The sequence below is a fragment of the Scatophagus argus genome, chromosome 9 (assembly GCF_020382885.2).
Source record: "Scatophagus argus isolate fScaArg1 chromosome 9, fScaArg1.pri, whole genome shotgun sequence".
Lineage (NCBI taxonomy): Eukaryota > Metazoa > Chordata > Actinopteri > Scatophagidae > Scatophagus > Scatophagus argus.
Genome location: NC_058501.1, coordinates 25,919,584 through 26,038,321, shown reverse-complemented (window position 1 = coordinate 26,038,321; position 118,738 = coordinate 25,919,584). Strand labels below are relative to the sequence as shown.

At 47.6% G+C, this 118,738-nt stretch overlaps 10 protein-coding genes and 1 non-coding gene across 24 annotated transcripts; 6 read left to right on the top strand and 5 right to left on the bottom strand.

Moving 5' to 3' along the window:
* Positions 1-2,428: 2,428 nt before the first annotated feature.
* trim33l (tripartite motif containing 33, like) lies at positions 2,429-13,899 on the top strand. Of its 4 annotated transcripts, none has more exons than XM_046400163.1 (14): positions 2,429-2,727; positions 6,282-6,344; positions 6,566-6,696; positions 6,779-6,905; positions 7,502-7,618; positions 7,714-7,828; positions 7,992-8,138; positions 8,251-8,362; positions 8,447-9,927; positions 10,204-10,385; positions 11,222-11,333; positions 12,356-12,412; positions 12,490-12,621; positions 13,183-13,899. In XM_046400163.1, exons 4-14 carry the CDS (start codon positions 6,886-6,888, stop codon positions 13,585-13,587), a joined length of 2,880 nt encoding a protein of 959 aa, XP_046256119.1. In that variant the 5' UTR covers positions 2,429-2,727; positions 6,282-6,344; positions 6,566-6,696; positions 6,779-6,885; the 3' UTR covers positions 13,588-13,899. The 4 variants fall into 4 exon arrangements, with proteins under 4 accessions (XP_046256119.1, XP_046256118.1, XP_046256117.1 ...); XM_046400162.1 differs by having other exon boundaries at positions 2,430-2,727; positions 6,561-6,696; XM_046400161.1 differs by lacking the exon at positions 2,429-2,727 and adding an exon at positions 2,741-2,894 and having other exon boundaries at positions 6,561-6,696; positions 12,490-12,609.
* Positions 13,900-14,853: 954 nt separating this feature from the next.
* plin6 (perilipin 6) lies at positions 14,854-20,870 on the bottom strand. Its single transcript, XM_046398563.1, has 9 exons — positions 20,632-20,870; positions 19,787-19,909; positions 18,708-18,738; positions 18,354-18,576; positions 17,988-18,070; positions 17,593-17,830; positions 17,266-17,450; positions 16,012-16,278; positions 14,854-15,881 (listed from the first exon to the last, which is right to left on the bottom strand). Exons 1-9 carry the CDS (start codon positions 20,868-20,870, stop codon positions 15,480-15,482), a joined length of 1,791 nt encoding a protein of 596 aa, XP_046254519.1. The 3' UTR covers positions 14,854-15,479.
* Positions 20,871-23,922: 3,052 nt separating this feature from the next.
* Positions 23,923-33,310, bottom strand: syt11b (synaptotagmin XIb). The gene is made up of 4 exons (XM_046400422.1): positions 33,005-33,310; positions 28,049-28,983; positions 26,989-27,109; positions 23,923-26,635 (listed from the first exon to the last, which is right to left on the bottom strand). The coding sequence occupies exons 1-4, from the start codon at positions 33,036-33,038 to the stop codon at positions 26,325-26,327; spliced, it is 1,401 nt and encodes a 466-aa protein (XP_046256378.1). The 5' UTR covers positions 33,039-33,310; the 3' UTR covers positions 23,923-26,324.
* Positions 33,311-35,453: 2,143 nt separating this feature from the next.
* Positions 35,454-42,268, top strand: LOC124065317 (methyltransferase-like protein 27). 6 transcript variants are annotated; one of them, XM_046400588.1, is made up of 6 exons: positions 35,454-35,590; positions 36,176-36,313; positions 36,917-37,045; positions 37,852-37,987; positions 39,671-39,763; positions 41,679-42,268. In XM_046400588.1, the coding sequence occupies exons 2-6, from the start codon at positions 36,197-36,199 to the stop codon at positions 41,906-41,908; spliced, it is 705 nt and encodes a 234-aa protein (XP_046256544.1). In that variant the 5' UTR covers positions 35,454-35,590; positions 36,176-36,196; the 3' UTR covers positions 41,909-42,268. The 6 variants fall into 6 exon arrangements, 4 of the variants coding, with proteins under 4 accessions (XP_046256544.1, XP_046256545.1, XP_046256546.1 ...); XM_046400589.1 differs by lacking the exon at positions 35,454-35,590 and adding an exon at positions 35,713-35,731; XM_046400587.1 differs by lacking the exon at positions 35,454-35,590 and having other exon boundaries at positions 35,997-36,313.
* Positions 42,269-45,722: 3,454 nt separating this feature from the next.
* On the bottom strand, positions 45,723-51,160 carry LOC124064274 (microfibril-associated glycoprotein 4-like). 2 transcript variants are annotated; one of them, XM_046398574.1, is made up of 7 exons: positions 51,099-51,160; positions 48,800-48,884; positions 48,565-48,717; positions 48,223-48,261; positions 47,514-47,610; positions 46,797-46,964; positions 45,723-46,208 (listed from the first exon to the last, which is right to left on the bottom strand). In XM_046398574.1, exons 2-7 carry the CDS (start codon positions 48,830-48,832, stop codon positions 45,955-45,957), a joined length of 744 nt encoding a protein of 247 aa, XP_046254530.1. In that variant the 5' UTR covers positions 48,833-48,884; positions 51,099-51,160; the 3' UTR covers positions 45,723-45,954. The 2 variants fall into 2 exon arrangements, with proteins under 2 accessions (XP_046254530.1, XP_046254529.1); XM_046398573.1 differs by having other exon boundaries at positions 51,113-51,151.
* A 949-nt stretch (positions 51,161-52,109) lies between these two features.
* On the top strand, positions 52,110-57,471 carry LOC124064272. Its single transcript, XM_046398569.1, has 7 exons — positions 52,110-52,352; positions 53,125-53,496; positions 53,999-54,256; positions 54,620-54,719; positions 55,513-55,573; positions 55,927-56,057; positions 56,653-57,471. The coding sequence occupies exons 1-7, from the start codon at positions 52,301-52,303 to the stop codon at positions 56,708-56,710; spliced, it is 1,032 nt and encodes a 343-aa protein (XP_046254525.1). The 5' UTR covers positions 52,110-52,300; the 3' UTR covers positions 56,711-57,471.
* An 802-nt stretch (positions 57,472-58,273) lies between these two features.
* Positions 58,274-67,998, top strand: LOC124064273 (metaxin-1-like). 2 transcript variants are annotated; one of them, XM_046398571.1, is made up of 8 exons: positions 58,274-58,424; positions 63,473-63,542; positions 63,625-63,704; positions 65,292-65,384; positions 65,477-65,659; positions 66,580-66,656; positions 66,874-67,031; positions 67,374-67,998. In XM_046398571.1, exons 1-8 carry the CDS (start codon positions 58,344-58,346, stop codon positions 67,598-67,600), a joined length of 969 nt encoding a protein of 322 aa, XP_046254527.1. In that variant the 5' UTR covers positions 58,274-58,343; the 3' UTR covers positions 67,601-67,998. The 2 variants fall into 2 exon arrangements, with proteins under 2 accessions (XP_046254527.1, XP_046254528.1); XM_046398572.1 differs by lacking the exons at positions 63,473-63,542; positions 63,625-63,704 and having other exon boundaries at positions 58,292-58,424.
* A 1,628-nt stretch (positions 67,999-69,626) lies between these two features.
* Positions 69,627-85,222, top strand: thbs3a (thrombospondin 3a). 2 transcript variants are annotated; one of them, XM_046398567.1, is made up of 23 exons: positions 69,627-70,208; positions 71,052-71,258; positions 71,940-72,193; positions 72,602-72,704; positions 73,167-73,193; positions 73,292-73,374; positions 73,455-73,506; positions 73,591-73,739; positions 73,856-73,993; positions 74,076-74,150; positions 74,245-74,397; positions 74,478-74,588; positions 75,301-75,408; positions 75,749-75,908; positions 76,130-76,248; positions 76,373-76,425; positions 76,649-76,830; positions 77,251-77,429; positions 77,672-77,720; positions 77,809-78,005; positions 78,203-78,375; positions 84,352-84,491; positions 84,772-85,222. In XM_046398567.1, the coding sequence occupies exons 1-23, from the start codon at positions 70,121-70,123 to the stop codon at positions 84,831-84,833; spliced, it is 2,862 nt and encodes a 953-aa protein (XP_046254523.1). In that variant the 5' UTR covers positions 69,627-70,120; the 3' UTR covers positions 84,834-85,222. The 2 variants fall into 2 exon arrangements, with proteins under 2 accessions (XP_046254523.1, XP_046254524.1); XM_046398568.1 differs by lacking the exon at positions 71,052-71,258.
* Positions 85,223-87,039: 1,817 nt separating this feature from the next.
* hjv (hemojuvelin BMP co-receptor) lies at positions 87,040-96,020 on the top strand. Of its 2 annotated transcripts, XM_046400547.1 has the most exons (5): positions 87,040-87,340; positions 88,223-88,419; positions 93,241-93,327; positions 93,690-94,222; positions 94,628-96,020. In XM_046400547.1, the coding sequence occupies exons 2-5, from the start codon at positions 88,266-88,268 to the stop codon at positions 95,243-95,245; spliced, it is 1,392 nt and encodes a 463-aa protein (XP_046256503.1). In that variant the 5' UTR covers positions 87,040-87,340; positions 88,223-88,265; the 3' UTR covers positions 95,246-96,020. The 2 variants fall into 2 exon arrangements, with proteins under 2 accessions (XP_046256503.1, XP_046256504.1); XM_046400548.1 differs by lacking the exon at positions 88,223-88,419 and having other exon boundaries at positions 87,041-87,340.
* A 2,370-nt stretch (positions 96,021-98,390) lies between these two features.
* On the bottom strand, positions 98,391-98,465 carry trnat-agu. The gene has a single exon. It is a non-coding gene; the product is annotated as a tRNA-Thr (tRNA).
* A 5,698-nt stretch (positions 98,466-104,163) lies between these two features.
* si:ch73-139j3.4 (tetraspanin-19) lies at positions 104,164-112,192 on the bottom strand. Of its 2 annotated transcripts, XM_046399930.1 has the most exons (9): positions 112,065-112,192; positions 110,338-111,369; positions 109,771-109,849; positions 106,491-106,603; positions 106,086-106,160; positions 105,873-105,965; positions 105,512-105,709; positions 105,064-105,147; positions 104,164-104,899 (listed from the first exon to the last, which is right to left on the bottom strand). In XM_046399930.1, the coding sequence occupies exons 2-9, from the start codon at positions 110,401-110,403 to the stop codon at positions 104,633-104,635; spliced, it is 975 nt and encodes a 324-aa protein (XP_046255886.1). In that variant the 5' UTR covers positions 110,404-111,369; positions 112,065-112,192; the 3' UTR covers positions 104,164-104,632. The 2 variants fall into 2 exon arrangements, with proteins under 2 accessions (XP_046255886.1, XP_046255887.1); XM_046399931.1 differs by lacking the exons at positions 109,771-109,849; positions 110,338-111,369; positions 112,065-112,192 and adding an exon at positions 106,789-107,029.
* Between the last annotated feature and the right edge of the window lie 6,546 nt (positions 112,193-118,738).

Sequence of the window (118,738 nt, the reverse complement as noted above, 5' to 3'; positions counted from 1 at the left end):
AAATTCACAGGATTTGTAATTAAAACGCACTTTGCTCCTTTGCAACAGATCATTGATTATTGATCATAAAGCTTCCCTTTTGCTGCTTTGTCAGTACTCAGATTTGGAGCTGGCCATCAACACGCTGGTCACAGAGTTTCATAAAGCTGCAGATAACGGGCCGACCATGAACACCACCCAGTTCCAGGCTATGGTCTCCAATCAGCTCCCTGGATTTGCTAAGGTACAGGCAATGACATCACAGCTCATCCTCCAATCACAACACACTTCACTCTGTCCAGTGATGAACCCCAGTCGCCTCGGTAGGTGTTCTGATGGTGCACTAATCATCACGGAGCTCAGAGTCGAAGCCGTAGTTTACAGAGCAGCTTTAAACACCACATGGCCGTGTGTTTTATACTGTTAACTGTGCTCACTGCCTGTTTCCTGAGTGTAGATTGTGGAGAATGAAGAAGGTCTGGGTCAGGTTCTGCAGCAGATGGGCGTTCAGAGCGGTCAGAACATCTCCTTCGAGAACTTCTGGACTCTGATCAACAAACAGGCTGTCCAGCTGTTTGGCGCCACACACAAGGAGAAGAACATCAAGTGCGGCTGCCTGCTGCAGTGAAGCCTGGGGTCCACCTGAGCCCACCTGCATCCCCGACACACCTGAGCCAGGAAGCACCACACCTGTCTGATTTCTCTGTGCTGACCACAGGGGGCGCTGTAGGATGAGAGTCAGACAAGAAGAAGCGCAGACCCAACAGAGGAAGAGTTTCACTGATGATATTCAAACGGCTGAACCTGCGTGAGCCTGTTGGAGCCTGAAGATGCGGAGGACCAAAGATGACTCAAGAGAAGATAAAAATTTTAATAAATGATTGAATTAATCAATGACTGGAATCATTTAATAGACCAAGAAACTGGTCAATGACATCAAAATATAAAAAGCAAAATTTAAAAATACTTTTTTGCTCCAAAAACTGAGAAATTAGTCAACAAGATACCACAAATACAGGATCTATTCTTAAAATACACAATAAAATAAATTCGGGTAAATAATTACAAAAACTTATTTGAATTATGACTAATTTGTTAAGATTCTTTATTTTTCAACCAATTGTATGCATATTGATTCTCGGTTTAATTAGCATCTTTGTTATTTGGTTTGGTCCTACACAAACAGGCTTGAACGGATCCATCGGAGTTCAAAGAAAAACTGTGATATTTTCTAGAATTTAAAACAGAGCAAAAATAAAGCTTCACAAAAGTCAAAATACCTTTTCTTTATTAAATGTAGTCATTTCCATCTTTAATGTTCCATCTTTATTTGTTCACTTCACATTCAGTTTTCAGAATCAGAATCAGAATCAGAATTCCTTTATTAATCCCTGGAGGGAAATTCTTGTTCTTACAGACATTGCACATGCAGTATTCCCGACCAAGAAAGGAGAAAAGTGCAGAGTATAAAAAATAGGATAAACAACAACTAAAATCTCAAAGTACAGGTATTTACAAAAAACTGTATTCAAATTTTTAAGAAAATGTAAAATACAGGTATGTGCATGTGTAAAAAGCCAATATGTACATTGTATATATACAGTGAATGTGTCCGTCACATTGCTGAGTTTAACAGTTTGATGGCGACAGGCAGGAATGATTTCCTGTGTCGCTCTGTGGTGCATCATGGGAGTCAGAGTCTGTGGCTGAACGAGCTCCTGTAGCCGATCAGCACATTGTGGAGAGGGTGAGAGGGAAAGTCCAGTATCCTCCTCTCAGACACCACTGTCAGAGAGTCCAGTTCCTTTCACAGTAAATCTTCTGATCATCTCAACTCAGATGTTGTTGAATTTTTATGCTCTCCTCGTGATTAAATTTGTCACCACTTTTGATATAATGAGCAGACAAAGTGAGTCCAGTGAATTATTTGTTAGGAGGAGTTGATGGCTGCTGGAAACTCATCAGCAGATTAAAGTAGAATGAAAATAATCATTAATTGTAGTCCTATGCTAAACATTTCAAAATGAGCTCAATTTCAACCAACTCCAGCCATAAAACCCTGCGTTTAGTGGTGGGTTTGCGGGTTGCAGCAACTGTGAACAAAGATGGCTGACGCTAGTCAGCTGCCTCAAAGTGAAGCCAACACATCTACATCGCCCCCTGGTGGCTGACTGTAGTACAGCTTCTAAACCAGCTATGTTTGATGTTTGTGTTAGATGCAAAAAAAAGTTGTTTAAGTATCAAGTACTAAAATAAAGAGTATAAAGAAGAATAAAAATATATAATATACAAAAAAAAAAAAAACAATTCTAGAATACAAGAGTGAAACAGTCCTGTGCTGTGCTGCTCAGCCTGTTTAAGGTGCTGTGCGGAGGGTGAGGGACATGACGGACCTGAGTTTGCTCACAGTCCTCTCCACTGCCACAGATGTCGGTCCGATAGGGGGCAGCACTGGTGTGGCAACTGCCAATCGAAGAAGAAGAAGAAGGAGAAGGTGGTGCAGCTGAAGAAGAAGAAGGTGGTGCAGCTGAAGCAGCGTTGCTCTTTTGTTGTGTTTGTCTTCAGTGGTGTTCCAGTGTTCATAACATCAAAATGTAGTTTTTGGTCCGTGAGCGAAGCGCCCACGAAGCTCATTTAAACGATCGGGTCACATGACAGAAGACAAGATCAGCCTGGAAAACTTTTAAAGAACATTCTTCGTCTGGCGGGACGGAGTGTGCGAGGACACCGACGGTGAGCTCAAAACCGGTAAGAGGATCCCATCAGCTTTTATTGCCGTCTCGGGTGGGTGTGGTGGGGTTCAGATACTGGGAGAGAACTGGACAAAATGCGACCCAGACGAAGGACAGAGGAAGACGACAGGAGGTTTTTGGCAGAAGAGTTTAAAGAACATGAAACGGATAAGAAGTGTCGCAGTAAGTAAATATCACAGCCTGCCGGTGTGTTCAGTTTATTTGCAGATAAACTCATGTGGATTCACAAGTCCTGTTCCAGTGTCTCCTGTCAAATACAGACCGGGGACACGGCAGTCAAACTGTTTTTAATTCAATTCAGTTCAATTCAGTTTTATTTAAAGTGCCAATTCATAACAGAGTTATCTCAAGACACTTTACAGGAGTGTAAACAACACATTCAACAAAACAAAGAGCAGAGAATCAGAGAGAAACAGGACCCAGTGCAAAACCCCACACTGAGTCAGCAGAACCAGACTCAGTGTGGACCTCCTTCTGCTGTGACCGCCTGGGAGGGAGAGGAGGGAGAGAGAGGAGAGGGGGGAGAGGGGGGGACAGGAGAGGGGGAGAGACAGGAGAGAGGGAGAGACAGGAGAGAGGGAGAGGAGAGACAGGAGGGGGGGGGGGGACAGGAGAGGGGGAGAGACAGGAGAGGGGGAGAGACAGGAGAGAGGAGAGACAGGAGAGGGGGAGAGGAGAGACAGGAGGGGGGGAGAGACAGGAGAGAGGGAGAGACAGGAGAGGGGGAGAGACAGGAGAGGGGGGAGAGACAGGAGAGGGGGAGAGACAGGAGAGAGGGAGAGGAGAGACAGGAGAGGGGGGAGAGAGGGAGAGGAGAGACAGGAGAGGGGGAGAGACAGGAGAGAGGGAGAGACAGGAGAGGGGGAGAGACAGGAGAGAGGGAGAGACAGGAGAGAGGGAGAGGAGAGACAGGAGAGGGGGAGAGGAGAGGGGGGAGAGGGGGAGAGAGAGGGAGAGGAGAGACAGGAGAGAGGGGAGAGGAGAGACAGGAGAGAGGGAGAGGAGAGACAGGAGAGAGGGAGAGGAGAGGAGGGGGGGTAGGAGAGGGGGGAGAGGAGAGACAGGAGAGGAGAGGGGGGAGAGAGATAGGAGAGAGGGAGAGGAGAGACAGGAGAGGATCTGATGAGGGGAGAGGAAGAAGAGGAGAGGGGGAGAGAGATAGGTGAGGGGGGAGAGGGGAGACAGGAGAGAGGGAGAGGAGGGGGGGGGGGGGGGGGGAGACAGGAGACGGGGAGCAACATGCTCCAGAAGTGCTGAGAAAAGATGGAGCACAAGAGCTCCAGGGGAGAGGACGAGTTAGTGCTGCACCAGTTGTGGAATAATTTCTATGTAAGTGGTGATGAGCTAAAGTTATAGTATGCAATGCGATATGATAGCATGAAGTAGTCATGTTATGTTTCCATTAAGATTGAAAGAAAAGCAAGATACAACTGTGTTAAAAATGATACAACTGGTTAAAGGCCTGTAAGCTATGGAAGGTAAAACTGTAATTATGAAACTGTCTCATGGTAGTGAAACGCTGTCTATGGTAGCCATACACTGTCAATGTAATGTCATTATAATGACTGTGAGCTTAAAGAGAACATTTATTGTAATCCTGCATAAAACAATTATTTTTAAAAAATGGCACAGAAAGTCTAGTGTCCAGTGCCAGCCGAAACTTAGGCCGAAACTGGAAGGCAGCCCAGAGAAGAGAACTAATGGTGTAAACTGTGCTGAAGAAACAAATAAAATAAATAAATAAAGACAAACAGGTACAAAATAAGGCCAGTGGAAAGTCCCCAGAAAACCTAGGGCAAGCCCACCTAATGGTGTAAAAGTCACCACCCGATCCAGGACGAAAAGAGAAAACCTAATGGTGTAAAACAAACAAAGGTGGTAAAGGGATGGACAATCGGCGTGGAAAGGTCCAAACCCTGAGGTATATAATGTGAAGCCACCAGTCATTTTGGAAGAGACCCTTCATGTGTACCTGGTGTGCTTTGTGAACGGTTTTCCCTTTTATGCCGGCATTAAAGTCTTTGCTGCTCAGAATCCTGTCTCCTGTTGATGATTCTACTGGACTTCGACGGAAGACTTTCCTGAACAATTTGACACAGCTAAAACTTAGAATTTATTGTAGTGTGGCTTTGAGTCTCTGCTCTGAGTCTACACAACACTGTGATGGGACATGATGAGTGAGTCCTCCTGCTCTGAAAGCTCGGTGTCTAAGGATCTCCCCCAGCTGTCCAAACCTATAGCAGCATCACCAGGGGTTGGTCCAGGCAGAGCCTGAACAGTCCTAACTATAGGCTTTGTCAAAGAGGAGGGTTTTAAGTCTACTCTTAAACACAGAGAGGGTGTCTGCCGTCTGAACTGAGGCTGGTAATTGGTTCCACAGAAGAGGAGCTTGATATCTGAAGGCCCTGGCTCCATAATTACATTTGGAGATTGGTGGTGTTAGCAGTAAGTGTGAATCTAAGGAACGCAGCACCTTAGAGGGCTGATATGGTTCAATAAGATCAGAGATATATGATGGTGCCAGACCATGCACGGCTTTCAATTCAATTCAGTTTTATTTATTTAGCACCTTTCACAATCAAAATTGTCTCTAGGTGCTTCACAGAGACCCAGAGCCTGAACCCCCGAGCAAGCAGACAGTGACAAGGGAAAAACTCCCCTTTAACAGGAAGAAACCCTGAGCAGGACCCGACTCACAAGGGAGAACCATCCTGCTGATAGTCGGCTGGGTGAAGGAGGAGAAGAAGAGGTAGACAGGACAGAGAGGATGAAAGAGAGAGAGAGAGAGAGAAACATGCAGTAAACATCATACATTACAAAGGACAAACATGACAGGTTGTTGTAACTGGAATTCTGAAGACTGTGTATTGTATGTATTTGTTTTTTAGCTGATATGTTGTTTAAGTTAGTTCTAATATCACTACATAGAAGAACAACAGGCAGATGTTGACAGTAGACACTGGGTTTGTCACTGGGTTTGTCAGAGGATGCAGTTCAACATGTAGATCTGGATGGAGAGAAACCTGCAGAAAGATACAGAGAGAGAAAGAAAGGGAGGGAGAGACACAAAACTACGAGGACAACTGGACACACACTTAGTGACAGAAAATAATGAATTATATGTTGATCTGATGAGGGGAGAGGAAGAAGAGGTGGGGGAGTAGAGAGGGTGGTGGTGTTGAGGAGGAGGTGGGGGAGTAGAGATGGTGGTGGTGTTGAGGAGGATGTGGGGGAGTAGAGAGGGTGGTGGTGTTGGGGAGGTGGGGGAGTAGAGAGGGTGGTGGTGTTGGGGAGGTGGGGGAGTAGAAATGGAGGTGGTGTTGTGGAGGTGGGGGAGTAGAGATGGAGGTGGTGTTGGGGAGGTGGGGGAGTGGATGTTGCCGCTGACTGCTGGCAGGCACAAACCTCGGAGCAGACCCCGACTCCAGGTGGGCTCTCTGGTTATGGGGCACCACTGGATTAGATGTTGGGTTTGGTCTTCTTGTTGGTCATTGAAGCAGCAACATGTTGTTTTAATGTAAATAAAGGAAGTGTGTCTCTGTCCTCCAGGACATGACATCTGCCCTCAGCATGGACGCCGCAGCAGAGCGAGGGAGCACCTGCAGTCAGCAGGTAAACAGACTGTGGGCAGAGGTCCCCTGAGACCCTGAGATTTGAGACATGAATGCGGGGACGGTGCTGTCTTCATGTCTCTGTGAAAAGCTTTTCGTCTCTGACTTCCTGGTGAGACGCTAACATCACCAGGTGTTAACTGAGGACACTGTATGAGGAAAGACAAGTCTGTCTGTCCCTCTGTCTGTCTGTGACTCTCTGTCTGTCTGTCCTCAGTGCAGCAGCTGTGACGACTCCTCAGCCAGATGTTGGTGTGTGGACTGTAATGAAGCTCTGTGCAACACGTGTGTGTCGGCTCACCGCAGAGTGACGGTGACCAGATCACATCAGATCCTCGACCAGCTGCCAGCAGGTGTGTGTGTGTGTACACGTGTCCACTTGTGTACCTGAGGATCCGTGAAGGTTCTGACCTCGAGTCTGTTTTCTGTCTTCAGGAAGCGTCTCAACTCCTCCCACCCAGTTCTGCAGACTCCACCCTTCTGAGTCGCTTAAACTCTTCTGTTTGACCTGCAACCAGCGCACCTGTAGAGACTGTCAGCTCATGGCTCACATGAACCACAGGTACGCAGGCTCCGCCCAGTGCTCAGGTGTTGTTTTTCACTAAGTGGTCAAACAGCAGCCCTTGAACAGTGAGCTCCCTGGCTCTCACCACCACCTCCTCCTGCTCCTCCCCCTCCTCCTCCGCCCCCTCGTCCTCCTGCTCCTCCCCCTCCTCCTCCTCCTCCTCCTCCTCCTGCTCCTCCCCCTCCTCCTCCGTCCCCTCGTCCTCCTGCTCCTCCCCCTCCCCCTCCTCCTCCTCCTCCTCTTCCTCCCCCTCCTCCTCCTCCTCCTCCTCCTCCTCCTCTTCCTCCCCCTCCTCCTCCTGCTCCTCCCCCTCCTCCTCTGCCCCCTCGTCCTCCTCCTCCTCCTCCTCCTGCTCCTCCTCCTCTTCCTCCCCCTCCTCCTCCTGCTCCTCCCCCTCCTCCTCTGCCCCCTCGTCCTCCTCCTCCTCCTCCTCCTGCTCCTCCTCCTCTTCCTCCCCCTCCTCCTCCTCCTGCTCCTCCCCCTCCTCCTCCGCCCCCTCGTCCTCCTGCTCCTCCCCCTCCCCCTCCTCCTCCTCCTCCTCCTGCTCCTCCTCCTCTTCCTCCCCCTCCTCCTCCTCCTCCTCCTGTTTTCAGGTACCAGTTTGTTAGTGAGGTGTTGGACGGCCTGAAGAAGCAGCTGGAGGACTGGCTTCAGCCGGTCAGAGGACAGAGAGACAGGGTGAGGCAGAGTCTGCTGGACATGGAGACCAGGTACTGCGGAGACGAGCTCCTGAGTGTCTTCAGAGAGGAAAGGTGAAAAGTTGAGATGGATTCAGACGTGTGTGTTGGTGTGCGTCGTGTTTCAGGCTGCAGGACATCAAGGAGTCTGAGTCTCAGCTGAGGGCGGAGCTGCTGCGCTCTTACACCATCATATGCCAGCGCCTGAAAAGCAGGATGGTGGACATTCTGAAAGAGGTCGAGGTAACGTGTTCACACACTCTTCAGGCAGTTTGAGGTGTTCATGAAGGCACACGTGATGATGTCCGCTGCCTCGTGCGGCGGGTGGCGGCTGTGCGTGTCGAGGCTTGCCGTCTTGCTGACACGCAGTAATGTGACGAAGGTGTGTGTTTGTGTTCGGGAGCAGAAGGTGTGTGAGATGGAGTGTGACAGCATTCAGAGGAGGATGCAGAAGCTGAAGGATCTGCAGCACCGGTGGCAGTTAGTGACTGAAGCGGCACGAAAAGCCCAAAGCAGCGGCGACCTGTCGGCTCTGCTGAGCTTCAGAACGCAGGTGGATCACGTGCTCGGCACACCTGGCCGACAGCCTGAACCAGCACCACACGGACAGCTGAACCGACTCAACGGCAGCCCGTCTCACCGGTCTGCTTGTCTCCTTTCTGCAGATCAAGGCCCAGCTGGAGACTGTGGCGGATCAGGACTTGTCTCCTCCTCAGACGATGTCTCAGCTGAGGGTCGTCACTGACAGGAAGTACATGGAGACCATTTTAAACTTTGGTGAGTCGACAGTCTACTGCTGACGTGTTTTTACTGGGTTGAAGGTCAGTCTGACGATCAACCATCTGTTGCTTCTGGTTCCAGGTGCACTCGAAGTTACGTGGATCCCCTTCTCTGTCTCACAAATGTCCACTCAGAAAGAAGACAATCCAGCCGCCTGCTCCTCCTCCTCCTCCTGCAGACCCCCCACCCAAACCAGCACAACCGCTGACCCTCCTCTCGGAGACTTCTGCCCTTCTACATCAAAGCCGTCGTCCAATCAGTCAAGTCATTCCTGTCTGAGTGTCATCCAATCCAGTGCTGTCCCGACCCCGACCATTGCAGTTGTCTCCACTCACCCTGTCAAACATCCGTCCTATCCTGTGAGGACACAGTCTCGCCTGAGAGCCAACCCGAGACAGGTGCCTCCAGACACTCGTGTCCTTTGTGTCTCTACCTCGAACCTGCAGCCTGTCAGCTTCCCCCAGTCAGCAGGTCCGTCTCCGTCCTCTGTGCTGCTCCAGCTTGTCCAACCCTCACTGGTTTCGGCCGCTCCTCTTCAGAACCAGGCCTCCACCCCCGTTGCCAGCACCACCCTGCTGACTATAAACCAGACCATGTACCAAATGATTCCCGTGGTTCTCAGCCAGCCTGCGTCCTGCTCTTCGTGGCAGAAGAAAACTTGTGGCAGTATGAACATGTGTGTCACCACGTCCTCCTTCGACACCACTCCTCCCTCCTCCATCCGTCCTGCATCCTCCTGCAGGCTGTCCTCACAAACTGGGACCACCAGTGGCACTGGCTCAGGTCATTCTACATCACAGAAGTCTTTGTCCAATCAGCTGTGTCTTCCACCTTCCTCCTCCTCCACCCACACCACCTGCTCTGCACCCTTCTGTAAGCCCCTCCCCCAACCCAGTGCGACCAATCACAGAGACTCGCCCGTTGCAGACAGACCTGTCGTATCACCTTTGAAGTCCATATCCACTGAGCTGTGGCTTCCTCCCACTTTGTCGTACACCTCTTCCTCCTCCGTCACTTTGCCCACATCCACGTACGCGGCTTCCACCTGCAGGCTCCTCCCCCACACTGAGATCACTAGTGACACTGCCTCACCTGTCCCAGACGTCCATCAGACTACATCGGTGTTCTTACCAAACCACCACCTTCCGAAGGATGACACCCCTGCGACCGGCGGGCCTCTGCCCTCCCGCCCTGACATCACTTCCTCCTCTCTGAAGCAGCAGCAGCAGCAGAGTGCTGTGGTGAGGGAGGTGGCGGACTCTGCCTGTGACCACAATGTAGAGCAGGTGACAGTGAGGCAGCAGGAACCGGAAGAGAACGAACCCACGTCCACCGTGTCTGAAGAAAGCGAACAAGCTGAGAAGCTGTCGGCGCCCGAGGAGGAATCGAGCTCTGTGATTGGACACCCGGCCTGCAGTCTGAGCAAATGGCAGCCCAGAGTGTCTCTGTTCAGGCTGCCTGTGTCTCCGACCCGCCCTGGATGCCCCCTCCCTGGCTTTAGTCTTGTCCCAGGTGATGGGGAAGATGAGATTTACCTGAAAGAGATGAGTGAAGACGCTCAGGTAGGAGGTCAGCTGTGAGTCATGTGACACTTCACCTGTTGCATTTACAGATGTTTGTTTTCTTGACTGCGTGCTCTTATTTTGAAATAAAGGTAGCAAAGGTAGAGGGTCAACACCATGATCAGCACCCTATGATTGGTCGGGTGCTGATCATGTGAGTGCAGCCTCCCAGCATGCAGTGGGGCAACAGGTGCATTTTACGCAGGCGTAGTTTTCTGTGTTGCAGGTGTTCGATGGGAGTGTTTAATCCAGATGTTATCATCTGCTCGCTTACAGTCCGACGCTGATGACAGCGGAGATGACTTCACAGAGCCGCCGTCATCGCCGGAGTCTCCTGTGACGCTGCAGATGGTCAGCTGCTCCGCCTGTGGGGCAGCGTTGGCCTCCATCGTGTGCTCGGCGTGCGGGCGAGGATACCACAGAGACTGTCACCTTCCTCCTGTTGGACCCGACATCTGGTGAGGACCTGTTTGTCTCAGCCGTCACGAGGACACACAGTCGGACCGACCTTTTCAAGCTCGCCTCATGTTCCTCCCGTTCGGCGAGGAACCTCCTGATGTGAATCAGCAGGGCTCGCTGTGTTGGGTTTCGGGACTTTCTTTACAGGTGGTCTCGGGGTACGCTGGCGTCCCTCCACCGTCCGCTGTCTCGGACATATTTAAATCGATGTGAAACTGCTGTGTTACTTTGGACACTGAAAAACAAATGAAATCGACTGAATTACGACTTTCTCTACGACTTTTACTACACTACTTTCGTGATTGATTAATCTGCTGCTTGTTTTCCTGATTAGTCGCCTGTAAAGTATCAGAAATTCTCATCAGTTTCCCAGCAGAGAAATAAACATAGAAAAGCAAATTTTAATTCCAGTCAGGCAGTGAAACTCAACACTTCCTGCTGAGATGTTTCACATTAAAATCTACCTGCAGCTCATAATGCGCCATCCCCGTCCTGGACGACTTTTACTGTGAAAACTTTCACGGGGTTCGGTTTTGGCTTTCTGATTGTACTCGTGTCGAGCCCACGTCGCCTCGTTTCAGGGTCCGTTTCAGAATCCATCCTCTGCTCTTCGGATCCCTCAGAACGCGTCTTCTCTTTCAGGCCCCTCAGATCTTCTCCTCTCTGGAACTTCCTGTCAGAGGTCATTAGGTCGTCTGAGTCTGTTGATGTGTTCAGGTGCAGCACGTTTTAAAGAACTGTCTGAGATCTGAGAGACTGAGATTCCCAGCTGACCTGAAGTTTGTCTAAACTGTTTGGTGAAGATGAATCCTGACTGCTCGTCTTTGTCTTACAGGTCCGAGTGGATCTGCTCACTGTGTCAGGACCTGTCGGACCCCTCGGACCCCTACAGCACCGACCGACCTCAGACACCTCAGAGACCCTGTCTCAGTGTGCTGGAGCAGAGGGTCAGAGTCCACACACACACGATAGGAACAGTGCAGTGACTTTATTGAGACTCAGAAGTGAAAACAGATACAGACAAACAGAAGTGAATAAACAGGTTTCTGATTTCCAGCTCATTCACATATGAAGATGTGTTCACTTCCTCCCACTTTACCAACTGAGCCCAGATATCCCTGATACGAGTGCTGCCATCTTGCTCTGGTGATGTCGTTTGGAGCCAGAGTCTGTGTATCGAGTTCCCGCCCACACACCTATCTCAGCCAATCAGCAGCAGCGCTCAGCTGTGACTCATGACATTTCAGCCCCTTTTTATAGCATCACATAACTAATTAAAACCAATGTGATCGGAAAAATGAACACGTGAACAAACATCAGCGTGATAAGAACTGCCTAAAATGACTGAAAGCATCTTTGAGAAAAATTTATTTGACGTGTACTTCGAGTTTTTAGTTTGGCTCTTATGAGCTGTACTGCAGCCAGCCACCAGGAGGAGCTCTCATGTCAGCCATCTTTATTTACAGTCAGTGGTTCAACTGTGTGTTCAGAGTTTCCTGTCTAGTGTCCATGAGTCATGTGACTGTGATTGATGAGGACGCCGTAACCTTCCACACATTCATCCAGAAAACAGAAATGTCTCATTTCCATCACGTCCTCCATCGCTTGACTTCTGACTGGAGCTCTTTTAAAGAGTGAGACTCTTCTCTTCTCACCTGCTGTGTGTCTCCACCAACCAGAGAACCCACATTCACGCAGTCCAGTTGTGTGAATGTGGATTTTCAGTCGAGGAACACAAAAGTCTCGCAAGTCGGGTGAAGCTCAAATTCAGGTCAGTTAGTCTGGAAGGACGGAGGCTGTTGTCCTCCTCTGAGTCCTGCAGGCTGCTCCTTCATCCAGGGGTCAAGTGAGGTCAAACAGGATTGGCGCCTTGCCCATTTGTCTGTGGAGCCGTTTTGTACCGCGTTCTTGTGTTCAGCGAGTTTTCTGTGGGCCGTCGGTGTGTTTGAAACTGTTCTGTCTGTTGCAGAGGTGTGAGAGTCTGCTGCTGCACCTGAAGGTCGAAGGCTGCGGCCGACTTTCTGAGGTCAGTTTACCCACAGTGACGCCGCCGTCACCGGCGATGCGCTGATACGCTTTGTTCTGACTGTTCTGTCGTTCCAGCCGGGTTCCGTGTGGTCGGAGCTGAAGCTGCTGTCGGAGCGTCTGGCCGCCCAGCCGTCGTACCAGTCGGCTTCAGAGTTCGTCTGTGACGCGTGGAGTCTGTTCAGAGGCGCCTCACAGGTACAAACACCTGTAGGTTTTCTCTCTTTACTTTCTATGATGATACAGTCCAGCTTTTCGAAACAAGTTTAAACATTTTATTTCTGTTTATTCCCATGAGCGTGTTTGCTGAATGTCCAAGTATTGATCACGAGATCAATCAGTGAACGGTGTCAGTCAAACTTTGTCTTTTCTGAGGAGTTTTTGGCTTTTGGACTGTTGGAAAGTCATCACTTTCTGAAAGTGAATTTTTTCATCATCTCTTTGACATTTTACAGACTAATCGATTGATTGTGATTGATTGATCATTAAAATAATCGGTAGGATGAAAGGAGCGGGCAGGAAGACAACGCTGCTCGCCCCTGTAGCGGCTCGTGCTGACTAACGCGTAAAATAAAATGTGTTTGTAACCAGGAGCAGGCGTTCGGTTCTTTGTCCTCCGACAATGAAAGTCTGTGTGTTTAAATGAAAGCGAGCTGCTCGGGGCTCAGGAGGAGGAAACGTCGGCTCCACATTTTGATGGTATTTTACTTCACAAACGGGACGACGGCTCCTGCTGCTCTCATTGGTTTTCACTCCACCTTGTGTTTCCAGGACGGTGATGCTTTGAAGAAACTGCAGCGGAGTTTTCACAGCAGGTTGGTGCAGACCTTCGGTTCAGAGCTTCATCCTTCAGTCCTGAAGCCACAGAGCAGAAACACTGAGGGAGGCAAATCGTGTGTCACACGTCCACACACGGGTCACCAGAAGGGGTCAGAGGTCACGGCGGAGGAACAGGAAGTGATCATCAGTAGGCCTAAACTGACAGAGATAAAGAAGAGGCTGCGAGACTTTCTGGTGGGAACTCCCGGATCCAAGAGGAGAAAGACGGACCAAGACGGAGGCGTGAGACCCAGGACAAAACCCCAGCTCACGTTTGGGCTCCAGACCATCAGAATGAGTCGACCTCTGACCTCCCAGCAACCAGTGAGTTCTGACATTTCACCTGTGAACAGATGAACAGAACTGAAGTTCAGTGAAACTCCTCCCTGCTCCTCCACTTACTGGTTTGCTGCTCGCTGGACGTCAACACACACTGTGAGTCCTCACTGTGGCCTCAGTTCAGTTTCTCGTGATGAGGCAACATCAACCCAATCAAACCAATTGTGTTTTTAAAGTATGAAGAGTAAAAGTACTCGTAGTGCAGTAAAATGTCCCCTGTCACTGTTGTATTACTGCAGCATTCATGTGTATGTTGAGGAAATGTTTTGTATTGTGGATTATTTCTGATCTTATCTATAAACAATAAAAGCTGTGGTTGGAGCAGTTGGACGAACGAGTGACAGTAGCTTGAACCTGAACGTGACCCTCCTCTGAAGCTGTCTCAGTGCTCCGACTGCTCTGCAGGTGGAGGTCTGCTGAGTTCACCACAACCAGGGAGTCACGCAGAGCGCAGCTCCATCTGAAAGAGCCCACCTGCTACTGTTAGCTTTCTGCTAGCTTTAGGAAAGGAAAGGAAAGGAAAGTGACATATCTTGTCATTGGAGGGAACTCACTCCAACGAAATTCCTGCTCTGCATTTAACCCACCCAAGTGACGTGCACACACACACAGCAAACCCGGGGCAGTGGGCGACCGCGTGCAGCGCCCGGGGAGCAGTGGGGGTTAGGTACCTTGCTCAAGGGTACCTCAGCCATGGACACCGGGACGGGGAATCGAACCAGCGATCCACCGGTTACGGGTCCGACACCCTAACCGCTGATCCACGACTGGCCCTGTAGCCATGTTAACGACTCGGCACGACTAACGTGTTCGTCATTCACATGTAAGAAAACATCTAACATCATAACGGACGCAAACAACAAACATGTTAGCACTCACAGCCGTCGTGACCTTTCAGCTCCCTTTCATAGCATCAAATAACTAATTGATCCTGTAAAAGGGAGGGGGAGCGGTCTATGAGCTGTACCGGCCACCAGGGGGAGCTCATAGGCTCGCATACGGTCAGACTTCTGCTTCAAACCTGGAGTCGCCCCCTGCTGGACATTAAAAAATCTGCAGGTTTAAGGCTTCACTTGTCAGACCCACAAGCTCCATCCACTTAATGTCCTGTCTGATTTAGTGTCGTCGATGTGTCAGAAGTGTGCGTGGAAACGGATTCTGAGTCTGACAGAAACGCACTGAAGTGAAGCAGCAGGTGCAGGAAGCTTTATTTCATACATGGATGATTTGGACACACAGAGTTAGTCAAACAGCAGAGAGCTGATTCTGTTAGATATTAGTTATATTTGTTAGAAATCTGATGATCAGTGAGCTCAGTCATTTTCACTTCAGGTAAACTGGGAATACTGCAGTGGGTTCAGATCTTTCAAACACATTTAAAGGTCCACTCTGTCATTTTCAGGTAAGTTAAAATCTCTCTGGTACACCTTCATCACATCCCTCAACAACCACAGTCCTTCATCACTCTGCAGCCGTACGGTGGCCTTGAGGGGTAAAATAACGCGCAGAAAGTAATAATGATGCTCCTAAATGCGGGGCTTTCTGCCACACGTCCTGGTCTTCATCAGTGGCTTTTTGATGACGGGGCGAACAGTCGTGGATGAAGGCCATGAGGTGGGGCTGAAAGGTGTTTCTCCTTGAGGGGTGTGAACTGATGAAAGCCTGAAACGCTGAATGTGATGTTTGTTTTGTTTTTGTGAGAACTGAATGGAATCTTTGTGAGTGAACTCCTTTCCCTCAGATTAAACTAGTTTTCCAATCGCTCTGTTGGCGAACTACAAACTAACACCAGTGGGGGCAGAGACGTGTCATCATCAGGGTCTGGGATCAGGGGCTGTGATTGGTCGGGGTTGGGACTGGCAGCAGTGGATGGTGGCGGGTGAAGGCGAGGCCACACCTTCGCATGCGGTTTAAGAGTCGGCCGTAGCCGTGTCGTCAGCGGCGGAGTTGGGGCTCAGGTACTCGAAGGCCTTCTGGCTCTGAGAGACAAACTGTTTGAGTGGAGTGAGGAGCAGCTCGGCGGCGGACGGGCGGCGGTGGACAATGACACTGTCGGAAGGGGGGGTCGGGCTCTCCATTTCTGGGGCCAGGGGGTCCTTCAGACTGGAACGACGGCCACTGGGGGAGTCGGGGCTCTGTGGCCCGCCGGAGCCTCGGGCAGCCCGGGAGTGGAGGCTCCGACGGCGGTGAGGACGGCCGTCCATTGCCTTCAGAAAGAGGGAGTTAGCTGAGCTCCGACGTGATGAACTGTCAGACACGAAGACCTCCTGGTTCAGGAAGTCCTCGACCTCCTGATCAGTCGGTCGCTGCAGCTGAAAGATACACAAATTCATTATTTTAAATATTGTTTCAGGTGTGTTCCGGTTGTGTTTTGGTTGTGGCTCGGATGTGTTTTGGTTGTGTTTTGCAGCTGTCTCGGGTGACCGCTCCTGTGAGTCTCACCATGTTGTAGAGCGGTGTGGCGTTGATCACCAGCTGCAGGAGGATCTTGGAGAGTTCCTGCAGGTCTCTGAGCAGCTGCTGGACCTGAACCGGCAGCTCTCTGATCTGACGTACAGGACGCAGCTCAGCTAACATGAAGGCCTGATCTCTGAGCCTGTTCAGGGTCAGCTCTCTGAGGTTCTCTGCCCGGTACACCACTGCCACCAAGAAGTTCTGCAGGTACTGCAGCAGCTCACCCAGCAGCTCCAGAACTTGACCGAGACCCACCTGCAGGGAACAGACCAACAGAACCAAAGGTGACATAGAGCTACTGAGGCCAGATTGTGGACCCCCTGAGGACCCTGGGATAAACTTGATCCACGGTGAGAATGTGGTGATGTTATCATTGTTGTTATTGAATGTATTTGTTCTAATCTTTAATGTCATATTGTGGAATCAGTTCTACATTTAGAATGTAGAACTGAGAGCCAGGCCTGAGAACCATCTGGAATATGAGAGCCAGAGTGAGTGCCAGGTCTCAATGGTCTGGTCTGGTGTTGAATTGGCGTCATCACACACACACACACACACACACATAGGGATAGGTTGCCGAACTGTTGCCTAGAAATGGCAATGTGCTGGTGCCATATCTGGGAGTGTTTGCTGCAAGTGTTCACCTCTGAGCTCTTGGCCATCGCTCAAGATAAACGAAACTGAGTGAAAGATAAAACCCCCTTCTTTAGGTTTTGGGAGCCAAAGAGTCTGATAAAATTGAAGCTGAGCCAGCACACACACACACACACACACACACACACACACAGAGCCTGTTACAGTACAATACGTTCTGTGTTCCCCATCCAAACATCTGCGTCTCCATCTGATTCCTCTGCTGATCCGCCTCTTTCTGCCACAACACTGGAAAGGAGTCAAATTATCTAAGATGTAACCTGTCCAGTGTGAACCAATGTGAACCTGTGAACCTGACTGCCGGGCTGAGCGGCGAAGACTCCTGCTGCCTTCGAAGCGGCTGCTCGGCTTTGAGCGGGGAAACGTCCTGTCAGCGTGCCGCATTTAGAACAACACAAACGTCTTCTCACTGATGGCTGCTGCAGGTCAGCTTCACCCCAAGACCGTTTCAGAACCAGTTAAAACTCAGGTACGTTTCAAATGTGACATAAAGTTTACCTTTAAATGAACAACTTTGATGTTCTGCTCAAGTCTTTTTCCTTTTTCTTGGTTTTTAATGAAGTGTTGGACGTCAGAGTTTTGTCTCACCGCACTGGCGGTGTCTCCCAGCGTCCTGACGACCTTCTGCAGCTGCTCTCTGATCTTCATCATCCGATGATGAAGCTGCAGGCTGAGATTCAACAGGAGGCTGCGAACCCTCGTCCACAGACCGGGCTCGTCATCGTCGCCATCATCATCCTCGTACTCCAGGACCCTCATCTCCCACTCCAAACCTGACAGACCACAACAGCAGGTTGTTTCTTCCAGTGAGATCAACTGATTCTGTGACGTGTGAGAAAATACTCTGAAACAAATACACAAAATCATAAAATAACTGGAGCTGCTGAATGTCACCCAGAATGCTCCTGTACTCACGCAGCGTGGGTGGGAGGGGCAAGTAGTAGGCGGTGGCGTCCTCCAGACGGCTCAGTACATCATCCAATCCTGACGTCGCAGCTCGGCCCACCTGAGTGTCCTGCAGCAGCCGGACGGCCGCTCGAACGGCATCGGACAGACGCTCCAGCTGATCCAGAGCTCCGTCCAAACCGTCCACCACCCACAGCTGCACGTCATCCAGGGTCAGGAGGACGGCGTCCCGTAGGTGAACCATCACCTGAGCACAAGGAGACAACACCTGATCAGCGGGTCAGACTCAGGGTTTTCAGACTGGATGTCCTCTGAGTGTCTGTGGTCCGTTCCTTCGGTTCGTACGGAGCAGATTTATTACTGACAGAAATATTATTATCCTCTTAATGAACTCCTGGACAAACCTCGTCTGCTGATTGGTTCAGAATGGGGAAGTTTCTCTCCAGACGGTCGAGACCAACGAGAGCAAAACTGTTGGCAACTTCAACTGGAGACAGAGAGACAGACCGAGAGACAGAGGTTTTGCTGTAAATGAAATGAATTGTTTAAGTAGTTCAACAGTTGTGTGAAAACACGGCGAGAAAGAGAGAGAAAGTGTCCAATGGGATACAGGAAGAGTCTCATTCTGGAGCCAGCTGACGGAGTCTGATTCACACTCACACAACAGTGAAGCTGTCTGAACCTCATAAAACCTGGAACGAACTACTGAAGAATTAGCAGGATTAGCAGCGTTAGCATTAGCAGTGTTAGTAGGCTTTAGCTTCACCCACTCTGCGGTTCCAGACTCTCGAGGAGGGGCGTGGCCCGTCGCATGGCGACGTGGGAGATGCTGCGAACGCCAACCTCGGCCGCCCCTCCCATCAGACCCAGCAAAGGGTAACGACCTTTGACCTCCGAGTATGCTGATGTCACCGACTGTAACGTGGAGCGGATCAGAGGCAGGCGGGAGACTCGCAGCACGGCGCTGACCTGAAAAACAGGGCGGATGTGGTTTTATGTTTCTGTCATCAGAGCTCATGTTTCTCAGACCAACAGTGTGTCAGTCCCGTCTGACTTCCTGTCTGTGGCTCTCAGCTCCAGCAGCGCTGGTTCCTACTGAAGACGTGAATGTCGGCTGGACTCACCTCATTTTCCGACATGTCTCCTGCACCGGATCTGCGGACACACAAGCAGATCAGATCAGACCGAAGAAGCAGTTCGCCATGAGTCAGTCAGCTGCTGAGCCTCCACAAAGATGATGACTGTTCAGCTCTGAGCGGCGTGAAAATCAGGACGCCATCGAGCGCACGGCAGCAGCTCAGAGCCTCGACACAAACAGCCTTTGGAACGAGAGCGCAGAGAAACGGCGTGAAGGCTTTCCTGGGTGAAGCTCATCTGCTTTGATGACTTTAATCAGCTGTTTGTTCTTTGTTTAGAGCTGGAAGCCGACCAATCAGAAGGGAGAGGATTCATATTTGATCCAACATTAAAACGTCATGTAAAAAAACATGAATGCATTTCACTGCTCAGATTCCTGCCACACAAGATGATCTTTCCAACCTTCACTTTTACTGTACCTGAAGCTCTACATTCACACAAACAGTACAAGTATGTGATAGCTGTACTGAAATACGGTACTTGAGTAGATGTACTCAGTCGGTGGGTTTTCGAGGCCTGATTGTACAGCAGCGAACGCCCACACTGAGACAGATGGCTGCTGGGAAATCAGCTGTGAAACCATCAGCTCAGAGTTTAACTGGTGACGACCAAATGAGATCATTTTGCTGGTTGATTTTTACATTTTTTAAAATCATGAAGCGGATGTCAGGCGTCATCAAGGAAACTTTTCTGCTGAAAGAATAAACTCACTGACTGACTGATTGGTCACACTGGTCTGCCCGTCCTGGGTGAGGGATCCCTCCTCTGCTGCTCACCCTGAGCTTCCTCCCAGTGGTTCCTGTTAAAGGTTCTTCTGGGAGTTTTTCCTCAGTCCATGTGAGGGTCGAGGGCTGTTATGTAAAGCCCTTTGAGACAAACTGCTTGTAAAAATGGGCTGTATAAATAAAGTTGTCTTGTCTTGTCTAATTGATCAGAAAATCGTGAACGGCCTCCTAAACATCTTTGTTTGTCTGAAATCCAGAAGCTTCAGTTTACTGAGACACAAACAGAAACCAATCAGCAATCGAAGAGTTTAGATCAGATCAATATGCACTGAAGCTCTTACCCCATCAGAGTCTGGAGTGTTGGTGAAGAGGCTGAGCCGAGCGACGACGGCGACGACGAAGCTTCTGCGACTGTGTGACCTGCCGGAGGAGTCGGGACAGTTTTTGTGGTGGAAATCAGCAAGCTGATTGGACAGAGTGCGATGTGACATCACAGCAGACAAACTGAAAGAGTGTTTGTTTGTCTGTGGGCGACCAATCGATTAACAGACTGAATGAAGACATTGAAGAGCTGAAGAAGAAGAAGGAGTGATGAAGATGAATGTGAGGCAGGGGGAGGGGGGCACTGAGAGACTGGGAACACTGGGTTCAGTCCAGTCAGCTGCACCAGACTGACCAGCTGACCACAGTACTACACAGTACTACAGTGCTACACAGCACTACAGTACTACACTGAAGGAGTATTCAGAGGAAATCGACTGAAGTGATCTTTTCTCATGTTTGATGAGCAGCGTGAGTTTTTCCTCCTAAAAGGCCGAAGGCAGGAGACGAGGGGACGAGAGGACGAGCACAGAGTCCTCGCCATGAAGGCTTCAGTGTCTGAGCCCTCATGTGACGGCGAGGGCCAAACACGGGTTTAATCACTTCATCACACTGATGTGACGGTTCTTAACCCAGCAGAGATGAAGGAAAGTGTAGAACAGAAGAGAACACAGTAGAATAGAATAGAATGTCTTTACTGTCATTGTAAGACACTGAAATGCAGCAAGAGAAACTTTAAAAAACAACTAAAAGTTTAAAAGTGAAAAAAGTAAAAGAAAAGAAAAAGTACAGAAGAAGTTCAGATGGAAAGTCAGCAGCTTTAATGATGTCATGATTCTTCTCGTCCTTCTTCCTCTTGTCTCACGTTGGACTCAGACCAGCAGCGAACCCGTCCAGCTCCGCTGCTGTCCAACAACCACTGAGCAGCGAAGGAGCGGAGGAGCCCCGAGTTTCCTGAAAGTCAAGTTCAGGCTCGTGATGGAGGCCCGCGTGCAGCACTGGGACCACAAAGGTCCTGCGGGACTCGGCAGTCGGGCCTGCTGGGACAACCGAAATCCGCCTCCCTCTTCTTGCTGTGGAGAGCTGCACGTGCTCAGTACCCATGAGAGAAAATGGCGCCGAGTGAAGACATTTGAGATGTGTTTCAGTTACCGTGGAAACAGAAGTTTAGTTATTTGCTAAGAGAAGCTCCAGCCGCGTGCTGAGCAGTTTGAGACCAGACAAAATAAATAACAGTCAACGTGTTATTGGATAACTGCTGAGAAAATGTTCACACCGGGGCAAGTAAAACCTGACTTCTGCTCGGTGAAGGTAGTACATGATGGCAGCTCTGTCCCACCGGGTGTCGTCACGACAGTCCTGAAGGTGAGCGCACGCCGAGCCAACCAATGAGCTGGACGTCCGGACCGCAGCAGCTACATCACAAACTGAATCACTGACGGGTCAGGAAGTGGTCTGGTGGTCTGATGAGGTCTGACGTGGTTCAGGGGTTTCAGTGGACGTGAACCGACAGCAGCTTGTTGAACGGCAGTTCAGACGAGCCTTCGTTTGGTTTCCGCGTGCGTCAACACAGCAGGAATGACGCTGTTCGTTCTTGGAATTCAGATGAATCGACTGATGCACGAACCGCCAGACCCTCCAGGAGGTTTCAAAGGTTTTTCCACGGCAGCTTCGGGCAGAGAGCACACCAACAAAGAAGAGATTCATCAGCTTCCTGTTCCTGACCGGGACACACAGACCGAAGCGGACAGGAAGTTCAGCTGAAACCGTCAGGTTTTTTAAGTGTGGCCAGTGTCAGCGTGGCCTGGTCCCCATCCTGACCTGAGACAGGAAGGCCTGTCAGTAGGTGAGCAAGTGGCGCGAGAGTCACATGACTGACGTCGGACTGAAACTCAGACGTGAATCTGACTGACCTGTGAAAGCCTCACTGTGAGAAGGTGAGCACCCCCCTTCTCACGGTCTCCCACGAGGGACGCGGTTTTGTTAACGTGGCCTGCGAGGCAGCGTTGGAAATTAAAATTAAAAAGACTTTTCGGACTTTGTGGCGCATGTATACGCGGACGTGTGTGCGCACACACGCACACACACGGAGAAATGGACTCTGTCGTCAGCTTGTATATGTTTTAAATGCTTGGTGACATGTTGGCGTGGCGTACGCCATGGACGCTTCGGCGCTGAAAGTTCAGCCCGCTGCGTCGCTCACTCACCACCACCACAACTCACCCGTGTCAGTTTTCTCCCCGGTTTAGCATCCAGGCGTGTGGTGAGGTACCCACTACTCGTCCACCTCTTCAGTTCAGTTTGTAAAGACTCTGGTTTGTCATACACTCACAGTCACCTGCACTCCCGGTCCACCTCCACTGCTCCTCTGCAGAAGTGCGCGCCGCTGCAGGGGCGGACTTTATTGGGCACAGGGCAAGGGGGCACGGCCCATTGCACTCAGGGGGGTTTTATTTTTCTATGGTGTTGGCTATGTGGCGTTTGTGAAAAATTATTGTATGGTGTGTAAATATTTGGTGTGTGGATACATTGAATAATGCATTATTTATTTTTTTTGTATTTATTTATTATGATTAGCATATTGAATGGACCATTATGTTTGCTGGTAATCCCCTCCATAATGGTTTGGACCATTTGGGCTCAGCAAGCAGCCCTATTTAAAGGAGCCTCATTTTGCTCTTGTTGTTCCTTGGGAGAACTACCATTGCTGATCACAATTTAATGACATTTAACAACCAAACAATAATCAGTAGATTAATCAGTAACAAAAGAATTACTGTTTACAGCCTTCACTAAATTCAGAATCACAATTCTTTCATTTATTTATCCTTTACTTTTATTTTGTTACTGAAGATAGCAACAAAATAAAAAAATATATAAAATAAGGTAAAATATAAAATAAAATATAAAATATCAGATATTTACATCACAAGACGAAGTGACGCTGAACTCCAACGGACTCAGGTGGACTCACCTGTTGGTCCTCAGGGTCCCCAGGAGCGAAACAAAATGGCAGCTGCTAACGTAGGCTGAACAAACTAACTACCACACAGTCAAACAGACACGAGACAGATCAGCGGGGGCTGACGTCACTCCAGGTGAACTTATGAAAATGGGGTGGGGCCAATGTTACAGGTGGGCCCCATCGGCCCCCCACCTCCCATCCCGATGAACAGGACCCAAAGGATGCAACATTCTGACGTCAGTGACCACAAAAATCCCCCAGAGGCCCCACCCGACCTGTCAGGGAGGAGACGGGGGTGCAGAGTCCAGCAGAACGTTCCTTTACAAACTGATGGTTCTTGTGTTTATTTTCACTGCATTGGTTTAAGTGTGTGGAGTGATTAATGTGATAAAATGCTCCCCCCCTCCATTAGCTGGCTGATGTGCCCTTGAGCAAGGCACTTAACCCCCCAATATGCTCCCCGGGCGCTTGATGCTGCCCACTGCTCCTGTGTGTGTTTCACTGCATGTAATTTGCCGGGTGTTGCATGTGTGTGTTCAACTAAGGATGGGTCAAATGCAGAGGACGAATTCAGTGTGTGTGTGTAAAAATATATATACTGTCAATAAAGTGATTCTTCTTCTTCTTCTTCTTCTTAAGTCTGTAAAAGTTTTGCCAAGATTTTAAGTTCGCTTTGAGCTCACTGAGAGAAAATGTGACACTTTGATTCAGACATCAGGACGACTCGAGACGTTAGAGGAAGAAGACAAATAAACCAGATTCAAGAGACAGGACGCTGTGCGAGCAGTCACAGACCAACTGTGTCAGGGTTAGGACAACAGGATTAGGACAGGCGGCAGACAGACAGGTGACAGACAGACAGATCGGTGTTGGAGCTCAGCCAAGTCGTGATCCCGTCGGCGTTTACCTGTGGAAACACCTTACCTGTACAGTGTTCCAGGTGTTTTCTGAGCTGCACACAACCTACCAGCCTGCTGTCCCTCCTGACCCAACTGGTTTCACAATCAGCTTATGTTTCCAAGAATGAGTGCGGTCAGACAGCAGATTGTTTCCTGGACATCCCACACTGTGCAGCCCCACAGGTTAGCGTGTGTGAGCAGCATGTTAGCAGGGCGTTCACTTACTGTCGTCGGTTGTGTGGCTGAACTTCTGACAGAAACTTGTTGAACAAACGAGGCGACAGACGAGGCATCCATGACTAACTTGTTTTTTATTTTCACGTCCAATTAGTGTTAACAAACCTAACACAGAGGTTAGCATCCAGGTCTACAGCAGGGGGCGCTCAAACACTAAAGCTCTGAGGACATCAGACAGGAAGGAAACCAGCAAACATCTTCATATCTGTACAAATCTACAGTCAGAGCAGAGGAATGTGAGGAGGGTCCGCCTCCTCCTCAGCGCTTCTTCATCTTTAGGATTCAAAGTGAAATTCAGTTACGTCAAGAGGCTGTTTACACAAATCAATAATCTGATGTCTCAGCAGATTTAAGGTGGATAAACTGGACTAACTGGGACTAAAATGTTCTTAGAGTGAAATGTTGTGGCTCTGTGGAGAACAGTTTGTCAACACTCATTTAACAAAACATTCAAACCAGTTTCAACTTGACTTTTAACAGAAGAGCTGGTCCATTAAATCGTGTCTGCAGGGAAACCAAACACTGAGGAGCTTCACAAAGTACCTGGGACCAGTCTGGATGAGGGCAAAACCAAAACGCACAAAATGAAACAGACAGAAAGAAAGAAGGAAGCAAAATGAAGCTGTGGTTGCTCATGACGTTTTAGACCAGACTTCCTCATGTCCTCGTCTTCAGAGGACACACAGCAGCCATGTTGGCTCAGTTGGTCAGGTTGTCTCAAAGCTTTTCTTCTTCTCCTGGAGCAACACACGGTGCTCAGGTTTACTCTGTGGGCAGTCACACCTGATACCTGTATGATACATGAACACCACCTGACCCCACACAGCAGAAAGTGGAGGTGTGGGTGGATGTGTTGTCATGTCCCGTTACAGGCCACCCTCACATTTACAGACTTTAACAAGGCAGACGAAGACCGTCGGACAGAATCTGCTGCAAAGCTCCAAACGTGTCTGAACCAGACATCAGCCACGCTGATCAAACGGTTCACAACGCAGATCGAGGTGAAGACGACGTTCTTCACACCTCCAGCCGTCCGAGTCACACCTGCTTCCTGCTCTGTGAGGTGAGCTTCAGGTGTCGGCTGCTGCTCTTCACTTCATACTCAGCTTCCCGCTGACGTCAGACTTTACTGAATCTGACGGTGACTCAGTGAAAGCAGGCTGCAGCTCAGCACAGAGCAGTTGTTACTGAACCACCTGACGGAGCTAACGTTAGCATGCTAACATCTCACCTGTCTGGAGGAAAACAGGTGATACGGAGGACGGCTCACAGATCTGAGCAGACAAAAGGATTCAGTCCTCCAATGAGCGAACGTTCTGCTAACGACATCTGACTAAATGAGTAAACAGCATGAGTTAGCTTAGCACAGTCAGATGTTTCCCTCTCATTGTAAACTGTGTGAATATTAACTCTCAAACCCTCCCGTTTCACGTACGCACACACAAACGAGGCAAATGCTCACCTTTACAAACTGTGGGCGATGCTGCAGTGACTTCCTGTTTCACAGACGGCTGCTCCTGATTGGACAGAGCTGCATGTTTGTTAGGTTTTAAAGCAGTAAACAGCAGCTTGAGACGAGTTCAGAGCTCATGAGGACCGAGGAAGGACTTTGTGTTCAGACTGAAGGATTCACAAAGAGCAGCTGCAGATGACGAAGTCATGATGAAGACACAACAGGCTGAAAACAAGCATGAGCCACCACAGCTGTTTCTGTCAGAGAAATGAAAACCATTCATGTTACAAACAAGTATTTTACATCTGAGGTCTCTCAGTCCTCATGAGCAGGAAGCTGATTGAGAAGCTCCTACGGGAAGGACGAGCGCGATGTGTGCAGTCATGATGTAAGGTCCACGTCCTCCGTCGTCAGAGAGGACTGAACGTGGTGTCCGATGTTCTCTCGCATGAGGCCCACTACATCACGCCAAATGGCGGCAAACATTTAATCAGCGCATCAGGAGCCGTTTGGCCCTGTGGAGGAGGAGTTAAACTTGGATATATTCAGCGTGTAGTTAAATGCAGTATTAGTCAGTACTTAAACCTTGATGCTGTCTTCATGTTGGTCAGTCCGTGGGATGTCAGCAGTTCTTCATTTGAACTCTTTTTCTTTTGGGACAGACATGCGATGAACTGCATGACAACAACAGCACGAGGCATCTTTTTTAAATCGTATTGGAGCATTCCCTCCCCCCGTCTACGCACAGGGACGGCCGGAGGACACATGAGGACAGTCTGAGAAATGGATGTCTTTAGTTTACTTGCGAATGCAGTGGTGGAAGAGAGAAAACAGAGACAGACAGACAGAGTTTTACTATGATCACAACAGTGTGTGTGTGTGTGTGCGTGCGTGTGTGTGTGTGTGTGTGTGTGTGTGTGTGTGTGTGCGCACGCTGTACACTGAGTCTTTGTTTCCCAGTGGTGTTCACTGGTGGAGTCCCAGCTGCTCGGTGGTGTCCTCCCTCAGTACTCGCTCAGGTTGTGCCATTTGGAGATCTGCCGGCGGGGGTTTTCGCAGACCTCCCTCCAGTGGGAGGCGCCAGAGGGGGCGGGACTGTGCAGGCCCAGCAACAGGCGACCCAGCACTTCGTTCTTGGTGGTGCGGTCAAAGTCGACCACCAGGAACTCGACAGAGATGTCAGGCAGCAGCTCAGGCGGGATGTCGTAGATGAAGGACTCGTTGAAGACCGGGTTCAGCGTGCACTTCTTCACGTGCGTCTTCTTCTTGGCGATGCGTTTGCGGCCGTAGAAGACGTTCACCTTCACGTAGGGATCTGAGGAGTAAAGGATGAGAACAATAAGGGGGATTCTTAAAGAAAACCAGACAATGACAACTAACGAACCAGAAAGAATCAAATGTACCCTTCAGAAAACAGTAACAGCTGCAACGATTATCTCACCAACAAATACAACAAAGCATCAAATCCTGACAACCAACAGGCACAAACTAACAATCTTCGGCGTTTTTGCTAAAAAAACCCCAAAAAAAACAAAGAGAAATAAGAATGTGATTCAGCTAATCGTTGTGCATGTCCCTTTGTGGAAAATAAAGTTAAAGCTGAATAAACCCTTTAAACCCAACAAACTCCCACAATCCCGTCCTGCTGTCCCAGCTGGGAGCACTCACTCGCCGACAGGCCCGTGATGTCCATCTTGGGGAGGTGTCGGGCCTTCAGGACGACCACGCTGAGACGATGGGACACCGGCTGGTAGGACAGAGACACCAGCAGCTCTCCACGACTCTCACACTGAAACACACAGAGATGAATGAGCTGCTTCGATCAGCACTCGGTGGCCACTCGATGATCCTGAAATCCACAGTGACGTCCTGAAACGCTCTGAGTGCTGAATGGAGGGAAACCCATCCAGTCTAAGGTGGCTAGCTAGTTAGCCTTAGCTACCGTGGTAGCTTTGAGCTGGGAGGTTCAGTTTCAGTTTCAAGCTCGCCTCAGCTCCACCTGAGGAGCTGATAATCGTACATTAATTTCATGTTTTATTTCATTAATTTCATCCATCCATCCAGTTTCTACACCGACTTTATCCATCAGGGTCGCGTGGGGCCTGGAGCCCATCCCAGCTGACAGGTTCACCCTGGACTGCTCGCCAGCCAATCGCAGGGCTCACACACACACACACACACACACACACACACACCTCTGGGAAAAGCAGAGCAGCCAGTTAACCTGATGTGGGAGGAGAAACCTCCCACGCAGGCACAGGGAGAACATGCACAGAAGGACCCAGACCAGGACTCAAACCTGAAACCCTCTTGCTGTGAGGACGCAGGGTGAACCACCGTGCTGCCTCTTCGTTAATTTCATTTCATTAACATTATATTAATTTCATGAGTGACAGAGCCAACTACACAGCTCTGCTGACTGGACAAGAAGGAAGAAAATCATTGACTGTCTGGCTGTCATCTGCATTTCAAACCTGAGAAAAACTACCGTGACTCAGACGGAATCGTGCTATTATTAAATGTTTTTGGCTGTTTGTCAGGGAAAAACACACCTGAGCAGGTTGCTTTTCCTCTGATGTTTTTAACTAAAGAACAAAGATGGATTTATTTGCCTTTAGTCTAAATGGAAGCTAAAAGGAGCAGTCGTAACTGTTGGCAGTAATGGCTGAAACTCTTTCTTTACGTTTCTTCATTCTGAGAAACTGACGAGCTGTCAGCTGTCACTCACCTGCATGTTTCTCTTGACGATCTGCTGGCTCAGGTGGACTCGGCCCGTGCTCGGGTCCACGCCTTTCAGCGGAACCACCGCCTCCCCGATGACATCATCACGGGCAAAGCGGTCGAAGCTGAGGACCAGGAAGTGCAGGGTGAGCTCTGGCAGCGAGCTGTAGGCAACACCGTAGAAGGTGAAGGTCTCGTCGAACAGCGGGTCCAGGGTCTTCCTCAGCACGCGGGTCTTGACACGGTGCTTCTTCTCTGGCAGGATGGTCATCTTCACGTACGGGTCTGAGCTGCCAGCCTGCTCATCCATGGCTGGGAGGCCCCGGGCCCCGACGATGGTCACCACCAGGGCCTTCTTGGGGAAGTTGTAGTCGACGGTGAGGCTGATGGCGCCCAGGTTTGGCTCTGGCTCAGTCTCCGAGGAGGCGGGGGTGAAGGGAGACCCTGTCTTGCTGCTGGTCTGGCTGCTGCTGGCCGAGCTGCTGTCCAGGCAGCAGTAGTCGGCGCGGACCGGCAGCGCCCGCTCCAGCCGGGCCTGGCTGTGGGCGGGGCCTGATCCCGCAGGTGGGACCAGGTGACTCATCTGCAGCTGTCCCGGGACATCCAGGATGTTGTTCTCAGCGTCCACCAGCACCATGCCCCTCCCTGTGGCAGCAGGGCTGCCTCGCTCTCTGTCACGGTCAGAGTGGTCCACGCGCCGGATGCCGCGTACGATCCTCTTGCTGCTGCTGAGGGATTCTGGGTAAATGCTGATGCCCTTCAGCATGTGGATGAACTTGTAGGGGGGGTCTTCGGCGTCGCAGTAACGGTCGCCGTGCAGCTTGTAGCGTCCAGAGATGCGCAGGTAACGACGCTGACAGAAAGACCAGAGCACAACCAGAACCACCACCACCAACACCAGAACACCAGCTCCCAGGAAGCCCGCCAGGACTGGAGACATGGCTGAGACAGAGACACAGAGAGGACGTGTTAGCACATACAGAGCTGGAACACCTGACTGACAGGGACACACTCTTCTGTGTCAGTTCAACAACTGAACAACTTTGATGACTCAGATGCACTGCAAATTAGAAACGGCAAAGTCTGTGACTGCTGGAGTCAGGGTCACGATGACATCATCATGGTGACATCATAGTGAAAAACACAGTGATGTCACCACATAGGCTCTCCTGAGATGATATTTTTATTTTTTATTTTTTATTCTATTCTATTCTATTCTATTTTTTAACTTTTTTATCTTTTATCTCATGTCAATTGTATTTTTATTATTTTTGCACAGTTGTTAAAAGGAGTGTTGTTTTTTCATTTCACTGTGGATGCACATCCACATGTGACAAATAAAGAATTCTGATTCTGATTCTGATCAGAAATGTTTAAGAGGGGGAGGAGGGGGAGGAGGGGGGGGGGGGGTGTGTGTGTGGAGGCCCTTGTTTGCTGTGTACAGAGGAGTACTGTTGTCCTGATGTGTCCCACGAGGACACCCTGGTGTCACCACGCTGGCCCTGAGTGACAGGCTGTCGGTGCAGGAATGTGGTTAAATCCATCTCCATCATCATCTGTGACAGCACATCGCTGGCTGTTTGACAGATGATTCACTTTGTCTCTGCACTACGGACGTCAGGAGACACTTTGGACTCATTTTCACTCGTCTTGAAGTTGTTTATTTCAGCTGTTACTTTCACAGTTTGGTATTTTCAGAGAAGTTCTCAAGCTGTAGTTCATGCACACAGTGAGCAGAGAGGGAAGCGTTGACAGGATCAGCACTGAGCCCCGGTTACCCGGGAAACGGGCTTCTGGATTTGGCCACTAGGTGTCGCTCTCGGCTCAGTAGCCATCAGGACACTGCGACACGTCCCGTTTCCATTTTAACCAATCAGCTGAACTTTTCTGCTGCAGTGACGTTAAGTGGACAGACGGAGTGGATCAGAGCGAGGCTTCAAACTAACAGAACCTGCAGCGGCTCACTGATGGCAGCTGTCCATCTGTCCGTCCAGCAGCTCCGAGCTGTGCTGCACGACAGCCCGACACTCCGGCCGCCGTCGCCCAGCAGACGCAGCTTCAGACGCTCTGAATGCAGTAAGACCGGAAAACCAGGGAAGTTACCCAACACTCAACAGGACTCAGTCAACAACATCTCAATCCAGACTGTAAAACCAAACCCTGCAAGAGTTAACTTGGTTTGTTCTAATGACATCCAGCAAACGATGTCATTATTTCAGTTCGTTATAAAAGACTGATGATGATTACCAACTGAAGTGTAAAAGCTGCTGAATACTCGTCTGCTCTCAGCTCAAATATCACAGCCAAACTGCTGAAATTCTTCCTGTTGTTGTCGCCTTTTCATCAGATGATGTCATGTTTTGGAAAGAGCTGAAAGCAGCTGAGCTCGCTGCCTAGCAACACACACACACACACACACACACACACTCTCTGAGCTGTGTGTGAGGCTTTAACAACCACCATTTTCTCTCTTTAGCTGCCGATCAACATGTGAAGAACTCTAACAACAGGAAAAGACAGGAAGCAGAACTCACGTCCACCTCATCACACCTGTGTGTCCCGACACACTGCGTGGAACTGACTGCAGATCAGTTCACAGCAGGACGGTTCTCCTGTGACATGTGCGTCACATACTGTGTGTGCGCTTTGCGTCTCTGTCAAAGGAACCAATGACGGAAACATCTTTGTTAGCATCTGTATCAGTACATGCAGTGCATGCAGTACACTCTGTACCCGCTGTACACACTGTACACGCTGTACACACGGGGGACGCGCTGCACACTGAGGACTGTAACTCAGCAGAACTCATTTAATGAACCATCAAGCCGATTAAGTTTGCAGACGACACCACCCTCATCGGTCTCATCTCGGACGGGGATGAGTCCGCCTACAGGAGGGAGGTGGACCGTCTGGTGTCCTGGTGCGCCAACAACCACCTGGAGCTGAACGCCCAGAAGACGGTGGAGATGATCATTGACTTTTGGAAAGTGCCAGCTCCATCGCTCCCCCTCACCCTGACAGACACCCCCATCTCCACGGTGGACTCCTTCTGCTTCCTGGGTACCACCATCACCGGGGACCTCAAGTGGGAGCTGACCATCGGCTCCCTCATCAAAAGGGCCCAGCAGAGGATGTTCTTCCTGCGGCAGCTGAGGAAACTCAAGGTGCCACCAAGATGATGGTTCAGTTCTACACGGCCATCATTGAGTCCATCCTCACCTCCTCCATCACCGTGTGGTACGCTGGGGCCACCGCCAGGGACAAGCTCAGACTGCAGCGTGCTGTGCGCTCTGCTGAGAAGGTGATCGACTGCAGCCTTCCATCTCTCAGAGACCTGTACACATCCAGGACTCTGAGGCGTGCAGGTCGGACATGGACTCTTTGTAAAACTCCCTTCAGGCAGGAGGTTACGGTCCATTCGGACCAAAACCTCACGCCACAAGAACAGTTTCTTCCCCTGTGCTGTTGGACTGTTGAGCGCCAACTGACTAACATGCTGCCCTGCACCTTAGCAATTGATTTTGCTCATTCACTGTCCACCTGCTGTTCACTTGCACTGTGTACCTCACCCACTTACACTATACTCCATCCTGCACTACCTCACTTTTGGACTACCTCCAGAAAAATACTTTTTTTTATTTTTATTTTATTCTTCAATCATATGTTACTTGTTACGTTCTATGTATGCACCAATCACCAAGACAAATTCCTAGTAATGTGAAACCTCTTCACTTACATGGCAATAAAGTCTTTCTGATTCTGATTTCTGATTCTGATCAGGACGTGACGGGAGGACGTGCTGCTGAATACAGAACAGGTGATGCTTTGAGGTGTATTTAATCTGAAATAAGTTTACCCTTCAAACATACAATTTTTAACTGAAGTTGTCCTTGAAAGAAGCTTTTTGCAGCCAGTAATGAGTTTCCTGCTCCTCCCTCTCTGCTCTGCTGCGACTCGTTCATTTCCTGGGGATCAATAAAGTTTTATCTGAATGTGTTGCAGCAGTGAAGAAATGAGACACTTTAATGGCAGCCCTGACTCTTCCTCACACTTCAGTCTTTTGTTGGAGGCGAGTGAAACATCACCAATCATCTGAATGGTGGAAACTGTGAGGTGCGTTCACTGACTGCTCGAGTCTCTGAGCGTGGCTTAAAGCTGCTTCACCTGGAGGTCAAATGGACCAGCAGACCTGAGCCACACGACCGCTGAGTGTCTCCGCTTAGTGTTTTCTTCATGTGGCGTCAGCTAGCGATCACCTGCTCAACAAATTGTCAGCAGTCTAAGTGTCCAGGGTGACGTCTTCAAATGTCTTTCATGTCTTTGGCGGGACATACAGCAGATGAGCTGCGCTCTTCTTACGTGTGGCAGAGCCGAACACCTGAAGTGCAGCTGATCTCCAGGTTTCCGTCCTGTCACGGCCTGCTTTTGTGTCCCAGGAAAACAGACATGACGTCACCCGATACCCACCCCGACTGGCACGCGCACGCAAGGCAGACGGCGCGCAAGGGCCCGAGGACGCCCTGCTGGACGCGTCTGTTGCGGTGATGTTTGTCAGCTCAGGTTTATCAGTTGCAAAAGGTGCTGAAGCTGCATTTTCTGTTTGTTTCATTCCGATGACGACATGACAAATCGAATGATATTTTTATTTTAACCATCGATTCTAAACTTACCGGAAAAACACAGTCACCTTCATACCGATTTGATCGGATCAATAATGTCGATGAAACCCAGCGACAAAATTATCTCATTTATAGGTTTCAAATTCAAAAGGCCCTGAATAAAATAAAATAACGGGCGTTGGCGTTTCATGAAGTGGGTGTAGACGGCTGATGGAGACGGGACGGGACACGTTAGCCTCATACACCTGCTGAAGTGATGATAAAACAATGCGAGATGATGATGATTAACCGAGTGATTTCGACGTTAAACAGCAGAGAAGCAGCAGACAAGGCCTGGCTCTTACCGTAGGCGGGTCCCAGTTCGATCATGTCCGCCATTTTGTGAATCAGGGCAGGATGCGGTCCTGACGGAGCGGAGAGAAGAGCACAGAGATGCAGAGGACACCGACTGACAACCACCCGCTTTTATTTCACATCCATAGAGAAGCGACGACAGGAGAAATCACCGAAAACCAGCCGCGGATCCGGGAGATAAAGACCTCATATGTCCGCAGAGGGAGCCGTCGTCCGCTCGGTGTCTGTCGGTACGCAGTGATGCTCGCGCTAGGATGCAGGGAGGCTGCGCGGAGGAGCTCGCGATGAGACTGGACGGAGATCGTCTATTAAACAAATGACTCACCCCGCAGACTCACTGATGTCAGTTGATTATTCCTTTTCGTGGCTCTTCAAGGAGTCTTGCTAGCAGTGCTCTATTATTTTAATTCTTAAAATATCATTACTTTGTTTTTGTTAATACGTCAGCTTTATTCTTACGTATATTTTCTTGTTTTATTTTCTCTTGTTTTATTAAATTAATTGTGAAATAAAACTCGGTATTATTTCAATCTAAAAACAAGACTTATTGGCCTAAAATTGCACTTTTATTTACTGCACAAATTTATTAGTCACAAAAATGCATCGCGTGTTGACAAAATGACACACTACCCTATTTTATTCATCAACCTGGTCTTTCAGGTACGTGTGTGAATTTAATTCTTTCACATTGTTAGCGTGACTCCGTGTGTTTAGATGACCAAAACCTCTCAGCTGTTTACTGAAAGACGTCCCCTCTTTCAACACACTACACAAGCATACAGTCAAACAGTCAGCAGAGCTCCACTAAACACACTCGTCATGTTGTGGACTAACGGTTCAGACAGACCACGTCATCACAAGGCGTCCATTTGTGAGTCTGTGGATTCACGAACATGCCGCACTGCCTGATAACGCAGAACACAAATGTGAGCAGAGTGAGACATCACTCCACCCTCCTCCTCCTCCTCACCGGTGTGGTCCTCGCGGGAGTGGAGGCCCCGCCCCCTGAGCTGCGTCACCACACTGTTAGATAATAAACAGCAGCTTCGTGATTTCTGCCCTGCCTCCACCAACAGGGCCGTCCCCTTCACTGTGGGGAAAAGGGGGGCCCCCTTTTCCCCTCAGGGCCCTCAGGGGACACGGACATTCTCCGTGTCAGACACTCCTGTGGAGTTTAACACGCCTGTTTGTACTTCGTATGCCTCGAGTCGACATGAATGCAAAGGAAATGAAGAGTCAGTAGTAATGAAGAACAAACACCAGGCCTCACACCCGAGACATCAGGAAACAGGAAGGCCACCCCGTCCACTAGGATGGACACTGTGTCCTGTCCATCGGATGGGACCAGCTGTGATAGACATCAGCTCACACACACACACACACACACACACACAGTCCTCGCCTGTCAGCGAACTGATGCTCCTCAGATGTTTTAAATGTTTGAACGCTGACGGTTAATGGCGCTCTTCTCACGTGTTCGGGTGGCTGAACTCAGCTTCAGGCGCTTAGTGGGCGCGGCGGACAGTGAAGGAATGCTGCTACGACTGGCCCGCACCGGGACGCCAGACTGGTCTTACTGGGACCAGGGCCTGACTGGTGCACCTCGCGGCTCACACACACACTCCAGGCTGGGGTTTTCCTAAATGTTTGCATGTTCTAAAGTTTTAATGAGGCAGGAGGAGAAGCTGCCATTTTAGGGCAGCTGTGGCCTAGAGGTCGGAGAAGCGGCTTGTGATCGGAGGGTCGTCGGTTCGATTCCCCCACCGGACGGGCAGGAAAAATGCCCCCCCCTCCATTAGCCGGCTGATGTGCCCTTGAGCAAGGCACTTAACCCCCCAATATGCTCCCCGGGCGCTTGATGCTGCCCACTGCTCCTGTGTGTGTTTCACTGTGTGTAATTTGCCGGGTGTTGCATGTGTGTGTTCAACTAAGGATGGGTCAAATGCAGAAGACGAATTCAGTGTGTGTGTGTAAAAATATATATACTGTCAATAAAGTGATTCTTCTTCTTCTTAAGGACTTTAATGTAGTGATTCTATGATTCATTCTGCACACACACACACACACACACGATTTAAAAGTTTAAATCTGATTTTATAAACAGTCATCTTAATTGAACTTTCTGGGGTCCAGTAGGAGTCAGGCTGTAAGGCCACCTGAGACTCCGCGTGATTTTGGGCTGCACAAATAAAACTGGCTTGACACCCGAGGGGAACTTTCAAAATAAAAGAGGAAATAACTAACAGCACCTAAAATGTGCCACAATTTCCTTGTGAAAATGATTGACAGAATGAATGTCAGCTGCACAAACTGACACTTCACTTCTTCTACAAGTGTTTGTGTTTGTGTTTGTGTTTGTGTCTGCAGCGAGTTTCTGTGGCCCCGCAGCAGATCGTGTTGCTGCCGGGAGCCCAGGCCTGTCTCAACAAATACCTGAATGTTAATAACACTACCTGTCCAAGCAGATTCAACCAGTCAGACAGCACAGACCAGTTCACCTCCCATATAAACCTGCTCCTGCCATCGCTGCTCCCACTTCCACATCTACTTCTCCACCCAGACACATCCACCTTCAGGTGAGTCCGAACTCCTCTCGTGCTTCGCTCGCAGTCGGGCTGTGGGTTCGTTTGTTTGATCAGTCAGGAACCGGATGTGAATCGGGTTTTCACAGTCCGAGCTGACGTCCGACCGTCCGAAAAGAGAAGCGCTTTGCTGAGGTATAAAACAGGAAGTCAGTGGATGTTTGGGTCGATAAATCAACTTGTTTTTTATTCTCAGACCTTCGGATTGCACATAATCAGCAGGAAATATTTCATTTATTCTCAGATGATTTGATGCTGCAGCAGCAGGCAGGACTGTGTGTGTGTGTGCGTGTGTGTGTGTGTGTGTGTGTGTGGGCGTGTGTGGGTGTGTGCATGTGCGTGTGTGTGTGTGTGCGTGTGTGTGTGTGTGTGTGCGTTTGTGTGTGCGTGCGTGTGTGTGTGTGTGTCAGTTGGAGTCTGGATGCGTGTGGAGGAGGATTATTTCAGACTGATTGAAGGTTGGAGAGAACAAACAGATGGAAGAAAAATGTGCCTGAGGCCAAAGCTGGAACAACATGCTCAGCTTCCAGCTACACTTCCTGTACCAACATGAACTTCAGTGCGTCTCCCCTCCGGCAGGTCGCAAAGCGTCTCCTCGTCATGTCGGACTGCAGCAGATCTTTGAGCGACGTGAAGAACCTCCTCCAGGCGTGCAGGGGTTACGATCCACAGCAGAGGATGAAGTTCTACGACACCTGGGCACAAACGTACGAACAGGTGAGCGGCCCGAAACACCTCAGAACACCACCCAACATCCGAACACGTGGTCCCTGCAGGCTCTGAAGGAGCCTCTGATCCAGTACCACCAAACCCATTTGGGCCCATGTCTGGCTTGGGCTCCCAGAGTGACACTCGTAGATGCATTTGGATGTGGTTTCTCCAAGGCGTCATCTGCACGTAAACACACTTTGTTCTCCCTGTCGGCCTTGAGGGTCAAAGGTCACAGTGAGCTCACCCGTAACTCACCCGTAATGTTCTAATTATCACAAACGTTCACACAAACGCCTGTCAGGGTTTGAAGGATGCTGTGAAGAAGTCAGTCGCTGCGTTAGCTGCCTGAGCCTGGTCACGGGACAGGAGGCGTCCAACCAGGCGGTGATTCAAGCTGCAACCTGATGTTTGGTGTGTTGGCTCCAGAAATGGCTGGAATATTTCTGTTATCACAATAGCTGCAGGTTTATGTTCACCTGATCCTCCAATCAACCAACTGTCGCAGGTCTGAATCAGCGTTATGTGCATGTAACGAGTTAAACCTTCAGTCTCACCGACAGTCAGGGTAAAAGTGCTGCTGTTCACAACTAACACACCATCCCCTGACAGGATTCGGAGAGGATGAACTACAGGGCACCTGATCTGGTGGTAGATTTCCTCAATGCAAACTTCTGCGGGAGTCGCGAGGAGGTTCGGGTTCTGGACGTTGCCTGTGGTTCCGGACTGGTCGCTAAACTGGTGAGTCAACAGCTTGTATGTCACTTCAGAGGACAGACTTGTGGAAGGACGGAGCTGCAGGTGAGTTCAGGTGTATCCCTCCCGATCTCTCCTAACGCTCCTGTCACGAGAGTCGACATGTCACAGACCACATGAGACACACACACCGAGGACCTTTTTCTAACCCTGACCGAGAACCTCTGGTGCCCCACTCTGTCTGTCCACCTTTGGTTTTAGACAGATTACATTAACAAACAGACTAAAGACAGTAAAAGACACACAAAAGACAGACAAAAGACAGCCAGGTTATCGTTCAAGTCAGCAGCAGTCAGATGAGTACGGCAGCTGTCAAACAGATCTGCTTTGAATAACATCTGACTTGGACCAACATGTCAGCTTGCACAGCATCAGGCTTCAGTGCTGCTCTGAAAACCCACATGTTCTCTGGATGTTTGGTGCTCGGATTTTCGGATTCTCTGGTCACCGTTTCCCCTTTCATAAAAACAAAACATGTCTGCCCTCGTTTTGAAAATTGCTTGCAAGCTAAGGTAGCTTGTCCTCTGCTGGGTCAGGACAGACAGAAGTGGTGGTCCCACATGTCGTACCTCGGCCCGTCTGTCCCTGATTGTTCAGGATACGTCCTGCGGTGTAAACACAGCACCAAACTTGATTTTCTCTGGGGGGGCTCTTTGAGCTGACGTATCCTCGCTTTTCAGTGAATTGCTGAATTGTTCCCGTCTACCTGGATTGTCTGGAGGTTTCCCTTCTGCCTGATGCTCCTCAGACATTTGAATTATTTTAATGCTGTGTTCTTCTCGTGTGCTCAGATGGCCGGACTGGGCTTCAGACACTTTGTGGGAGTGGATGGCAGTAAAGGCATGCTGGAACAAGCTGCTAAGACCGGCCTCTATCAGGACCTCAGACCGGCTCTCCTGGGAACACAGCCGCTGCCTGCAGAGCCTGGTACACGACACTCACACTCACAGTTTTACAGCTGAGAACACAACCAGCACACACACACACACACACACACACACACTTGGAGTAAAGTACATCCCCACGATCACTGACCACACAACACAAAGTATAAACTTCTCGGGGGTTGAAGTAGCAGCGAGTCCACCGCAAATGACGGCCACCGGTGATAGTAGAGACAGCACAACATTTTGCAGGTCATTTAGCCCCCGTTCGGGCATCCCAGGTTGCTGCAGGTCCTCTGATGACCTGCCTGTGAGTGTGTCTCCTTGGTGATGACTCAGTCAAAGTCAAAAGTGTCAAAATGTCAAAGTGTACTTTGTTGTCAAAAATCTATGTAACAGGGGTTAGCACAGAAAACCAGTCTCCAATGTGCAGTTAAAAACTAAACATGTAGGTAAGACAGTGACAATAATTACACACACACGCACACACACACCCATACACATACACCCAAACAAACACACACAGTGTGCAGTAAAAGGACAACATACTGATACAACCATGTACAATAAATACACACACACACACACAGTCACAGCAGCAGTACAGTCAATGGACATACCGGTATGTGCAGTAGTGTAGATGCAGTATGTAAGGTGCAGAGAGTAAAGTGTGAGTGACGTCATGAAGTGTTCATGGGGTGTTCATCAGTGTGTTGATGAGTCTGATGGCTTGTGGAAAGAAGCTGTTTCTCAGTCTGCTTGTGCGGCACCGCATGTTGCGGTAGCGCCTCCCTGCTGGTAGTAGGGAGAACAGTTTATGTGCTGGGTGAGTGGGGTCTTTGATGATGGTCATTGCTCTTCTGGAACAGTGTGAGGTGTAGAGGTCCTGAATGGCTGGTAGTGGTGATCTGATGATCTTCTCTGCAGTCCTCACCACCCTCTGTAGTGCCTTCTTGTCTGCAGCTAGACAGCTGCCTGCCAGACAGAGAGGCTGCTGGTCAGGATGCTCTCGATGGTTTCCCTGTAGAAGATGGTGAGTGCAGATGTGGGGAGGTCAGCTCTTCTCATCCTCCGCAGGAAATGGAGTCGTGCCTGTGCTTCTTTGACCAGGGAGGTGGTGTTTGTGGTCCATGTGAGGTCTTCTGTGATGTGCACTCCAAGGAACTTTGTGCTTTTCACAGACTCCACAGCACTGCCATTGATGAAGAGTAGGATGTGTGTTGGTTGTTGGTTGTTTTTTCAGTCAAACTTGATGGAATATGTTCATGTGATGTTTAACTTGAAATGTTTAGATGTTGCTGCTGTAAAAGAAAGTGCACTACAGGTGTGTGGCCAGCTGAAGCTACGGCAGCCCTGCAGGACTGTTTGGAGAGCACAGATTGGCAGGATTAAAATCACTAAGCAGGGCAGGTGAGGGTAAACAGAAAGCCAGCCTGACTGGAGCTTTGGAACGCAGAACATAAACTCAACAAACATCTGGCTGATGAGAGAAACGCTGGGCGAGACGCTTCACTGAACGTCATGTCTTCTCGAAGCTCCGCTGAGAGCTCTTTGCTCTGCTGGCCCTGTGGAACAGATCCACACAGGGGCAGGTTATTCATCCACTTTGTTTTGATGTGGATATTTTTGGTTTAGTTTCTGCTGATATCATTTTGGTTTCAAAAATGCTATTGTTTAATTTTATAACTAACATGTTATGCCTTCCTCCTCCTCCTCCTGGTTTCAGGTACTTTTGATCTGGCGATAATTGTTGGTGCTTTACGTGATGGTTTTGTGCCGGTCAGCGTTGTCAGGGAGCTCTGCGATGCCATCAAACCAGGTAACCAACATGTTGTTCATGATCGTATGTTTTCAAGGGAGGCTGAATTGAATTGATTTTGGTTTATGTCAGAACATACCTTTAACACAATAAGGAAATAAAGTCAGTCACATTACGTTGCACTTTTCCATGTCAGAGGTCATTTTTTGTGCACTTGATCACAGCGTTCAGAGTCATCCTACAGATCTCTATCTGGTGCGTTCTGTGTTCTCCCCTGCCTCCTCCCTGCAGTCTCCAATCTCTTTCAGGTTGCACCTCCTGCAAACTCCACCTGTGTGCACCTTCCTCCACCCTAACAGGTCACTCTGTGCTCCTACTTATTCTTATACATGCACCACAGTCATTTCTATCCTCTTCACAAAGCCCACCACCTTCTGTTCTGGCCGAGCAGCTGTGGCCAGAAGGTCGGTGGTGTAATTCCTGGCCTCAGGATCCAGGTGTCCTCAGACAAGACACCAAAACCCAAACTGTTCACGATGGCTCTTCCATCAGCATGGTACCTGGTTCCTGGTATCCTCGGCCACCGGCGTCCGAATGTGTGTGACTGCTGGCTTTAGTTGTAAAGAGCTTTGATTGGTCAGTCAGACTAGAAGAACCCAGTATGAGTTCAGTCCATCCGCCATTCTATATTCCTGTCCATGACAGAAGACCTACCCTCATCATCTCTTTTCCTTTGTCAACATATTGAAGTTTGCTCTTGTCACTCCTCCTCCTCCTCTTCCTTGTCCTGCTGCCCCTCCTCCTCCCGCTCGTCCTCCTCCTCCTACTCCTCATCCTCGTCCTCCTCCTTTCCCTTCCATCTCACACCCAACTTGTGGGCCATCATCACAGCTTCCAGCTTCATACTCAGCACTCTGACACGCTCCTGCCTACCAGGGTTTCATCTGACTTTGGACCAGCACTGATGCACTGGCTGGATTAATCCACAGTGGCTGGATTAAGGATAGTGTTGTTATATGCAGATGATTCATCATTATATGCTGGTATCATCATGTCTGTGCTGGCTTTTTTAGTGACAATGGTAACATTGGCATTAACGTGCATCATTTCTTGCGTTGATTGTTGCTTTTCTTCGTGGCTGATTTTTTTTTTTTTTTTTTTGCATTTACTACAGCTGATATGTGTCTGTGAGTCAAACTGGCCCTCTGGGCTGCACTCTAACACCTTTGGGTCTTTCAGAAGGAGATGATATGAAAACATAAAGCCTGAGCTCAGTCCGTGGGACCAGAGGTTGGTCGGTTCAGCACAGACCAGTCAGCACAGAGTGTGGACTCTGGAGCTGGAGAGGTGACTCCTCACCTCCAGGCCACTGCTGAGGTGCTCTTGAGCAAAGCACCAAACCCCAACTGCTGGAATTTACTCAAGTACTGTACTTAAGTACAATTTTGAGGTACTTGTACTTTACTTGAGTACTTCCATTTTTTCCACTCCACTGCATTTTGTAGACAAATACTCTACTTTTTATTTCACTACGTTTATTTGATGACTGTCCTTAGTAGTTACTTTTCAGACTGAATATTGGATTTGATAATCAGCCAGACTGATTATTGATTTATCTTTAGTATGATATATACATGCATGTAAATATGTGTAATTTAATTTAATTTGTACTTTTCTTCTTTTGATACCAAGTCCATATATTGCCAGAAAATGACATTTAATTCAGATACTTTAAGACATTTCAAGTACTTTTACCAAATATTTTAGCATTATTACTTTTACTCAGGCAGGACTTTTGTTCTTTTGTTTACAACGCCGTGTCTGACTGCATGACATACATTAATGCATTTCAGGCCTGTGTGCGAGTAAAAACAGAATGGGGGGTGGAAAGGATTTTCCTGGTTAATAATGTCTGTCTACATCTATGCTTCTCTGCCTCTTTAATAATTGTTGAATAATTGATTGTCTTCCTCAGGAGGCTACGTTTGTATGTCGAAAGTGGATCCAAGGTCTGAATCTGGAAACGGATACAAGATGTCTTTGGAGCGAGAGCTGCAGCTGATGGAGGAAGAGGGACTGTGGACTCTTGTGGCCACTGATGAGATGAACAAATACATGATGGATGTTTATCATGATTATGAAGACCAGGAGAGTGTGCAGTACCTTGGTGGGACCATGTACCTGTACAGGAAGTCAGTGAGTTAGTCTCTGTATGCCAGAGTCTGTTTCTTCAGCTCTGTATTCTTAGCAGAACACCAGATTGTTTGACAAGTTTGTCAACAACGATCCTTGTTGGTCACAACTGTTTAGCTCCGCCCATGGTCCCAACCCCCAAGCAGTGATTGGACAACAGTTTTTCATTTTGGTACTGATGATGCATCTTCCTCTGAAGAAGTGAAAGCTCTCTTGTTGCTCCCCATGAAATTTAATGACAGTTTTGCTTTCATGATGGACAAATCAAACCCATCCAGTGTTTGTGTTGTCTATATTGTGAACTGATTTTTTTATGGAATAAACAATTCAGTCGTGACAATTAAAAGGAAATAAAAAAGAATATGTGCTGTATTTCATTTTGTCTAATTTGTTGTTTCAGTCACTTAAGTGGGTCCTGATCGCATTAATAATTAATAATATTATTAGGTAATGTTGGGAAGCTGGGAAGTGCTGATAATATTATGTTATAAAAGTCAGTAAATAAATGTCATCATCAGTGGTGGAAAAAGTATTCAGGTCTTTTTTTAAGTAAAAGACTTATTTATTTGATTGATGGCTTTTATCAGATTTTTCATATTTTATGATAAATATTTATCAACTGGTGGAAAATGTGAAATACTGTTTTGTTTTTATGTGGAGCATAAAGGTGACAATAAAGAAATCTACCTATTTATCAATACTACAATTTAAAAATATTGTTATAGCATTAACAATATCTGCAGGTCCCCAAACATGACTCGGCATTAAGAGCAGGAATTCACTCCAAGATTTAGAAACATGGGCGGCACGGTGGTGCAGTGGTTAGCACTGTCGCCTCATAGCAAGAGGGTTCCAGGTTCGAATCTGGGCCCTTCTATGTGGAGTTCCTCCCACAATACCAAAAACAGGTTAATTGGCTGCTCTACATTGCCCCCTAGGTGTGAGTGTGAGAGTGTGTGGTTGTCTGTCTTTGTGTGTTGGCCCTGCGATTGACTGGCGACCAGTCCAGGGTGAACCCCGCCTCTCGCCCGTAGTCAGCTGGGATAGGCTCCAGCCCCCCTGCGACCCTGACGGATAAGCGGTATAGAAAATGGATGGATGGATTTAGAAACATCTTATGTTATCCATAGTATATACTGAACAGCAAGCAATGGACCAAAATTTGCCTAAACACATTCACAGTAAGCAGCACTGAGTGATCTTCCATCTTCCCGTCTTTCTGCTTGTTAGGCGACCGATCGTCAGTCACATTCCCCAACTCATGTCTTCTAGACCAGGCAGGACTATTGCCACTCCCTGATATCAGACTGCTCCACAAAGTCCATAAAGACTCTCTATCTAATCCAGAACACTGCTGCACATGTACTGACAAAAACTCATATTAGAGATCATATTTCTGCTGCGTTGGCTTCTCTACACTGGCTGCCTGTAAAATTCAGAATAGACTTCTAGGTTCTTTTTCTTGTCTAAGAGTAGACTAAAAACTTCCTGTTTGATAAAGCTTATAGTTAGAGCTGGCCTAGTCTGGCCCCTAGTTATGCTGCTATAGACTTAGACTGCCTGGGATCTCCCATGATGCACTGAGCTCTTTCTTCCTCTCCTTCTGCACACATTCATGTCCCATTAATGCATATCACTAACTCAGCTTCTTCCCTGGAGTCCTTGTGCTTTCTGGTCTCTCAGGTTCCCATGGATCGTGGTTGGACCTCCTGCTGTGGTCCTGCTCGAAACTGACAACTGTTATTACCACCTGTTATATTTCTACATTATTATTATCACTACTACTACAACTATCATCATTATTGTCAGTGTCATTCCAATACTCTGTTGTTACGACTGACTGTGCCGAGGAACTCACCGATGTTTTCATGGACATCTTCAACACCTCACTGAGCCAGACTGTTGTCCCCACATGCCTCAAAGTCACCATCATCATCCCAGTCCCGAAGAAGCCGTCTCCCTCCTGCTTCAATGACTACCGCCCGGTCGCACTCACTCCCATCCTTATGAAGCGCCAGGTCGGTGTGTCAGGTGGCTAAGCAAGGGACATGTTCTGGACCGTTTCTGTGAGCTCCACCAGGACATTGTGGCTTTCCATCGTGTGTGTAAACACAAATGGGCAGCAAACCTCCTGGAGTGGATAACAGATTTCATGACAAAACCTACTGAGAACTTTATGGAAAGATTCCAAGGGTTCAACATTCCCACTGAAGTATTGCACTTTGCTTGTAAACCCTTTTCTATCAAACCTGAATCACACTTCTGTGCAAAAGCCAAAGAGGTAATGTCTTCTACTGATGAGAGCATCTTTCAGTGGTTGGTATGCAATCCTCCTTTGCTTTCAAACAGCACTTGCAGTCTGAGGGTGCAGAGAACCTTTGGTCTAACCATGTTAACCAATATCAGTACCCCACAACAAGGAAAGTGGCCTTGCTAATACTGGCAAGGTTTGGGTCCACTTATACATGTGAGTCTTGCTTTTCTCACATGAATGCCATCGAAACAAAGGCACGTTGCTCCATGACCAGTGAGAAGTTGCATGAGTGTCTTAGGATTGCCCTTACTACCTATGAGCCAAACTATGTTGAAATAGCAAAGTCAATGCAGTGTAATTTTCCCCATTGAACAGGCTCAAAATGACAGCAATGTGATGTATGCTACTTTTACATCACATGAGGAATGTGATGCTGTCTCTGTGACAACATTTATATTTTATGTTACTTATTTTGTTTGTCTGTTTTACTGTTCAGCTCTAATACATTTGGCTGTGGGTATGGACCTGCTGTGTTTGGAATTGTTTATGTCACGTTATGTTGTGAACAGTCCATTTATTTTTGGTCTGATGGCTTTGTTTTGTTCATCTTGAATGTAGCAAAATATAAATATGAACCTTGGTTAAAAAGCTCCTTATGTGAAAGTATTAAAGTTAAGTTAAAGAAAATGGATATGTGTCATTTGTTCATACTAATATTATATCTATTATCATCAAGAGTAATTTTTTATCCATTAGTTGACAAATATTCTGTGTGGCCCACGAACACCCAGTGATTTTCATATTCAGATTCAGCCACTTGCTTGCTTGAATTGATGTTGAATAGCTTTACTTGAAATTTTGTCTCTGTTATAGGGTTTCTGTCTCTGTCTCTCTGTCTCCCTGTCTGTCTCTCTCTGTCTCTGTCTCTCTGTCCCTTGATGCTTTACCAAGTTCATCCTCCCATCCATCTGTTTTCTATAGCCGCTCTATCCATGCAGAGTTGCCAAGTCTAATATAGTGTAAATATAACGTGTAAAGAGACAGAAAAGCGATGGATGGATGGACTGCATACCAGCCGTAGCACAGAGACGACAGGCACAAGGCTGATGCTCATCCACATGCATCCCGTCCACAGCTACAGCAGCATGTGAACAAGCAGCATCATCCCCTAAAATATGACACGAGTGAAGGAGTGACGTCAGCAGCTTCAGCATGACCTTCAGGTGATAAGCTGAATGGCATTGTTGTTTTAATGTGAGAGAGACAGAAAGTTCACGAGTCCAATTCATCCACACGACTCGCTCTGAGCACAAACTTTAAAAGCAGTTCAGGCTTGATTATTTCTCTTCATTTATCCATCATCTTAGAACAAACTCAGGTCACTGATTTGATTTTCTATAAAACAAAAAGAGGATGTGTGGAGGGTTGTAGGTGTTTTTGGAGCACTGAGGATCCATGCAGACATCTGTGAAAACTCTGTGTGAAGGACTTGTAGAATAAGTATTTCAGCTGCATCCACCCACAGAGACACAGGAGACAACGCGAGGACATCAGATCACATCAGCTTTCTGCTCTGGGTTAAAGTAAAACATTTATTTCATCCGTAGTTAACCATACAGAAAAGCACAGTCACATCTAATTCAGTTTTATCAGAGTATGGATGAGGGGAAATATTATGTATTCAAACTTAAAGCAAATCTCAAAGAACCCAAACCAGACCATCTAAGATCATGTGAGATTATGTACTAGAGAACAGAGAAAAACATCAGCAGCTGATCCTCTGCTGTGTGCTGGTCCTGGAGGACTACGACACAGGACGGATCTTCATGCTGATGGCCTTCAGCGAGTAGTCATAGCCCTTCCACGGTTGCCAGTCCACTCCAACAGCGTAGATAGTGCTGTCAGCCCCCCAGCGGTAAACCCCGTTAGGGTTTGTGTAGTGACATGCTGTGTACCAGAACGCCCCCAGGAACTTTTTGGCACAGTTGCTCCCCCAGGTGTCCTGGTCTTTGTCAAAGGTGGAGAACTTGTGTCCATTGTGACCACTCAGGGCGTCTCCTACAGAAACATTAAGCACAGCGATACTAATGCTGCAAACACTACTACTGCCTGTTACTGCAGAGGAGAGCAAGAGCAGTAAATCAGTCCTACTAGAATATCTGACATTAACTGGCTGACCTGCCAGCTGGGTGAAAAATGCACCATAGAAGTGGGAAGATGAACCGTTTCAGGTGTGTTTACTACCAAATAAAGTGGCAGAAATGTTACAGGTGGCAGGTGAGCCGAGCTGTCGACTCGTATCAAACAGGCGAGGAAGGAACCTCAGCAACACCAGCTCTTTGAACTAAACAAGAAAACTGGATTTATTGGATGGAAGTAAAAGCCAGAGCAAAGTCTGCCTAATGCAGCTGTCTCTCTCAGCTGTGTTTACCTGTGAATTATGTCAAACTGCAGCCATCTTCTACTGAACACACATAATTCATTTAGAAACAGTTTATTGGGGGACAACTTCATCTTTTCAGAGGTTTGGGGGGACATGTTAGTTTGGTTAAAGTAAAGAAATGTGATATTCTGTTTGTTTCTATTTCAGTTATGTTGAGCAGCTCATCAAACTTTGTGGATGTGACGTCATGCACCGATGCTCACCTGCTCCTCCATTGGTGAACCCAGACACATGCAGTTCATACCCGTCGCACTCGGCGTCGACAGAGAACGACGAGTAACGAGCAAACACTCTGGTTCCGTTAAAGTCCTCCATGTCCACCAGTAGCTCATACTTTTCCTGATGTGTCAGTTGGTGGATGTTCTCAAGACCTGCACACACACACACACACACACACACACACACATTTTTACATTGTACTGACTGCTGCTGTGATGATCGCTGGTTGTAGCTGTAGCATTAGTTAGCTCAGTTAGTTCAGTTGGCCACAGCACTAGCTGATGACAGGAGGGTCACTGTGGGGCTCAAACTCCTCCCAGTGAACACACCTAGGTACCAGACTGGGAGTGGGACCTCTGAGACCAGCAAAGGACAGTTTGAGGACAGACGTTAAAATAAATAAACTTGAGTTCAGACAGAAAGTGGAAGGTTGTATTTTTCTGTTTAGTAAGGAAAATAGGAGTAAGAATATTTCCTTAATATGACATCTGGAGGTACAAAGTGTACCTTTAAAAGTTTCCTGTCAATGAGGACACACACACATGCACACACACACACACTTCACTTTTTTTGTATTCAAGAAAACTCCATCTGCAGACTGAACTCATTTGCTGATTTACTCAACAGAATTTAAACTTTGTCCTTTCTCATGAGTAAGTTTCATGAAGTCACATGACTGTTAGTTTGGTTTCATTTCTCACCAAGCCAGTACTCTCCTGCAGCATTACCAAAGCCCATCTTGTACTGATCCCAGGGCCTGTAGAAGTTCACTGAGCCGTCCACCCGCCTCTGGAACACCTGGAGGAACGAGATGGGAGGTAACTGCTTAAACCCAACAGGTACCTGACAGTTTGTGTTTCCACATGGCAAAGTTTCAGTGAAAACGTTTCCTTGAGCAGTCCCAAGCACCATATGATCTCTTGTCTGCACGAGTCAGTTTGATCTGGCCAGTCAGTTGCTGTCAGCTGACCCTGTCTCCTCATAGACAAAACATGCACTCAGCAAAGATTCTGAAAGTGGAGTATTTTGCCTTAAATCCAAACCTTGTGTTTGATTGTGTCCCTGCTCGATGAGTATCTGAATGCTTACTCCCTCGAGGTTGATAGGAGGCACCTGAGAGGTCAGTCTGTTGTACAGATAAGGCCTTTGCCTTTGCAGAGGTCTTTGCTCCATTTGAGACAGACTTGCAGTTTGCAGACTGACTTAAACAACCCTTCTGCCTCTCTTCTGTCTTGTTTTAGTCATTTGGACTTGGCCTTACAAGTTGCTGTGTGGATAAAAGAAGTATCCGTGGGCGTATCATTCCCTGTACGTATGAAGTAACTAACAGACTGGACAAAAACTGAGAGAACATTCAGAGAACCAGGACTGTAATCTGGCCGGATGTTCATATTTGTCAAGTCAACTCACCGTCCACCGTCCTCCTTCTGACTTCATGTCACAGTACACCTACACAGACAAACACACATTCGTTAGCAAATGTGATCAGGTTGCAAAGACTTTATACAGTCTATTCAAATATGCCATGACCAGTGCTGTAAATGCCACTCTGTGCACAGTTGTGACATAAAATCAATACCACAGAAGTTACAACTACGTTGGACTGCTATCTGTTGTATGAGGAGCATCAGTCAGAACTTTCAACTGTGTTTCTATCAGAGCCGATGTCTCCGTCTTCACATGCTGACCGTCTCTTCTTTGAAGCAGCGTCTTTCTCATCAGAGGGTCAACTTGCATCCCAGAGGGAATTACCTGGACAGCAGAGGTCGATCCGATGGGGTAGATGGTGTACACTCCGCTGGGTTGGCTCTTGTCTTGGTTATAGATGTCACTGCAGTCTGCTGGTAGTTTGGTGCAGCTGGTCAACACTGGAGCCAGAATGAGGAGGACGGTGACTGATAGCAGCTGGAGAAGAGGAGATGTTTCAGACCCGTTAGCATACACAGCTAATGTGTTTAACTACACTAATGTGTAAACTAAAGTTTACCTTCATTGTCAGAGTTCTGCTGATGTGACCCATGAAGAGCCTGATGTCAGTTCGTCTGGATCTCTGATGGGCTGTATTTATGTCTCTAAAAGTGATTTTAGACTTTCAATACTTTGTTTTAATTCAGCACATATGAAAAACAGTCCATCACAATACAATCACAACAACAGGCAGGCAGCCTTGTGACAGTGCTATAAACTCACTTGGTGCTGTGTGACAAAGTTTAGCTTTAATCAGCACCAGTGGTGACCAACTGATACATGTTTGTTCTTCTGAGCTTAGCGTAGACACATGTGCACACTGCTGAGATCATTCAGTACTACAAAGCTGCAGGGCCAAATCAATGTGACTCAAAGCGGCTCTGCTCGACTCAGCTGGTCCTGACCTGACTTGTTGACTTGTGCAGACACACAAGCTTTCCAGGTGATTTCTTTATTGTGTGTTGTTTTGAGGTATGAATGTTTTCTTGTTGCTTTGTTTGTTTATTAGATAGAGAGGCAGCTTTCAGTAACTTTAAATATACTGTATATACAATATGGCACATTATGGAATGGAATATTGCACATTGAAAGGTATTGCACAGGATGTAAGAGACCGGTGGTCTATGGAATCAGTGCACGTGAGAGTTCAAGGTGGTTATTGCTTTTGGGAAGAAGCTGTTTTTGAATCTGTTTGTCCTTGTCCTGATGCACCTGTAGCGCCTCCCTGAGGGCAACAGGTCACATTGGTCAAAGCCAGGGTGGGATCTGTCCTTGCTGATGTTTCTGGCTCTGCTGAGGCAGCGGGAGGTGTAAATGTCCATCAGGGAGGGGAGAGACACATAACGGACGACCTCACCTGGAGCAACAACACTTCCTGCCTCATCAGGAAGGCACACCAGCACTTCTACTTCCTCAGGAGGCTGAGGCGTGGCGGACTGGGGAGCTCAGTCCTGACATCCTTCTACAGATGTGTGGTGGAGAGCGTCCTGTGCTCCTGCATCACTGTGTGGCTCAGCAGCTGCTCTGCAGCAGAGAAGAAGGCTCTGCAGAGGGTGGTGAAAGCTGCACAGAAGACTGTGGGACGCAGCCTGTCCACCACCACAGACATTTACACCTCCAGGTGCAGGAAAAGGGCCTCCTGCATCATGAAGGACCCCACCCACCCCTCACACAAACTGTTTGCCCCTCTCCCCTCAGGCAGGAGGCTGCGGAGCATCAAGAGCAGGACCACCAGACTGAGGAACAGTCCCCCCCCCACACACACACACACACACATACACACGTCTTGTCTCATTTGCACTATTCTACAATACTGCTGTAAACATTCTTGCCGTCTGGTCCCTGTTCACTGGTTATATCTTTCTTTTTATTCTGGTTGCTTTTATATGTATATAGTGTTGTTTTATATTTATAGCATTATTATTTTGTAGGTTATTGGGCTTATACCAGGACCAGGGAAACTAATTTCGTTCCACCTCATGTTTCTACATGTGTGAAATGACAATAAAGCTCCTTGAATCCTTGAATCCTTAATAGCTGCAGTGAGGTTCTCTGTCCAGGAGATGTCGCTGGAGATGAGGACACCTGAAAGTGTGGACCCTGTCCACACACACACATCGTTGATGTAAAGGGGGGCTGGGTCAGTGCTGTGCTTCCTGAAGTCCTGAAGTCCTAGTTAAAACTGAACTATATGTATTTTAAAGCGAGTTTTGAATAAAGGCTATCTATGCATAATCTTGATGTATTTTGGCAACATTTCAATGTCTATATTTGAATTTACAAACATTAAAATACACTCAGTAAATGCTGTTGAGAAAGATTTTTAAATGTAAAATAGAAAAGAATTTATAGTCCGTTTAAACAAAGACACATTTTCAACTGCAAATCACTAAAGTCATCCTTACTGGATCAGACTGTGACTTTACAATCACAGAACAGAATAAAAGATTAAATTTGAGGTTAGTTAGGTTGCCACCGCGTTGAGAATTCTCAACTAGCCAGCAGATGACCATTTTGGACACAATGCAATAAAACAAAATGACATTCAGCAGCAGCGCTTCTCGGATCGGCTCGATGGTCTGGGCTTCGGCCCCGGGCCTCGTCAGCTCCTAGAGACGCCCCTGACTGAATGTCCGCTGCACAACGCAACACAGAATGGTGTTGTGTCCATTATATTCTTTGTAGGTTCTCAGTGGCAGTGTTGTATAGAATAAATAATTATGTGTTTTCAGGACTGCATAACACATAGAACATAAAACATGACAAATCAGCTTTCACTGAAACTCCCTTTGTTGCTTTTCTCCTGCCTGGATGCTTACCTGTGTGAACTCACCTGAAGGCTGACATGAACAGGCTTCTCCTTCAGTCTGTCACAGCCCCACAACTTCCCCTCTTTTATATGTCTGGTGCCACTGTGACATCACACTAGCCCAACCAATCACAAACCAGGCTGCGACAGGTGATTTCGGATTTGACAGGGAGACAGTGATGCTGGATTATTTCCAAACAGGAACAAAATGCTGTTTCTTTCCTTTCAGGGATGTCTGGCATGAGGAAGCCTCACAGCGACTGACAGGTTGGACAAGAATTACTGTAAATTCTCTGAGTGGGAACTTCCTGCAAATGTCTACTGTCCACTGATTTAAGTCTAAAGGCTGAATTCATAGTCTGTCATAAGTAGGAGTTGTGATGAAACAGTTACTGAAATTAAAATTAGGGTGATGATAAAATATGCTGAAAGCCACCTGGAAATGATCAAAGACCAGATGAAGGGCTTATGGTAACACAGCACAATAAATTCATTAACATGAGTTAATGCAGCACTGCGTCTGAACCAGTGGACCCTGAACCTGAAACGGATCAGACCACAGACCCAACCAGAAGTTTTATTACAGAAGGAGTATGAAGCCCCGAACAGACACGTTCTGTCACCGTGTAACTGGGGGTCTCAGGGGGTCGTTCAGAGTTAAAAAGGTTTCCTCACATGAGAAAAAGATGCTTTAATGACTTTGTTAAGCTGAGGTTGTATCTGCCTTGTACGTACCCTCATGCAAAAATCTGAACCGATGTACTAAAAGTGTGTTCTAAAATCAGCTGATGTCAGATCAGCTTTCTCTCGACTTTTCGTGTTAGTGAAACGTCTGTGCCGATGAACGTCGGCAGTTCGGTCAGACAGGAACAAAGTGAACCCATCGATGCTTCGTCCTGTGAGCCTTCGTGTCTCTGGATTTTGTTTAGCCGCCTTGAGGAAGTCGCCCCACCAACATGCTGATGTAATGCTCATGTGTAATGTCTGCGCTGGTGTTATTAGGGAAGTTATACTACATAAGTCAGGCTGTAATTTGGAGATTGGGTTTACAAATGAGGCTGGCAAGAGAAGAGTTCTCGGAAGAAAGGAAGCGAAGGAGGAAGTCGAAAAAAGGCCCTCGAATTGTTTCTTACATCATTTCACAATCTGTCAGTTTACGCACGGCTCACTTTTCTGACAGGAGAAGAAGTCAGACTCTGCAGAGAAGTAAGGATGGCCGTCTGGGACATAAAGACCCTCTGGGGCTTCATGTTGGTGCTGACAGGTAAGACTGAAGTCGGCTTCATGATCCTGTTGTTGGTGTAAAAGAGAAAAAAATCAAATGCATAACAACACAAGAGTCCTGACTTCCATCAGGATGAATCTGCTGCTGAGCCACTTGTCATCTCAGTTAAGGAAAGTAACTAAGCATATTTATTCTGAGGTAGTGACGTCCATACTCCGACTCTGTACTGATAAAATGACTTTTTGAATTGACTTTATTTCTCTTTTGTCTTGTCTTTGTCTCTGTGCTGTAAATCATTTTGGTGCAGTACAAAAACAAAAGTGGATGAGTGCGGGCGTGTCCGGGGACGTGCAGGAAGTACTTTTATTGCCTAAACCAAACAGCAGACAGGATTCAAAGCTGGGACTCAGGTCCGACAGTCCTGCACTTCATATGCACTGAGACCACCTCCCTGTGACTCCAGTGTATTGACGATTCAGTCAGTCGAAGAAATGAGTTCAAAACATAGAGATTCACATAAAAAATCAACACTTGTGTTTGTGCAGAATGTTGTGTTGAATACAACATTAAAAAGCCTCTTTCACATTATCACATCAAAAGAAATGATCAAGTCATAAAACAATAACAATAATAACAACAGTTTGAGTACTTTCATGTGCTGTGTTTTGGTACATTTTACTGATAGTATTTGTACAAAATTATGCAAATCATTAATACAATGAGAGAACAAACAACAGGTCAGGTTCACAACCAGAGACAATCAGAGGCACAGAATCCTGTTTTTAATGTCTTTCTGTCACCTGTCATCCAGGTGCTGCGGGTGTGGGTGTGGACTATCCAGATCACGTGTGTGCTGTTAAAGGATCGACCGTCACCCTCCTCTGCACCTTCACACCAGTTGAGTCTGTCACTGTGAATCAAAGAACAATTCCGATACATATCAAAAGAGTCCGCTGGTGCCAGAACCATAGAATTTGCCAGGGGAACCACTCGTCTGTGTACGACAGCCAATCAGAAAGAAACGACTCTCGTTACAAATACCTGGGAGACAAGACGAGAAACTGCACCTTACAGATCACAGAGATACAGAAAAAAGACGAAGCAACTTTTCGCTTCAGAATGGAAGCTAATGACGTGAGAGGACATTTTACTGATCAGTCAGGAGTGAACGTCACAGTCACTGGTAAGAACATCCTATTACAGCACACTGATGAAGCTCAGACCAGTGTGTGAAGGTCTGCTTTACTTTACTTACAGGTCAGAAGGTCACGGGTCAAACATTTTCCACAACTGTCCATACTTTGGTTTAAGACCAAATTCCTTCAGATCTGATGACCCTCACATCAGCTTCGGCTGCACGATGTGTTTACTGATCATTGAACCGACGAGTTCAATGCACCTCCTAAACATCAGTGTGTTAGCACGCTGGCTACAAACTCGCTGTCACCAGCGTAACGTTTGTTACAGTCCTGACAGATTCTGTCTGTCTGTTAGATAAGTGACCAAATCAATTTCAATTCAACTTTTATGTATTTATATAAATCACAACAAAAGTTATCTCGCCACACAGAGCCGGTCTGGACCACATTTTTTAATTTAGTGTTTAACAGAAAGAGATGCAACATGCTGGAATACAGAATAACGTATTGAAAAGCTGGAAAACTAAAATTAAAAATGTATTTCAGATGACACTCCAATGAGGATAACGAGCTCCAGTGGTGACAGTCCCATGAGAGGAGGCGAAAACGTCACTCTGTACTGCACTGCAGCCTGTACTTTCCACCAGCTGGAGGTCACCTGGCTCAAGGATAACCTCAAACTCCCAGAGTCTGGCACCGCCCTCCAGCTCAGCCCTCTGACTGCAAAGGATTCTGGGAACTACACCTGCAGTTTGAAGACTAGCGCCCATCATTCCCAGCCATTCAGTCTGCATGTGGAGGAGGGTTTGTTCTGTCAGATTTTATGTGAAAACAGTTTACAGTGAGGGAGTGTCTGTGAACGATCTGATCAATCAGTTTAAACCCACACTAATCGATTGGCCACTTGTGTGCAGTGTTTGTGTCCATCAGATGAATACAAGTTAAACATAAAGATGCACAACGGCCCTGTAGATCTGCTGACGGTTCTTTCGTCGCGATGAACGATGCCTTTCGCGGCGATTCATTCGTTCGCAGAACACGCACGGCTGCTGTCATTCGCCCTTATGTTGAGTCAGCTGACAGTGACACGTCCTGTTCCAGTTTTCTTGTGGACTTGTGTGAAGATGCAGCTTATATTCCATCTAACAGACGTGATGCGTTTTCCAGACGAGGTTGGTGGAAGCTTTTCTGGTCTGGCAGTCGGTGTGGTGTTCGGTGTCCTGCTGGCTCTGTTCACTCTCACTTTGGTCCTCTTCATCATCAGGAGGTATTTCAATAAATCTGTCTGCCTGTCACAGCTTTTTAAAGCTCAGGAATAAACTATACATTATCTGAAGTACTACAGTTCTTGTACTTTACTAGAGAACTTCCATTTATTTCATGTCATTCTTCTACTTGACTACATTTCCAAGATTTCCAACAATTTCCTGCGGGATCAATAAAGTTCTTATCTTATCAAGTATTTAATGACATACTGTGTCGCACCACCTGGATATCGGATGGCTTGTGCCATTGTTTCAACACCTCATTAACTCCAAAAGGCTGAAAAATGTATCCGCTTGTTGCTCTGAAAGGTGACTCTAAACAACAATTCAAATTAATTTACTGTTGTGGAAAAATCTTCAAGGTTGGACTTGAGGGATGAGTTAGTTAATTGGTCACCTTAAATATCCAACCATCCATCCATTTTCTATACCGCTTATCTGATGCACAACGACAAACAACCACACAATCACACCTCAGGGCAAAGCAGTGCAGCCAAATTGGTTTTGTGGGAGGAAGCCAGAGATTCCAACCTGGAACCTTTTGGCTATGAGGCAATAGTGCTAACCACCCCACTGGAAACATGAAAACACAAATCTTGTTGTTCTGAGGAAATCCTGAAATGACACAGTCCATGCAATTATGACGTATAGATCTTGAAGTTTTTTGAAAAGTTTTGAAATTATGCTTGAAATCATGACTGGCAGATATATTTTCAGAAATATCAAGCCTTGCTTCTCCTGGCATGTCGGTGTTTGCTCTGCATGTGTTTCACGGTCATGTTGTGGCGTTTGCAGGAAGCGAGCGGCGGTGGCAGGTAGAGATCAGAGCCTTGTGGGAGGTGACCTGGGACAAAAGGTGAGATACTGATGGGAGAATCACACCCCTCTGACACGCCCTCTGTTGATCTATCTGCTTATTATAGATGATGATGCATGTGTGAATGTCAAGTTATTCTTAATATACCCTCTGAACCAATCCTATCCCTAAACGTTCCCTCTGCTCTGACGGGATGATCAGTGGTTGTAATGACCACCTGTAAGGTTTAGTCTGTCGTCAGTTTTCAAAGCCAGGAACATTTCAGGCCTTGAACGCACAGATATAAGGAGGTGTGTTGTAATGATCCACCTGACTGTTTCAGAGCAGCCTTTTAAACAGAACGAGTTAGAACGAGTTGTCTGTCTTCAGTGCTTTCTGTCTGTGGTTTTCAGCATCCTCAGAACATCTGCAGCCACGTCCTGCCGCTGGAGGAGGAGGGAGGGACTCACCGACAGGAAACCAGCCAGGCTGTGGACGACGTCAGCTACGCCGCCATCCAGTTCAGTCGTGCCAACCAGACCGGGTACTGAGGATGTGTGTGTGTGTGTGTGTGTGTGTGTGTTAGGGCTTTAGTGCTTCATTCTGATACTGGTATACCAAAGCAGAATGAAATGACTCTGACAGAAAGGTGACAGGAGTCCACCTCTCACCAAACTCCAGGAACTTCTGAGAATGATGATGACATTTTCCAGACAGCTGATTGGTCAGTTTGTGGTGTTTTTATGCATTTTGATCAGTTATCTTAACCATGGCATCAGGTGTGCAGCCCGTGTTGCCATGGAGATGAAGTCTTTACTCATTTGGACTATGTTTAGTTGTTACCACTTCCCATTTGCAGTGACAAGCAGATCCGTGCTATAGGAACTGAGTTTATTATCAGCGTCTTTAGTCTGTCACCAGCAGCTGGGGCAGATCCAGCAGAGATCTGGGAGGTCCCGTTAGAACTGATCTCTGCTGGTTTAGTTTCGCTCCTTTCTAATCCATCAGAGGGTGTTAACTGGATCTGGTCCCTGTTTGTGGCTGCTGTACGTAAGTCACAGGACGTTCTGTTGGATAGACTTTCCTTTTCTCAGGTGACACAGTATTGTCCACTGACTCATTGTGTTTTTTACTTGTAGAGAGGCGATGGAGGCGCAGGACGCCATCATCTACACTTCAGTGGCCAACAGAAGATGAAGTCACATCTGGTTCACACCCGCAGGACTTACAGAGGAGTCTTTAAGTCCCACTTGCAGCCGTGACATCACAGGAAGTCATTTGTGCTCATCTGTCGCTTACTTTGATGAGGGTGGACTTTATCAGCAGTCATTATGTTGCACCAGCCTGTCGTTTAACTGTTCAGAACGTCCAGCACGCTGATCTAATCTCAATCAGGCAATATCTTCATGAAACTGGTCGATGATGTAAATGTCTAAGTCCTTTAATATTTGTGTTTAAGTGTGTTGCAGTTTCCCCTAAAACGTAACACCGTAACACATTCATCTCCGTGGAGATGAATGTGTCTGTCCATTTCCTCATGAAAGCTAAAGTTGGAAACATGAACGCAAAGCCTACACGTCCACAAACTGCTGTGATGTCGTAGCACCACAGCTGCTCAGGTGATCCAACAGCAATGCCTTCTGGGAGCTGAAGTCCGCTCCTCTTCTGTTGCTATGGACACAGTCTGGGATCTGTGAGGCAGGATTTTGTCTCATTGTTTGTACTCATTATGTTTGTATTGACTTGCTTCAGATTTTCTTAGCTCAGATTTAGTTTTAGTTTTGCATTCATATTTCTTTATTCTTTTTGTAGCGTGTTTTATTTTATGTCTTGTGGTTTTGTAAGAAAATTGCCAAAGATGGATTTAATTTAATCTGAAACAAACTGAGAATTCCTGCTTCAGTTTCTGAAGGAAATGTAATATTTTCAAACAAGACAATGAAGTTTTATGGCTCTGATTTTATTGAATCTGTTTTTCTCTTCTGTTCTAAGCATCTTCACTGTGATAACTGGTTGAGTAATCTTGTTTTGAAAGACCTGGAAGTCAGCAACTCAAAATGAGTTTCACAGTTTGACATTCGAGACGGAGAAAAAGAGGGAAGTGAGAGATTGTAGCAACATGTTCAATCTGAAACTGAACTGAAGATTAAAATGCGAATTCAGACAGAATTCAGAATTCAGAAGTTTCTGGAACTAGAAGTGTCTTATGGTTTTTCGATTAAATGTCTTTAAATCCAGCTGCTTTTAGGCAACATTTAAATTAGTGGCCTTTCAGAAACAGAAATAGACCGCAACGTAGGGAGATAAAGTTTACAGGAAATATAAATGAAAAGTTAATTCAGCAGACTGACTGGTGGCAGGTGGATTCATGAGCTCTGAGTCAGGCTTCAGACACAGCAGCCAGAGACGATGGCAAAGACGATGATGATGGTGGTGATGATGATGATGATGATCTTGTTTCTGTGCCATTCATGTTAATTAATTGATGTTAGTGTCTGATGCAACGTTGCTGATGTGCTCTTCAGTCAGCTGATGTTCTGTGTGGTGCTTTAATGAAGATCAGCAGCACATTTCCTAAATACAAAATAGCTACAGATATGTAGCATTTTACATTAATTTTTCCTCTTTAATCCAACGTCAATCATGTGATTGTTGCCTCAGGTTTATCTGGTTGTCCTTGAGTAGCCAGAACCTGCACTTGCAGTGAAAATTATTGACATGTCGGTATTCTGAATTTTATGGAATTACACTTTGTAAAAGTGGATTTTATTTTGATAGTCAACCTGTCGACCTCCACTTCCGGTGTGGGAGGTCACCGTCCCGGCTGAAGATGGCGGCGCCCGACGAGTTATTTTGCTGGGAAGGAGACTGGGGTTTACCGTCCGTCGACACCGACTGTCTGGTGGTTCAGGTGAGTCTGCGTTCGCACCGGACCGACGGGCTCAGCGGCCGTCCGTCGGTCTCATTCACACCGAGAAACACGGCTTTCAAACCACACGGTACCTGCTGCTAGCGTTAGCATGCTAACGGCTCAATGAGCCACAGACGCGACAGACTGACGGCTGATAGCGTCAACACGTTTTCCCGGTAAAACTCCGCTCTTTCCCCGTGTTGCTTTGGCGATAAAACCGATATAATATGATATTTTAATATACATGATATTTTGTAAACAGTGACGACACGTTCAGATGTCAAATGTCCTCATGTGAGGATCTCCTGGCTTACTGACTACTTGACAGGCAGGCCACAGTTTGTCCGTCTGGGCAGCGTCCTGTCTGATGAGACGGTCAGTGATGTAGGAGCTCCACAGGAACTGAGCTTTCCCCCTTCCTCTTCACCTGATACACCACTGACTTTCAGTACACCTCTGAGTCATGTCAAGCTTTCTGATGACTCAGCTGTTGTCGGGTGTATTAGAGAGGGAGAGGACACTGGTGGACAACTTTGTAGAGCAGAATCACCTGGGACTGAATGTCAACAAGACCAAAGAGATGGTGATCGACTTCAGGAGGAGGAGGACGCCTTCACAGCCATTACGGATCAGGGTGGAAGAGGTGGAGGACTACAGATACCTGGGAGTGGTGATCGGCAACAGACTGGACTGGACATCTAACACCGAGGCGGTGTACAAGAAGGGGATGAGCAGACTCTGTTTCCTGAGGAAGCTGAGATCCTTCAACGTGTGCAGCAAGATGTTGGAGATCTTCTACCAGTCTGTTGTTGCCATTTTCTCTGCTGTGGTGTGTTGGGGCAGCAGCATCAGAGCCAGCGACGCTAACAGACTTGATAAGATCATGAAGAGGGCTGGCTCTGTACTCGGTCTCAGGCTGGAGTCTGTTGAGACCGTGGTGGGGAGCAGGACGCTGAACAAACCAAACTGTTATCCATCGTGGACAACGATCAGCACCTCCTCCATCACACAGCAGACAGACAACATTTTTTGTGTAGGTTATTCTCTGTATTTTTTCACTGTGTGTAATGCTGCTGCTGCTGCTGCTGCACTGTAATGTCCCAGCCTGGGGTCAATAAAGCATATCTGTCTATCATTGAAATGATGATGTCACACGCCACGTGGAAAACATCACTTAAACTGCAGCGATTGATCGGTTAATGTGTTGGTCTGGTTGTAGGCAGTCATAGTGTTGATTCTGAAAATAAGTGAAGGGACACAAAGGCTGACATGCGATTAGACCTTCCTGCTTTGTCCTTTTCCTGTCTGTGCGGTGTATTAATCACATTCCCTCACACTTTTCCTCTCCGGTTCTCCTAATATTTAACCAGGAGCCGGTTCGAGGAATGGGGTTCAGTCCGTCTGGGATCTGATCTGTCCAAGATGCACAAAGTGACTCGCTCTAAAAGCTCACGTTTAGATGGGGGTTTTCCACAGTGTTTCAGAGGAGAGCAGCAGGTTTTGTGGTTGAAAAGCTGGCAGTCTGTGGTAAGACTGGATTTAAACAGCACCTGAGTGAGACTGATCTCAGTTCAGTTTGTTAAGGTCATCCTTCTCTGACAGGCTCTTGATGATTATGATTATCATGATGATTATCTTGATGATTAACACTTTGCAAAATAAAACCCAAAAAAAGGAAGGCATGAGAACAGAGGACATCCAGGGCCCCGTCATCTTTAGTGATTTAGGACCCCGTGAGTGTGGCCTTGCCACAGGAAGTCAGCAGGTCACGTTACACGCCAGAGTCTGACCGGTAAAACCCGTGTGATGTGCTCACTTGAGTATGTTGTATGCAGTGCTGCAAAACGTACCCACAAGTTTGGACATGCAGTTTTTGTTTCCAACGAGGCAGGATGTTCTACACACAGCTGTGCATTGATGAAGATCAATATTATGTCCAATAAGCGTCCACATGATCGATGAGTCCAGTCAGCTCAGAGGGGGAGTCTGTAGTTCTTCCAACAACCAGCAGATGGAGCTGCCCCTCACACACGTCGACATCAGACTGGGGGACGCTCTGCTCTTGCAGGACTGCAACGTTAAAAAAATGTTCACATCCATCACAAGTAATGATTAGCTATTGATTAGCATGCAGAATAAAGTGATTAAGAACACGGTTTGTGTTTGTCCACCGCTTCATACAGACGTTTGTTACGACAGGACATTTTTTATCATATATAAATGAGGCTGAACAGTTGATTTGTCCTGTAGGTTGTGATGCTGGTTGTAGTTGTGATCACCCAGAATGCACTGCTGTGGTCCTGACAGCGTGACTCAGCCTGCAGACCGCGTCAGGGGGACACGTTTGTGTTGGACTGGGGCCTGAGCACCTGTGCAGTCCAAATGCACTCGATAATAAAAAAAAGATAACCATAATCGCATCATCACATGTCTGTCGTACATCTGTAAATGTGGACCCGATGTCCAATGGACAGCCCTGTCCTCTGGGTCGCTGGTTAGACAAAATTGTTCAGTCAGGAACATGCTGGAGATGTTCAGTCTGAGGACGTACACCCACAGCCACCTTCAGGTGTTCAGACAGGTGAAGTGAGAGTGACCTCATCGTGTGGGACAGACTCTCAGAACACCATGAGGTGTACTTTTCCTTTAACTGTCGTCTCTTAAACTCTCAGTGTGTTGTTATGTGTGGGACAGCTGGACTGACTCAGTCCCGACATGTCCCTGCTGCACATGAAGTTCCTGCTGGTCCCACTGTCTGTCAGCTGCTGTCCCCACACGAGACACACAGACATTCTGTCTCCTCAGCCTGTGCCAACTCGTCTGTGGCTCATTTTGTCCCCCAGTCTCTCAGGACACAGTCAGAGCACACACACACACTCTCTCTCTCTCACACACACACACACACACAGTCAGCCGTGTGTCATGTTTCTCTCCGTGGAACAAACGTCTTCACTCTCGCCTTCACGGCTGCAGATTTATGAGGAAATTCTCCCTCATTTTCCTGGTTGTAAAAGTTGAATGAAGCTTTGATTTTTTTCCTTCCAGAAGAACTGAGTCATCGGCAGCGTCTGCAGGGCAGCCGGGCTCCCTGCACGCTCACTTCCCTCAGTGTTCACAGCTGGGGAAGGTTTAATCCAAAGGCCTGCGTCATACTGTGGGCTCTCGGATCACATGACGAGTGACATGTAGACGAGTGACAGGTAGACGAGTGACATGTAGACGAGTGACACGTAGACGTGTGACAGGTAGACGTGTGACAGGTAGACGACTGACATCTGAAGGAGTGTGACACGTAGACGAGTGACACGTAGACGTGTGACACGTAGACGTGTGACAGGTAGACGACTGACATCTGAAGGAGTGACACGTAGACGAGTGACACGTAGACGAGTGACATGTAGACGAGTGACACGTAGACGTGTGACATGTAGACGTGTGACAGGTAGACGTGTGACAGGTAGACGACTGACATCTGAAGGAGTGACACGTAGACGAGTGACATGTAGACGTGTGACACGTAGACGTGTGACATGTAGACGTGTGACAGGTAGACGACTGACATCTGAAGGAGTGACACGTAGATGAGTGACATGTAGACGAGTGACACATAGACGAGTGACATGTAGACGAGTGACAGGTAGACGAGTGACATGTAGACGAGTGACACGTAGACGTGTGACAGGTAGACGTGTGACACGTAGACGTGTGACATGTAGACGAGTGACAGGTAGACGAGTGACAGGTAGACGAGTGACATGTAGACGAGTGACACGTAGACGTGTGACAGGTAGACGTGTGACAGGTAGACGAGTGACATGTAGACGTGTGACAGGTAGACGTGTGACAGGTAGACGACTGACATCTGAAGGAGTGACACGTAGACGAGTGACATGTAGACGAGTGACACGTAGACGTGTGACAGGTAGACGTGTGACAGGTAGACGTGTGACAGGTAGACGACTGACATCTGAAGGAGTGACACGTAGACGAGTGACATGTAGACGAGTGACACGTAGACGTGTGACAGGTAGACGTGTGACAGGTAGACGACTGACATCTGAAGGAGTGACACGTAGACGAGTGACATGTAGACGAGTGACACGTAGACGTGTGACAGGTAGACGTGTGACAGGTAGACGACTGACATCTGAACGAGTGACACGTAGACGAGTGACATGTAGACGTGTGACATGTAGACGAGTGACACGTAGACGAGTGACACGTAGACGTGTGACAGGTAGACGAGTGACATGTAGACGAGTGACAGGTAGACGCGTGACACGTGGATGAGTGACAGGTAGACGTGTGACACATGGACGAGTGACACGTAGACGTGTGACACGTAAACGACTGACATCTGAACAAGTGACACGTGGACGAGTGACACGTAGACGTGTGACACGTAAACGACTGACATCTGAACGAGTGACATGTAGACGAGTGACAGGTAGACGCGTGACACGTGGATGAGTGACAGGTAGACGTGTGACAGGTAGACGAGTGACACGTAGACGACTGACATCTGAACGAGTGACATGTAGACGAGTGACAGGTAGACGCGTGACACGTGGATGAGTGACAGGTAGACGTGTGACACATGGACGAGTGACACGTAGACGTGTGACACGTAAACGACTGACATCTGAACAAGTGACACGTGGACGAGTGACACGTAGACGTGTGACACGTGGATGAGTGACAGGTAGACGAGTGACAGGTAGACGTGTGACACGTGGACGAGTGACACGTAGACGTGTGACACGTGGATGAGTGACAGGTAGACGAGTGACAGGTAGACGTGTGACACGTGGACGAGTGACACGTAGACGAGTGACATGTAGACATGTAACGTACGTGTTGCGGTCTCCTTCTAAACAGTAACAATAACATGACGGGAACTATCAATATTATCACGTGCATCTTGTCCCCTGCTGTCCCGTCCTGTCCTGTCTCACTTTGTCCCTTAACCTGCGGTCTCTCGAGTGTCTCTGGATGCTTTTGGATCCTGTCCTGACTGCACCGGTCGTGTCGCTGCTTTCTGTCCGCAGGCCTACGCTCAGTTTGCAGGAGCTCCTCTCAAACTGCGAAAGATCTGCAACCCCTGGAGGAGTCCGAGCGGTGAGACGGCGTCTCTTCAACTCAGCAACACGTGAAGAAGAAACTGTGCTGTTGTTCATGTCCTTTCTTTCTGATTTCACAGGGTCACTTCCTGCTCTGAGGACCAATCAGAAAGAGACTCTGTGCAGGCCCTCTGACATTATTATCCACCTCAGAAAACAGGTAACCTCCACCTTCCCAGCATGCATCAGGGCTGACACACCCTCCACAACATGGTAAACAGGGAAGGAAGTCTGCTTCCAGTAATCAGAACAGTCATTTATGGAATAACCGTTAATCACATCTGAACTTCTGCTTCATCACATTTCTGCCTCTGTGTGCGTGTGCATGTGTTTGTGTGTGGCGGACTGGAAAAACAAATTTAACAACAGGAAGCTGCAGCCAGAAACACATTCAGCTGACGATCCTCCTAAATGTCAGCTGCTGAACGTTCTCTTGAGAACCGTTCGCACACACTCACCATGATGCTCGGGAGCTTTGTTCTCATTGGACGGCACGTTTGCACCGCGAGTGCATGCATGAAGTGACATCATGGAGAGCAGCACCACGCGAACGTGCTGACCTGTACAGGTTCAGTGGCCTGCAGCCATGTTTGATGCATGATGTTCTTCCACTCCAAGCCACCAGCAGACTCACAACATGTGACACAGAGGCCAGACCCTGTAATGGTGCCACAGGGGCGCACAGGGGCCCACAGGGGCCCACAGCTCCTCCAGAAGCTTATGCTGCTAATGAAGCAACGGCAGACTGTGAAACGGCAGACAGCTGAGACTTCTGGGTGTTGGTTCGAACCCGGTGGTGCGATGGCCTCCTCAGATCGGTCTCTGAAGCACCCGCTGGCGTTCGGGTGAGTCTCCCTCTGGCCCGCGTTCCCCGCAGCAGACGTCACGTCTCGGAGCTAAACGCTGCCCTCCGCATCTGGAAGACATTACCCAGCATGCCTCAGTCTGCAGGGGGTCAGGAGGCCACAGCGACAGGACGGCTTCATGCTCTGCTGCACACGTTGATCTCACAGGTGTTCACTTCAGTCACGCTTCACACTTCGTTCTGGGGCCGTTCTTCTTCTTGTGTCCGGCTGCAGATCGAGGTGGCGGCTCACGCTTCGGGGGCACACGTGTTCTGTGTTATTGTACAGCATTTAAAGCTGATTCATTTGACACATTGGTGGTTCACATGTTTCCACACAAGCAGAACCGTCAGTGTTCTCGCACTGCGGGTGAGCCGTCAGCATTCACCTGCGCTGACTTCTCACCTGTGGAACTCTGCCAAACACCAAACACAAGTGTGGAAATGATCAGCCAGTCACAGCTGAAATCATTAAGAGGACTGTGACCTGGACGTTTCACTTCGCTGCAGAACGTCTCAGACATGTCAACAAACCACGCTGGTCACATCGCTTCCTGACTGGAACTTGTCTTCTCGTTCCTGAAACAGCAGATATCTGAAACTACATTTTTCCTCGTTACAAGCCAAATCAGCGAAGTGATCATTTAATTTAATTTGTCTGGTCTTTATCTGTAATGTAAGAACAGCTAGAGATTTCTGCAATCAGCATGAGATGTTGATATCAATAAATTAACATATTGATTAGTGAGAACTTAGCTGCAGCTGCTGGTCAGAGTCTCATTACGAATGTGCTGTTGATCTCATCCCATGACCTGTAACCCTCAGACACAGGGTGACATCACAGCCTCCGTACGCTCTGATTGGTCAGTTTGAGTGAATGTGAATCTCCTTTGTGTTTTTCAGAAATACAACGCGGACTTCGATCTGTCGGCCAAGGAGGGAGCCGACAGCCTGGCCTTCATCTCTCTGATGGAGGAGAAACTCAAACCCGCCCTGGTGAGAAACAAACGTTCTCCTCACTGAACTCCTCTTCCATCAAACATGAACATATTGTGAGGAACACAGTGTGTGGATTCTGTCCGTCACAGATCTACGCCTTCTGGGTCGAGCCAAAGAACTACGTGGACGTGACTCGCCGCTGGTACGCCGAGCACATGCCGTTCCCCCTGAACTTCTTCCTGCCCGGACGAATGCAGCGCAGCCAACTGGAAAAACTGCGACTGCTGCGAGGAAGCGAGAGCCTGGAGGCCGGAGAGGAGCTAGAGAAGGAGGTGAGGACACGAACTTCAGCACGTTCACTTGATTCATGTAAGAAAAACGTTCACACGGAAAACATTTTGCTTCTGTGTGAGCGTCTGAGAAACTCGTCTTTGTTGTGTTTGCACTTGAGGTTTTGGTGACGGAAACTTGACTGACTTTGTTCCACGTCTGTCGGCTGCTTCTGTAAGTGGACGGAACAGATTCCCAGGCGCAGGAAAAGTCTCGGCAGTGGATTTTTCAGTTGGAAAACTGGTGAACAATCCGTCCACTTTGGACAGACGGGCGTCAGCTCTTTGACTGGAGTGAACTTTTATGTATTTTCTGAAACGTTTCTGTCTGTGCTCACTTGCTTTCAATACCGGCAGCAGATCCTGAATCAGAGAAGGTGGATCAGGTCCACTGGACATTTAGGTCCAGAGAGGAGCATCGGAACTGAGGCTGGAGGTGTGCTGTGGACACCACAGTCCCCCCAAAATGAAAACCTCCACCTTCCTCTTCCCTGTAGTGCTGTTCATCCATCAGATAGTTCAGGTGTGAGCTGCAGAGTGTTGCAGATGTCAGCTGTAGAGACGTCAGCTGTTCAGGTTTACAACCCATCACCCCCCTCACCAGCGAGAGCCTCTCGTCCACGAGTCGCATTTCCTTTGGTGCAGTAATACAGAAAGAAAATAGTTCTTAGTGTGTGGATCATCCTGAGTAATCGGGTCATGATTTCTGGATCGAGATGGTGCTGTTGAGTTTTTGCTTCCTCTCGTTCCATCGTGTTGAAGAGGTGGTGCCGTTTCTCAGACAGCAGCAGGATTTCGTGGTGCTTGGCTGGCCTCAGCTGATGGAGACAGTGACGTGATTTTAGTGACTCGTGGGTGAAGCTTTTCTCTGGCCTCTCCTGCAGTTCCTTACTGAAGACCACAATCTGTGTTGTGTGTTTCAGTTGTACCGTGATGCTGCAGAGTGCATGAACCTGCTGTCCCAGCGTCTCGGCTCACACAAGTTCTTCTTCGGGGACTCGTAAGTTCACCCACGCTCTGTAATCTTGATGAACCATAAAATCGAGTCAGTTAGCCATCAGGACTGAGATCACAGGTTGTCCTGCGAGCTCGAGAGGTTCTGGTTCTGACTCACTAAATGCTTCAGGTTGATTACTGTCTGATGATGTATGTGTTCCCGGACTGTTGGTTGAAAGCGGAAGCAGACTGAGAACACCTGACTGTGTGTGACTCCGCAGGCCTTCGTCTCTGGACGCCTACGTGTTTGGACACTTGGCGCCCATCCTCAAGTCCAAACTGCCCAACGGGAAACTGCAGCAGCACCTGAAGTCTCTAGACAACCTGGACAACTTCTGCACCAACATCCTGCTGCTTTACTTCCCCAGAGACGGCAGAGGTGAGGCCACACGCCGGCAGCCGCCTCAGGAGTCGGACCGATGGTTTGACGTCACTCGAGTTTTCGCTGACACACAGGTCGTCTCATTAATCAGGAAGCTGTCAGTGTAGAGTGTGTGAAGACAATAAAAGCTTTAGTGGATTCCAAATGCAGCTTCTCTTACATTTTGACCTCATTCATGTTTTTTATAAAGCTGAAGGTCCAGTGTGTGGGATTTAAATATGGAAGACGATGTTCCCAATGTTTCCATTAGTGTGTAATCACCTGAGACTTCAGGATCTTTGGGTTTTTGCCACGTTTCTTAGGTGTCTTTGTCTTGACGTCCTTCATGTTGTTTTTCAGAGACCTCCAGTCAGAAGACGTCTTCTCAGTCTGAAGGCGGAGACTTTGATCACGTCCCCAACAAGCGGAGGAAGCAGTTCCTGTCAGCTCTGGTGGCCCTGGGGGCCATGCTGAGCTACGCCCTCCTGACCGGCATGGTGTCCATCCAACACGTCCAGCGGGAGGCGCTAGAGGTGCCGCCAGACCTGCACGCCGTCGGATCTGAGGAGGAAGAGGGAGACGGCTGAGGACACGCAGGTCAAACTGCGGCATCATGGGACTTTAATGACGGCGTAAAAACATTCAGATCAGTAAATAATTTGTTGTGTCGTACAGTGAAGAGTCTTTACTGTCACCAAAGAAAAGCAGACGCGTCGACGCGAAGCCCACCGAATTAAAAAGATGCCTCAGCATCGTCAGAACGTGTACAGAAATGAATTAAAAGCTGATTCTCTCTATGTGGACTAACGATCACTTTAGTTCATTTTCCTTTCAGGAAGAAACGTGAAGCAGCGTTTTAATAATTTTTTATTTAGTTTTTGGTTAAAGCGGTTCCAGAATCTCTCAGAAGCCACGCCAACATGTTGTGTGACAGAGCCGGAGTGTTTCTGCCTTCGACACAATAAATCTACACGTCAAATACAAATAATTGGGTTTTTATTTTCTTTATGAATGTGAGGCGTTCAGGGACGACAAGTGGAAGACACCTGATGCAGAATCTGTGAGGCTTCTTTGATCTGAGCAAAGCTTTTGGGGGGGCCCCAGGCCCTGAGGGGCCCCAGAGTCTCCAGTTTGTCTCCTGGCTGGTGGCGATTTTATTCACTGTAAACGAATAATGTGCCACTGAATGAAAATATAAAGTGAAATCCGCTGAAGAACCTCGTTTCCAGATCTCCCAGTGGCTCCTGAAGCAGTCCGGTCCAACCAGCTTGTGATAAAGTAGGATCAGGGAGCCAACCCTGCGAGTCCACGCTTATCAGCAACAGAACAAACAGAAGTTCAGACATCATGAGCTGGAAAAACATCCACATGTTGAGCTGGATGGAAACTCAACTCGTCCAAACACCCCCCACCCCGAGTCCCCGCCCGTCCTGACCGGGGCGGGACCCCGGGGACGTACAGCTGCACATGACGCCACCACACAGGAATCCTGCTCACCCTGCTGTGTGCTGTAATGCTCCCCCTCCCCTTGTGGGTTTAATGAGCTGATCTGGAAGCAGTTTGAGGGCCTGAATTCTTTCTGTGAATCCGACCTCAAACACAATCTGACGCAGAGGAGGACTGGAGGGTGGAGGCTGAGTTTCCTGCCCTCCCCTCACCTGCTGTTAAACGCTCGGTTCCATGGCAACGCTCCAGAGGGGGAAACAAACAGCCCCAAAGTGTGAGAGGAGGCCTGCAGAGAGAAGCACAAGCTCACCTCAGGTCCTCGTCTCTTTGTCCCACTCGCTCAAGCGCTCTGCGGACCAAAAACACGCCCAGTTTACATGTTCGGCGAACGCGAGACGACACCCAACAGGCAGCAGCAGCTCTGGATGTTCTTGAACTGCAAACTCAAAAAATTATCACCACAGAAACAAATATGTAAATGCTCTGGTGCCACGTATGTAATCCTGGGAAATGTATTTGGGTGGTTTTCCTCACAAAAAAAAGTCCAAAAGTCAGACTTAAAGATCTTCAATGTGGGACACGTTGCAGCCGCAGCCTGTGTTTTAAGTTACAGGCTTTTTAACGGGGTGTTCGCATTGACTGCTCAGAAATGACAGACTCTGCCTGCTGTCATCTCCCACAAACAGCAGTAAGGTGAACCCAGCACACCTGTACAATCATGACGTCATGAGGTCGTCCTCATTTTTGAGACCTAAGACTGGTCCTGACAGAGATGAGGAGCAGGCTGCACCAATCCCTCCTGCAGGGAGGGGGGTTCTCACACTCTGCCTCTGGACCCTGTGTTTGGGTCTTTGGAGGACTGAAGCTGAATGGCCTCAGAGCCACCTCCTGGCCCCTGACCCTGGCCCCTGGTCCACTGACGGAGACTGATTGACGCAGGGACATCTGCTGGGAGCAGAGCAGCCTGCTCAGCCACTTTGAGTTGAACATAAGCTGGTTCCACCTTCCTCTCTGCTCCATCTGGTCAGAAACCGGAGCTCTTTCAGACAGAAGACCCGTTATGGGTCCATACGGGGCGGCACTGAGCGCAGAACGGACCGAACCGACCGCTCTGTTTGTTGTAAACACGCTACAGAAACGGCCTGTGGCCTGTGGCCACACGGAGGCTGTTTTATTTTCAGCGTGACACTTTAACTGTAGCTTCTAAAGTAAAATACCTTCGTGAATACAGTACTGACTGACCGTGAAGCTGGACAAGTTAAAACAGTTGGGTGGCGCCTTAACGTCAAGTCTCGCGCGCTTTATGCTAATCAGCGCGAGCCGTTTGGAGGAGAGCTGCGCGCGCCCCAGCAGCAGTTTCCAGCTGCGCTCGTGAACGGGACCGTTCGTCTCTGCTCAGCTTTGGTCCCCCGGTGTCGCTGCCTCCTCCTCCGGACAGAAACTCCGTCACAGTGCGCTCGGTTCTCCTGCATCTTCGTCCAAAGTCCTCGCTTTAACGTTCGCCTGCCGGTTTTTCTCCGGCTCCCCGCCGACTGCTTCGGGAGCGCATCGCCAGTTCTGGTTCTGCTCCCTTCCTCATTTTAGGAGTTTCTCCAGGCTCCAGTTCCTGTGGATGTTTTATCTGTCCCCCTGGTCCGGGTCCTTCGGTAACTGTTTCGGACATGGGTCGGAGTGTGCTGGTCCCGGTTCTGCTGTCAGCTATCTGTGTTGGACTCGCGGCGGGAGTACCGGACGGACCGGACGTTCAAGGTAAGACGTTGGTTTTCGACCTGAGTGTGGCGGGTTGCGTCGTAGGGTTAGCTGTTGGTGTTACAGTGAAATGTGTGACCTGATCCGGACAGGCTCGGGGTCACAAACCCAACAGTAACGCCGTGAACTCACTTCAGGTCCCCTCGTTTTTCTCAGTGTTTCTGTTAAAACGCAGGAGGCTTCTCTCAACACATCTGGAGTTGCATGGTTTTCTCTGGACTGGAATGAAACCTGTAAAGCAACAGGTAGCTAACGCTGGAGTAAAAACATTTAGCAGATCAGTCTGAGATGTAGTGGAAATACTCAGGTAAGGCAGGTAAGGCAGCCGGTTAAAGCACTTGGCTGCGTTCACTGCAGGCTGCTCTCAGGTCTGCTGACACCTGTTGACACTGGTTTGTTTGTCTGACCTGAGCGTGTCATCAGTCGGTGTAATTCAGCTCTGATTGGATCGACTCGTCGTGTGAGCTGGGGACAGGAAGTAACAGATTATCAGCGGTCCTGTTGTTCTTCTTCTGTGTTGGCTTCTGGTACTCAGACGGTCCCAGAGCCTCCAGACTGAAACACAATAAACAACAACTGCACAAATCATCACCTGATTATTAAAGTTCACTTTTAATCAGCACTGATCAACTTTCAAAGTAAGTGGAAACAACATAAACTGCAACCATAGTGACAGCCAGTGGGCCCACGCGGGGGGAGGGGGTTTACGGGGGATCCGTAACCATGGCAGCGGCACCCAAAACACAATAACACAAAGTGTTATCGTCTCATGAAATCGTTGTGTCTCTCTTCAGTAAAACCTTATTGACATCACGTGTCCGTCGTCCTGCTCCTCTTCCTCAGTGATTGACGTGCTGAGTCTTCAGGACTCAAAGCAGAGCGTTGCGGCGGTGGAGAAGCTGTCAGGTGGTCTGAGCGCGCTCAGTGACGTCTACGTGGCATCGACGTTTCGGCTGCCGGCGAAGTTGGGCGGAGTCCTGGTGGGTGTCTACAGCAAGCAGGACAACAGGAAGTATCTGGAGGTCGCCGTCATGGGGAAGATCAATAAAGGTTGTAAATTAAACTCTAACCTCCTCACCCTGTTGAGCCTCCACTGACTCCACTTTCAACTGTTCAAACTCTCTGAACTTTATTTAAAATTTGTGTGTAGGGTTTGTTTCCAGAGGCAGCCTGATTCTCTGACCTCCTCCTGCAGATCATCCTTTGCTCTTTACCTCCTCACGTCCGTCCCTTCATCTGCTCCTCCTCTGATTTCTCCTAAACCTCATGAGAACAGACTCTCTGCTCTGGATCTCGGCATCGTGTGCAGTCTGCTGTGTGTTTCGTGTCTGCAGGTCTGATGTTTCCACTCACAGCACACACTCTGTGATTTTGTGGATGGAAACTTCAGCCTGACAGGTCTGATATCTCTGGAAACTCTGAGATCTTCTCTCAGATTTCAAATGGAGTTTTGTGGATTTGAGTTTCTGAACAGGAGAAAATGGTTCCTCTCCAGCTGAGATTAGAGGACGGTTCCACTTTATTCCGGCTGTGGTCGTATGTCGTCCAGTTCAGTCCAGTTGGGCAGCTCGCTGTGAGAGTAGAACATGTGCAGCGTTGAAATGTGGCTCTGAGCTAAAGCTGGTTATTTTCTTGATTAACCCCATTAATCTTTTGGTCAGCGAGCTTTCAAAAAGTAGTGTCCCTGTCCCCGTCCCCATCTCTGTCCCTCCTCCTCTTCTTCTTCTCCAGTCCTGGTTCGTTATGTCAGAGCCGACGGGAAGATCCACACTGTTAACCTCCAAAATGCTAACCTGGCCGACGGCCGGACTCACTCCATCATCTTGAGACTCGGTGGCCTTCAGCGTGACAACATGCTCACGGAGCTCTACGTCGACTGCCGATTGGTCGACTCCAACCAGGGTCTGCCGCCGCTGGTCTCTCTGCCCAGAGAGGCAGAAATGGTGGAGATCAGACACGGACAGAAGGCCTATGCCCGACTGCAGGTGACCGAGGGGGTGGGGTCAGTGTTTACATGTGAGAGTGGATGTAGAAACATGAACAGAACACAAAACACATGAAGAGAAAAGTCTCTCAGATTTCCCACACAGTGTGAGACCCTGAAGTCGCACATACAAGAATTTCCCTCCAGGGATTAATAAAGGAATTCTGATTCTGATTCTGATACACGTGTGTAATAACAACACAAGCTGATACACAAACTCGTTCTTTATGAGCATTATTTCTCACATTCTAAATCGTATTGCCTCCTGTTTGAAAGCCTCAGCATGTCATTGGTTCTGGTTGCAGTTCAGTGATTCAGTGTCACCGTACCCACAGTGGGATCTGGTCTTTGTGTCTCCAGATGCAAACAGCTGCTCTGGACTCACTGTATGAATGTCTCTGTGTGTCAGGGCGCAGTGGAGTCCCTCAGACTGGCTCTAGGGGGCAGTGTTGCCAAAGCCGGAGCTCTTACAGACTGTCCGTTCCAGGGAGACTCGTCAGCCTACAACTCAGGTCAGCTCAGCCCACCAGGACGCTTTCAGTGCTTAACAGCGCTCTAACTGCCACTGATGGAGCAGGTGTGACGTGGGTGGAGTCAGACCGCAGTGTCTGACCCTGAGACACGGACGTCTCAGTTCACCCAAAGTCTGTTGTTTTATGGTCTTTAACTGAATTACTGTCATCATGTTCAACCTCAACAGTCCTGATCTGTCTGATGAGAACATGACCTGTTGTTTCACATATGATGTGATGGCAGCATTACAACCTGTCACAAAGGTCATTACATCATGACAAGACTGACCAGAGAGGAGGTGATGTCATCAGAGAAGAAGAAATTGTCTGTCATTCAGACCTTGTTGATGGTCAGCTCCCTTTGAATCAGCTCATATGAGTGATGTTTGCACAGCATGAAGTGTGGATCTTCGACTGATGATGTCATAAATAACATGATGAGGTCACTTCTGTCGTTCACAGTGAGCGGAGAGGTCAACTCCATCCTGGGTGAGTGACAAACTGTCAGTACCTTTCCCTCCAACTAATCAATAACCACAGCTGCTCAGTTTCATCTAAGGCCTGTTGGTTTGATGGCTTCCTGTCAGGTGACCACACCAAGGCTCTGATTGGTCAGCTCATCATCTTCAACCAGATCCTGGGAGAACTGCGACAGGACATCAGAGAGCAGGTGAGACAGGTGTGACGGACAGACAGACGGACAGTAGAGTGAGTGTAAAAGACTGACCTGATGTCCCCTGTTGTCCTCAGGTCAAAGAGATGGCTCTGATCAGAAACACCATCCTGGAGTGTCAGGTTTGTGGTGAGTCAACAGCTCTGTGTCTCCACAGTAAAGCAGTGCAGGTGTGAGGGCCTGACTGAAGCCGGTCTACCTGTCTGGGTGCAGGTTTCCACGAGCCGCGCTCGCGCTGCTCTCCCAACCCCTGCTACAAGGGCGTGTCCTGCGTGGAGAGTCTGCAGTATCCCGGTTACACCTGTGGACCCTGTCCACCCGGAACCATCGGCAACGGGACGCACTGCCGCGACGTGGATGAGGTGACAGCACCGCAGCCTGCATCAACACAACAGTTCACCTGTGGGGGAGGAGCCAGCAGTGAAACTTGTGTCTGTCTGTCTGCCTGCCTGCCTGTCTGTCTGTCTGCATGTGTCAGTGTGAGCTACAGCCATGTTTCTCTCCTGAAGCCTGTGTCAACACTGTTGGGGGGTTCAGCTGTCAGCCCTGTCCTCCTGGCCTGTGGGGGGCGCCACTCGCTGGAACTGGACTGGACTATGCCAAAATACACAGACAGGTCAGACACACAACACCTCTTAGATTTCTGCAGACACATTTCTGTCTGTGTGTGATGTTAATTTGCTGTCTGTGTCTCTCAGGAATGTGTGGACATTGACGAGTGCTTGGAGCTTCCAGATGCTTGCGTGTCAAACTCAGTGTGCATCAACACTGTGGTGAGTTCATGTCTCTGTGTACAAGCACAACACACTGAGGTATCATCAGCCCGCTGATCTGCACTAGATGAAGACATGCGCTGTCCTCTCTCAGGGCTCATATAAATGTGGAGGCTGTAAACCCGGTTTCCTCGGTAACCAGACCTCAGGCTGCTTCCCCAGGAAGTCATGTGCTGCTCTGGCCTTTAACCCCTGTGACACCAACGCCCACTGCACCATGGAGAGGAACGGGGAGGTCGCCTGCAGGGTGAGCGGACGACGCTGCCGAGCTTTACAGTCATACACTGCATTCATGTGGCGTATAATTGTGTGTGTGTGTGTGCACAGTGTAACGTGGGCTGGGCTGGTAACGGTCACACATGTGGAGTGGACACAGACATCGACGGCTATCCCGACCGCTCGCTGCCCTGCATGGACAATGACAAACACTGCAAACAGGTCAGACGTGACTTCATCGTCATCACACCTTGTGCTGCCACATGTTAACTCGTGTTTCCATTCGAAAAACAAAGATGAAAAGAACAACAATAAAAATGCAAAATGATGAAATCTGAAAAATGCAATTAGAACATTTTAATTAGTGTTTTACTGTAATTTTGCGCTGTAGTGCGTTCACACCACTGACTGTAATTGAAAAAGATGGCTGACGTGAGAGCTCCCCCTGGTGGCTGGCTGCAGTACAGCTCATAAGCTCCCCCCCCTCCATGTTAGCAGATGGGACATGAGCCAATCTAAAAATTCAAAGTACCCGTCAAATACATTTTTCTCAAAGATGGTGTCTGTCATTTTAGGCAGTTCCTATCACGCTGATGTTTGTTCAGGTGTTCTTTTTTCTCATCAGCTTGGTTTTGATTAATTATTGGATGCCATAAAAAGGCTCTGAAATGTTATGATTGACAGCTGAGTGCAGCTCCTGATTGGCTCAGAAAGGTGTGTGGGTGGAAACTCGATACTGCAGCTCTACCTTCCACTCACTACTGCACAGACTCTGGCTCCAAATGACATCACAAGAGTCAAATGGCAGCATCAGTTTGTATAGTGGGAGGAAGTGGAGACACGTTGGACATCTTTATGTCAGTAATTCACATTCACACAACATCACCCTCTATTGTTTTCTGTGTGTGTGTGACCTTCTGTCTATGTCCTCCAGGACAACTGCATGTTGACACCAAACTCTGGTCAGGAGGATGCCGACAACGACGGGATTGGAGATCAATGTGACGAGGATGCAGATGGAGATGGCATCAAAAACGTGGAGGTTAGATCGTGTGTGTGTGTGTGTGTGTGTGTGGACATGTTTTCTTACTTTGTAGGGACAAAAATCTGTTCACACAGCTACAAGCTGTGGAGACTCACTTTCCTTATGGGGACAAAGTGCAAGTCCCCATGATTAAATTTTAGGGTGAAGACTTAGTTTAGGTTAAGGTATAGGTTGTGGTTAGAGTTAGGCAAGTAATGGTTCTGGTTAGAGTAAGTCTCCAGGAAATGAATTTAAGTCTATGTAATGTCCCCGCAAGGCATGAAAACAAGATTGTGTGTGCGCGTGCAGCAATAGCTGTGATGTGATCATGTGACCCGAGGTGTCCTCTGTCCCTCAGGATAACTGCCGTCTGGTACCAAACAAAGACCAGCAGAATTCAGACAGCGACTCGTTTGGAGATGCCTGCGATAACTGTCCCAACGTCCCTAACAGTGACCAGAAAGACACGGACAGCAACGGACAGGGAGATGCCTGCGACCAGGACATCGACGGGGACGGTATGAGACAAATTTTGTGTTCTGCAGTCACAGACTCAACAGAAGAAGAAAATTAGTCGCCAGAGATTTTGAGTCATACAGTCGTCTGTGTTCAGGAGACAGAGGAGTTTCATCCTACAGATGGTCCATTTGTTTGACTTGGTCAGCTGACCCAGGATCAGTCCACAGGCACAGAGATCACTGAACAGGATATGATTGTAGGACTGTGTATGTGTGTTCAGGTATTCCCAACGTCCTGGATAATTGTCCCAAAGTCCCGAACCCCATGCAGACAGACAGAGACAAAGATGGAGTGGGAGACGCCTGTGACAGCTGTCCTGAACTCAGTAACCCTATGCAGGTACAGATGGACAGATGGACAGACAGATCTTTGTCCTTCAGAAGAAAAAAGAGCCACACGAAGCCAAGCAGTCGCTGAGTCTGATTTTAACAGGAAATAACTAATGAACCTCCCTGTGTTACAGACGGACATTGACAACGACCTGGTGGGAGACGTTTGTGACACGAACCAGGACACGTATGTCTCTCTCTCACACACACACACACACACACACACACACAGATGGTTTGCTTTTAATCTCTGATAACAGAGAGAAAATAAGCAGTACTTACACACATATATACTTCATACTGAAGTGCAGTGCAGTGGATGAAAATACAAAAGCTCATTCCTCATGACAATTCTGATTCATCCTGAGTCCATGCAGGACATTTGAGTTTGACAGATTGTCTTCCTGCAGGGACGGAGACGGTCACCAGGACAGCAGGGACAATTGTCCAGACATCCCCAACAGCTCCCAGCTGGACTCCGATAACGATGGCCTCGGAGATGACTGTGATCACGACGACGACAACGATGGTATTCTTGACGACTACGACAACTGTCGGCTCATCGTGAACCCCAACCAGAAGGACTCAGACGGTAACAGAGATGTCTCAGTCTCCCCATGTCTGTCTCCATCTCTCCTGCCTGTCTTGCTCTCCTCCTGTGTGTCTCCCTCTGTCCCTCCTGCCTGTCTCACCCCCTGCCTGCCTGTCTCACTCATCCCTCCTGCCTGTCTTGCTCTCCTCCTGTCTGTCTCCTTCCACCCTCCTGTGTGTCTCCCTCTGTCCCTCCTGCCTGTCTCACTCTCTGCCTGTCTGTCTCTCTCATCCCTCCTGCCTGTCTCACCCCCTGCCTGCCTGTCTCACTCATCCCTCCTGCCTGTCTTGCTCTCCTCCTGTCTGTCTCCTTCCACCCTCCTGTGTGTCTCCCTCTGTCCCTCCTGCCTGTCTCACTCCCTGCCTGTCTGTCTCCCTCATCCCTCCTGCCTGTCTCACTCCCTCCGTGTCTGTCCCTCAGTGAACGGTGTTGGAGACGTCTGTGAGAACGACTTCGATAACGATGCAGTGATGGATTTGAACGACGTGTGTCCAGAGAGCGCTGAGGTCACTCTGACGGACTTCAGAGCCTATCAGACGGTCATCCTGGACCCAGAGGGCGACGCCCAGATCGATCCCAACTGGGTGGTCCTTAACCAGGTGACCCTTTTCCTCTGACAGGAGAGAAACAGGATGAGTTAGCTTCAGACACTCACAGCTGACTGGAAGATCTCAGATGTCAGCTGTGATGAAAAGCAGGGGAGGGAGCGACACTGCAGCCGCCGCGGGTGTGATCCGGTCTCAGTGTTCCTGCCCCCCAGCCACTCTGTGAACAGGGACGGTCGAAACCCCCATCAGGTTTGGGTCCAGAAAACATCAGTAACAGTCTGTTTTCTCCTCAGGGCATGGAGATAGTCCAGACAATGAACAGCGATCCTGGTTTGGCAGTGGGTATGTGGTTTTACTGGAATCTCTATGAAACCCAGCTGAGCTCGGCCTCTGGTCTGAGTGAGGACCGTGTCCTCCTCTGTCTCTGCAGGCTACACGGCGTTTAATGGCGTCGACTTCGAGGGGACGTTTCACGTCAACACGATAACCGATGACGACTACGCCGGCTTCGTCTTCGGGTACCAGGACTCGTCGAGTTTCTACGTGGTGATGTGGAAACAGACGGAGCAGACGTACTGGCAGTCGCTCCCCTTCAGGGCCACGGCTCAGCCCGCCCTGCAGCTCAAGGTTTCTACTCTGCTGTCTTCACTGTCTCACTGTCTTCACTGTGCTGGAGTGGGACCAGGGCTTTGTGTACCTTGTTTGTTGGTGCCGCGGTGCTCTGTGTTACAGAGACCTCACAGCTCTCTGCTGCCATCAGTTGGCAGGCATCAGAACTTCTCGTATGACCAGCAGACGAGTCACCGCGTGTGTCCCTCCTGCAGGCGGTGAAGTCTCGGACCGGACCGGGCGAGTTCCTGAGGAACGCGCTGTGGCACACTGGAGACACAACCGGAGAGGTGAAGCTGCTCTGGAAGGATCCACGAAACGTCGGCTGGAAGGACAAAACATCGTACCGCTGGCAGCTGAGCCACCGGCCGCAGGTGGGATACATCAGGTAAGACCAGAACCACACCGTAAACTACCCGGCACCTGTGCAACTGTAGACTGTGGTACAGATACTGCAGTAGTCTGTAGTACTCTGTTAGTCTGCAGCTGTGTGTGTTTTTCCTCTCCTTCTCTCTACTCCTTACTGCATTCTTTCCCCTCTGAAACTTCTTTGTGGTCCCGGGGCCCCCCAGTACTCCATTGTTCTGGTCTCCATGACAACCAAAGCCCTGGCAAGAATCCGCCTCGGCAACCGTTGATATGTAGATCAGACTAAGAGATGCAGCGGAGTGCAGAGCAGCTTTTCACATCAGATCTACAGGGTCTCTGAGCGAATGTCTGAATGGTAACGTTGGACAGTTGGACAAAGGAGAACATGCTGGAGACACTTGACACTGTACATGTGAATCTGCTTTGTTTTCTGTCCAGATTTTGTCTTTATTTGTTGAATTAAAAGTTTTCAGTCTTGGTTGTTGTAGAATCACTTGATTTCAGACTTGCTGAAGTCTGTTTCCTTCCTGTTTGTGCACATTTTAAAGACTCGCATTATTCAGTCGGTCAGGAGGAGAGAAAGAACAGAAAGACGGGAGGAGGAGGAGGAGGAGGTTTCTGTGAAGGTCTGTTCACAGAGCTGAGGAGAGCCGAGGTCGTTCACCCTCACTGTTTTATGTCAAACTGTTATTCACACGTTTATGACCTGATGTCAGTAAAGACGTGGAGACGTGATGATATGAAGACATGTTTATTGAGACGAGTTTATTTTGACGCTGTGAAATGTCCCTCTGCTCGTGTGTCTTCATCAGTCCAGTGTGGGTCAAACATTCACTGAAAATGTTTTCATCTTTAGCTTGACAGCAGCTGACACTGTCTCTGGGAGCGCTTGGTTCCGGTCCCGGCGTGTCCTGGCATCGGAGCATTTTCAATTCAATTTCAATTCAGTTTATTTATATAGCGCCAATTCACAACAAAAGTTATCTCATGACACTTTCCAATTAGAGCAGGTCTAGACCAAACTCTTTAATTAAATTGTAAAATAGAGAGAGCCCAACATTCCCCCTTGAGCAAGCACTTGGCGACAGTGGCGAGGAAAAACTGCCTTTTAGAAGGCAGAAACCTCGGAGCAGACCCCGGCTCAAGATGGGCGGCCATCTGCCTTGACCGGTTGGGTTGAGAGAGAGAGAGAGAGAGAGAGAGAGAGAGAGAGAGAGAGAGAGAGAGCAGGAGAGAGGCAGAGGGGGTGGGGTGTGAGAGAAGGAGCACACAAGCAGAGATGCATAGCAGCAGTAATAATACCAGAAGTATCAAAATGTAGATAATGATAATGACAATGAAGTATACAGAAGGTATTATGGTGATTTTGATAACAATAGTAGTAACAATAATGGTAGTAGCTGTACTGAGTCTTAACAGATTTAAATCAGATTATGACTAAACAGTAGTAATTGCAGCAGGTTTTGAGCAGGACGACAGCAGGACCGCAGCAGGAGGTCCAGTCATGATCGCTAGGAATCTAGGAATCTGCGGGACAAGAAAGCACAGGGACTCCAGGGAAGAAGTTGAGTTAGTAATATGCATTAATGGGACATGAATGTGTGCAGAAGGAGAGGGAGAGGAAGAAAGAGCTCAGTGCGTCATGGGAGGGCCCCCGGCAGTCTAAGCCTATAGCAGCATAACTAGGGGCCGGCCTAGGCCAGCCCTAACTATAAGCTTTATCAAAGAGGAAAGTTTTTAGTCTACTCTTAAATATAGAGAGGGTGTCCGCCTCCCGGACCGAAACCGGAAGATGGTTCCATAGCAGAGGAGCTTGATAACTAAAGGCTCTGGTTCCCAGTCTACTTTTGAGGACTCTAGGAACCACAAGTAGCCCTGCATTTTGGGAACGCAAAGTTCTGGTGGGATAATAGGGTACTATTAACTCTTTAAGATAGGATGGTGCCTGACCGTTCAGGGCTTTATAAGTGAGGAGGAGAATTTTAAAATCTATCCTGAATTTTACAGGTAGCCAATGTAGAGAAGCCAGAACAGGAGAAATATGGTCTCTCATGCTGGTTCTTGTCAGTAGTCGTGCTGCAGCGTTCTGGATTAGCTGGAGAGTCTTTATGGATTTACTGGGGCAGCCTGATAGAAGGGAGTTACAGTAATCCAGTCTAGATGTAATAAATGCATGGACTAATTTTTCTGCATCTTTCTGACTCAGGATGTGCCTAATCTTTGCGATATTTCGGAGGTGAAAGAATGCAGTCTTTGAAATATTTGCAATGTGCAAGTTAAAGGACATGTCCTGGTCAAAGATAACTCCTAGATTTCTTACAGTGGAGCTTGAGGCCACGGCTAAGCCATCTATCAATGCAATATCACTGCATAATTTATTTCTAAGGTGTTCGGGGCCCAGAACAATAACTTCGGTTTTGTCTGAATTGAGAAGTAGGAAGTTGCTGGTCATCCAGGTTTTTATGTCTTTAAGACATGCCTGAAGCTTGACTAGCTGATTTGTTTCATCTGGCTTCATTGATAAGTACAATTGCGTGTCATCCGCATAACAATGAAAATGTATGGAGTGTTTCCTAATAATATCACCAATGGGGAGCATATACAGGCTGAATAGTATTGGCCCAAGGACAGAACCTTGGGGAACTCCATGACTAACTTTTGAGAGTGTGGACGATGTATCATGAACATGAACAAATTGAAATCGCTCTGATAAATAAGACTGAAACCAGCTTAATGCAGTTCCTTTGATGCCAATTAGGTGTTCCAATCTGTGCAGTAATATAGAGTGGTCAATGGTGTCAAATGCAGCACTAAGGTCTAACAGTACAAGGACAGAGATAAATCCCTTGTCTGATGCCAGGAGGAGGTCATTTGTGACTTTGACCAATGCTGTTTCTGTGCTATGATGAGCTCTAAAGCCAGATTGAAAAGTTTCAAATAAGTTATTATTTTGAAGAAAGTCATATAACTGATTGGCGACTGTTCTTTCAAGGATCTTGGAAAGAAATGGAAGGTTAGATATTGGTCTATAGTTGCTTAAAACCTCTGGATCAAGTGTGTGTTTTTTAAGGAGAGGTTTGACTACAGCTATTTTAAAGGACTGGGGTACATAGCCTGTTATCAGGGACAGATTGATCATGTCTAATAGACCGGTGCTAAGTAAGGGTAAAGCTTCTTTGAGAAGTTTGGTAGGGATGGGGTCTAAGAGGCATGTTGTTGGCTTGGATGAATATATGAGTGAGTATAGCTGATGGGGATCGATAGGTGAAAAGCAGTCAAGATGAATATCTGTTTCTACTATTGGTTCTAAGACACTAATGTTTGATGTTACATCAGGATCAGCTGAGGTCAGCAGGTGCTGAATTTTGTCTCTAATGTTTAAGATCTTGTCGTTAAAAAAGGTTATAAAGTCATTGCTGCTAAGGGTCACAGGGATACAAGGCTCGATAGCACTGTGGCTCTCTGTCAGCCTGGCTACAGTGCTGAAGAGAAACCTGGGATTATGCTTGTTATCCTCAATTAATTTGGAGTAATAGGCTGCTCTGGCAGTCCGTAGGGCCTTCCTATATAATCTAAGACTGTCTTGCCAGATTGAGCGAGATTCAATAAGTTTGGAGGAACGCCATTTCCTCTCAAGTTTTTGCACATTTTGTTTTAATTTGCGAACCTCTGTATTATACCAGGGTGCAAGTTTCTTTTGCTTTATGAGTTTCTTTTTTAGCGGAGCAACAGAGTCTAAAGTTGTCCTTAGTAAACTTGCAGCACTGTTCACGAAATGGTCGATTTCAGAGGGATTATTATATTGTTCACTCATATGGGGACATGATACTGAAGTTAATGACAATAGAACTGTTTCTTTAAATTTAGCCACAGCACTATCAGACAGGTATCTAGTGTAGGAGTTTTTTCTTGGTGGTATGAAGTCAAATAGTATAAATTCAAAAGTTATTAAACAATGGTCAGACAGAAGAGGATTTTGTTCAGAGACAGTTAAATGTTCTACATCTATACCATATGTCAAAACAAGGTCAAGAGTGTGATTGAAGCAATGAGTGGGTTCATGTACACACTGACAGAAGCCGATTGAATCTAAGAGAGAGATAAATGCTGCGCGAAGGCTATCATTACTATCGTCCACGTGGATGTTGAAATCACCCATAATAATAACTTTATTAGTTTTAAGGACCAGACTCGATAGGAACTCTGGAAATTCCAGTAAAAATTCAGAGTATGGGCCAGGAGCGCGGTACACTACAACAATAAAAATTGGTTGTATTGTTTTCCAGGTAGGGTGTGAGAGAGTAAGAATAAGGCTTTCAAATGAATGGTAGTTGACTTTGGGCTTTGGACTAAATGATAGATTTGGGTCAAAAATGGCGGCAACTCCACCTCCTCGGCCGGTGTCTCGAGGAATGTGAGTATTAATATGACTTTGGGGAGTGGATTCATTTAAACTGGCATATTCTTCTGGCCGAAGCCAGGTTTCGGTTAAGCAAAATAAATCTATATTATTGTCCAATATTAACTCATTCACTAGTACAGCTTTAGATGAGAGAGATCTAATATTTAACAGTCCACATTTAATTCTCCTATTTGTTGTAGCTGTGGAGGTGTTGGTGTTGATCTTTATTAGATTTTTAAGTATAACTCCTCTTTTTGAATTTGGTTCAATTAATTTAAGTGGTCGGGGGACAGACACAGTCTCTATGGGATATTGGGTGGGTAACTGTAATGGAAGCGCAGAGAGGCGTGTAGGACTGCAACTCTGCCTCCTGGTCTCAACTCTGGGTTGTCAGGGTTTTGGTTTAATAAGAAACTCAGTCAGATTTCTAGATAAGAGAGCTGCTCCATCCAAAGTGGGATGAATGCCGTCTCTCCTAATGAGACCAGGTCTTCCCCAAAATGTCTGCCAATTATCTACAAAGCCCACATTGTTTGCTGGACACCACCTCGACAGCCAGCGATTGAATGATGACATGCGGCTAAACATATCATCACTGGTCAGATTGGGTAGGGGTCCAGAGAAAACTACGGAGTCCGACATAGTTTTTGCGAATGTACAAACTGATTCTACATTAATTTTAGTGACCTCCGACTGGCGCAGTCGAGTGTCATTACCGCCGACATGTATTACTATTTTACTGTATTTACGCTTATCCTTAGTCAGCAGTTTTAGATAAGATTCAATGTCGCCCGCTCTGGCCCCAGGAATGCATTTGACTATGGTCGCTGGTGTCGCTAACTTCACGTTTCTGACTACAGAGCTGCCAATCACCAGAGTTGGTTTCTCAGCGGGTGTGTCGCTGAGTGGGGAGAACTTGTTGGAAACGTGAACTGGTTGGGGGTGAACCGTGGGCTTGTGCTTAGGACTATGCTTCCTCCGTACAGTCACCCAGCCTCCCTGGTTTCCCGGCTGCTCGGGAGCTACCGGGGGCAGGCTACGAGCTACACTAGATCGGTCCGCACCGGCTAATGGGGGCTGACTAACAACAGTAGCTAGAGACTTTGTTTCCATGGTGCGGAGCCGTGCTTCTAATTCACTAAGCCTCGCCTCCAGCGCTACAAGTAAACTACACTTATTACATTTACCACTTTCACTAAAGGAGGCAGAGGAATAACTAAACATTTGACACACCAAGCAGGAGAGAGCAGGAGAGAGAGAGGGAGACAGAGAAGCCATCGCTAATGAACAGGTTAAGCTAGCTTAGCGGAATTTGGCAAATGCTAATCGGTTATAAGATTAGCGTCAAATTAATAAAGTGAGTGATGAAGTCTATGACTAGAACAGACGATCAGGGTAACAGTGTGAAATTACTCGCTACAGCGAATATTAGAACAACTTAAGCGATCTTAAATTAAAGCGCAGACGGAGCTGCTCGTACCACCACTAACACACAACAACAGGAAATGACGTAGGACGCTTACCGCAGCAGGAAGGGAAGTCCGTTTCCATTTGCTTTGTAACCCGGCTTGTCCCTGTGTCTCTGCCCCTCAGGGTGAAGCTGTTTGAGGGGACAGACATGGTGGCCGACTCGGATGTTGTGGTCGACACCAGCATGAGAGGAGGCCGACTCGGCGTCTTCTGCTTCTCCCAGGAGAACATCATATGGTCCAACCTGCGCTACAGGTGTAACGGTACGACCTGCGACCCTGAACGCACCCTGTACACCAAACCCCTGACACAAACCCTGTTGTCACTGTTAACAGGAAGTGAATGTACAGGTTTCCTGAGCATGCGGGTCTTGATGCTTTTAATTTTACTTGTCCTGTGTGTCTGACTGTCCCTGAGACGTGGACTAAATTTATCAGCTGCCGCCGGACTTCAGTGAGAGATGAGGTCTCTCTGCTCCGGTGTGTTTCAGATGACCGGCTGTCTGACTTCTTGTCCGTTAACCTTTTGTGCGTGTCGTTTCAGACACGGTGCCTGAAGACTTCCAGACTCATCGCAAGCAAGTCCTGATGCACATTCAGGTCTGAGGGCCGCTCACACACACACACACACAGTCTGACAGTGAGTGTGTGTGTGTGGGTGGGTGGGTGAGAGGTGACCACAAGCTCCTGAACGCGTCTCCATGAACCCTGAACCTCCCACGTGAGACGTTCGTGGTTCACGGCTGTTCACTGACCTTCAGGTTCATCCTCTGAGGAGCTCATTTCCAACATAGCGAACATCCACGACAGGAGAGCGGAGAGAGCAGGTGGAGGAGCCATTCATTAAACTCCAGTCAGTTGAGTCAACCTGAAGAACAAACAGACTCAAGCTAACGTTACAGACAGCAAAACAGTGGAATGTTCCTTTATGTGTCTCTGTCTGTTTGCAAATGCACACGTGTGTGTTGGAATAAACGCCGTCCACGACTTCCCAACATGCTGCTTTTGTTTTTCATCGTCTCGCTTGTCTGCCTCTGCCTGCGTCTCCCCGGGCTCAGCCTCGCCGGTCTCCCTCCGGCAGGAGCTGAGCGGTGGGCGGAGCCGAAGCCCCTGGACCGGGGAGGCCGGGACGAGTGCAATATTGGAGGGGAGACGTGACAACAGTGCACCACATCCCGGTCTGCCCGACCGCGGGAGGAAACACAGCACGCTGCTGAGAGAGAGACAGAGAGAGAGACACACAGAGAGAGAGAGACACACAGACAGAGAGAGAGAGAGAGACACACAGACAGAGAGAGACACACACAGACAGAGAGAGAGACACAGAGAGAGAGAGAGAGACACACACACAGAGAAAGAGAGACACACACACAGAGAGAGAGAGAGAGGGAGAGACACACACACAGACAGGGAGAGAGAGAGACACACACAGAGAAAGAGAGACACACACACAGAGAGAGCGAGAGACACACACACAGACAGGGAGAGAGAGAGACACACACAGAGAGAGCGAGAGACACACACAGAGAAAGAGAGGGAGAGAGACACAGAGAAAGAGAGGGAGACAGACACACAGAGAGAGAGACAGAGAGAAAGACACACACTCACTCACACACACTCACATCCGAGATGATGATGATGTCCTCAGGAAGTGATGTCACACTGAACCAGTCTGTGAGTCACCTGCTGACAAACACCTGCATGCACCCGTCACGTTCACCTGCCACTCAGAGCGTGCAGAGCTGTGATGTGTCAGAGCGTCATGTGTGTCCTTCTGTGGAGGACGCGGACGTTCCTGATGTCCAACAGAAACACACCTGGAAACGTGCCGAAGGTTTCCACTTCCTTTCCAAACCGCCGCCACCGTCCATTTACCGACACACAACCGGTTTTCATTCTGAGGTTGCAGGAATCTGCGGTGGAGCACAGACAGTGAAGGAGCCGTCACCAGTTCAGGGATAAAGTAAGAATCTGGATCCGAGCTCAAACCTCATCGTGTTGTGTTCAGGTTCAGGTTCTGTGTTGGTTCTGACAAATGAAAAGGTGACAGTAAAGTTAAATGAAGAATAAACTCACCGTCGTGCTGCAGCCTCTCAGAGGTTCCAGTTCTGCGGAGGGTCTCAGTCCGTCAGTACTGCTTTTGGTCCGCCCCTCCGGCCCCCTGGCCCCCCTCCAAACACCAACAAAGGGTCTGAGAGCTGCTCAGTGAGGCGAGGAGGGGCCCCGCTTCAGCTTAAAGGGCCAACAACTTGAGTCACACACAACTTTATTTGAAACTCAGGCAACAGTGGAGAGTTGAGCAGCTGCTGCCCCCTGCTGTCAGTCTCAGGCTACTACAGGTGACCTCAGATCAGCGTGCAGACTCACAGCTCCATAAACAATTACTTAATATTTAAAATAAAAGAGGTTTTACTTTAATATGTAGTGTACAAATTTTTACTAAGTGAAAGCAGGATTTTAACTTCTTTATTCTCCTCTAGAACAGCATCCCAATTTACAAACTGATCCCAAATCTGTCATCTGTTTACTGTTCATCCACTTTCAACACTGACTTTATCCATCAGGGTCGCGTGGGGGACTGGAGCCCATCCCAGCTGACAGGTTCACCCTGGACTGCTCGCCAGCCAATCGCAGGGCTCACACACACACACACACACACACACACACACACACACACACACACACCTCAGGGCAAAGCAGAGCAACCAGTTAACCTGATGTGGGAGGAAGCCGGAGAACCCGGAGAAAACCCACGCAGGCACGGGGAGAACATGCACAAGGACCCAGACCAGGACTCGAACACTCAAATGTGTGAGTGTCTGTGTGTGTGTGTCTGTGTGTGAGTGTGTGTGAGTGTGTGAGGACAGTTGTCGTGCAGCAGGTGCTGCAGCTTGTTGGTGATTTTTTTAGAAACGACTGAAGCTCCCAGTCAGCTGTGAATGCAGCGCGAGGCAAAGACCAGAACCCTGAGTGGGACACAACAGACTTCAGACTACGGGACGGACCTGAACACAGTCCTGGAGGGTCCGGAGAGTCCTCGAGGGTCCTGCAGGTGTTTGAGTCAGTGTTTTCTCTCCGGCTAATTTCCTGGACAGACTCAGGATCAGTCGAAGGTAAGAGACAGAAGACCTGAGTTCACTTTATTTTGAAAGACACTCTGAATGAGGAGAATCTGAACTTGACTGTGAAAGTCTTCAACAGTCACCAACAGGACTCAGTTTTTGTTTCTGTGATGCTGACCTCAGGACTGCAGTTTGTGTGAGGACGACTGATCTGAAATCTGAGCACTGCTCCTTTAATATGTCTCAGCAACGAGACACAACGTGAGTCTTCCTCGCACGTAACTCAGTCATATGTGTGGCTTAGTTAGCAGTTAGCATCAGCTGCTGAACAAACAGCTGATCAATAATGAGACCTGCTGGAGCGCTAATAAACAACAACAACAACAGAGGAGCGCAGCAGTGCTAACAGAAAGTGAACATCAGCCCTCTCTGTGAGGCTGTGACTGTGGGGGGCAACTGGGGTTTAAATTTAGCCTTCATACCGCTAAACACACACACACACAGACACACACACACACTGAGGAGCAAAGGTCAGCTGACTGCACAAACAGTCAGAGCTTCATTAAAGGAACAGTTCAACTTTTCTCTTCTTCTCCGAGACCGACTAAATACGAAACTGCTTAGTTTAGCTTAGCTTAGCATAAGGACTGGAAACAGATGACCCGGCTCTGTCCAGTTGGAATGTAATCCACCAACCAGCGCCTCAACTGACAGCTCAGACTGGGTTGCGCTGGGCCCACATCAGATCCTGAAGCAACGAAAAACACAAAGCCTTCGGTCTCGGCTTTAGACACCACCTGGGACTCGTACCTGTTATTGCAAGTTGAGTTTCGCCTTAGATGCGTTCAGGGTCAGACAGACACTCGGGGCCCCTGCTAAGGGCCCCTGAAGTCACACAGTATGTTCACACTGTACTGTCTTTGTGTATTTCAGTTCTGTCCTTCCTGACTGACACACTGAAGGTGTTTTGGTCTGGATGAGATGGACCCTCGCCACAGTAAGCCCCGCCCCCCGCCTGCTGCTGTTTGCTCTGCACGAGCAGACCAGACAAACAGATGAGAGTCCATGTTACAACAGACAGACAGACAGAGAGAGAGACAGACGGGTGACACACCACACTGTTTCTGCAGGTAGGCCTCATCTTCATCATCATCATGACAAACGTCAGCTGCTTTCACTTACCGACTGCCTGATCAGTAAAACCGTTTGGTCTGTCGATCAGCTGAGCTCCATTCAGTTGAGTGAAGCTGAGAGAGCAGAAGGTCAGGTTTTACCTTCAGAAACCTGCTGGAATCTCTGCTGTCCTTCAGCAAATCTGCTGCTGCCACAAAGACCACAAGACGTCCCAGCAGTCTGACAAACGAGCTGGTTGGTGGAGCCTCCACCTGCTACTGTTCCTCCGCCTCCACCTCCACCTCCTCCTCCTCAGTTCAATTCACTTTTATTTATTTAGCACCTTTTACAATCAAAATTGTCTCTAGGTGCTTCACAGAGACCCAGAGCCTGAACCCCCGAGCAAGCAGACAGTGACAAGGAAAAACTCCCTTTTAACAGGAAGAAACCCTGAGCAGGACCCGACTCACAAGGGAGAACCATCCTGCTGATAGTCGACTGGGTGAAGGAGGAGAAGAAGAGGTAGACAGGACAGAGAGGATGAAAGAGAGAGAGAGAGAGAGAAACATGCAGTAAACATCATACATTACAAAGGACAAACATGACAGGTTGTTGTAACTGGAATTCTGAAGACTGTGTATTGTATGTATTTGTTTTTTAGCTGATATGTTGTTTAAGTTAGTTCTAATATCACTACATAGAAGAACAACAGGCAGATGTTGACAGTAGACACTGGGTTTGTCACTGGGTTTGTCAGAGGATGCAGTTCAACATGTAGATCTGGATGGAGAGAAACCTGCAGAAAGATACAGAGAGAGAAAGAAAGGGAGGGAGAGACACAAAACTACGAGGACAACTGGACACACACTTAGTGACAGAAAATAATGAATTATATGTTGATCTGATGAGGGGAGAGGAAGAAGAGGAGAGGAGGTGGAGGAGTAGAGATGGAGGTGGTGTTGAGGAGGTGCTGCATTCTGGATCAGCTGCAGGCTATTAATGGAGTAATTTGGACATCCTGACAATAGTGAGTTGCAGTAGTCCGGCCTAGAAGTAACAAAAGCATGGCCAAGTTTTTCAGCATCACTCTGAGAGAGGACACTCCTAATCTTAGCGATATTACGCAGGTGAAAGAAGGCGATCTTTGAGGTCTGTTTAATGTGATGGATAAATGACACGTCCTGATCGAAGATAACGCAGAGGTTCCTCTCAGTCATACTGGAGGCCAAAGTAATGCCGTCCAGAGAGAGAATATTATCAGCCATTCTAGTTCTGAGATGTTTGGGGCCAAAAACAATGACCTCAGTTTTGTCTGAGTTTAATAATAAAAAACTGGAGGTCATCCAGTCCTTTATGTCCTTAAGACATGCCTGGAGTCTGGCTAACAGCTCTGCTTCTTCAGGCTTTTAGGATAAGTACAGCTGAGTGTCATCAGCGTAACAATGAAAGTTTATGCCATGTTTCTCAATAATATTTCCTAGAGGGAGCATGTATAAGGTGAACAGGATTGGCCCAAGCGCTAAACCCTGTGGAACACCGAAGTTAACCCGTATATGTGAAGAGGAAACAACATTAATGTGAACACAGTGAAATCTATCTGTTAAACATGATTTAAACCAGCCTGTTGCTGTCCCTGTGATCCTTGTCTCATGTTCTAATCTGTGTGATAAAATGCTGTGATCTACAGTGTCAAAGGCAGCACTGAGATTCAGCAAAACGAGTATGGAGACAAGCCTGCGGTCTGATGCCATGAGGAGGTCATTTGTGACTTTAACCAGTGCTGTTTCTGTGCTGTGATGGGCTCTGAAACCAGACTGAAACACTTCAAACAGACTGTTTCTGTGTAGGTGATCAGTTAACTGACTTGCAACCACTCTTTCAAGTATTTTAGACAAAAACGGGAGGTTTGATATCGGCCTATAGTTTGCTAAGATGTCTGGGTCAAGTGAAGGTTTTTTTAAGTAAATGTCTGATAACAGCAGTTTTAAACACCTGTGGTACATAACCTGTTGTTAAAGACAAGTTGATCTGATCTAAGAAGGAAACGCCAATCAAGGGAAAGACGTCCTTGAGGAGCTTAGTTGGGATGGGGTCTAAGAGATATGTAGTTGGGTTAGATTTGTTAATGCTGGAGGTCAGCTCAGGGAGGTCTATGGGCAGGAAGCTGTCCAGAGGTGGAGTAGGATTAAAAGAGGTTTCTATATTGGCTATTCTGGGGAGATCTTTATTGATTATTTCTCTAATGTTATTGATTTTATTGGTGAAGAAACTCATGAAGTCTTCACTGCTAAGAGCTGCAGGAATACAAGGTTCAACAGAGCTGTGACTCTTGGTCAGCCTGGCTACAGTGTTAAAGAGAAAACGTGGGTTGTTCTTGTTTTGCTCTATTAATGTTGAATAATAAGCTGTTCTGGCTTCACGAAGGGCCTTTTTGTATGTCAATAGACTATCTTTCCAGGCTCTCTGGGATTCAGCTGATTTGGAGGAGTACCACTTCCTCTCCATCCGTCTTGATGTTTCAGTGTTCGTATATTTGAATTATACCAAGGAGCTAGCCTCCTATGATTTGTAACCTTCTTTCTCAGTGGGGCAACCATATCTAAAACTGTGTGCAACGTGGCTGCAGTGTTGTTGACAAGGCAATCAATTACTGCAGGAGTCACGTTTAAATCAGTACGGTCTGTTGTACTGGTACATGGAGCTGAGGGGAGCTGTGATGGGATTGCATCCCTAAATCTGTCTACACTATCTTCAGAGAGGCATCTGGTGTAGTAGACCTTTTTGTTGTGTGCTGTAAAGTCTTCTAAAGTTAGTTCAAAAACTACAAGCGAATGGTCTGAAAGGAGGGGGTTTTGAGGGGCAACTGACAGGTTCTCAGTTTCTAGGCCGTAGGTGAGAACCAGATCGAGTGTGTGGTTGTGGCAGTGTGTTGGTTCATTTACTGTCTGAAGGAAACCTGTTGAATCTAAGAGTGAACTAAAGGCTGACTTAAGACTGTCAGAGTCAACATCCATATGAATGTTAAAGTCACCCGCTATAATGACTTTATCTGTACTGAGCACTAAACTAGATAAGAAGTCAGAAAACTCAGACAGGAACTCTGAGTAAGCAGCAGCAGGTGGGCGATACACAACAACTAATAAAACTGGCTTTTCTGACTTCCAGTTTTGGTGAGACAGGCTGAGAGTGAGACTCTCAAATGAGCTATAGATAGATTTAGGTTTGGGGTTAATCTGAAGGCTGGAGTGGTAGATTGCTGCCACTCCTCCTCCTCCTCATGCTGATCCTCCTCTAGTCACTTTTCACTGTGGTGAAGTTTGACGTATCTGCTCTGTGGAACGAGAAGTAATAATTACTGTTAAAATAACAATAATAATCATCACTATCTGTGGAGTCACATGATGTCATTTCCTCTCTTACTGACCAGTCATCTCTGGCTCCTGTGGCTCCTGTCAGACTGTGTCCTGATATCATCTGAGGTACTGAAGTACTGAAGCCTTGTACTTGTTTTACTTACAGGAAGTTTTCAGCTTTGTTGTTTATTTGGTCCGAGCTCGTCTGAGGTTTCAGCTGACGGGTCGAACCGTCACACACCGGCTCCTGGCTTTGTTGAACCTGCGTTTGGTTCCTCATGCAGACTTCAGAGCCTGAACTGAAAGCCGGACGCTGTCGTGTGTTGACCTGATGAGGTTCGTCACAGTCTGATGATGTGTTTTAAAGAGGAAGATGAACTCAGCACTAATGGACTGTAATACATTAAAGTGCTGAGAAACACAGTGACAGGGAGATAACTGGAAGTCATCATGACTGCAGCACAGACAGACAGGATAGAAACTGACCTGAGAACAGTTTTAACACAGAGCATCATCATGATCCCAAATCCTCATCCAGCGCCCCCCTCGGGCTCTGACGGTCATCACGATGCTGCCGTTCAGGTGTTTGGCAGATGATCTGTGGGCTTCATCAGGTCGACTGTGAAGCAGTCAGGATGCGAGTGGTTCTCTGCCAGTGATTGGTGGATCGTTCCCCCTGGGTTGGGCTGAGGTGCTGCCTCAGGCGAAGGCCCTTCAGACGGTGTTGTGCGGCATCATCAGTGATGTTTGTTCCATCTTGGTTCCAGCCCTCACCTGAGGTCCTGAGCTCTGTGGGGAGGAGCTCAGACGTGGCTCATCTAGCATACAGAGGGGCGGGGGTCAGGGATGTTATTATCTTATAAATAATCTCAATAACGTGAGCAGCATCCGTTCCTCCTCATCGTGTCATCTGCTCTGACGGTACAGTCGCCCTAACGCCACTATGACGTGCTAATGCCATGCTAATCGTGTTAACTCAGCACGCTAACTTTGCCCTTCAAGTGCAGCTGAGGCTGATGGGAGTCAGCGTGTTAAAGGCATCCTGTCCTGAACTGAAGTGTAAATTCTGACCTGCAGGTGGCGCTCCAGCCAGTTCTGTGTGTGTGTGTTATTGCTGGAAGCGTGACATGATCCTCGTTGTTCTCGCTTCAGTCAGGCTGGCTGCGCCGGCGCTCGCTGACTGCTGCCGCGTTGCTTTGGTCAGACTGTGAACGTTTACCTTCAGTACGATTGGACAAAAATGTAATGACAGCAGGGCGGAGATTAAAACATCTTACGGCTGTGGACCTGGTCTCCAGCTCTGAAGACACGGGAGCAAATTTTCATTTCATTATCAATTTTGGTAAAATATTCAATATCTTGACATTTTTAGATTTCTCGCGACCAACCAGTGAACACTCAGCACACCTTCCGGTTGTTGATTGGGTCTCTGGGTGTGCTGGGATGAGTTGTTATGTCATCTCTCCCTCTGTGTCCATGTCTCAGAGCAGATGGAGCCAAAACACACAGCGTTACCATGGAAACACTGCATCCACCTGACGCTGCTGCTGGTCCAGCTGAGTTTACCTGAAGGTACAAACACAGAAATTTGACAAGAGTTTGTGTTATTGTCTTCATCAGTAGATCCACTAGCTGCTCAGAGTTGTTTTGTTGGTACTGTGACCACATTTCTAAAAGAAATATCACTTTTTATTTTTTCTTATATCTATTTCATTTTCAGATATATCTTAGGTGTGCCTTTTTTACATTATGTGTCTCACTGTGTGCCTCAAGCCAAGAGCTGCTGAACAAAATTTCGTTGTGCCTTGCATGATGACAATAAAGATTCTTGAATATTTCTGTGGCATCAGCAGAGCAGACGGACGTGAGCTCGTCACAGACGCTCAGCTGCAGGTTTTCAGATGTCTGATCTGAACGTTTCCTCCTGTCTCCAGTCGGAGCTTCCTGTCGTATCCTGAGGTGTAACTCTGACTTCGTGGCTGCGACACTGGACCTGGGCAGCAGCGGAGCAGCAGGAGGAGCACCTGGCGGCGCAGCCCTCAGCAGGGAGGCTATGAACGCTGGTTACTGCAGCGCCCTGCGCTCCTACTCCATGTGCACCAAGCGGACGGCGAGGGCGTGTCGCGGGGACCTGGCCTATCACTCTGCTGTTCAGGGCATCGAGGACCTGCTCATCCAGCACCGCTGCCCCCGGGCGGGGCCCACCGCCCTGCCGCGGCCCCTGCCTCCGGGCACGCTGTCCGGAGACGCCTGCCTCTACGAGAGGAGCTTCTCCGCCAGAGAGGGCCGCGAACCAGAGTACCTGCACTGTGGCGTGTTCGGAGACCCGCACGTTCGAACCTTCAACGACGACTTCCAGACGTGCGCCGTGCAGGGGGCGTGGCCTCTTATAGACAACGAGTACCTGTATGTACAGGCCACCAGCTCGCCAACACGGCGCAGGACGCACGCCACAGCGCTCACTAAGGTGAGGGACAGCAGTCACTGTCAGCAGACTCAGATTCAGATCTGAACCCTGAATGTGTCACCAATCAATCGATCAGATGATCAGTTTGTCTGTCAGACAGAAATGTTGGCCATCTGCTACCACTGCAGTATGTTTGAATATTACTGCAGTAGTACTTACTGGTTTTGCTGTTCATCACTTCACTGTTTCATTTTGAAGCCTGTTTGTCTCTTTGTTAGTTTCAGTATATGTTGATTGACTCACCAACTGACTGATAATAACAACGATAATGATAAGAACTTTGTTCATACAGCATCTTTTACGAATCGGGTTCCCGACGTGCTTAACAACCAGTTAAAAACAAAACGTCCAACTTGACTGATTGATTGCCTGACTGACAGATTACTGAACCTGATCTCTTCTCAGATCACCATCATCTTTAAGAACTGGCGTCAGTGTGTTGAGCAGCAGCTCTACCAGGCCGAGCTGGACGACGTCCCTGCTGCGTTCGCCGACGGCTCCGTGACCAGCGGCGAGCGGCGAGGTCAGCACAGCCTGACGGTGCGGACTCAGAGTCCTGGCCGACACGCGGAGATCCGAGCGGCTCACATCGGCACGCTGCTGGTGGTGCGTCAGAGCGGCCGTTCGCTCATCCTGTCAGTCCGTGCGCCGCGCAGCGTTGTGGAGGCCTTTGGCCCCGAGCAGGACCTGCAGCTGTGTGTTTGGGGCTGCCCCCCCTCCCAGAGGCTCCACACGCCCCCGGACTCCTCGTCTTCCTCCTCCGCCGTCAGCGCCCAGGCCCACTGCGCTGCGCTGCTTCCTGTCCGAGACGTCTACTACCAGGCCTGTGTGTTTGACCTGATCACCAGCGGAGACCTGAACTCCAGCGCGGCCGCTGTCAGCGCGCTGCAGGACGCCCAAAACATGATCTCTGACGTGCAGAGCGTTCACCTGCTGCCTGTCGCCGCCGCCTTGCGACACCAAGCAAGGCTCGACCTGACGCTGCTTCTGCTGGGCATGCTGGGAACTCTGACCAGAGCTTGAATCACTGCACACCACACACCTGTGATCATGTGACTGCAACAGGCCCTACATGGCGTCCAGCTGAGCGCATTGCATGATGGGTAGGGATTTTGTGTTGGAGGCTCAACTGTGTGAGACTTGGAAATCACCGCCGGTTGGTCCAGTCCCGACGTCCACATGCTGTGCGGGCTCACGGCGGTCCTGATGTCCATGAGGTCCTCTCACTGGGAGAGTCAGTTGTCCTGCTCCAGTCATCAAATGGACCGAGTGGAAAAGTCATGGCTGTATGACAGAAGTAGATACCAGACCCAAAGATGGCACCTGGTCAGTGCGATGAGAGCTGCTCCCCTGGCACATACACCAAAGAAGGTTTCTGTCTTCCCAGTTAGGCGGCCCATTGAGCATGTGCAGTAGTGTTTCTGCTGCTGGCCCCGCCCGCTGCTTCCCACCCATAGACTTTACATTGCGGTGACATCAGATGTGAAATCTTTTACTGAAAGAAAGTTAAGCAAAGAAAGAGTTCTGCTGGACCTTGTTTGTAGTCCCATGAGACGCAGGGAAAATTTTGACTCCAATACCATGAGTGACCACTGGGGGGGGCAGGAAGTGACCTGTTTTGTTTATTTATTGTATCTCTGCACTTTGATCCTGTTTCCTGCAGCATCAGATGTTTCATGTGCAGTTTAAGTCATCAGTCAGGAAATGATGTCATCCCTTAAATGTGTACTGATGGCGTTCATTGTGTCCATCTCATGCGGTGATGGTGGGGTTTCCATTTCATCCACTTCATCAGCGACATCAGCGGCGGGATCAGTGCTGCTCTCACGCCATCACATGAGCTTTGAATCAGTTTTAAGCTGAACTGTAAATGTGTCAGACTGTTCAGATAAGAAGACAGTGAAGCTGCTGAGAGAACTGTTCTCAGTAAAGTGTCTCAGAGCGTTAAAGGTTTACGAAGCGTCTCTCCTCTATAAAGCACATCTCATACATTCAGCTGAAATCATGTGGGTTTTATGAAAATGTTTCTTTCAGGGGCTGAGGGAATCTTAAAGCTTGACTGGACTCTTCAACAGCAGAAATTAGTTTAGTGATTTTAGTGAACCTTCATTTCATCAGGACAAAATAGCAAGTGAATTTGTTGGCATAAAAGCTCATGGAGTGCGAAAGCAGGCTAAAGCTAACAGCTAACTGTACTGCTAACAGCTAGCAGCTAACTGGACAGACGGCACCCGAGCTCACTTTGAAGATGACCCCGATTCGCCGCAGTGACGGAGTAAGACAGGGGATGTCTTCATCAGACCGCCTGTAATCCTCAGCTGATGTTCCCACGCCAACAGAACATGTGAGAACGTGTTGTGGGCTTTAAAGCCACTCCCCCCGTCACAGCTCTCAGCGTGTCTGAAGATTAGCTCTGATCTGCCTTCACGTTTCCCACTGCAGATCGAAATCCCGCTGAGCAGAACACACTGAGGTCTGACGCTGGGAAACGCTGACACGACTCGAAGTGACAAAGTCTGTCAGTACTTTGTGACGCCAACGCTCTGCTGTCACGGGACAAACTGCAAACAAACGGTGCCTTCCGGGCTCCCGTAGATGTGGCAAAGGCCCCGCAGGCCGCTCACGCCTGATTCTCGCAAGAAAGAGACAAGAGGACACCGAACGAGTCCTTCATCAATGGAAGAAGTACTCTGATCTTTTACTTTAAGTACTATACACTTTTGCAGGAGTAAAAGTCCAAAATGTATTAATCTATAGTGACTTTCCAACTAAAGCTGTCACACAAATAGCAGTTTGCTTTTACTTTCCTCTGCTGGTTCTTAGCTCACTTTGGACTTACTACTAAAGCATGTACATGTTACTGCAGTCTGCAGGTAAACTAGACTAGACTGGACTGACATAAGCCCCGCCCACTGAGACGTGCTGGGCATCCGTTCACTCAGACATGTTGAGAACCATTGGCTTTGCTGTTTTCTTTTTAAAGAGCTGTTGCTTAAGAATCAGGTCGTTTACAGTAAAGTGATCAGGTGTCATCAGTTACCTCCACCCTGCAGGTAGAGCGTGATGGCTGGAAGTAGGCGGGGGGACGTCAGCTCTGACATGCAGGCAGGTGTGCAGCCTGTTGGGGCTTTAGCTGCAGGATGTGGACTCATTTGAAGTTCATCCATAGTTTGGTGCAGGAGACTCTGCGGGGACAAAAAGTCCTGATGCACAAAAGCTGTTTACAGTTTTTGGATTTTTTTCAACTAATTTTTTGGTTTGAAAAATTTATTGAAATGAAAGCATGAAAAAAACTTGTTTGTTGGAGCTAAAACAACTTACACTGTATAGGCAAAAGTATCCAGACACGCCTCCTCATGGACCTGTTCCTCAGGCTTTGGGCTCGGCCCCTGACTTCCAGTGAAGGGAAATCTTAATGCTTCAGCACACCAAGACATTTTGGACAATGCTATGCTTCCAACTTTGTGGCAACAGTTTGTTGAAGGCCCTTTTCTATTCCAGCATGACTGTGCCCCAGTGCACAAAGCAAAGCTCCATAAAGACATGGTTGGATGAGTTTGGTGTGGAAGAACTTGACTGGCCCACACAGAGCCCTGACCTCAACCCCATCCAACACCTTTGGGATGAACTGGAACGGAGATTGTGAGCCAGGCCTTTTGGTCCAACATCAGTGTGTGACCTCACAAATGCTCTACTGCATGAATGGGCACAAATTCCCACAGAAACACTCCAACATGTTGTGGAAAGCCTTCACAGAAGAGTGGAAGCTGTTAGAGCTGCAAAGCTGTCTGTGTGTTTACAATGAGACGTCATTAAAGTCCCTGTTGGTGTGATGGACAGCTGTCCCAATACTTTTGTCCATATAGTGTGTGTGAAATGTGAGCCGACAGCATGCTGATGAAAGAAAGATGAAAGTGACATATTTTGTCATTGGAGGGAACTCACTCCAATGAAATTCGTGCTCTGCATTTAACCCACCCAAGTGACGTGCACACACACACAGCAAACCCGGGGCAGTGGGCGACCGCGTGCAGCATCCGGGGAGCAGTGGGGGTTAGGTACCTTGCTCAAGGGTACCTCAGCCATGGACACCGGGACGGGGATTCGAACCATCGGTTCCAGCGATCCACCGGTTACGGGTCCGACACCCTAACCGCTGATCCACGACTGCCCCCAGCAGGGATTCGAACCCAGGATCTCCTGTTTACTAGACAGGCGCTTTAACCAACTAAGCCACAGCGCCCCACAAATAATACTGCTCTTTGTGCAACATCAGAAAACAAATACTACGCTGTACTTTAAAGGCTTGTGTTTTAACCTGCTGGGTAAAGTCGTCACTCAGTTTGACTCTGTCTTCACTCAGTCACGTTTCTCATACGGACAGAAATGACTGAGCTGAGCTGATGCGATGAAAGAAAGAAACAAAAACAAAACAAAGGGAAAAAAGTCTGATGAGGCCAGGAAGTTCTCTGATTGCAAAAGCAGTGAAATGATTCTTTACATTCAGCCGCAGAGAGAAAACTGGTCCTGTTGTTACATGTTTCAGAACGTGTGTCAAACTTCCAGTGAAACACAGAAATATTTATAAAGTGATGACACAGAGCTCAGGCTGATGGAACATTATTCCCCTGCACAGGGAATCCCGAAGCTCCGCCCACAAGCGCTCTCATCATCACAACAAAAAGTTCGTTTCTGCCGGATTCTCATTTCTCCTTTTTGTCTTTAACAACTTCATCTACAGCTTGGATCAACACGTCTGCTCAGAGTCATCAGCCGTCTTTTATTGTCTCAGTCATTGGACGTAAACCGAACATCCAGTCACAACAGACAGCACGTCCTCCCAGTCTGCTAAAGAAGTGAAACAGAAACGCTGCCACACGTCAGCAGGCTTTCTTTACGTAACACACATGCAGAGTGTGCAGTCGTGACCGGGAGGTGGAGCTGCGGAATCGAGTTCCCGCCCACACGCCCGTCTGAGCCAATCAGGAGCAGCGCTCAGCACGCAGCTGTCAGTCATGGTGTTTCAGCCCGTGTTTTTTATAGTATCAAATAACTAATTAAAACCAAACTCATCATTAAAATGAACACTTGAACAAACATCGGCGTGATAAGAAATGACAAAAACCAAAATTTATTTGATGTGTATTTTAAGTTTTTAGTTTGGCTCATGTCCCATCTGCTAACACGGAGGGGGAGGAGCTTATGAGCGGTACTGCAGCCAGCCACCAGGGGGAGCTCCATGTTTGCCATTTTTATTTACAGTCAATGATCATGTTGAAGTCAATGAAAAAATATATTCTGAGATTAAAGTCAGAAATTTACAAGAAAAATGTCATGACAAAGCTGGGGTTTTCAGACTCTGGATGTCAGTCAGAGTTAAGTCAGACATTTTTGGTTTTGCTCGAATGTGGGACAGGAGGATCTGTACCTGAGCGTCTGTGTGGGGACACCCAGGTACAGATGCTCCTTTACTGAAAGACATTTTACAGGATGTGAAGCAGGAAAGCAGAATGAGCTGCTGTGATTTTTGTTTCTGTGTGCATGCAGACGCAGCAGAAGGGATGAGCCTGCAGTCATTTGGTGTCTGACGAAGACGTGAGCGAGTGAAGGTTCATGATCCACCACGAGGCGGCACCTGGCGCCTTGTTACTGACTGGCAGACACTGAAGGAGGTCAGTGTCACCTCCTGTGTCCACTGTGTGGCGCTAGAGAACACACAGTAAAAACACGTTATGTTCCAGTGGGTCACGTGTATGTGGACCCCATATTGAGAAGCTCATGTCAGCCAATGATGACTGGAACACAAGACTTTGTTCCTGTTGCACAATGACTGCGACACGTCATTGGCGGGTGGATGTCGTCAGGACGGGACTCTACAGGCCTGGGATCACCTACTGTGGTCATTACTGGCGCTGGGAACTCTGGGATGGAGCGTCTGGGCTCGGTTGGGTTTGGTTTGGGTTGGGGGTTAGTTCTTCTGTCGTGTTAACAGAAGCTTGACTGAAGCAGAAAGCTTCAGCGTCATGCTCCTGTCTCTGAGGACAGACAGACACGTCCACAGCAAGCTTCTCCTCCGTTTTACTGTTTACGATTGGTCGTCTCACAAAGAGCAGCTTTCTGAACAGTTCAGAAGTGCTGAGTGTGGACAGCAGAGTCACGGCAGCTTCCTGTAAGTCTGGACCTGATACACGCAGGTGAATCTTCAGCGTCTTTGGGTTCAAACATGTGATTCATCTGAATAAGGATTTCAGTGAAGACTTTGAGCGTTTTCCCGATCATCACCGCAGACCAATCAACTGCTTTACCGTTCCAAAGCAGTTACTGTTACGTCTCGGCGTGTGTGTGTGGACACGTGGCCACCAACTGGACCTAAAACAAATGTGTTTCCAGTGAAAACTGCTGACGTGTGTGTGTGTGACAGAAACGCCTGCCGTGTGTTTGCTTGCTCAGCGTTTCCCGCAGTAATTCAAAGTGTGAACACGTGATATCGCTGATACACCACAGTTGATGTTCCTGTGTGTACCGCACAGCCCCTCAGCCCCGCTTCTTCTTCTTCTGCTCTGTGTTTACTGGAGGATCACAGCACCACCTGCTGCACCACCACCACCCATCGGGGTGATGAAATGAGGAGTTAAACATAAATCTAAACAATGATGGTGATGATGAAGGTGTGGGTTCCTGCCAGAACATCACGTGATGAAACATGCAGCAGTTGAATAAAGTTGGAAGGACACACCTTCAGACTGACTCTGAGTCAGCGCTGAGCATCTCCGAGCGCTCCTGGAAACTCAATCTGCAGAAAAACTGATGTCAAACCTTCTGAGAAAGCAACAGTCGGGTTCCTGAGAAGACACTTTGATTCATGATGGATGGAGGATAAATATCTGCAGCATGAAGGCTGCACACCAGAACCGCAGCAGGACACACGAGAGTCTCATCAGCACCAGAGTCCACAGGATGACAAGTGAGTTTTTACCTTCTTCTGGGGGCTCGGCGCTTCTGTTTCACCTCTCTGATTTCATTTTGTAACTTTAATTTGACATTTCAGCAGTTTTTTAGGCTGACTCCAATCTGATTATCTGACTATTCTTGTCCCAACAACATGAATATAATAAGTTATTTGTGAGGGCTTTGGAACAACATTTAAAAGACACAAATAAGATGAGATAAGAAAGTACTTTATCGGTCCCACTGTGGGCACAGCAGGACAAGCAGAGCAAATAACCACACAGATGCATAAAAATATAAAAAAGTAAAAAAAAGTTTTATATTAAAATTAAAAAAAGTAAGAATATGCAAAAGTGCATAAGTATAAAATATGCAATATTTACTGTATTTCAAGATTCTATTTACATCCTTGCAGTCTCACTCTTATTGTTTAGTTAGTATTGCAGATAAATAAATAAATAACAAAGCTTTAAAGTTTGTGATTCCTTAAAGGATGTTTCCTGCGTTTGTTTGTCAAAGAGTTTCCTTTAAACAGAAAACACAAACCAGCTGCTAAGTGAACAAATGAAGAAATACCGAACATGCTAACAGGTTAGCTCGCTATCAGTCATGTGACCCTCACCTGGCAGGCTGTAGCAGTCAGCCGTGTGTAGAGTTCATTCAAAGAAAACCCCTCCTCTTCCTCCTGCAGTGCATTGTGGGTACCTGCTCTACTTGTTTCTGGCATTGTGGGCGGAGCTTGCTGCAGGTAGGGCATTACCAACAGACACAACTGATGCAACAGACAGTGACATGCAGAGCATCATCGAGGACCTGCAGGCGGCGCTGGAGAACTACAGTGGCGCACTGAACAGGGTGAGACTCAACACCAAACTCCCTTCAAAAAACATGTGTTTTTAGAGCCGTGTCTCTGCTCCGGCACCTCATCTCTCTGACGGAGGTCAGAGGCTCTCGCGCTTAACGAGATGATGTTTGTGTGGTCGTTCTCACTGTAGAGCCACCTCGGGGACCTGCCAGACACGCCTTGCACAGAGAGTGCTGCTCACCTGGAACAGGTACCACACACGTGCGTCCATCTCATCTCAGCAGGTTAAAGCGCCCCCCACAGGCTGCACAGTACATAACACTGACACAAACTAAAACTGTACATTTTGTTCAGATGAGTTATGCTGGAAAAAAGTCTTTCAGCCATGTGCAGCTTGAAAGATTAACTTCCAGGCACTTAATGAACGTGTTGGTATAAAAATGTACCAGCAGTCACATTGTGACTCAGCCAGTTAAAATCGTCTTTCTTTGACTGCGGTTTGGTGCAGACCTCCACTGTGACCCTCCGGCTGACTGAGTATCAGCAGTGTGTGCAGAAGCTCCAGTCTCTCTCTCCAGATGTCAACGCTTTGTGTCAAGTCATCACGCTGAACGGAGACCTGCTGCAACACCTGGTGAGTCTCTGCACTCTGATTGGCTCAGTTAAACAGGGAGCTACCTGCATGTCAGGGTTCAGGGATTACCACTCCCAAACAAGAAAGGTGTTAGAAAGACAGAGAAAAAATGATACAGAAAGAAGACAAGTGAAAAACAGTAAAAGAAAAGAAACGGATGTAAAAAGGAAATGGGAAATAGAGGAAGAAGAAAAAGGATAAAGAAATAAGAAGTGAATGTGAAAATGTAAGAACGAAGCAAAGCCAGACTGGAAGAAGAAAACGGATCCTCTCTTCTGTCCTTTGATTGGATGGAAATGAATGAAATAAGTAAAATTAATGAATTAAAGACTGCATGGACTGACCAGGATGTTCGATTGATTGATTGATTGATTCACTTCTGAATTTTGTTACTCTGAATCTGAATGTGTGTGTGTGTGTGTGTGTGTGTTTTCATAAGGAGCCATACCAGGACTCTGCAGTGTGTCCCTCCTCATCGTCTTCCTCAACTCCATTGGACTTCAACTCCGTACGAAAATCCATCCAGTGTCTTCACTGCTGGAGACAGCAGGTGGCAGCACTGCACAGATAACACACACACACACACACACACACACACAAAGGAGCTGCTAGCACAGCAGCTAATTCAACACACTCTGAGTTGAGACTTTGACTACATGGAAAGACAAGTGGGAGAACAGGTGTGTCCCACCTGTAGCTGACATTAACAGCATGTTTGATGAGCTTCTGCAGGGCTGGTTGATAAATAATGTTTTAAAACTTCTTCAAACAGATCAGTTTCTGTGTAGATTAAATATATTTTCCCTACAATGAAGTTCTCACAATAGAAAACTCACATCCACAAATGCAGCTTTACTACAGAAAAATCTCTTTTTAATTAGATGGAGACACAGAACATTTGTTAGATGTTTCTATCACATATTTACTAAAGTTTCTGTCTGGCTCCTTTTGTATTTATTGACGTTTCATTATTATGTCACTATCAGGGATGTTATTTGTGACATCTTTGGTCTGATGTCATTTTCTGTGTGGACACATGAGGGCGCTGCCGATGTACTTTGGTATCAACACAAAATGACTGAGTATATTTGACCAACTTCAGTTTTGTATTAAATGTTTTTATATGTGTACTTCACGTTAAATTGTTTGTCTTGTTTGAATAAAAAACTGAAAGAAAAAGTCTGCGAAACATTTCGTTAAGCCTCAGCGTCACTGCAGCGCGATGGAGGTGAAAGGTTTGTGCCTTCGCGGCTGTGAGCTAACTGCTAACGTGCTGGAGCTAAAGAATTTTTTAATGGAGTGAAATCGGTGCAAGGGAATCTGGATTCCCTGATTCTTGTTGATTCTTGTTTGTTTATTCAGGGTATTGAATGGACGTTTGATAAACCTTTAAATAATCGATGAAGTTTAGCTGCCCTGTGACGTGCTTAACGTTTCTGCTGCATTAATTCAACACACACCCACATGCTATGAGTCAGAAAGCTAATTGTTACGACCCAACTCGTCGATCCGCAGATAAAACTGCGATCTGTGCGTCATGGAAGCTCACGCAGATCAGAGCCAAGTGTATTTATTGTACCGATAATGAATAAAGCAAAGGAAATGGTACATAATGCTAACAGCCTCGAGTTGCTGCAGAAATTTCTTTTTCTTTGTATGAGAAAAGTTTGTATGTATTAATACCTAAACGTTTAATGCACAAAAAAACAAACAAACAAACAAAAAATCAACAAATGGATCTTTTTTGAATCACTAAAAGTAAATGTGTGTTCAAACTGATCCGATGTGTTTTTATGACCCGTCCTTCAGGTGGACTGCCAGAACCACGTGACTTCCTGTTTATCAGTTACCTGATCAGAGTCCACACAAACATCATCTTATTGTCTTATTTTTCTTATCTCTCTGCTCTGCGTTTCCATGTCGTAGTTTTCAGTATCTGAGCTTTTTCATTCTGAAAAGTTCACAGATAAACACTAAATACTTTTCTTCTGCAGCTGCAGATTTTGTAGTCCAAAATGAGTGTTTAGAACCCCGCTCTGTTTGGAACCGACTGACGGCCCTCAGCTGGCCCCAGGTAATACGCTGGGTGGGCGGAGTCTAAACGGGCCTCATCGGGATCTACGTAGCCGTAGTTCTGCACTGCATAGTCCAGGTCATCTTCAGGAGTGCGGTCCTGGTGTGTGTGGTCCAGGTGGGCGTGGTCAGAGTCGGCCAGTGAACCGGTTCTTTTCAAAGCCGCTTTTCTGCCGAACGCACGGTACAGGTAGACCATGACGACAAACTGAAGCACCTGGAGAGACAAGCAACAGACCACACTTCTAAATGTGTGGAAATCAAACGAACACAAGAGCAGATTTGAATGTTTTTAAAAACTGTCGCTGGAGACGGAGATGACATGAAAGCCCCGCTGGCGCCCCCTGCAGGCTGCTGAGGTCTTCACAGCTTTTTCACTACCTGGATCAACACGAGGCCGACATCCATGCTGATGATTGTCAGAGCATTTTCCTGCAGCCAATCACTGAGCTGTTTTTTGCAGCCCTACACACACACACACACACACACACAAAGCAGCGCAAGTTACAACACAAACCTGACATAAAGAAACACAACATAACAAGTTTGAATTCCAAAGACATATTTGACGTAAAACATATAGAAAAACCTAACTGCATGTGATTTCACATAATTAACGTATTGAAAGAAAAGAAGACACACAAAGACCGTGACATCACAAAACATATCAGTAAAACATTTATAAAAACATGCAAATGCAAACCCCAGCATAACAACTAACATCATCCATCAACACATCTGTATGGAATAAAGCATTGTGACTCTGATATGCAGTACTGCAGTACTCTGCAGTACTCTGACTTGGTACTGTGTGTGTGTGCTGCAGTACCTGCTCATATGAGCTGTTTCCTCGTCCATAATGTGGATCAGTGACGTTCAGCTGCTCGGAGCACCAGGACGAGTTAAAGCTGCGGCGAGACGAGTTGAAGCAGGAACAAGGAAGTACGTGTGGCATGGTCAAGTTCAGACTCTGGATGTAAGAGTTCTTCAGCCAATCAGCAGGGCCCATCCTGCCACAGCAGAGCCCCTGTCGGCAGCCAATCAGTTGTTCACAGTCATAATCCTTCAGTGAATTCATCCTTCAGTTAATTAATCACACATTTAATAAAGTTATTTTATTTTGATGGAAAGCAACAGGAAGTAACAGTTTCTTCCTGGGAATAGAACCAGCAACCAGATTGCTGACTCACATGTTCCTGTAACTCGTCCACCAGTCTGTCCTGAGCTCTTTCTCCATACTGAAGGATGATCTGATCTACAGTTTGATCCAGACTCCGTTCAATCTGCACACAACAGACGTGTCAGAGGAGGAGGACTATCAGTGTGGACCTCCAGGCCACGAGCTCACCTCTACGTCACCTGGACTGCTCTTCTGCTGATGGCCACCAAAACAAAAGCCTCACCTTGTCTCTGTTTATGAGCAGCAGCATTGTGACGAAGAGTTGACCCAGGACCAGGACGACAAGGAAGCTGAGGTACTGAGGAGGAAGAGCAGAGTCGCCTTGAGGGACAGGAGATATCAGTGTTTCTGACAGGTCAGTGTAAACTCGGCTGTGGTGACGCAGAGGAACCGACTCTGGCTGGCGTGAGGCGTCCATGTTTGTTTTTTTGGCATGTCGGTACAATTCGTCTGAGTCAGAAAAGTCACGGTTTCACAAATGGAATTTAGACTTGGGAGTGGACGTGAGCAATATCAACATAGTCATCATCACAGTTACTCCCACATAACATGAAGGTAGCATCAGGCTCACTTCCTCTCACTGATCACAGAGCCAAGGTTACATCAGTGGTTACAGGCTGTGACTCACCACCAGCAGCAGGAATCTGTTCTCTCTGTGGGCTCCTGCACATCCAATGACACTGACCAGCAGCACAACTCCACCAATCAGCAACAGCCCCGCCCCCACTGTACGCAGCTCGTCTGTACACACACACACACAGACACACACAGCCTTAACAGTATCGGTTGTTTCGTTGACCAATTTGTGCTTTAATGCAGATAATGCAGTTCGCTCTAAGCTAATCAGCTACAGTACAATGCTAACAGTTAGCTGGTTATCTGTGGGTTAAACTCAATGTGAACTTAAAGGTGCTTTCACCTCTCACCTGCTTGTTTCATGTGAAACAAACGTGTGTTTGCCTTGTTGGTCTGAGACCACCTGAGAAGCAGACGCTCAGTTGGCTGCCTGCATTTCAAAAACGCAGTCAAGCCAGCCTTCACAATGTTGTTAATGTTTAATGTTTTAAGTTAGTGCCGCTGGACGCTGTTGAATTCGTGGGACCAGGTATTTGAAGTAGACACAGTCCCCAGCAGTTTAAGTCAACAATTTAGTATTTCCACACTTAAACTGCTGGGGACTGTGTCCACATCAAATACCTGGTCCCTGTGCCTCCATAGAGAGAATGAAATGGCTGCTGAGTGCAGAAGTGGTTTGTTGGGCTCCACTTCTAGCCTTTGTATTTCATTACTAACCTACTCTTTTCTACTCTCATTGTGTGTCTGGACCTGCAGTGAGAAGGATAATCCAGCCAATTTAATCAAAGTTCATTCTACAAAATTGTATATGTTAGGACATGGACAGCTTATCCCACAGTTCAGAGAGCTTGTATAAGAGAAGCAAGCACCAGATTGTCAAGGTAACAACTCAGCTTGGTAGAATTCACGCTGCCAGAATCCTAGTGGTACTGCTACTGCTGGCTGGGGACATACACCTAAATCCCGGACCTGCCACATTAGAACAACAGCCCTGGTCCGTGACAGCACACAATGCTACAAGGCATACAACTGGGCTAACACAATCAAGGCCTCCGCTATCACCTGTAGCAGTTACCAGATCTGAGTTAACACCTGGACCTGCTGATCAGCTGCTGCTAGCGAGACCTCGGCCAACACCTGGACCTCCTGATCAGCTGCTGCTAGCGAGACCTCGGCCAACACCTGGACCTCCTGATCAGCTGCTGCTAGCGAGACCTCAGCTAACACTTGGACCGGAGCAGCACTATGTTGTTGCTACTTGCTCTAGGACAACTGGCCACACATAGTCTGGTGAGTTGACTCACACATAACCCACTCACCTATCAGAACCATGTTCAGTTGTAATCAGCACTGCTATGATTCCAATGAATACATCTAATCCTCATAATCAGTTGCATGCAGGACCAATCAAACAATGCTTGAATAAAGCGAGAGCCGAGAGCAGAGCTGTACAGACACAAAAACGATACCTTCCTTTCCAAAGTGTCAACCCTGCTCGAATAATCTGGGACACCAAGTCTAAAGCAAAGGAGATCCTGGGTGGATATTTAAGCATGCAGTATAATTCCCAAATTAGATGAGATTTCTGCAGTACTGTTGGACTCAAACCTGGACTATCTCTGCTTCACTGAAACTTGGCTACACAGTAACACACCGACTAACATGACAGACATTCAAGGATATCAATGTTTTAGAAAAGAAAGACCGAAAGGGAAGGAAGGAGGTGTGTGGATATTTATTAGAGAAAAATTCAAATGCAAACCTGTTGACTTGAATACCACCCTGCAATGTTTAGCTGTCAGTGTCTTTCTTTCACCCTTAATGAATTTTAACATAGTAGTATTACATTCACGAAATTTGACACAACACTTACTAATAAGCCCGAACATATAACTCGATCCTATAATCTGGTAACTGGACTGTCAGATCATAACAGTATCTGTATCAAAAGCTCTCACAGTCATGATACTGACAAAACAAAACTGATTATTCCAAAATCTAAAACTGCACAATTTGAATACGACTAAATGCGATGTGGACAGTGAGTGTTGCAGTTCTTTCAATGCAAGGTATGCATGTATGGTCATGCCTGTTTAGAATGTTTGAGGGTACATTGTATTAGGTAGATGATAATTAGAGCTCTATTTTTCTATATAGTGTAAATTATTTTATATTGTATATTTTCGATGTATATTGACTTTACTATACTTTGTTTTAAAAGTCAACCCACTGGAGTTGTGAATCAGCTAAATGCTATATACTCTATGTGCAAAACATCAGCTGTATGTATGTATGTATGTATGTCCCCTATGTTCACTGCATTGTCCCTGATAAATAAATAACAGGAAAAAAAAGAATAAAAACCTGGACCCCTTGAGTTAAGGCATTTGAAACGGAGAAACCTTGTCTGTTTCAAACGCCTCATCACTGAAGGCAGGGTGATCCAATTCGACGGCGTCCAGTGGCAATAACTTAGTATTTACACATTTAAACCGCTGGGGTCTGTGTCCATAGCAGAACTTCCTGAAGCTTATTGTGAGACACTGTGGGCTGCTATCATCCTGAACTGAAACTGGTCAGTGGAGACAGAAAGTTTCCTCTAAATTACTCCCCGAAAACAGAGTAAAGATTAGCTGATATATGGGATTTTGGATGACCTTTATTTTGAAATGCTAAATCAGAACTTCCTGTAACTTATTGTGTGACACCGAGGCGTGTGCTGCTGTCACCCTGAAGTGAAATTGATCAGTGGCAAAAGGATGTTTCCTTGCACTCTGAGTTCAGAGAACAAATTTGATGATATATTTACTATTCCTATTCATTTTGTTTACATTTTATTTACCTTGACGTACTTATTTATTCATTTATTATTTTCACGATCACTTATTATTGAGTGACTGGCTGAAAGATAAATTGATTTAATGACTGAATGTAACTTTGCCTCGTTGCCCACACACTGCTTTTATTGTGAAATCGGATCGAATTCGCTATTACCATAATGTCTCGTATATGGAGGCACTTGAAAACATTGTGGAGGCTTCTGGGCGAATTTCAAACAAAGGACTGACCACAGACAATATTTTTAAAATCCATCAAACACAAGCTGGGAGGAACTGATTTTATAATTCATCTGCATAAGCCACGTGATGAAAATTATGTGGTAACCATAGTGACACGTCAGCAGGTGAGTCAGAACTCAGGCAGTCAGACCCAGGTGAACCGCAGGATGTTGTCTTTGATGGAGCTAACGGTTTCCGCCTGCGTCTGGTCTGTGTGCTATGCTACGCTAACCACATCTGTTTGAATGCTGTTTTGCAGTGCAGCAGTGCTACCTGAGGACAGGATGGTCAGGAGGTTTCCTCTGCCAAACAGGATCCAGACTCCACTGCCAGCAATGCTCAGACCCAGAACCTGCAGGGGTCAGAGGTCAGGGGTCAGGTTCCTGTTTTTGCCTCATCAGCAGATCAGAGCGAGGAGGCGTGGCCGCCGGCTCCGACGGGTGAAGGCGAGTCCGAAGGTTTAATTATCTGGAGTTTAATGTGAGTTTTTTGTTGTTGTCAGGCCTCATTTGTGTTGCTTTTGTTTGCTGGTTGTCTGTTGAAAAAGGATGTCAATCTCTGGGAGACATTCATGCTTAAATTAAGTTTTTAATTAGATGTTCTGAGACGTGAACATGAAGCACGTTGACAGAAAGCCAACATGTTGCTGACAGCCTGAGAGATACGCTCGGCTCATTTGTTTCATATCGTCTTTACTTTCCCTTTGGCCGCATGTGACAAACTTCAGTTTGTTTGTTTGTTTGATTTAAATTGTAAGTCTCACCAGCTGAGAGCCTGTAGAACAACAACTGTGAAGCTAAAGCAGTAGATCAAACAGGACTGAAGCGAAAGTTTCCTCACCAGGAAGATGCAGTTAAACACCTGAGAGCAGAACCTGAGCAGCTGAATCGTCACCTCCAGCTTCATGTTTAGCAGGTCTCGTTCTGTTCAGTAGAACCACAGCAGGTTCTTCAGTCGTGTTCTCCAGCCAATGTTTCAGCTTCTGCCTCAGCCGGTACAACAACACCTGAGATCAGAGTTCACTTCCTTATTGTCTCTAAACATTAAACTGATCTGACACACACACACACACACACACACTCATCCTGCTTTGTTCACTTCAGGTTGTACATTAGCTGTATTTCCCATGATGCCTTTCAGCAGACGACCAGCAGGACACAATCCAAGAATGAGGAAGCAGACTGAAAATCCACTGTTCCGAAACATGTCGACGTGTTTGGGAGGATCCACAGGTCATGTGGGCAGCAGGGGGCACCGTGGGCAGCAGGGGGCGCCGTGTGACCTCACTGCAGCACAGACCAGACACTGTCAGTCCTGCATGTCAGTGAGCATCCAGCTTCTTTTACAGATATAAAGCTTGAAAACACTGTTGGACTCACTGAAGATGAACTGCGTCTCACTTGGAGAGGTGAGCCTCAGAATCTCTGGCTTTTAAAGGTCTCCCCCAAATAACAATATTTACTCTGTTAACAGAAAACTTTTCTTGCCACAAGTTCAGACAAATAAAATCTAAATGTCTCCAAAAAATAGTTTCTATAAAAGCTTTCCACCAATCAGCTCCTAGATGGCCTCCAGTCCCACGCTTACAGGAGCCAGCTGAGGTGGTGAGGCCCTCTGAGCAGGATGCCCGCTGGGCGCCTCCCATTGGAGGAGGCCCCGAGCTACAGCCAGAACTTGCTTGAAGGATTACACATCCCATCTGGTCTGGGACCTGGGAATGCCTCAGGATGTCCAGGAGGAGCAGGAAAACGCTGCGAAGAAGAGGGACGCTGGAAGTCCCCGCTGAGCCTGCTGCCACCGTGACCCGACCCCAACAGGTGAAGACGGATGGATGGAGCTGTTTCCCATCGTGATTTTATTGGCTTGCAGAAGCTTGTGGAAAAGAGGCGAAACAGGAAGTGAAGCCATGATGTTAAGTCTGTTAAAAGACGCATATCCACAAGAAAACAAACTGAACAAATCAACTTAAAAACTAATTAACATTTTGCGCGATACCCCCCCCCCCAATACCCACACACACACACACACACACACACACACCACACACCCCTGACCCCCCCACTACAAACACTTTAACCTACAAGTGCAATATCCACAAGTGCAATACTAAGGACTCACAAGTGCAATATTAAGGACTACTTTCTGGACTACCTCATACTGCACACACTTGCACATGCATACTTAGGCTGCTACATGTTAAAACCGGCTTCTTATTTATGGTTTAGCTTATTTAAATGTTTAGTTTTATATTCTTTTATATTCTATTTTCTGTTTAGCTTATATTCTATTCGTACTTTATATTTTTATATTTTTATATTTTATAGTGACTTACTGCTCCCGGGACCTGAGTCCTGATTTCGTACCATAAACATGTGAATGTGAGCTGGTATGACAATAAAGTTCCTTGAATCCTTGGATCCTTGAATCCTGTTCCTACTGGTGACAGTTCTGGGGGAGGGTTTGCTACCTGGTCCTAAATAAAGTTTTGTGTGAAGTGTGTGAACCTGCGGCTTTCTGCTTGTTAAAGGGTTAAAGTGTTTTATGTGTGTGTGTGTGTGAGGACGCACCCACTGCTTTCCCTCTCTCCCCTCTCAGTCACTGTGTGTCTCTCGTCCAGGATGAACGTGTTCCTCTCCGTCTGGCTCGCTCTGATGATGGCGTCCTGCTGTGGTGAGTGACCTGCAACCTTTGACCTTCGTGATGAAACATCCTCAGTGTGCAGTCGCAGTAATTTAAAGGACATTTTATTCAAGTTGTAGAAATGAAATAATTAAATGTGTTCAATTATTTTTTACTTTTGTCACTCAGCAGCTTCATTAAAGGAGCATGTAAACAGGCAGTCAGTTTGGAGGGATTTACTGACCATCAGCAGCTAACCTAGCAGTTAGTTCAGTTAGCACTTAGCTCAGTTAGCTCAGCCTCAGTGGTTGACCTCATCTGGTCCCACCCTGCAGCTCCGCCCAGCAGCAGGTGACTCCTGAGGGCAAGCACACCTGTGGCGAAATGTTCCGGTAATCACTGAGGAGGTTCTAGTGGTCTTTGTGGAGATTCTAGGCTTCCAGAGGTTTATAAAGTGCGTGAGACTTCAGTTCAGGGCAGTCCAGATTCAGCTCATTCACGTGAAAACCGCCTGACAGAGCGAGCTCAGTGTCTTCACGTTGTAGCATACTGTAGCATACCCTCCGAAAGACGGCAAGACACTCGACTGATGGTTTTAAGGTTTATTGCCGATCCATAAACCAGCTCTATGAACCAACGTGAGAACTGACAAAACAAACAAAAAGCTAAACGATCACTCTATTCACAATAAACGGCTAACAATCACAGTACTTGTCAAACAGAGAGTTAACATATTTAACAGATAAACAGACATAAGGAATGATCAATTAATCCAGTAATCATTAAAAATACAACGCACACCAACCTTGTGCCTCCTCTGGGTTTGGGTTAGGTTTATGTTAGGTTTGGGTTAGGGTTAACCCACCCTAACCCACAACAGTGTAAATCTCTGGTGTGTTTCTGAAGATTAAAACAAGGAACTGTAGACAAACATCAGGACAGAAGCAAGCCTTCGTTGTTCTGTTCAGGTGTGATAGTTAACGACTCACTTTACAGCAGAAGCTTGTTTTTATTTTTTGATTCTGGCGCCCCTCGTGGACAAAAGTGGTCCAATCAGTACCGTCTCATGTCGTGAAAATCCCCGTCTGCCAAGAATTTACAAGAATTTCCCTCCAGGGATTAATAAAGGAATTCTGATTCTGATTCTGATTCTGCCAGAGCCTGACTAAGAAAGACACAGCTTTTTAACCCTTTTAAATGCTATTTTGTGTGCCTGTTGCCTTGTTTTCACACAGCAGGTCTCAGATCAGCTGCTCCTGAAACTTATTTTGTCTTCGCAGCAACAAAGCAGCAGCTCAACAGGCTAACATGACACGTTCTCACTTGGCCAGACCGTGACCAACAGTCATTCCCATATTTCTGGAAAACCACGTCTCCGTTATCAGCCACAACCAAAAAACGTCACATCATGACACCTCCTGCTTCCTTTCGACTGGCTAACATACAACTACGACTGTCTGTTAAAGTCTGTAAAAGAATCAGTCCAACATTTATCTTAAACTTCTTGTCCTCCAGAGTCAGATGGTTCACATGGATATCAGTTTCAGGATATGTTTAGCTTAGCTTGGCACAAAGACTGGAAGCAGAGACAAACTGATATCTCGTCTTCTTTCTTTTTGCTGTCGGCCTTCGGTCTGATAATGAAGTGACTCAGGAAGTGTGAAGGTGGAACTGAACCCATCCTCAGATCATCTTATTTTATCTGCTGTATGTGATCGGACAGGAATCGCAGCTGATCTGCTTTCGCTCTCTGCATCCAAACCAATCAAAATATGACAGAGACAAAAAGTGAAACACGAGTCATCATGTTGTCGAATCTCCAGAGCTCAAATCCAACATGTCAGCATCAGACATCAGAAACGATTCAGAAGCCACCGCGGATGAATTCAGAAAGACAAGTGCAGTCTGTCTTTATTTGTCTCTGTGGCAGTTTGAGGTGATGAACTGAGCAAAACTGATAACAAGGGCCAACCTCACGCTCTTCTCTGCTGCTGGCTGAGGCTGCGACCTTCTGTCATTTTGTTCATGCGTGACCTGAAGAGTCTGCAACTGATTCTTCTGTGCTTCGAGTCCCTGGTTTCAGGCTGCAGATGAGTCTCGGCATGTTTCTTAGCCCTCTTTCTTCATAAACAGCTCCAGGTGTCAGTCTCTGAAAAGGACACAGAGCCAAACTGTTTTCAGACGAGCTGAAACAAAGCGCTGGCTCATCAAATGTGCTGTGTGGAATTCAAACAGTAGTTTAAATGAAGCCAAGTGAAAGGTTTAGAAGAGAAAAGTCAAGAGCCGCTGGATTCATCATTAGCATTTTACCGACTTGTTTGTCGGACAGGACCGAACAGCTTAACGGAGAGGGTTTTAGCCATCATTGTGATACTGTGAGTCCCCAGCATCAAATGAAATGAACTGGAGTCAATGTACTTAGTTGCTTTTCACTACTCTGAGGTTTGTTGTATTTCTGACAAGTAAAAGTTTCAATTTGATTAAAACATGAAATTGTGTTAGGCCTTACAACACAAGTCAAATTTACCAAAACATCAAAATATTTTGTTAAAAAATGTGCTGAGTTCTGAAATGTCCCTCCATCCATCCATTTTCGTGTCCTGGGTCTTCCTCTACCTCCCCAGGGAGGCGTCCAGGAGGCATCTGAAACAGATGCCTGAGCCACCTCAACTGGCTCCTCTCGATGTGGAGAAGCAGCAGCTCTACTCCGAGCTGCTCCCGGGTGACAGAGCTCCTCACCTTATCCCTAAGGGAGCGCCCCGCCACCCTGCGGAGGAAGCTCATTTCAGCCGCTTGTATCCGGGATCTCGTTCTTTCGGTCATGACCCAAAGTTCATGACCATAGGTGAGGGTAGGAACGTAGATTAACTGGTAAATTGAGACCTTCATCTTACAGCTCAGCTCCCTCTTTACCACTCGTGAACACCTTTTCCCTCACTCTTGAACACCTGAGGCAGGAACTCCCCTCTGACCCGGAGGGGGCAGGGCACCTTTTTCTGGTCGAGAACCATGGCCTCGGATTTGGAGGTGCACGCTGAAGGTCCTGGCTTGAAGAAGCCAACAGGACAACATCATCCGCAAAAAGCAGAGATGAAATCCTGTGGTTCCCGAACCAGTATGCACCAACCTGCACTGGGAACAGGTCTGACTTACTGCCGGCGATGCTTACCAAACTCCTGCTCCGGGAGCACAGAGACCGCATGGCCCTTAGCAAAGAACCTCGGACCCCATACTCCCAGAGCACCTCCCACAGAATGCCGCGGGGAACACGGTTGAATGCCTTCTCCAAGTCCACAAAACACAGGTGGACCGGTTGAGCAACCTCCCATGAACCCTCAAGCACCCTGCGGAGGGTACAGAGCTGGTCCAGTGTTCCACAGCCGGGGCGAAAACCATATTGTTCCTTCTGAATCTGAGGTTCGACTATCGGCTGAATTCTCCTCTCCAATACCCTGGAATAAACTTTCCCAGAAGGCTGAGGAGTATGATCCCTTTATAGTTGGAGCACGAGCTCCGGTCCCCCTTCTTAGAAAGAGGGACCACCACCCTGGTCTTCCAGTCCAGGGGCACTGTCCCCGACTGCCATACAATGCTGCAGGGGCGTGTCAACTAAGACAACCCCACAACATTCTGAAGTATGTTTTTGCTAAGAAGCAAGTAAATAAGTAATAAAAATGCCACATTTGTAAGGCTTTCATGTGTTTTGTTTAGCCTAGCTTAGCACAAAGACTGGAGGCAGAGGGAAACTGTTAGTCTAAAATCACTTTCCAACAACTAAAAGTCTGTCTGATTCACATGTTGTTTCTGATTCTGCTTTAGGAAATGCAGAAAGAGACAAAGATGAGTCAACAACCGAGGATTACGACTATACACTGACGGCGACACCAGACTACGACTACAACGCCACCTTCGACTATTACTTTGGTAAGAGCAGAGGGCCAAAACTGTCCAGTGACTTACTAACAGTATCAGTAAAAGAATTAGCACCACTATCAGAAGTCCTAACAACAGTATTTGTGTCTCGTAGTGACTGGAATTTATCATCCTGAAGTCACGGACAAGGTGAGAACCCTCCCCTGTTTTCTTTGCTGCTATTTATCTTAAAACAACGTTTCCACATCTTGATGAACACTGAACATATTTAAGTAAAGTCTTACTGTCACATTTCAAAGCTGATAAGCTGATGGCTAAAGAATAAAGTCACTTCCCAGCACTCTGAAGAGATGTTGAACTCTTCATTTAAACAAAGGAAGAGCAGTGATTTCAAGTGTGCTGAATAACCTTCAACCTCGTCATGAATCCAACTCCAAACCCAGCAAAGTGACATCATCATACGACACATTCAGACAGGCTTTTGATTGGTCCATTTGGTCATGGCGGCTCACAGAAGGTTCAGTGTCCGGGACAAAACAAAGTCAGCTCTGTTCATGTCTGAATGTTCAGATTTGTCCCACGAGCTCAGTGAGAAACATTCAGACTGAATGATTTCATGTTTCACACGAACTTAACTTTGAGGTTTGTGATAAAAACATGTCAACCATTTAAAACGTGTGTTTGACAGTAACGATTTCCGTTCCCTGTGTTTTTCTGGTGACCTCTGCGTGACCCCTCTCAGGCCTCAGGGATTGGTCCAGGAAGCCCACTGCTCCTGCTGGGATTGGCTATCCATTGGATCTGGAACTGACGGGGGGGCGGAGCCAAGGACCACCTCCAAACAGGTGTGGGAGCTGTGTGTGTGTGTGTGTGCGTGTGTGTGTGTGTGTGTGTGTGTGTGTGGGGTCCACGTGGCCTGTGAGGTGAAACTCAGGGCAAAAGAGAGTGAAAAGCTGCTGCTCGTAAAGCTGAGTCCTAACTGAAGGCCACTTAACGAGACTTTCATCAGCTCCTCTCTGGTCTCGTGTGGACTCAGCTGCCTTTTATTAACAAAACCCATCTTTAACTTTATTACTTTGGAAAGTTTCTCCTCTGCAGAGATTCGAAGCCTGTTTGACCTTGAACCTGCGGGTTAAAGGTGAAGCAGCACAATCGACTCCCATCTCTCGCTGCTTCTTGTCTGAGAGCAGCAGCTAATCCTGACGTGTTTATGAGCTTTTAGGAACAATCGTTAAAAGTCGACATTTGGTCCAATTTCACCGGGAATCTTTGTTTCCTGACTAATGCAGTTACAGACGAGTTTTATCCCGCCGTCGTTTTGGTTTTCCCAGAACAAAGAAAGACTTGATGAACGCGTTTCCTCTCAGTCTGAGGTGGACGCGGTGGACCAACACTGCGGCTGTTTCACCATCACCTGAGGGCAGCGACTGGGGAAGACAAATCCTCTTCCTGTTTTGGTTGCACAACGGCAGACGAGCTTCACGCCTTAATGTTTCCTGGAAGAATCCTGCCCTGTGGCGGCGTGAAAGCGACGCTTGTGAGGGATGATGTCACCATCTCCTTTCCAAGCGAGAGACGTCTGTTTGAACGTTAACACTGGACGTGTTTGTTCGAGCTCACGCAGAAACAGGAAGTTCAGTGAGACAGACAGCTGAAAACAGCAGAGATAAAACGATGTTGAACTCCGTTAACAGAAACAAACTCATTTCACTGTGTCTCTGCAGGACCTCAGATCAGCTCAACACCCAGAGGACCAATCATCAGCCGCTGATCAATAAGTGATCAAAGATCTGACTTCACGTCATTGATTAAATAACTCTGTGCAGTTCTCATCACCATGACGACATGTTCAACACATATACTGATTTTGTTTTCTTTGTGCTGTGGAGACGTTTCTGGTCCATGGACACAAACACTGGTGTCAGGCTGGGACAGCTCGCTGCTGCCACCTGCTGGACTTGACATGACTGATGCGACTGCTCACAGAGGACTCTGGTCTTTCTTCAGTTTTGCTTTATTAGAAGTTTAACCATAACTAAGTGATACTGACGACAAATAAGTTCTTCATTTGACCTGAAACGCTGAAGAACGGCGTATGTGCAGACACATTTTGTATGTCTTTGTATTTTGTGAAATTCCTTCCTAAATTTAAATGTAAGCTCAGACATGCTGTAGACATTTATCCTGTATTTTTATAGTTTGAGGTTTTTGTTTCAGGTCCTTCTTGGATCGACATTAGCACGTTAAAATGTCGAAAAACTTTGCGACTTTGCCTTTGGTAGTTTGTTTGCTTGTGTTTTTACCCCAAACCAGAGAAGTCGTGAATAAAACTTTAAACGTTTATGTGGTCTGTGAACGTTTCTGCCTGAGTCACGTCATATTGCACCTCAACACAACAGAAAACTCAGAACTTTTGAAAGTTAAAATAAAATCTAAATGAACTTTCATTCTCCTCGGTGATGTTGACACACTAACACAGACAGCGTGAGCTGAGGGCTCCTCCAGCTGATCCAGGGTCAGACTGCAGCTCAGTTCAATTCAATTCAATTCAGTTTACTTATATGGCTCCAATTCACAACAAAAGTTATCTCAAGACACTTTCCAATCAGAGCAGGTCGAGACCAAACTCTTTAATTAAACTGTAATACAGAGAAGCCAACATTCCCTCTTGAGCAGCACTTGGCCACAGCGGAGAGGAAACACTGACTTCTAGAAGGCAGAAACCTCGGAGCAGGGTTAGGGTTAGGGC

Coding starts and splice junctions, on each gene's coding strand:
- si:ch73-139j3.4 (XM_046399930.1), bottom strand. CDS start 110,403: ATGAAGCTGGAGGTGACGATTCAGCTGCTCAGGTTCTGCTCTCAGGTG. Junction 105,710..105,872: donor TGGACGAGTTACAGGAACAT/GTGAGTCAGCAA, acceptor GGCTGCCGACAG/GGGCTCTGCTGTGGCAGGAT. Junction 105,148..105,511: donor GAAACAGCTCATATGAGCAG/GTACTGCAGCAC, acceptor GTGTGTGTGTAG/GGCTGCAAAAAACAGCTCAG.
- LOC124065317 (XM_046400587.1), top strand. CDS start 36,146: ATGAACTTCAGTGCGTCTCCCCTCCGGCAGGTCGCAAAGCGTCTCCTC. Junction 37,988..39,670: donor GCCGCTGCCTGCAGAGCCTG/GTACACGACACT, acceptor TCCTGGTTTCAG/GTACTTTTGATCTGGCGATA. Junction 39,764..41,678: donor CTGCGATGCCATCAAACCAG/GTAACCAACATG, acceptor TGTCTTCCTCAG/GAGGCTACGTTTGTATGTCG.
- thbs3a (XM_046398567.1), top strand. CDS start 70,121: ATGGGTCGGAGTGTGCTGGTCCCGGTTCTGCTGTCAGCTATCTGTGTT. Junction 75,409..75,748: donor ATGGCATCAAAAACGTGGAG/GTTAGATCGTGT, acceptor TCTGTCCCTCAG/GATAACTGCCGTCTGGTACC. Junction 75,909..76,129: donor CCAGGACATCGACGGGGACG/GTATGAGACAAA, acceptor ATGTGTGTTCAG/GTATTCCCAACGTCCTGGAT.
- LOC124064273 (XM_046398571.1), top strand. CDS start 58,344: ATGGCGGCGCCCGACGAGTTATTTTGCTGGGAAGGAGACTGGGGTTTA. Junction 63,543..63,624: donor CCCCTGGAGGAGTCCGAGCG/GTGAGACGGCGT, acceptor CTGATTTCACAG/GGTCACTTCCTGCTCTGAGG. Junction 65,660..66,579: donor GAGAGGAGCTAGAGAAGGAG/GTGAGGACACGA, acceptor TGTGTGTTTCAG/TTGTACCGTGATGCTGCAGA.
- LOC124064272 (XM_046398569.1), top strand. CDS start 52,301: ATGGCCGTCTGGGACATAAAGACCCTCTGGGGCTTCATGTTGGTGCTG. Junction 53,497..53,998: donor AGTGAACGTCACAGTCACTG/GTAAGAACATCC, acceptor AATGTATTTCAG/ATGACACTCCAATGAGGATA. Junction 54,720..55,512: donor GTCCTCTTCATCATCAGGAG/GTATTTCAATAA, acceptor TGGCGTTTGCAG/GAAGCGAGCGGCGGTGGCAG.
- hjv (XM_046400547.1), top strand. CDS start 88,266: ATGAGATGGACCCTCGCCACAGTAAGCCCCGCCCCCCGCCTGCTGCTG. Junction 93,328..93,689: donor CCAGCTGAGTTTACCTGAAG/GTACAAACACAG, acceptor TCCTGTCTCCAG/TCGGAGCTTCCTGTCGTATC. Junction 94,223..94,627: donor ACGCCACAGCGCTCACTAAG/GTGAGGGACAGC, acceptor ATCTCTTCTCAG/ATCACCATCATCTTTAAGAA.
- syt11b (XM_046400422.1), bottom strand. CDS start 33,038: ATGGCGGACATGATCGAACTGGGACCCGCCTACG. Junction 28,984..33,004: donor CGAACTGGGACCCGCCTACG/GTAAGAGCCAGG, acceptor TCTCTGTCTCAG/CCATGTCTCCAGTCCTGGCG. Junction 26,636..26,988: donor CATCACGGGCCTGTCGGCGA/GTGAGTGCTCCC, acceptor TTTACTCCTCAG/ATCCCTACGTGAAGGTGAAC.
- plin6 (XM_046398563.1), bottom strand. CDS start 20,870: ATGGGTACTGAGCACGTGCAGCTCTCCACAGCAAGAAGAGGGAGGCGG. Junction 19,910..20,631: donor GCTGCTGGTCTGAGTCCAAC/GTGAGACAAGAG, acceptor CTGTCCAATCAG/CTTGCTGATTTCCACCACAA. Junction 17,451..17,592: donor GCCCCTCCCACCCACGCTGC/GTGAGTACAGGA, acceptor GTGGTCTGTCAG/GTTTGGAGTGGGAGATGAGG.
- LOC124064274 (XM_046398573.1), bottom strand. Junction 46,965..47,513: donor TGCAGGAGAGTACTGGCTTG/GTGAGAAATGAA, acceptor GTGTGTGTGCAG/GTCTTGAGAACATCCACCAA. Junction 46,209..46,796: donor GTTCACCAATGGAGGAGCAG/GTGAGCATCGGT, acceptor ATGTTTCTGTAG/GAGACGCCCTGAGTGGTCAC.
- trim33l (XM_046400160.1), top strand. CDS start 2,871: ATGAAACGGATAAGAAGTGTCGCA. Junction 7,619..7,713: donor CTGCTGGACATGGAGACCAG/GTACTGCGGAGA, acceptor GTCGTGTTTCAG/GCTGCAGGACATCAAGGAGT. Junction 12,413..12,489: donor GCTGCGGCCGACTTTCTGAG/GTCAGTTTACCC, acceptor CTGTCGTTCCAG/CCGGGTTCCGTGTGGTCGGA.